Raw genomic sequence first — 143504 nt, 5'->3', positions numbered from 1 at the left:
CGGCGGTGGCCGCGTTTTGTAACTGACACAGTTTACCGACCGTATCGACGACGCAGGACGATTTGCAATCTTCATCTAAAACATAAATTACGCACTCGTTTTTACTTCATGATAGACTTGAAACAAATTCCACAAAATGGGGGAATTAATGAGTACGCCTGATTTGATTACAACTGATGATGGCTTATAGTATTTTTAGCCGATAGGTTGCTCGAAATATATCATTTTACTATAGAACTTGTTCATTTTTGGTTGGATCTATTCTGGGATTTCTCTCATCGGAATTAAAATAACTGTTTACCCCTGTGGTAGCATACGCGCTTGCACTACCCAGCGCGTATTGCATTTAAAAAAAAAAATCTGTATTCTTAATTCTATTTCCTACCAAAATTATCTCATACACGTTTCTTTACTGTTTGCTATATGCGGGTTGGAGCTCAAAATCAAAACGTGAATGACATGCACATCAGGTGCCAGTCTTGTGCGCCATGCGCAGTAAAAGGGTTAATGGAAAACACTGTTGTATCACTGTGAAAATGGCGCTACTGAAATTTAATTAAAACCAATTGATTATTGATACTATAGCATTCAATGTTAAACTCACCGAGCGCCAGAAGAGTCTTTATAGAATGCATTACGTTGTGAACTTCTCCTAATTTACTATAAATCTCATTCATTCGCGGATAAACTCCCGATAACGACGGGACGTCGAACAGTTTCTGAAAGTGCGCGATCATCGCTTCCATCATCGGCGGCGGCGGAGGTTTCGTCTCCGGGATCGAATCCTGAAATATCACATCGAAAATCGTATCAACGTCAAATAACGGAGGGTAAAAAATCTGTATTCATTTCTCCGCCCTTCTCGTTTAAAACGGTGAAACTAACATCGCACCAAAAATCAGACTGGTCAAGAAGGAATTCTCCAGTCCATTTTCCTATTAAAGTCTCTTTATCAACTGGATTTAATTACCGGTAATTGGACAAATGTTAATTGATCAGTTGATTCAAGGGGCAACTTTTTTTTTACTTGCCTTTCCCCAGATCATTTCCTGAAAAGCGCGTTGTTTTACGAGTGACTCGATCTACTAAGAATCCCATCAATTAACGCAGTCAAATACATAAGACATAAAACAGGGTGACAACAAACCACCCACTTGCAAATTCCCTGTGTTTTCCCTGTGAAAAGTTGATTTTCCCTGTGCTGGGCGTCATATGGAGACCATGACAAATATAAAATTAAAGACAAGCAGCCTATCGTCTGATATAGCTCCGCTGTGATTTTACAAATTTGTTAGAAAGTGGCGCTATAACTTTGTATTACTTACCATATGATCCTCGATATATAATCAGGTAGACAATTGTAAACATTCGCGGTGAAAACAAAGAGACAAAAGTAATTTCCCTGTGTTTTCCAGATTTTTACCAATTTCCCTGTGTTTTCCATGAGAAAAATCATTTCCCTGTGTTTTCCCTGTTTTCCAGATTCGTGGTCACCCTGTAAAAACTGTTTGTTTACGCGCAATCTAGCAATCTCAACATTCCCAGACTTTTCCCTGATTTGAAGGTAAGTAAGTGACCACCCTGTGATTAGTAGATCTATTGAACCGGTGCTGATAAATCAAATCCTATTTCTTACTTTGTCAAATTTGAAATCCTCATTGCTCAGATCATCGATCGCCTCTATCACGTCGTACATGTCGGAATCGTCCGTAAAACGAATCGGTTTCCACGGAATCAAATGAATCGCAAGACGTTTCACTGACTGTTTCAATTCCTACAAAATAACAAATATCTCGATGTATCTCTCATTGCTGTCTGGACTACAGTCAGGAGACTGTCTGACCAGCCATTCAAGTCGGACAATATTTGTCCAACCAAATGGTGATGATAATTCATTAGGGTCAGAAGAATATTTCCACAAACATCTCAAAGAATTATCTCGAGAGTTTAACGGTTAACCCTTTCAGTGCGTCTACACCGCAGTGCGGTGTACGAATCAGTGATTCGTGTATTGATTTAATTAGTAATTACTAATTATCTCTCTTTAAAGATGGCAGCACCTGTCAAACATAGTGAAATACTAGTAACTAACGATATACCGCACCGCGGTGTAGACGCACTATAGCGGTATTCCCGTTATTAAACACACTAGGGTGGAATTTTTCAGAATTTTCAAATTATCTTCAGCACTATAGGGTATTAATTAACCAGCACTGAAAGGGTTAAAATATTTGAACACAAACCTTTAAACTAGACAACTGTTCTAACCAGTGTTGAAGAGTAGGTATAACATGAGCCCACGTTTGTTCGCACCAAACAGCGTGCGCTTTCGCCGGTGAAACAGGCTGTAGATCATCATTGTTAGGAGGCCGTAGTGCGTTTCTCGAGTTTACTATATTCAACACATCACGAGCAAACTAGAAAATACAAACAATCAATCTATTCCATTCAGATGATTCAACATGGTTGCCACTTTTATTTGACACGCTTTTTCCCTGACTATTTCCTGACTTGATCTGCTAACATTCCTATTAATTAGCACAGTCAAAAATGTTAGACAATATAGAAACAGTTAGATTTAATGTCCGATTCAGCAATCTCAACAAATTGCCCTGACTTTCCCCGATCCCTAAGAGTTTATGTTTGGTGATGATCATAATATCTAAAATAAAGAGTCAAAGTTTAAACCTAGAACCTGGGGCCAGTTCCACAGCCGTGACTTAAGTCCGAAAGTGGTCTTAAATCTTAAGACTGGTCTTAAGTTGTTAGATTGGCTATAGAACTAAGTTGGTCTTAGACTGGTCTTCAGTCTAAGCCATGACTATGCGACTGGCCCCTGGTGGCACTAGATCCTCGAGAGAAGCTAAAACACTAATCTAATTACCTGTTCAAGTTTAGGTTGAATTTCGACTTGTTTGAGATTTTTACCGATTTGTGGCATCACGTCCGCCAAATCCATTAATCCGAATTTTGAACAGATTTGTTTAAGATGATGTCTGCAGTGACCGAGCGGCAGATAATCGATATCTTCCGCTAACGTGCTATATTTACGATCTATTCCTGTAGTCTCTATTCTCTCTTCGGTGACGTTGATTTTATGTTTCGCGATGATTTTCTCGAGTTTTTTATTTCGTGCCTGCAGCGTGCGGAAATCTTTCATCAGAGGTCTGTAAGAATAACAGTAAATATCTAGGTCAAACTTGGGATACGGAGGCATCGTATTGAGCGCATCTTAACCAGTATCTTAAGGTTAATTGTTAAACAGGAATTATTTCTAATTCTACAGAATTATTTATACCAAATTCAGCTTTCGTTACACAGTATATGATTCATTTTGCCTTCAAAGTGAGGCACTCAAAATATTGAGGGTCTTACTGTAGTCACTTCAGTGAACCCCCTGGGGTCAGATGCACAGTCATTAAATAAGTCTGAAAATTGTCTTAAATCTTAAGATTTGTCCCAAGTTGTTAGATTGGGTATAGAATAAAAGCCTGCTCTAAACCATGACTGTGCGACCGGCCCTTGGATCTCTATTCTCTTTGGGCAAAATATTATTGTGGGTAAAATACAGTGGCTCCACCAATTGGTAGAATCAAATATTATAGATGAACAACTAGGAATCATTTAGACAGTTTTCTGGGATAAGGGTTAATTTCCTGTTGACTATTTGAAAGCTATAAATCTGGAAATAAAACAGCTCATTTAAAGGTGACGTTGAATATAGGCCGATGATTAAGAAAATTTTAATTAGAATCTTTAATGTTGTAATTGTTTCAAACACCATTTTACTGAAGGTTCACAAACATTGACAAATACAAGTGAATGCCCACTGTTAATCTAACCGTCGTTGTCTGGGGGAGCACGCATGTTCAATGACCGTGTAGTGAGAACAGGCTTGCTGACACCAATCAGGTATCACATACCACTCACGCACCGCCTACTAGCAATGGTGGGTAAGGGTGCAATTTTTGGGGAACCCTCACAGGGAACATAACAGGAAAATAGCACATCCTACGCACCCACCAGGGTCCAGTTCCGCAGTTCTGAGTTGAGATTAGCCCCTGGGTTAAAACATTGAAAATGAACTAACTTTAACTGGAGTTAACTCCAACTACAATTGTGGAACTTGGTCCAGGAACAGGATTAATTTGATGATCAGAATCATATTTACATGAACTCCTGAAGAGGTGTGATTATCCCAGACAAAATAGTCTAGGGTAAACAGTCTGTTATAACGCTTAAAATTAAGTATATGAAATGTGGGTTAAATTACCTGGAATCGAGTTCCATTTTAATCAGTTCATTTCGATCTTCCAAATCTTTTATAACCTGTTTACTGTCGTGCAGTTCCTTCTCATACGTCTATAAAAAATACAGAGAAAACTTATCAATCATGTTGAACTTGAATGATTTGGTAAATCCTTCATTTCAATTCAAGATATATAAATTTCATTTCATCTTCTAAATGAAATTCAATGGGTTTTAACTCTGTAGTCACTACCAGTAATTCAGGTCTGCCAACGTCTGAAAACTGACATATTGAATTTTTTTCAGTAACATTTAATAGAAATATTAAAGAAAATGTTCAAATCAATCCGTAATCAACAGTGAGACCCTCAGTATTAAACATCTTTCATATTTCTGTTCAAATGCATCAAACGAATCTAATCAGTATTTCTCATTATAAAAGAGTAACAAATACTGAAAATCAAGAACAGTTGGCAGCTCTGCTAATTAATACCTAAAAGTGCTTGAGATAATTCGAAAAGTTTTAACTATCCCATCTCAGTGCGTTGAATAACAGGTTCACGGCTATAGTGCGTCTACTTCTAAATCAAATTTGATGGGTTTTAACCCTTTCAGTAGTCACTAAGTAATACACGAAAGTGCTGGGTCCAGTTCCACAGTTCTGAGTTAAGATTTAACTCAGAGTTAACTCATTCAAAATGAACTAATTTTAACTCAAGAGTTAACTACTGTGGAACCGGGTCCTGGAGATAATTTGAAAATTTTTAACCATTCCACCTCAGTGCGTTGAATAACAGGTATAAGGCTGCAGTGTCGTGCACTGTAGTGTAGATACACCGAAAGGGTTTTAATATTATCGCAAAATGTACCTTAAACAATCGTTTGTAATGTGAAGACGAATCGTTCTGTTTGACAGACGGAGGAGGAGTAATATCATCGTCGTCGTCATCAACATCGGAATCAGTGTCGCGTAAATCGAGTTGTTTTTGAAGATGTTGAATTTGTGTTTCGTAATTATCGATGATATCGAGTAGTTTCTCATCGTGAGGATTGTGCGAACGAACGGATCGACGTTTCAGTTTCTCGAATACTTGTCTCTGACGTTTTATGCGATTTTCATCCTGAAATAATAAAGCGATTCGAAATTAATGCCGTGTATAAAATTCTAATTCATCGCGTACACAGCAATCACAGCGACTACTGGGATTTTTACTAAGACGCAATGAACGTCTTCACTCACTGGCACAAAATAGAAAAAACCTTTGAGGAACCCTTGAAAAGTTTTTTTAAATGCACATCTTTACAATATGAGGGGCCAAGAGCTAAAACCCAGAATTTGAAGATTTTTTAAGCCCAAAAATTTAATTTTGGTATTAGAGGGGTTTTGAGGGATTAGAGGAGTCGGAAGGAATCCAGATAATACACAATGGTAACTGCATATTGATTCTCCGATGAATCTATTCTCAAAACTGTCCGAAAAATGATTTTAGATATCATAAATTGTGGTAGTAGTCCTCTTCTAGTGTTGGGTTTAGAAATTATACAGATTGACCTTCATTTTGACTACTGAAGTCCATGCTTATCAATTAGAATTTACAGAACTGGATTCAGTAGCGAAAATTACAAACTTCAACCACAGGGGTAGGCCTGCATACTGCCTCCGATTGGGCTGTGATACTGAACTGAGCAGAGGGTTGAATTTGTTATTATTTACTGTGTCTATTTTACCTGTTCATTAATGAGTTTGATTTTATTTCTCAATCGTGATATTTCATCCTGCTGAAGTTGTAGTTTTCGATCTAGTTGTTTGTTCTGTGATTGTACGACGTGTTTTGTATTACGCAATTTTTCTTCGCGTTCCTCCAACAGTGAACGCTCCAACGAGTTATCTTCCTCCAACTCCTGCAAATAAATATCATTTACTAATCCTCGGAATTCTTGCCGATTTTTTTTCACAGAATTACACAAAATTCCCTTGATTGAATCAGAGAAATTTTTTGGTTTGAAATGTTACAATTCATTCATTTTTTGCGGTTATAAGCACATCTAAATTCCCTGAGTTTTCCATGTTTTTTTTGTGTAAAATTTATACTGTGAAACTATTAACACATTTCAAAGTGTGATATGTCTGCGTTTATATGAAGTTTTTTCTTACCTTTAATTTATATTTCGAACTTTCCAGCATCAGTTTTAGATCTTTAGCGCGCTGTTCATAGTTTTCAGCCATTTCATTTTGCTGTTTCAAATCATCCCTTAAAAAAAAAGACAAATAAAGAAAAATTCACCAGACCATTTTGAGTAAAATTCTACTGAAATCACAGCGGCAATTCAGGTAAGTAGCCTTTTTTTCAACGAACCTGAGTTTATTATTATTGAGGATCAAATCTTGAACTAGATTCTGACGTCGCTCGCAATCTAACATCAACGTATTTAAACTATGACGAATTGACCGCATCATCATCGGATCCATGAATATAATCTCTATCAACACAACAGAACATGACTATACTGAACTGATATTAATATCAGCGTAGAGTTAACAAATAAAAACACACAGTAGATATTGGCCCTATAGGAAAGTTTATCATCTAACAATTAATTCTAAACTTCTATATTTTTGAATTACTGTGTAATTCATTATTGTATCATTTTGGTTTGGGGTTTACAAGCAACCCCAAAACTGTTAGAAAATAAAGTTTTCTACAAATCTACTGTCGATTTTTATTTTTATCAAAACAGAACACAATTACTTTAACAACGACTTAATGATGTCATAGGGGGAATTAACGGAGGTATTCATATCAAAGAATTTTGTTTACCATTTTGAGTGGTTAAATGAGCTGGATGCAGGGCAGAAATTGGTTGTAATCCATAATGACGAAGATCTCTATTTACTTCATCCCAGGCGTTCATTTCACTCTGAAAATAGCAACCAATAAAACCATTATATTCATTGTTTTAGCTAATGAGGAATCTTCTTGACCAGACCCTTTGGCTTTTGACATTTGCTAAATTCGAAATTTTACTAAATTAGCACGAAAATCTCATCTGAAAGTCTCTAAGAAATAAATGACGTCATACATCATACGCTCTTTGGAAGGCTTCGTCCATTTTTCGGATATTCTGAAAAAAAAAACCTAAAAATTTAAAAGGATAATTGCGGTAATTAGCAATCTACATACAAACTGCACATTCGATTCGTTACTTTAAACGACTGCTGATTAAAATCGGGAGCTCTAAAAATTCACACAGTTAATTAGTCAATTGCTAATGAGTTTACTCTACGTTATGATTAACTGATGATGGTTGAAACATGTAAAATTAAAGCACCAATAGCCTGAAATAGTTTGAAAATGCCTACCAAATTTCCCTCTGCAACTTCGGCGGCCATTTTATATTGGACTCACTTGCCGCAGCTAGAATATAGTTGAATTGAATTGTATAGGCCTAGTTGGATTCCTTTGATTAGTTCAGTTTAGAATGTCATGCATTCGCTTATCAAAGTGTTTTTTTTTAAGATAGAGTGATATTTCTGAGCCAATTCTAATCTCTGTGGCTGAATCCAGGTCCGGGTGAAATATACGCCTTATGCCTGGTTCACCATACATATTTAGTCGGGAGTGCTCCACCTATATGATCACACTTGTTGCCCTCTCAGCCTATGTCCTGTCAAGGAATACTCCACCACTATCGTAACCCTGATGCCATACATATGAAAGATGCCTCGTTCTCAGAAAAGAAATTATTCCACAAGTTAGATTACTCTGATGAAGAGAAAGAAAGGAAATAGATATATTTTTAGCCCAGCTTCGGTTTCTAGATTGCTAAAACGAGTGGCCAATCGAAAGGAACGAGCACTCCGACCGTGACCACAATGACAACTAACCACCAACACACCAAGCCAAAGACTTATTGAAAACCTCAGAAATGATGGAACAGGAATACGAAGTTATTCTATCCTGCTGGAAAAGCTGAAGTTAAAATAAATTTAATTTGAAATCTTTTTATTCAGATAGATATCGTTTTATTGTATCAAATGAAGCAAAAACTATAAATATAATGGTCATAATACAATGCCTAAAAAAGATACCATTGTATACTCAAAATATACAATTCAAGAGCGCTTCTACTAAAATCTAATTGTTCTTTATAATTCATGATTATTTCTTACAACAATTACTTCCTAATCACAAATACATTAAATGTATTAAACTAACAACAACTTATACACGATATTCTATATATTGGGCATGTGGCCTTTTAGTTTTTAACAAACATAGAGTCCAAGTATATATAATATTATGGCACACGCAATTTACCTGTTTATAAATATGTAAACTAACAATTAACGACCATTGAATCAAGTCTACAAACTAAACTTCCGAGATTGATACAAATTAAAAACATTTTCACCGATATTAGCAGAATCTATAACATGGTATTCGTTTAAAATCATCAGCAATTTCGAAGCATTAAAATCATGTGGGAAGACATACATGCTACATATTTTACTCTATCTCCATAGGATATCGTCTCAAATTTTGGACCCACCCTCGATTTCTGGGCGAAATGTTTTATTGAGGGAATGCTTTTACCGAACTCATTTTGAGACATTGAGTTAAACTCATTTTCAGACCATATGATTTTGAATTTTCAATCAAGCAGGCCTTACTCGTAGAATCCTTGCTAACCTAAACTGAACTCACATTTATTGCGCAAGTGATGCCTCACGTCTAGTATTGATCCGTGTAAATCTTCATATTCATATTGTCGTATTAGTTATAGTTCCAATAGTTATCTACTGTTGAATAATATGCCTTTCCAAACATATTCTATTTCATACCGGTAAACTATAGCCTACCTGATGAGGCTGAAGTGACTCAGTGAAATCAATCGCGCTCTGATATACAGTCAACCCCCGATATACCTCCCTCCCATTAACCACCACCCCCGCCTACCGCCAGGTTTTCTCAATGTACATCTCAATACACACACATAGTAAAAAACCCCCCATAAACCGCCATACTCTATACCGCCAAAATCGTTCGGTACCGATGTGGGCGGTATATCGGGGGCTGACTGTATATATATTCCGGTACTATTTTTCAAGATATACTATTATTCATCACTCGTTCGACTCCCTACCGAAAGCGATTTCGAGACATCGAGTTGAACTAATTTTGACACATTAAATTGCAAGTAAATTAACAGTTAATAATGCATCGGAATTGTATCTTCATTAGTCATCATTGACATCGGAATCATTACTGAATCATCGTATAATCCTGTATGATATACACTATTAGATATAGGTGGCACTGCTGCTGCCGCTGCTGCGATGCTATACTGCTGTCCCGGGTGTAACATCTGTTGATGAATAGTCGGAGGAGGCTGCGGCAGCTGCTGATGCTGAGGATGCTGTAGATGATGTTGTTGAGGGTGTAAATGTTGCTGCTGCTGGTGATGATGATGAGAATGATGATGATGTAGCGGATGTTGATGCGGCGGCGCGAGTTGCATCTGATGAATATCGATCGACGACGACGGCATTGTTACCGACGGCAACATAGTCAGCGTAGATTGTTGCCGCGACGATGAGATCGGGGACAATCGATTGTTGACCTGAGGAGATTGAGGATGTTCGGTCGGTAGAGCCGTTGCTGCTGATGCGGGTAGAGATAACGGGGATAAATGATTGATTAAAGGTTGCGACGTCTGAGGAATTTGAGTCGAAGTATTCCCCGTTATTTTAACGGAGGTCGAATTCGCAGGTGTCGTCGTCGTCGTCGCAGGTGTTTTACTGTGAGTGTTTATATGACGACGTAACGTCGAGTTATCGGTAAACGAACGACCGCACACCTCGCAGATGAACGGTCTCTCGCCGCGATGTATTCGCTCGTGTCGTTGTAACGCTTGTTTCTGCGTGAACGATCGGCCGCAGAACTGACACTGAAACGGACGTTCTTTCTGATGAATCACTTTGTGCAAACGCAGCGAATTGCGATGCGTGAAATCTTTACCGCATTCGACGCATTTATAACGTTTAACCGCGTCGTGTTTCATTCTGTGTTGCCGTAGCGACGAAGAGAACGTGAATCGCATATCGCACACGTCGCACGTGAACGGTTTAACGCCGAGGTGCACGTTCTGGTGTTCCACGAGCGTGTGCTTCTGCGTGAAACTCTTACCGCACGTCGGACACAGAAACGACGTCGCCTCGCCGCGGTGTACCGCAGCCGTGTGCGTCGTCAGTGTGTACCGCGTCGAAAACGTGCGCTCGCATTCCGTACATTTAAACACCGGTTTCACGAAGTCGGCCGTGTGCGTTAACATGTGTTTCTTCAACACGGATTCCTGTTTATAAACACGACCGCACGTGTTACACACGTAACGTTCATTGTGCGTTTTACGATGAATCGTAAGATCTTTCAGTAACGCGTAACGTCGACCGCACGTTTCACATCGATGATTCCTCTCGTGATGAGCTCGTTGTACGTGCTGCAGCAGATTGCGTTGATCGACCGTTTCGCAGCCGCAAATTTCGCATTTGCTTTTCTTTGTTTCTTTTTCCGCATCGTCCGGAGAATTATTCGTTTCGGTTTCCTCGACGACCGGTAACATTTGTTGCGGCGATGTGATTTTTCGGCGTTTCGTAGCGATGATTCGTGCGGCCGATCGAGTCGTAGACCGAGTGACGCGACGTGTTTTATTATACGCCGGTTTCGCCGTCATCTCCACTAAATCATCGTAATAATCTTCACCGACCGACGACGACGACCGTTTGCGTTTCGTCGGTTTATTCCCCTTGCGACGGTGATTGAATGTTACTTTTTCTGATTTTTTCGTTTGTAATTTACGACAAACGGTCGATGTTTCAGCAGCATCGATTTCATCGCCATCACTTTCGGTCGTCTTTTCGCTCGATTTTTTCTTCGCTTTTTCTTTATTTCGACCTTCATTATCATCCTCTACCTCATCGCTCGCCACATTCCGATCATTTTTCTCTCCCATTCCGATCTTACGTACGGTTACTTCGTCCGTTTCGATTTCGCCGGCTAGAGTCTTCAGTCGATGCGGAGTCGACTCCGACGACGAATTAATCGTCGATTCTTTAACGACTTCGATATCGTTGCGATTGTTCGTCAAACCGTGAAACGTGACGCCGGGAACTTTAAAAATCGTGCATTTCTTCAGCAGCGTATCATCGTCATCTTTATCGTCATTTTCATCCTCGTCTACGAGTTCTTTTCGCGGCGGTTGCGAATAAATGAAATAATTCAAATTCTGAGCGTCGGCTTTGTCTTTTTGACATTTAGTTTGCCACCGTCGTACGGATTCCTGCGCTAGGTTACCGGCTTCGATGGCATTGTTGCGTCGTCGAGGCGAGCTCGCGCTGCTGACATCGTCTTCTGCGGATTGAGGAAATGTCAAGTTTCCGCTTGTAAGAAACTTTTCTCCGCCAGAAGAAGTTTCGTTTGCTTTTTGAGCGTCGGAGAATTCTCCAGTTTTACGACTATTATCAAGACTTTCAAGCGCATAATGAGCCTGTTTAATACACTCCCATTGACCTTGAATTAAACAGATATTATTGGTCGTACACGTGTATTCAACTCCGGTGTCACTCTGCAGTTTTTGAAAGAATTCGTCTTTTTTGCCGCCAGGTATTGAATCGATCAGTCCCGGCGCTACCCATGCTGTAACCATAGCAAACACAGCCATTGTTATTCATCTAAAATTTAATAATAATATCTTTTGACGTTATAAAATCATGACCCATGTCTGTAAGACTGCGGTTAAGAAGGATAGGCCTACCCCTACTAACTAATTGATGGGGGTCAAGAAATTTGGGCAGTGGATATTTTACCATATACGGCTAAGTGTTTATTTCTGCTATTTTACCGTACATCGTCGCTGATTGGCTGATTTACACCGCGCATGCGCACAGAGATGCGCGACTTAGACAATTCAAGGAAAGTGTGGAGAACAGAGTTAGAGAAATTAGAGCGGATTGAACGAGACTCGAACACGGGAAGAATTATTAGCGCAGCATCATATCACTAGACCACCGAGCTCGCTGAAAACCAACCGAATGTTTTAAGTATCTTTTTTATAGTACCTCACCTAACCCTAATCCTATCCCTAGGGGTAAAACGGAACCTTCTGGACCCTCGGTATGACTGCAGTTTAGGTGTCCCTAATGGTTATGTACCTAACCTTACCATAACACTATTCTTTAATAACACTAGCGCCACCCAGTGGATAGGTGACCCAAACTGCAGTTAGACCGAAAAATTTGAGCTAGGCCCCGCTGACTCTGTGCCAGACCACTTTCGTCTTTCCCCAGGATTCGATGCCATCACCGCGGCATCTTTCTTCCTACTCTGCTGACAGTGACACACTACTGTTCAGTTAGTAGTACCGTACTGAGGAGGTAGGGAAGAGTCTGGACTGCAGACCATCTTAGGCCTCTATATGTCGAAGTCAGAGTGATTTATTAGCCCTACCAAATGAAATGATGGAGCTTACACATTTCTACACAGGCTTTGGCTTTACCACAATTCAACGGCTTCAGCTAGACGACTTTGGACACTTGGATGAGTGAGAAGTATTAAAGCGAAAAGACACTACACTTCTTCATTATTTTACACTTCCTGGCCTCCACAATTTACTTCAAATCGCGGATTCATAATACCACCTGCACATGCCGTAAAAAAGTATTAACCCTTGATCACTTTGAAGCCACCAATCAAAATAAAGACCACGCCCAATCCGGAATGATTTGATTAGTCGATCAGAGACGAGCTACCAGCTAATTGGTTGGCGCGACCGGATCGCACAGTTCAATCTAAATCACAGTACACAAGTAGCCACTGAGTTCGAGTTTAAATTCAAATTTATTGAAACTATTGATGTACACGTCTACCGCCAACCGCCAAATTCACCTATTGCCAAAAATTTCCTAGTGCACAGTTCATTTCGTAGTATATGTAAAATAGTGTACTCGTTATACCACCTTTCGCCCATCGCCATAACTCCAACGAAAATCCTAGATAGAACAGCACTCGGACGCCGAACCCGCGGCGCGCAGATGTCACGAAGGGCGGGGTTTGGGGCCCTCCCCCAAGAAAATATTGATCATTAAAACGTCTGAGATGCGCGTTCTGGTGGCTGGATCATTCTTCGCTAATCTGATGTCCCTAACTTTCAACAAAAAAATTGAAAATGGATCAAATTAAATTCCTTTTGGGCACTATTGGGAAGTTCTTGACACGATTAAGTTGTTTATATGCTAAATAATATGTATTTATTGATGGAATTACCATTTTTCTTGTTCCAGATGGTCAGTCGGACTGCACGTCCCCGACAGGGCCAATGTTGTAGCGGGCCGCTACTTAGAATTCCCATTCAGCAGCGGAAAACGTTTTTGCAATATTTCAGGAATTAATGTCTAAAATAATAAAGAGCCTGATCCGTGACGGCTTAGAAAATATTTATGGATAATTCCATCTGGATATTCCTGTCCCTAAATTTTGTTCAGACTCTCCCGTCACGGTTGAATCGTTGAGCAATCTGTGACAACGTTTTAACCAAATATGATGTATGCGATGTTGCTGGTAATGTACGCCTTTTGATCAATGTAATGTACGCCTTTAGTACGCCTTCTTGGAGACTTTATTGGAGATTCATTGAGCGGCAAATAAATACTTGATTTTTATATATCAGAAGTTGTAAAAACATTGTCATCGAAGGAGACAGTGACCAATCTTGACATTTACACATGAGACAAACAATGACAAAATACAATCATGCATAAAGCATCAATTGATAGGGCCTACATATGACGACACTAGGGGATAGCATCTCCCGAAGGCTAAATCCTTACTGAACAATCCCTCACCAAGGCCAAAGGCCAAATGATACCTTGTTCCTTATATTTATGAAGGAAAACTGCCCAAAAATTGACCAGGCCAGCGGCAGGCAGCATTTTATTTTATTTTTTCCATCAGTGAAATTTGACATATTTCCACCGGCCTTATTTTTATTTAAAAACAGTTTCCACTGAAAATCTTAAAAAAATTACAAGTACAGGATCTGGTTTTTGTCAAAGATGTTGGATCATTCCTCTTCCTGTTTTTTTTTTCAATTTTCAGGGCAAGTCAACTCTTATTTTTCTAATAGCCAGAATGGAAACAATATAAAGCGAGGGGCTCAGTCTGCCTAGTTTAGCAGCCAAAACCTTGGATCATTCCTGACCGTGGCTTTTTCTCCCGTGGCTTCAAAGCGTTCCGGTATATATATATATATATATAAGCTTTATGTAAATCAAAGAAACGCCATTACTTATCATACAATCACGTGAATAAGTCAGTGATGCAATAAAAAACTAAAAGTAAACGAAAATATATTCTCCAAATCCAAGACAAGAATCATCATCATCATCCATCATCAGCACTGAACAAAATATAAAAATTACTTTATACGGTATCTAAACTAATTCTGGTTTTTTTAACACTGCAAAAACAATGGTTTTTTAAGAAACAAGAGTTCAAAATGCTCCCTTTGCTAACAGAAGGCACACAATATGATTTCGAGACTCCTGTCCGGAAATGCACACTGGGGCCGGTTGCATATTCTTAGACCAATTTAGTTCTATAGCAAATCTAACATCTTAAGATCAGTCTTAAGATTTAAGACCACTTTTGGACTTATGTCCTGTCTATGCAACTAGTCCTTAGAGTTTAAATACCAGTCGATGTTACGGAACCACGACTTAGACTAATTACTCATCAACGACTTAGACTAACTCATAATTGACCCACCCTGCCGGTTTTTATTTTCATCTTCGAAAGAAGGTATTAAGGTAGCATTGTATTTTTACGATTTTTAACGTTAATTTCTGACCAGGCCGGGAATGAGAAACAAGTATCATTTCTTTTGGCCTAAAACTCAAAGCGGGACTGTGCAGCTGGAACGTGTACTATAAAATAATCAATAAACTTAGTGAACTCGCGCAGCGTCCGACCGAATGTTCAGACGGCATCAGCTGATCGTTTCTTCAAGTGTTTACGCAATGTTTTGCAGAAAAAATAGATGACTTTTGTGTAAGATTTTGTTGGCGTGAACTTAGTAACTGGAGAGCTATCGGTCTATAGTTTGAATTATTATAAAATCTGAGAAAAAAAACAGGTGGCGGCGGTTAAAGATTCCGGATTCGGAGGGGAGCTGTTGGTAATGAAGTACCGTATATAATTTATTTTATGGCCTTATATTTCCACGATATTGTTCAGCTGGATACTGGCGCGTGTTCAACCCAGTGGAACCTTCTAGGCCTATAAGCTCTCAATGTAAATCCATTCAACAATAGAGACACAATTGCGGTTTTTCAGAGTTGTTGATAACATTCATACGCGCTATTGATCACAATTGGAATACGTCACCAGCTGACCACAGTGTATAAGCATAGGCGAGCTCATTCACCTCCGCTCTCTCACACTGTGCAGACATGCTTCCGTGGATTCTCCTGGCGATCATGATCCTGGCGATCTTCGCTGCGCTCCTGTTCCTGCTTCCTGAGGAACGACGTCTTTATGTTTTATGTGTTACTGTTCGTCTCCATACTGTCCTGTACTGTTCCGTGTTTATTAATCCGTTTTATTTTTCAGGGTCTAATCCGTTTTATTTTTCAGGGCCGATTTCCATGTCGATTTTCAACGTTTGCTGGAACAAAACTAATGTCCGAAAGCGCCAGCTCTCCTTCGCCGGTCACATGTCGAGGATGCCAGACAAAGAGTCGGTCAGGAAATGGCTGCCCTCTACATGCCCTCATACGGAACACGAAAACCAGGATGACAAGACCTCACTCTCCCCACGTATCAACAGAGTGTGCTGGGTGACGTCAATGACGGGCAAGTCAGTCGGATTGCACAGGTTAAAAATGGAGTGGTAAAGTTGGACTGTCTACTAGTATTCATTGATTCCTTTTCAGGGATTGCTTCGGACAGGGATTAATTTCCCTGTCTTCCTTTGCGTGCTAGGATTCATTGATTCACTGTGGGATCACTTGGATGCTAGCATTTTCATTGATTCCTTTTAAGGGATTGCTTCGGGCAGGGATTAATTTCCCTGTCTTCCCTTGAGTGTTAGTATTCATTGGTTCCGCGTGGGTTGCTTCGGGCAGGGCTAAGTCTTGTCTTCCTTTGATGCTAGTGCGGGCAATCCAGTTGCGCTGCCCTATTTTTGGCTTGGGCAATTTGATAGGTTTGTCAGTTACTGATGTCACCCGGCACACCCTGTCGGTAAATGGTGAAAGTAAGGCGTCGTCATCCTGGTTTTTGTGTTCTGTGTGAGGGCGTGTAGAGGGCAGTATATTCCTGGCTGGCTCTTTGTCTGGTGTTCTCGGCATGTGACCGGCGACGGAGAGCTGAAAAGCTTTCGGACATTAGTTTTGTTCCGTACCAGGTTTTCATCGCTCTTCTCTTTTTTTTCAGGACTCCCAAGATGAAGAAGAAGATGCTGAAGGCGACTACAGAAGATGGCGAAAAAAGAACACTGAACTCAGTAATATTGAAAGTTAAGTTGATACATGTGTAAATTACAATGTATGATACAGAAAGGATTGTGTAACTACAGAATATCGTTCTTCTACTCATTTCAGGTTAATCCGGAAAGGCCCATCTAAAATCTACCCACTAGAAGTGCCCACAAAAGACTCCATGTTGAATGAACCAAACACCGAAAGACCTGCCGCAACCAAACCTGGCAGTCTCATCCTGCATGGCAACAGGAATGCATACATACATAAAGCTAAGTTGATTTTTCATATCTGGGGTAGAATGCATAGGCACTAGTGAGGATACAGATGCTGGTCAAGCTCACCATTCTCACACTACTTTATTGAAGCTCTATGGCCGGTATATTGTTAAAAGTAAATTGAAATATAGCTAGGGCAATGATTGCTTGAATATTTACAATATTAGATGAAATGATTGATATTTCAGGCCTCATATGGCTTGTTTAACTGACAATCAAGATATAGATAGGACAATTTACTAATTAACCAATCGCTTAGATATTAGCAATCATTCAATATCTTGTAATGTTTGACGAGAAATTCTTCACATATAGATTATTTAAGGCCCCATATACATTTAGACTGGCTTTACTTGTAAAGATATATATCTATTAAACTTTATCGTCGGTTAATAGATTTTTTTACAAATAATATATTGATACATATGTCATTTTTAAACATTGGGGCACTTTACAGTATAGCCTATAATATATGCTGCTTTACCCATTGCATTGATGAATAACTGGGGGAAAGATGTATAAAATAGTGTCTAGGGCTATATCGAGATCTGGTGTAATATATATGGGGAAAACTATGGACTGCGGGTCTTTTAGAAACTGTGATTAGGTCTCAGCACTTTGACAAATCTAGAATAAAACAAAGCTTTAATTGGTTCAAATCATTCCCAACAGCCATACTCTGTGCCTTGTTTTTCGCTATGATTATTGTTTAACTGACAATTATCATATATATAGCTAGGAAAAATTGCTCATTAACCAATGGCTTAGATCCACAATTAAGATGAATTCAATATTTCTAAGATCAAAAACTGTTTATACGGTATGTAATACAGGTAATACTATGAATGTCGTAAAACTGAATGATTTAAATATAGCTGATATATGTATGAGCACATCTGAATCAGTCTCATCGACTGATTAGTATTAACATCTCTCACTGCTGTGCTTATGGTAGGGCAACTGGTCATGTTCTTCACAATTTCCAAAATTTACCTAAACCTAACTGATTCATCAAAAGCCATACTGTGTGTCAAGTAACGCATAATAGATATTGTTTAACTGACAATTAGAATCAAAGGTGAATAACTCATTAATGTATTACTACAAGATATCTACGATTAAGGTAAATTCAATATGTTATGTGAAATTGTTTTTAATTCAGGTCCATGGACATTTAAAATTTAGCTGATACATGTGTATCTGAGCACATTTATTTATCTGTATCTTGTGAACCTATTGTGTCTTCATACAGCTGTATATGTTTTGATACATATTGCCAAAATCATTTCACGCAGATTAACTTCCGATCGAAGGGAGATAAAACAAATCTGTACGTGCACAAATACATTCCTGAATTTGGAAGGGGGAATATTTCAATTTCACTGTGTATGTCAGATTGAGAGCCTTATTCTGACAGGATATCCTAAACTTAGGTCTTATTCCTCTTGCTAATAGCTCTCTTTTACTAACCCCTCTCCTTCAAACTTTTTTCTAGCATCATGTCTTGCAACGCACCAGGGTGGTCCGGTCATAACAAGGTCTTTTGGTCCTTATACACAGTGTACTATTATAAAAGGGATATAAAGATTATATAGCAATTCGGCTATAAGGGAATTTCTAATTTACCACTTAAATGTGCTTTTATCTTAATTTCTGATGAATTCAAATAGTAATGAATTCACCACATCTGAAATTCTACTCATGTAGATTTTCAGGCTCCATGTTCAACTGAAAATTAAAATGTAGCTAGTATGATTACTAATAAAAGGATCGCTTAGATATCTAGAAGATTAATTAAAATTAATTCAATGTAATGAATATAAGTGAAAATTATTTAAAAAATAGTGTAGTGGATGAGACTATTGTGCAATGTCACCTGCGTCATAACTGGGCCACATGTGTGTGGGATCTGTTGAATCAGTTAGGTTTTGGGGAATTCTGGATTCGTCAAACTAGATATCAAAAGCTCTGATGCAAAATCAGCATTTCGAAATAGTGATCAATCGAAACCAGATCTGAAATTCTTGTCGTGTAGAAATATCAAGCCCCGCATAAAATATTGTCAGAGACAATTTTAATTATAGCTAGGAAATAAATTGAGTGATTAGTTATCTAAGATGAAGATTAATTCAGCATCTTCATATAAGGTAAAAGTTCTCAAATCTAAACCGTAGGGGCTGATAAGAAAACTGTATAATCTAATTGCTTGATATCTAAAGAAAACAGGGTGTGTTTAAACTCTGTCCTTTGTGCGTGGGATTTATTGAATCTTTAAGGCTTTGCAGAATTCTGGATTTGTCATGGAATGATTCAAGGTTTCTTAAATCCGTAGAACCATGTTGACCAGGATCAGTGTGCTCAATGCTGGCAGCGCACAGTTAGTCATATTATCATAATTACAAGATTATTGTATATATAAGGAGCAATATTTAGAATTACTGGAATGGATTAGAATAACATTCACTGGGCACAGATGTCACCACCTATGGGTAGAAAACATATCTCTTAAAGTTTATTAATTGACGATGAAGTTAATTTGATAATACGAACATGGTTTAGCTGACAATCGAAAAGTATATAGGGAATCAGTACAAAAACAATTTGATAACATTGATTATGCATTATTAAATTTGTTGTAACTCTGGTATTCCTAGAGATGCTTTAGTCGAATTGTTTTTAAACTATAATAATCAACCATTGCTTAGATATCTTGAATAAATATGAATTACGATATGAGTTGAATTTCATATAGTTATTTTTGATAATCGACTATTATCAAAATCTACTTACCGGTCCACATTGCTGATCTTATATATATATATATATGAATTGACACGTTAATCATGATCAGTGATATTCGAAAGGATTTTCTGCTCACCAGATTCTGCTCTTTTTTCAGCTATACTACTAATCAACTAAACATAAAACGTATAAAAATGATCTTCAACCTTGTAATATAGATATTCCAAATCTCGATGTATTAAAATAGGCAGTCAACTTAATTGACCCCAATCAGTCGCTTGCCGGTTCAGACTGGTTGCGAGATTAATTGAATGAACCGGAACCAAATTTCACAATTATGTGCTCGGATTTAAAGAAAAAGAAATTTATGTGAAATCGACCGCCGATCACACAACTATATCTGTACTTCGATTTCCGATTTTGAAAAAACCTAAACCAAAAAAAATTAGACAAAATTACGACCTTGTAAGCTTTCGGACTATTTACATGAAAAAAAAAACCAAAGAAATGTAAAAATTAGACGAAATTATCTTAAACCTTGTAAACTTTCGGACTATTTACACGAAAAAAAGAGCAAAGAAATGTAAAATTAGACAACCAACTTAGGAGACCTTACCGATAATCAACTATGCGAAAAAAAACCCAGTTTGAGAACAACTACTCGTCAAAAATCGACCAACTTAAATGGCGCACAGCCAACTAGGATCGAACTCATTTACCAATCAACTAATAAGATAATCGCCGATAATGAAACCAGCAATCATAAAAGGTAACTTGATATACATAGAATTATTACGATTAATTCTTATTGAAATATTTTGTTATTAAAGGATATCGTCTTTTGATCATTGCAGCTAAATTTCAACTATGAGAAAAAACCCAGCTTGAGAACAACTACTCGCCTATAATCGACCAACTTGAACAGCGCACAGATGGGGCCAACAGGATCAAACTCATTAACACACAAACTTTAGATGATCCACGCCGATAACGAACCAAGCAATCATAAAAGGTAACTTGATATACATGAAATTATTACGATTAATTCTTATTGAAATATTTTTCCATTACAGGATATCTTCTTTTAATCATAGCAGCAAAATTTCAACTTTGAGAAAAACCCAGTTTGAGAACTACTACTCGTCAAAAATCGACCAACTTGCACAGCGCACAGATGAGGCCAACAGAATCGAACTCATTTACCAACCAATTAATAAGATAATTGCCGATAACGAACCAAGCAATCATAAAAGGTAACTTGATATACATGAAATTATTACGATTAATTCTTATTGAAATATTTTGTCATTAAAGGATATCTTCTTTTGATCATTGCAGCTAAATTTCAATTATGCGAAAAAACCCAGTTTGAGAACAACTACCACTCAAAAATCAACCAACTTGAACGGTGCACAGCCAACTAGGATCGAACTCATTAAACAGTCAACTAATAAGATAATCGCGCCAATAATGAAACCAGCCATCATAAAAGGTAACTTGATATACATGAAATTATTACGATTAATTCTTATTGAAATATTTGGTCATTACAGGATATCTTCTTTTAATCATTGCAGCAAAATTTCAACTTCGAGAAAAACCCAGTTTGAGAACTACTACTCGTCAAAAATCGACCAACTTGCACAGCGCACAGATGAGGCCAACAGAATCGAACTTATTAACCCACAAACTTTAGATGATCCACACCGATAACGAACCAAGCAATCATAAAAGGTAACTTGATATACATGAAATTATAACGATTAATTCTTATTGAAATATTTTGTCATTAAAGGATATCTTCTTTTGATCATTGCAGCTAAATTTCAACTATGAGAAAAAACCCAGCTTGAGAACAACTACTTGCCCAAAATCGCCCAATCAACTAATAAGATAATCGCCAATAATGAAACCAGCCATCATAAAAGGTAACTTGATATACATGAAAGTATTACGATTAATTCTTATTGAAATATTTTGTCATTACAGGATATCTTCTTTTGATCATTGCAGCTAAATTTCAACTATAAGAAAAAACCCAGCTTGAGATCAACTACTAGTCCAAAATCTACAAACTGGTACAGCAAACAGATGAGGCCAACAGAATCGAACTCATTTACCAACCAACTAATAAGATAATTGCCGATAACGAACCCAGCAATCATAAAAGGTAACTTGATATACATGAAATTATTACGATTAATTCTTATTGAAATATTTTGTTATTAAAGGATATCTTCTTTTGATCATTGCAGCTAAATTTCAACTATGAGAAAAAACCCAGCTTGAGATCAACTACTCGCCCAAAATCGCCCAATCAACTAATAAGATAATCGCCAATAATGAAACCAGCCATCATAAAAGGTAACTTGATATACATGGAATTATTTCGATTAATTCTTATTGAAATATTTTGTCATAACGGGATATCTTCTTTTGATCGTTGCAGCTAAATTTCAACTATAAGAAAAAACCCAGCTTGAGATCAACTACTCGTCCAAAATCGACCAACTTGAACAGAGCACAGATGAGGCCAACAGAATCGAACTCATTTACCCACCGACTTTAGATGAGACGCACCAATAACGAACCCAGCAATCATAAAAGGTAACTTGACTTACATGAAATTATTACGATTAATTCTTATTGAAATATTTGGTCATTACAGAATATCTTCTTTTAATCATTGCAGCTTAATTTCAACTCTAAGAAGAAACCCAGTTTGAGATCAACTACTCGTCCAAAATCTACAAACTGGTACAGCAAACAGATGAGGCCAACAGAATCGAACTCATTAACCAACCAACTAATAAGATAATCGCCGATTATGAAACCATCCATCATAAAAGGTAACTTGATGTACATGGAATTATTTCGATTAATTCTTATTGAAATATTTTGTCATTAAAGGATATCTTCTTTTGATAATTGCAGCTAAATTTTAACTATGAGAAAAAACCCAGCTTGAGAACAACTACTTGCCCAAAATCGCCCAATCAACTAATAAGATAATCGCCAATAATGAAACCAGCCATCATAAAAGGTAACTTGATATACATGAAAGTATTACGATTAATTCTTATTGAAATATTTTGTCATTACAGGATATCTTCTTTTGATCATTGCAGCTAAATTTCAACTATAAGAAAAAACCCAGCTTGAGATCAACTACTAGTCCAAAATCTACAAACTGGTACAGCAAACAGATGAGGCCAACAGAATCGAACTCATTTACCAACCAACTAATAAGATAATTGCCGATAACGAACCCAGCAATCATAAAAGGTAACTTGATATACATGAAATTATTACGATTAATTCTTATTGAAATATTTTGTCATTACAGGATATCTTCTTTTAATCATTGCAGCTAAATTTCAACTATAAGAAGAAACCCAGCTTGAGATCAACTACTAGTCCAAAATCTACAAACTGGTACAGCAAACAGATGAGGCCAACAGAATCGAACTCATTTACCAACCAATTGATAAGATAATCGCCGATTATGAAACCAGCAATCATAAAAGGTAACTTGATATACATGAAATTATTACGATCAATTCTTATTGAAATATTTTGTCATTAAAGGATATCTTCTTTTGATCATTGCAGCTAAATTTCAACTATGCGAAAAAAAACCCAGTTTGAGAACAACTACTCGTCAAAAATCAACCAACTTGAACGGTGCACAGCCAACTAGGATCGAACTCATTTACCAATCAACTAATAAGATAATCACCGATAATGAAACCAGCAATCATAAAAGGTAACTTGATATACATGAAATTATTACGATTAATTCTTATTGAAATATTTTGTCATTACAGAATATCTTCTTTTAATCATTGCAGCTAAATTTCAATTGTGAGAAAAAACCCAGTTTGAGATCAACTACTCGTCCAAAATCTACAAACTGGTACAGCAAACAGATGAGGCCAACAGAATCGAACTCATTAACCAACCAACTAATAAGATAATCGCCGATTATGAAACCATCCATCATAAAAGGTAACTTGATGTACATGGAATTATTTCGATTAATTCTTATTGAAATATTTTGTCATTAAAGGATATCTTCTTTTGATCATTGCAGCTAAATTTCAACTATGAGAAAAAACCCAGCTTGAGAACAACTACTTGCCCAAAATCGCCCAATCAACTAATAAGATAATCGCCAATAATGAAACCAGCCATCATAAAAGGTAACTTGATATACATGAAAGTATTACGATTAATTCTTATTGAAATATTTTGTCATTACAGGATATCTTCTTTTGATCATTGCAGCTAAATTTCAACTATAAGAAAAAACCCAGCTTGAGATCAACTACTAGTCCAAAATCTACAAACTGGTACAGCAAACAGATGAGGCCAACAGAATCGAACTCATTTACCAACCAACTAATAAGATAATTGCCGATAACGAACCCAGCAATCATAAAAGGTAACTTGGTATACATGAAATTATTACGATTAATTCTTATTGAAATATTTTGTTATTAAAGGATATCTTCTTTTGATCATTGCAGCTAAATTTCAACTATGAGAAAAAACCCAGCTTGAGATCAACTACTCGCCCAAAATCGCCCAATCAACTAATAAGATAATCGCCAATAATGAAACCAGCCATCATAAAAGGTAACTTGATATACATGGAATTATTTCGATTAATTGTTATTGAAATATTTTGTCATAACGGGATATCTTCTTTTGATCATTGCAGCTAAATTTCAACTATAAGAAAAAACCCAGCTTGAGATCAACTACTCGTCCAAAATCGACCAACTTGAACAGAGCACAGATGAGGCCAACAGAATCGAACTCATTTACCCACCGACTTTAGATGAGACGCACCAATAACGAACCCAGCAATCATAAAAGGTAACTTGACTTACATGAAATTATTACGATTAATTCTTATTGAAATATTTGGTCATTACAGAATATCTTCTTTTAATCATTGCAGCTTAATTTCAACTCTAAGAAGAAACCCAGTTTGAGATCAACTACTCGTCCAAAATCTACAAACTGGTACAGCAAACAGATGAGGCCAACAGAATCGAACTCATTAACCAACCAACTAATAAGATAATCGCCGATTATGAAACCATCCATCATAAAAGGTAACTTGATGTACATGGAATTATTTCGATTAATTCTTATTGAAATATTTTGTCATTAAAGGATATCTTCTTTTGATAATTGCAGCTAAATTTTAACTATGAGAAAAAACCCAGCTTGAGAACAACTACTCGCCCAAAATCGCCCAATCAACTAATAAGATAATCGCCAATAATGAAACCAGCCATCAGGGTAACTTGATATACATGGAATTATTTCGATTAATTCTTATTGAAATATTTTGTCATAACGGGATATGTTCTTTTGATCATTGCAGCTAAATTTCAACTATGAGAAAAAACCCAGCTTGAGATCAACTACTCGCCCAAAATCGCCCAATCAACTAATAAGATAATCGCCAATAATGAAACCAGCCATCATAAAAGGTAACTTGATATACATGGAATAATTTCGATTAATTCTTATTGAAATATTTTGTCATAACGGGATATCTTCTTTTGATCATTGCAGCTAAATTTCAACTATAAGAAAAAACCCAGCTTGAGATCAACTACTCGTCCAAAATCGACCAACTTGAACAGAGCACAGATGAGGCCAACAGAATCGAACTCATTTACCCACCGACTTTAGATGATCCGCACCAATAACGAACCCAGCAATCATAAAAGGTAACTTGACTTACATGAAATTATTACGATTAATTCTTATTGAAATATTTTGTTATTAAAGGATATCTTCTTTTGATCATTGCAGCTAAATTTCAACTATGAGAAAAAACCCAGCTTGAGAACAACTACTTGCCCAAAATCGCCCAATCAACTAATAAGATAATCGCCAATAATGAAACCAGCCATCATAAAAGGTAACTTGATATACATGAAAGTATTACGATTAATTCTTATTGAAATATTTTGTCATTACAGGATATGTTCTTTTGATCATTGCAGCTAAATTTCAACTATAAGAAAAAACCCAGCTTGAGATCAACTACTAGTCCAAAATCTACAAACTGGTACAGCAAACAGATGAGGCCAACAGAATCGAACTCATTTACCAACCAACTAATAAGATAATTGCCGATAACGAACCCAGCAATCATAAAAGGTAACTTGATATACATGAAATTATTACGATTAATTCTTATTGAAATATTTTGTTATTAAAGGATATCTTCTTTTGATCATTGCAGCTAAATTTCAACTATGAGAAAAAACCCAGCTTGAGATCAACTACTCGCCCAAAATCGCCCAATCAACTAATAAGATAATCGCCAATAATGAAACCAGCCATCATAAAAGGTAACTTGATACATGGAATTATTTCGATTAATTCTTATTGAAATATTTTGTCATAACGGGATATCTTCTTTTGATCATTGCAGCTTAATTTCAACTATAAGAAAAAACCCAGCTTGAGATCAACTACTCGTCCAAAATCGACCAACTTGAACAGAGCACAGATGAGGCCAACAGAATCGAACTCATTTACCCACCGACTTTAGATGATCCGCACCAATAACGAACCCAGCAATCATAAAAGGTAACTTGACTTACATGAAATTATTACGATTAATTCTTATTGAAATATTTTGTTATTAAAGGATATCTTCTTTTGATCATTGCAGCTAAATTTCAACTATGAGAAAAAACCAAGCTTGAGAACAACTACTTGCCCAAAATCGCCCAATCAACTAATAAGATAATCGCCAATAATGAAACCAGCCATCATAAAAGGTAACTTGATATACATGAAAGTATTACGATTAATTCTTATTGAAATATTTTGTCATTACAGGATATCTTCTTTTGATCATTGCAGCTAAATTTCAACTATAAGAAAAAACCCAGCTTGAGATCAACTACTAGTCCAAAATCTACAAACTGGTACAGCAAACAGATGAGGCCAACAGAATCGAACTCATTAACCAACCAACTAATAAGATAATCGCCGATTATGAAACCATCCATCATAAAAGGTAACTTGATGTACATGGAATTATTTCGATTAATTCTTATTGAAATATTTTGTCATTAAAGGATATCTTCTTTTGATCATTGCAGCTAAATTTCAACTATGAGAAAAAACCCAGCTTGAGAACAACTACTTGCCCAAAATCGCCCAATCAACTAATAAGATAATCGCCAATAATGAAACCAGCCATCATAAAAGGTAACTTGATATACATGAAAGTATTACGATTAATTCTTATTGAAATATTTTGTCATTACAGGATATCTTCTTTTGATCATTGCAGCTAAATTTCAACTATAAGAAAAAACCCAGCTTGAGATCAACTACTAGTCCAAAATCTACAAACTGGTACAGCAAACAGATGAGGCCAACAGAATCGAACTCATTTACCAACCAACTAATAAGATAATTGCCGATAACGAACCCAGCAATCATAAAAGGTAACTTGATATACATGAAATTATTACGATTAATTCTTATTGAAATATTTTGTTATTAAAGGATATCTTCTTTTGATCATTGCAGCTAAATTTCAACTATGAGAAAAAACCCAGCTTGAGATCAACTACTCGCCCAAAATCGCCCAATCAACTAATAAGATAATCGCCAATAATGAAACCAGCCATCATAAAAGGTAACTTGATATACATGGAATTATTTCGATTAATTCTTATTGAAATATTTTGTCATAACGGGATATCTTCTTTTGATCATTGCAGCTAAATTTCAACTATAAGAAAAAACCCAGCTTGAGATCAACTACTCGTCCAAAATCGACCAACTTGAACAGAGCACAGATGAGGCCAACAGAATCGAACTCATTTACCCACCGACTTTAGATGATCCGCACCAATAACGAACCCAGCAATCATAAAAGGTAACTTGACTTACATGAAATTATTACGATTAATTCTTATTGAAATATTTGGTCATTACAGAATATCTTCTTTTAATCATTGCAGCTTAATTTCAACTCTAAGAAGAAACCCAGCTTGAGATCAACTACTAGTCCAAAATCTACAAACTGGTACAGCAAACAGATGAGGCCAACAGAATCGAACTCATTAACCAACCAACAAATAAGATAATCGCCGATTATGAAACCATCCATCATAAAAGGTAACTTGATGTACATGGAATTATTTCGATTAATTCTTATTGAAATATTTTGTCATTAAAGGATATCTTCTTTTGATCATTGCAGCTAAATTTCAACTATGAGAAAAAACCCAGCTTGAGAACAACTACTTGCCCAAAATCGCCCAATCAACTAATAAGATAATCGCCAATAATGAAACCAGCCATCATAAAAGGTAACTTGATATACATGAAAGTATTACGATTAATTCTTATTGAAATATTTTGTCATTACAGGATATCTTCTTTTGATCATTGCAGCTAAATTTCAACTATAAGAAAAAACCCAGCTTGAGATCAACTACTAGTCCAAAATCTACAAACTGGTACAGCAAACAGATGAGGCCAACAGAATCGAACTCATTTACCAACCAACTAATAAGATAATTGCCGATAACGAACCCAGCAATCATAAAAGGTAACTTGATATACATGAAATTATTACGATTAATTCTTATTGAAATATTTTGTTATTAAAGGATTTTCTTTTGATCATTGCAGCTAAATTTCAACTATGAGAAAAAACCCAGCTTGAGATCAACTACTCGCCCAAAATCGCCCAATCAACTAATAAGATAATCGCCAATAATGAAACCAGCCATCATAAAAGGTAACTTGATATACATGGAATTATTTCGATTAATTCTTATTGAAATATTTTGTCATAACGGGATATGTTCTTTTGATCATTGCAGCTAAATTTCAACTATAAGAAAAAACCCAGCTTGAGATCAACTACTAGTCCAAAGTCGACCAACTTGAACAGAGCACAGATGAGGCCAACAGAATCGAACTCATTTACCCACCGACTTTAGATGATCCGCACCAATAACGAACCCAGCAATCATAAAAGGTAACTTGACTTACATGAAATTATTACGATTAATTCTTATTGAAATATTTTGTTATTAAAGGATATCTTCTTTTGATCATTGCAGCTAAATTTCAACTATGAGAAAAAACCCAGCTTGAGAACAACTACTTGCCCAAAATCGCCCAATCAACTAATAAGATAATCGCCAATAATGAAACCAGCCATCATAAAAGGTAACTTGATATACATGAAAGTATTACGATTAATTCTTATTGAAATATTTTGTCATTACAGGATATCTTCTTTTGATCATTGCAGCTAAATTTCAACTATAAGAAAAAACCCAGCTTGAGATCAACTACTAGTCCAAAATCTACAAACTGGTACAGCAAACAGATGAGGCCAACAGAATCGAACTCATTTACCAACCAACTAATAAGATAATTGCCGATAACGAACCCAGCAATCATAAAAGGTAACTTGATATACATGAAATTATTACGATTAATTCTTATTGAAATATTTTGTTATTAAAGGATATCTTCTTTTGATCATTGCAGCTAAATTTCAACTATGAGAAAAAACCCAGCTTGAGATCAACTACTCGCCCAAAATCGCCCAATCAACTAATAAGATAATCGCCAATAATGAAACCAGCCATCATAAAAGGTAACTTGATATACATGGAATTATTTCGATTAATTCTTATTGAAATATTTTGTCATAACGGGATATCTTCTTTTGATCATTGCAGCTAAATTTCAACTATAAGAAAAAACCCAGCTTGAGATCAACTACTCGTCCAAAATTGACCAACTTGAACAGAGCACAGATGAGGCCAACAGAATCGAACTCATTTACCCACCGACTTTAGATGATCCGCACCAATAACGAACCCAGCAATCATAAAAGGTAACTTGACTTACATGAAATTATTACGATTAATTCTTATTGAAATATTTTGTTATTAAAGGATATCTTCTTTTGATCATTGCAGCTAAATTTCAACTATGAGAAAAAACCCAGCTTGAGAACAACTACTTGCCCAAAATCGCCCAATCAACTAATAAGATAATCGCCAATAATGAAACCAGCCATCATAAAAGGTAACTTGATATACATGAAAGTATTACGATTAATTCTTATTGAAATATTTTGTCATTACAGGATATCTTCTTTTGATCATTGCAGCTAAATTTCAACTATAAGAAAAAACCCAGCTTGAGATCAACTACTAGTCCAAAATCTACAAACTGGTACAGCAAACAGATGAGGCCAACAGAATCGAACTCATTTACCAACCAACTAATAAGATAATTGCCGATAACGAACCCAGCAATCATAAAAGGTAACTTGATATACATGAAATTATTACGATTAATTCTTATTGAAATATTTTGTTATTAAAGGATATCTTCTTTTGATCAGTGCAGCTAAATTTCAACTATGAGAAAAAACCCAGCTTGAGATCAACTACTCGCCCAAAATCGCCCAATCAACTAATAAGATAATCGCCAATAATGAAACCAGCCATCATAAAAGGTAACTTGATATACATGGAATTATTTCGATTAATTGTTATTGAAATATTTTGTCATAACGGGATATCTTCTTTTGATCATTGCAGCTAAATTTCAACTATAAGAAAAAACCCAGCTTGAGATCAACTACTCGTCCAAAATCGACCAACTTGAACAGAGCACAGATGAGGCCAACAGAATCGAACTCATTTACCCACCGACTTTAGATGATCCGCACCAATAACGAACCCAGCAATCATAAAAGGTAACTTGACTTACATGAAATTATTACGATTAATTCTTATTGAAATATTTTGTTATTAAAGGATATCTTCTTTTGATCATTGCAGCTAAATTTCAACTATGAGAAAAAACCCAGCTTGAGATCAACTACTCGCCCAAAATCGCCCAATCAACTAATAAGATAATCGCCAATAATGAAACCAGCCATCATAAAAGGTAACTTGATATACATGGAATTATTTCGATTAATTCTTATTGAAATATTTTGTCATAACGGGATATCTTCTTTTGATCATTGCAGCTAAATTTCAACTATAAGAAAAAACCCAGCTTGAGATCAACTACTCGTCCAAAATTGACCAACTTGAACAGAGCACAGATGAGGCCAACAGAATCGAACTCATTTACCCACCGACTTTAGATGATCCGCACCAATAACGAACCCAGCAATCATAAAAGGTAACTTGACTTACATGAAATTATTACGATTAATTCTTATTGAAATATTTTGTTATTAAAGGATATCTTCTTTTGATCATTGCAGCTAAATTTCAACTATGAGAAAAAACCCAGCTTGAGAACAACTACTTGCCCAAAATCGCCCAATCAACTAATAAGATAATCGCCAATAATGAAACCAGCCATCATAAAAGGTAACTTGATATACATGAAAGTATTACGATTAATTCTTATTGAAATATTTTGTCATTACAGGATATGTTCTTTTGATCATTGCAGCTAAATTTCAACTATAAGAAAAAACCCAGCTTGAGATCAACTACTAGTCCAAAATCTACAAACTGGTACAGCAAACAGATGAGGCCAACAGAATCGAACTCATTTACCAACCAACTAATAAGATAATTGCCGATAACGAACCCAGCAATCATAAAAGGTAACTTGATATACATGAAATTATTACGATTAATTCTTATTGAAATATTTTGTTATTAAAGGATATCTTCTTTTGATCATTGCAGCTAAATTTCAACTATGAGAAAAAACCCAGCTTGAGATCAACTACTCGCCCAAAATCGCCCAATCAACTAATAAGATAATCGCCAATAATGAAACCAGCCATCATAAAAGGTAACTTGATATACATGGAATTATTTCGATTAATTCTTATTGAAATATTTTGTCATAACGGGATATCTTCTTTTGATCATTGCAGCTAAATTTCAACTATAAGAAAAAACCCAGCTTGAGATCAACTACTCGTCCAAAATCGACCAACTTGAACAGAGCACAGATGAGGCCAACAGAATCGAACTCATTTACCCACCGACTTTAGATGAGACGCACCAATAACGAACCCAGCAATCATAAAAGGTAACTTGACTTACATGAAATTATTACGATTAATTCTTATTGAAATATTTGGTCATTACAGAATATCTTCTTTTAATCATTGCAGCTTAATTTCAACTCTAAGAAGAAACCCAGCTTGAGATCAACTACTAGTCCAAAATCTACAAACTGGTACAGCAAACAGATGAGGCCAACAGAATCGAACTCATTAACCAACCAACTAATAAGATAATCGCCGATTATGAAACCATCCATCATAAAAGGTAACTTGATGTACATGGAATTATTTCGATTAATTCTTATTGAAATATTTTGTCATTAAAGGATATCTTCTTTTGATCATTGCAGCTAAATTTCAACTATGAGAAAAAACCCAGCTTGAGAACAACTACTTGCCCAAAATCGCCCAATCAACTAATAAGATAATCGCCAATAATGAAACCAGCCATCATAAAAGGTAACTTGATATACATGAAAGTATTACGATTAATTCTTATTGAAATATTTTGTCATTACAGGATATCTTCTTTTGATCATTGCAGCTAAATTTCAACTATAAGAAAAAACCCAGCTTGAGATCAACTACTAGTCCAAAATCTACAAACTGGTACAGCAAACAGATGAGGCCAACAGAATCGAACTCATTTACCAACCAACTAATAAGATAATTGCCGATAACGAACCCAGCAATCATAAAAGGTAACTTGATATACATGAAATTATTACGATTAATTCTTATTGAAATATTTTGTTATTAAAGAATATCTTCTTTTGATCATTGCAGCTAAATTTCAACTATGAGAAAAAACCCAGCTTGAGATCAACTACTCGCCCAAAATCGCCCAATCAACTAATAAGATAATCGCCAATAATGAAACCAGCCATCATAAAAGGTAACTTGATATACATGGAATTATTTCGATTAATTCTTATTGAAATATTTTGTCATAACGGGATATCTTCTTTTGATCATTGCAGCTAAATTTCAACTATAAGAAAAAACCCAGCTTGAGATCAACTACTCGTCCAAAATCGACCAACTTGAACAGAGCACAGATGAGGCCAACAGAATCGAACTCATTTACCCACCGACTTTAGATGATCCGCACCAATAACGAACCCAGCAATCATAAAAGGTAACTTGACTTACATGAAATTATTACGATTAATTCTTATTGAAATATTTGGTCATTACAGAATATCTTCTTTTAATCATTGCAGCTTAATTTCAACTCTAAGAAGAAACCCAGCTTGAGATCAACTACTAGTCCAAAATCTACAAACTGGTACAGCAAACAGATGAGGCCAACAGAATCGAACTCATTAACCAACCAACTAATAAGATAATCGCCGATTATGAAACCATCCATCATAAAAGGTAACTTGATGTACATGGAATTATTTCGATTAATTCTTATTGAAATATTTTGTCATTAAAGGATATCTTCTTTTGATCATTGCAGCTAAATTTCAACTATGAGAAAAAACCCAGCTTGAGAACAACTACTTGCCCAAAATCGCCCAATCAACTAATAAGATAATCGCCAATAATGAAACCAGCCATCATAAAAGGTAACTTGATATACATGAAAGTATTACGATTAATTCTTATTGAAATATTTTGTCATTACAGGATATCTTCTTTTGATCATTGCAGCTAAATTTCAACTATAAGAAAAAACCCAGCTTGAGATCAACTACTAGTCCAAAATCTACAAACTGGTACAGCAAACAGATGAGGCCAACAGAATCGAACTCATTTACCAACCAACTAATAAGATAATTGCCGATAACGAACCCAGCAGTCATAAAAGGTAACTTGATATACATGAAATTATTACGATTAATTCTTATTGAAATATTTTGTTATTAAAGGATATCTTCTTTTGATCATTGCAGCTAAATTTCAACTATGAGAAAAAACCCAGCTTGAGATCAACTACTCGCCCAAAATCGCCCTATCAACTAATAAGATAATCGCCAATAATGAAACCAGCCATCATAAAAGGTAACTTGATATACATGGAATTATTTCGATTAATTCTTATTGAAATATTTTGTCATAACGGGATATGTTCTTTTGATCATTGCAGCTAAATTTCAACTATAAGAAAAAACCCAGCTTGAGATCAACTACTCGTCCAAAATCGACCAACTTGAACAGAGCACAGATGAGGCCAACAGAATCGAACTCATTTACCCACCGACTTTAGATGAGACGCACCAATAACGAACCCAGCAATCATAAAAGGTAACTTGACTTACATGAAATTATTACGATTAATTCTTATTGAAATATTTGGTCATTACAGAATATCTTCTTTTAATCATTGCAGCTTAATTTCAACTCTAAGAAGAAACCCAGTTTGAGATCAACTACTCGTCCAAAATCTACAAACTGGTACAGCAAACAGATGAGGCCAACAGAATCGAACTCATTAACCAACCAACTAATAAGATAATCGCCGATTATGAGACCATCCATCATAAAAGGTAACTTGATGTACATGGAATTATTTCGATTAATTCTTATTGAAATATTTTGTCATTAAAGGATATCTTCTTTTGATCATTGCAGCTAAATTTTAACTATGAGAAAAAACCCAGCTTGAGAACAACTACTTGCCCAAAATCGCCCAATCAACTAATAAGATAATCGCCAATAATGAAACCAGCCATCATAAAAGGTAACTTGATATACATGAAAGTATTACGATTAATTCTTATTGAAATATTTTGTCATTACAGGATATCTTCTTTTGATCATTGCAGCTAAATTTCAACTATAAGAAAAAACCCAGCTTGAGATCAACTACTAGTCCAAAATCTACAAACTGGTACAGCAAACAGATGAGGCCAACAGAATCGAACTCATTTACCAACCAACTAATAAGATAATTGCCGATAACGAACCCAGCAATCATAAAAGGTAACTTGATATACATGAAATTATTACGATTAATTCTTATTGAAATATTTTGTCATTACAGGATATCTTCTTTTAATCATTGCAGCTAAATTTCAACTATAAGAAGAAACCCAGCTTGAGATCAACTACTAGTCCAAAATCTACAAACTGGTACAGCAAACAGATGAGGCCAACAGAATCGAACTCATTTACCCACCGACTTTAGATGAGACGCACCAATAACGAACCCAGCAATCATAAAAGGTAACTTGATATACATGAAATTATTACGATTAATTCTTATTGAAATATTTTGTCATTAAAGGATATCTTCTTTTGATCATTGCAGCTAAATTTCAACTATGCGAAAAAAACCCAGTTTGAGAACAACTACTCATCTAAAATCAACCAACTTGAACGGTGCGCAGCCAACTAGGATCGAACTCATGAACCAATCAACAAATAAGATAATCGCCGATAATGAAACCAGCCATCATAAAAGGTAACTTGATATACATGGAATTATTTCGATTAATTCTTATTGAAATATTTTGTCATAACGGGATATCTTCTTTTGATCATTGCAGCTAAATTTCAACTATAAGAAAAAACCCAGCTTGAGATTAACTACTCGTCCAAAATCGACCAACTTGAACAGAGCACAGATGAGGCCAACAGAATCGAACTCATTTACCCACCGACTTTAGATGATCCGCACCAATAACGAACCCAGCAATCATAAAAGGTAACTTGACTTACATGAAATTATTACGATTAATTCTTATTGAAATATTTTGTTATTAAAGGATATCTTCTTTTGATCATTGCAGCTAAATTTCAACTATGAGAAAAAACCCAGCTTGAGAACAACTACTTGCCCAAAATCGCCCAATCAACTAATAAGATAATCGCCAATAATGAAACCAGCCATCATAAAAGGTAACTTGATATACATGAAAGTATTACGATTAATTCTTATTGAAATATTTTGTCATTACAGGATATGTTCTTTTGATCATTGCAGCTAAATTTCAACTATAAGAAAAAACCCAGCTTGAGATCAACTACTAGTCCAAAATCTACAAACTGGTACAGCAAACAGATGAGGCCAACAGAATCGAACTCATTTACCAACCAACTAATAAGATAATTGCCGATAACGAACCCAGCAATCATAAAAGGTAACTTGATATACATGAAATTATTACGATTAATTCTTATTGAAATATTTTGTTATTAAAGGATATCTTCTTTTGATCATTGCAGCTAAATTTCAACTATGAGAAAAAACCCAGCTTGAGATCAACTACTCGCCCAAAATCGCCCAATCAACTAATAAGATAATCGCCAATAATGAAACCAGCCATCATAAAAGGTAACTTGATACATGGAATTATTTCGATTAATTCTTATTGAAATATTTTGTCATAACGGGATATCTTCTTTTGATCATTGCAGCTAAATTTCAACTATAAGAAAAAACCCAGCTTGAGATCAACTACTCGTCCAAAATCGACCAACTTGAACAGAGCACAGATGAGGCCAACAGAATCGAACTCATTTACCCACCGACTTTAGATGATCCGCACCAATAACGAACCCAGCAATCATAAAAGGTAACTTGACTTACATGAAATTATTACGATTAATTCTTATTGAAATATTTTGTTATTAAAGGATATCTTCTTTTGATCATTGCAGCTAAATTTCAACTATGAGAAAAAACCCAGCTTGAGAACAACTACTTGCCCAAAATCGCCCAATCAACTAATAAGATAATCGCCAATAATGAAACCAGCCATCATAAAAGGTAACTTGATATACATGAAAGTATTACGATTAATTCTTATTGAAATATTTTGTCATTACAGGATATCTTCTTTTGATCATTGCAGCTAAATTTCAACTATAAGAAAAAACCCAGCTTGAGATCAACTACTAGTCCAAAATCTACAAACTGGTACAGCAAACAGATGAGGCCAACAGAATCGAACTCATTAACCAACCAACTAATAAGATAATCGCCGATTATGAAACCATCCATCATAAAAGGTAACTTGATGTACATGGAATTATTTCGATTAATTCTTATTGAAATATTTTGTCATTAAAGGATATCTTCTTTTGATCATTGCAGCTAAATTTCAACTATGAGAAAAAACCCAGCTTGAGATCAACTACTTGCCCAAAATCGCCCAATCAACTAATAAGATAATCGCCAATAATGAAACCAGCCATCATAAAAGGTAACTTGATATACATGAAAGTATTACGATTAATTCTTATTGAAATATTTTGTCATTACAGGATATCTTCTTTTGATCATTGCAGCTAAATTTCAACTATAAGAAAAAACCCAGCTTGAGATCAACTACTAGTCCAAAATCTACAAACTGGTACAGCAAACAGATGAGGCCAACAGAATCGAACTCATTTACCAACCAACTAATAAGATAATTGCCGATAACGAACCCAGCAATCATAAAAGGTAACTTGATATACATGAAATTATTACGATTAATTCTTATTGAAATATTTTGTTATTAAAGGATATCTTCTTTTGATCATTGCAGCTAAATTTCAACTATGAGAAAAAACCCAGCTTGAGATCAACTACTCGCCCAAAATCGCCCAATCAACTAATAAGATAATCGCCAATAATGAAACCAGCCATCATAAAAGGTAACTTGATATACATGGAATTATTTCGATTAATTCTTATTGAAATATTTTGTTATTAAAGGATATCTTCTTTTGATCATTGCAGCTAAATTTCAACTATGCGAAAAAACCCAGCTTGAGATCAACTACTCGCCCAAAATCGCCCAATCAACTAATAAGATAATCGCCAATAATGAAACCAGCCATCATAAAAGGTAACTTGATATACATGGAATTATTTCGATTAATTCTTATTGAAATATTTTGTCATAACGGGATATCTTCTTTTGATCATTGCAGCTAAATTTCAACTATAAGAAAAAACCCAGCTTGAGATCAACTACTAGTCCAAAATCGACCAACTTGAACAGAGCACAGATGAGGCCAACAGAATCGAACTCATTTACCCACCGACTTTAGATGATCCGCACCAATAACGAACCCAGCAATCATAAAAGGTAACTTGACTTACATGAAATTATTACGATTAATTCTTATTGAAATATTTTGTTATTAAAGGATATCTTCTTTTAATCATTGCAGCTAAATTTCACCTATGAGAAAAAACCCAGCTTGAGAACAACTACTCGCCCAAGATCGCCCAATCAACTAATAAGATTATCGCCGATAATGAAACCAGCCATCATAAAAGGTAACTTGATATACATGAAAGTATTATGATTAATTCTTTTTGAAATATTTTGTCATTACAGGATATCTTCTTTTAATCATTGCAGCTAAATTTCAACAATAAGAAAAAACCCAGCTTGAGATCAACTACTAGTCAAAAATTGACCAACTTGAACAGCGCACAGATGAGGCCAACAGAATCGAACTCATTTACCCACCGACTTTAGATGATCCGCACCAATAACGAACCAAGCAATCATAAAAGGTAACTTGACTTACATGAAATTATTACGATTAATTCTTATTGAAATATTTGGTCATTACAGAATATCTTCTTTTAATCATTGCAGCTTAGTTTCAACTCTAAGAAGAAACCCAGCTTGAGAACAACTACTAGTCCAAGATCTACAAACTGGTACAGCAAACAGATGAGGCCAACAGAATCGAACTCATTTACCAACCAACTAATAAGATAATTGCCGATAACGAACCCAGCAATCATAAAAGGTAACTTGATATACATGAAATTATTACGATTAATTCTTATTGAAATATTTTGTCATTAAAGGATATCTTCTTTTGATCATTGCAGCTAAATTTCAACTATGCGAAAAAAACCCAGTTTGAGAACAACTACTCATCTAAAATCAACCAACTTGAACGGTGCACAGCCAACTAGGATCGAACTCATGAACCAATCAACAAATAAGATAATCGCCGATAATGAAACCAGCCATCATAAAAGGTAACTTGATATACATGGAATTATTTCGATTAATTCTTATTGAAATATTTTGTCATAACGGGATATCTTCTTTTGATCATTGCAGCTAAATTTCAACTATGCGAAAAAACCCAGTTTGAGAACAACTACTCATCTAAAATCAACCAACTTGAACGGTGCACAGCCAACTAGGATCGAACTCATTAACCAGTCAACTAATAAGATAATCGCCGATTATGAAACCATCCATCATAAAAGGTAACTTGATGTACATGGAATTATTTCAATTAATTCTTATTGAAATATTTTGTTATTAAAGGATATCTTCTTTTAATCATTGCAGCCAAATTTCAACTATGAGAAAAAACCCAGCTTGAGAACAACTACTCGTCCAAAATCGACCAACTTAAACAGCGCACAGATGGGGCCAACAGAATCGAACTCATTAACGTACAAACTTTAGATGATCCACGCCGATAACGACCAGGCAATCATAAAAGGTAACTTGATATACATGAAATTGTTACGATTAATTCTTATTGAACTATTTTGTCATTACAGAATATCTTCTTTTAATCATTGCAGCTAAATATCAACTATGAGAAAAAACTCAGCTTGAGATCAACTACTCATCAGAAAATCTACAAGTAGATGAATACTGATTGACCCATTTGCTGATGAAAACTGCAGAAGCCCAGATGAGAAGTTGAGGAACCAGCAACGGATTACTCACTCAACGATGGATTCTTCTACAAACGGTGGTTGATTTCTATAAAATATTTTATCAGGCGCAGCAGAGACTATAGTGAATCTTATAAACACTGATTCGAGCGACAAAGCTAATGGATTATCTCATAAACACTGATTCAGGATAAGCACTGTTTTAAAAGCAGCAAAGACAATAGTGTATCTTATTAGGAGCAGTAAAAACAATAGTGCATCTTATAAACACTGAGATCCAGGAGCGGCAAAAACAATAGCGGACGGACTTCTGTTGTAAAGTATTGATTGTTTTACTTATCACCCTTTTTCAAACCAGTCTGATATAGTGTTTTAAAGGAAATTATTTTATAATGTTTAATGCAATGTGAGAGTCTAATAAAAGCTAAGCTCCATTAATTCACGATATTGGTATTCGATCCTTGGTTGATAGAGAAGTCAAGTTAGGTTAGTCGCTAGGGGTAAATGGTCGCGTCGATCGCCTTGTTTGGGCTGCAGGTCTGTTGAGTTAACTCCTAAACTGAGATATAGTTTCAACATGATATGGTGAGTTTAATCTTTAAACTTTACCATAGTTAAACATAGTCAACTATGGCTATTTGTCCGTGTAGATATCACATAGTTAGGAAACAGAACATAACGTTAGGCCAGTGTTGATGTACAAATATTAAGTATTTGCTGAATTGTAGATGTATTTATTTGATGGATTTATATTTTCGAAGGCCCATGTAACTGATTTCACAATTGAATCGTGTATGTCGATTTTAACATCGAGTTTTAACTTTGAGCCTCCATCAATCTGTTTGATGATCATAGCTACGTATTTGAAATCAAAAGCTTTATTTGAGAGGAGACCATTATTTACATTTGAGAGGTAAAGCTAGGAATAACAAGGCATAAAGTTATTTCTAGGACTAATTTTGAACGTTTTAACATCGTTTATAGCTGTTTGAACCTCTTTTATTGTAATGGGTAAATCCATATCACGAGATGGCTCTCGTGAATAATCACTTAGCTTCAAATTGGGTGTATAATGATTATTAAGGAGTGGCAGTGAATCGGTAGTGCTTTTCTAAAATGGGCCCAGAAACTTTACAGTGAAAAAATGCCTGCAGTTGTAAATAGAGGAGTATATATAATACATAATACAAACTACAAGTACATAAATTAATATAAGAATAAATTTAAAAAAAAACCAATAAATAATAAGTAGTAAATAATACAAAATACAAGTACATACATAAATATATAATATCAAAAAATAGATAAAAATAATAAACAACATTAGAAACAAACAAAAAATTAATATTCTATTTACATGAAAAGGCATTTTTTCAAATATTGATCAACAAGGTTATTCATTTATCGAACAACCTTCCCTAGGTATAGCGAAAACCCGAGATCTTTTCTGTTGTTATTCAAAGCATTATATCGGACTCAGTTATTGTAATGAACAAAACAAATAACCATAAACCTTAACTAAAGCGAACACACTTAAAAAAATAACTGATATGATAGAATGCTTTGAATAACTGTGATGAAAGATCGACCGTCCTATGAACTAGCCGCGCTCAATCACTGCTGCGACTGTTTATTGTTATACTGGGGTAGACTTACTATCTAAAATCATGTACATACATTTTACTTTTTAGAAAGAATGTAAAACAGCTATAAACTTAAGTTACTGATGTTATTGATTAGTTACCGATTGTATGATTATGTTGATGTTTTCAAAGCTGCCAGAAAAAAACATCAGAATACTTAGTATTTAATGCCAAGGTGCTTGGACATCAGTCAGGGCAAAGTTGGCAAAATTCTAGTTTTCTAGTGAAAGTAATGATTAGTTGATACTTAGATTTCCAGAGTGAATCTGTATGTTCCATCTCTAGTTTTAATGCTCTATGTTGGAGACTGCTATTGTAACACATAACGCATGTTTGTAAATTAGGAACTTGCATGATGATTCCTCGATTAAGATATTATTGTTGTGTGGTGAATAAAACGATGTACATTTTCATCATTCATGCTTTTCAGTGGTTCATAAAATACTGATTCAATTAAGGCCCTGTCAAAAAAAGCAGGAGCATAGAATAGGAGCTGTTTCTTGATAACTTGAGGATACAGTGCTTATTGGTCAATTGTCCTAGCCTAATATTTGGACAAGAAGAATTTCTGATCTTTATATAGAGTTGTATTTATATCTACTATCAAGTTGACTAATACAATTAAGAAGTTACCGTAGCTTCGTCAGTTAAACCATATGAAGATACTCGATTTATCTTAAATTGTCGAAAAGAAAAACCTTTATAATAGTTTGCAGGGTTCTATTTAAGGAATAAATGCCACTTGACCTTGGGGCAAGCATATGTCATATCACTTGCCCCCTCAAAAATCAACTTGCCCTACATGAGCAGTCCGATTGTGACACAATCATCCCTTGCATCGAGTGGGATAAAAGCTTCGAGACATAGAATTACACAAGCCCGGTGGACGAGTGATTGTGATAACCTACATGCCCTAATGAAAATATACTTGTCCCGGGCAATTGGACTAGTGCTTGAATCAGACCCTGCTTTGTTTCCAATGTAACATTAGTGAAATAAGCTAGTTGATAATTAAAGAAATCCCTCAGACGAGGAAATTTTTGGCAATGTTTTTAGTTTTCTTGTAATAACTAAGATTAATTAGTTTACCTTACGCTATCCAGAGTGAGTGAATTTGTAGGTTTTATGTTGAACTGTTTTTTGAATAACTCATTTAGCGAGGTATAATTGTTGTGTAAGAATAAAATGATATACCTTTCGTCATTCATACTGTGGTGCTCATCAATGGTTCATAAAATACTATTTTCATTAAGGCCCTTAAGGGAAAATAGAGCAGCAGTCCTTTGATAAATGAGGATATATGAACAGTATTAATCAGTAGATTAATCTAGCTATGGACTCTAAAAGCATGGTTTAACAATGTCTATATTGGTTCTGAAATATCTGCACAAGAAGCACCTCAAAAAGTTAGTAATTGAATCTTAACTTAATTGTAGCAAAGCCATTAGTTATTAGTAATTGCCCTAGCTCTATTCAAATTGACAGTTGAACAATATTTATATACTCGATTTATATACTCTTGTTGAATACATAGAAGAGAATACCTCCAAAATACTTTGCATTAAATGTAACATTTGAGAAAATAACCAATTTTGATAATGTCTTGAAACCTCTTAAAGACAAGGCAAAGGTGGCAAAACTAGTTATCTTGTAAAATAATGTTAATGAAAATCAAATCAAAGACTGTTTTGTTAAACTTATCTTAAGCTTTCGAGATTGAATTGGTGGTTTTTATCTCCGGTTGAAAGGTTTTTATGTTGGAGACTTTTTTGAAATACAGGTCACGTTTTTGTAAATGACTGACACACTTTCTCCAGTACATGAATACCTGTCATTTAGGTATAATTGTTGTTGTGGAGATAAAACGACATGTTCATGTCAATTGTTCATAAAACATTGATTTATTAAGGTCCCATCGAATAAAGTTGAGCTTTTTCTTGATAAATGAGATGTCCTCAATCAATGTCATTTGAAAAGTTGACTATATTTCATGAAATATAACAAAGTGTTGGTTACATTGACCTCGTGATCTCATTATCTTAGACTTTCAGACTAGTCCAATTTTCGGTTTTTTATGGATCAAAGTTTATAATTCTTTGTGTATTTTTGTTATTTTCCTATTGATGCAAATTGTATAAATCAGCTGTAGTGGAAATGTATCGTAGATAAAGACTTCTAAATACCTTGCATGTAACTTTGTTTTAAGTTAGTACAATTTCATACATAGTAATTGAAATAGAATTAATATTAGAATATGAGAAAATAAGCTAAAAGTTAATAATTTTATATGTGAAAATAAAATGATGTAAGAATGTAAATCAGATTGATTACTTAATCCTACGCTTTCCAGAGTATTTGGCCAGGTTTATCTCTGGTTTTAGTGCGGGGAGCCATGGACTCTCACAGTTAAGAGTCCATGGTTGGGCCATAGACTTTTTTGTTTTAGAGTCTATGGTTGGACCATGGATGTATAAACTCTCGTTTATAGTTTATACGCCTATGGTGGTTGGACTAGTTGTTTTTGAAAGTCCGCGTGTTTGAGGAACTTAAGTTAAAATTCCTCGAGCACTCCTGGCATTTTGTATAATTGTTGTATGTAAATAATAAATATGATTGATTTTGAAATTTGTTAAGTTTTATATAGCAACTCGGCCTAAATCGATTTAAGGTTAACTGAATTAATGAAATTAAATCGATTTATGAGTTAAACCATATGAAACTGGGCTGTGGGCATTGCTGTTGACCAATCAGTTTCACCCAGGGATCCTAATGGTATTTTATTCCACGGGGGCTCGTATCACTGAGTTGTAGGAAGTGTAAAAACGATAATCTGTTAATCCAGTGTCTGTTATTTTACATTCATTATAAACACTGGATTAACAGATCGTTTTTACACTGCCTACAACTCTGATAGGAGCCCCTGCATGTTAATCTTGCAATCTATTTCTTTTTTTCAACCCAATAAATAATCCCACTAACTGGTCCGCCGACTATGCGATTATATCAACGGCAAAACCAATACAACACTGCACGTTACACTGGGCCTGTTGACAGTTGATGCTAATTAGTGTGACCAGCCAGAAGTACAGCAGGCCTAACTACGATTCAAAAATCCGCCATTTTGGATCTGTCAAATCGACCAAAACAAGCCATAATAAATGCCAATTGCTAAGTCCGAGCTTAGACCAGTCTAAGGCCAACAATTAGTTATATAGCCAATTTTACAACCGAACACCACTTTTGAACTTGTCCCGACTGCACAACTGGGCCCTAGAGTCTCCTGACTGAGAGGCAGGAACCAGGCCGAGGGGATCGCTGGAACCAGGCCGAGAGCGGAGACAGGGTCCAACTGCATGCAGATTTCTATATACTTGGTCATCAGCAGTCATGAACCGACGGATCTACAACAAGTAACGGGTGGAAACTATAATAGCATAGACTTTATGGAACAAGACGTATCAGCAAACCATTTTTGGACTAAAAACTGGTTTCCAAACAAAAAATCAAAAACTCACAATAATTTGATTGGCATATATTATTTAATTGACCTTTTCGATCAATACAAAAGCAAGCAAATTCTACACAAAAATTCAACAAAATACAAGATATTTTTTCGACTATCTTTAACTCGTAAGGTAAACAATGTAACTAATTTCATTCATCTACATTATTGTTTGTATTTTTTATCTACATTATTATCATCATTACTTTATATGACTTATTCATTTTTTTCATAATTGATACATTATTTCTTTTAAATTTTTTATTTATAATGAACACAAAATTTTAGAATTCTATTTCCCCATTCATAAAATGATGGATATTCACCTTAAGTGAACGAGAGTGGGGCTATCACTTGAGTTTATTAATTGTCATACTCTAAATTATAACGCGTAAACTGTACAGCCAAATCTCGATTACTACTGGTATACTTGCTCAGCCATTATGATTTTTGGGCCTAGTAATATTCCGTGAAAGTACAAGCCCTGGCCATCTTCGATTTAGTTGAAGGCGGCGATGGGGATTACCCGCGAGCGCGGGCCATGAAATTCGCTTGATGAAAGATGCTCCTGGAGGGCGGCAGATATCCTATGTGACTCATCATCTAGGTAGTATATCGACTCGACAATTTTTCTGTCACCAGGTAACGCGTGCCGATTCCCTCTACCTCACTGCAGTGCAGTGTACTTGCTGCGCAGTGTGTGTGCCGTGTATAGAGTTATAATCAACAGCTGATACCAGATGTTGTATGTTACATACAGCAGCTAGCAGCATGTGCGTCGTCGTGGTATAAAACTATACTGACAGTCGCTCGCGCGCCTGGCTAGTCATATAAACGTAATACACTCGCTGTATTTACTCAATACGGGAATAACGGGTCGAACGCTTATTGAACGCGACCGAAAATTAAGGTAAGAGTTCTGATTAAAAAACCCATTAAGCGGTTAAGAAGTTACAACTGAGTCGTGATATCGGTCTCTGAGACTTGGAGACCTCCAATAAAAAAATCTATAGATCAATGATGAGGCCCAAATGATCACGAGGATGGCAGGTCTAATGGGATTAATTACGTTCTAATTAGTAATTAGTATAATGTATAGTGTTAATTAACAAATCAAATCTGTTGTGCAAAATAAACACCAATATCATGAATGTCACGCTGTTGTGTCAATTGCCACTGGTCCTTTTTGACCCAGTATCCTATAGACCAGTATTAAAACATTTTTTATTCAGAACTGGTACCTAGGTAGGATACCTGGATACTGGGGTCTGCGACAGGCAGTTTTTGGGAAAATTAGTTTTAGTAATTTTTTGGCAGTGCCCTTTTGACAGACTTAAGAAGAAATACTCATTTCTCGAATTTTAGATATTAATTTATAGACATTTATTTCCATGCGTTAAGATATTATAATATTCTGAGTTGATGATTTATAATTTGAAACAAGTCAGTTTTGTGCAGCTGTTGGAGGGGTGGGGACTCAATAAGCGATACTTATCAAGCAGGTGTATGGCCACTTGTAATATCGAATTTTACAATTCTCTTTTAATCCATTATTTATTTTTTGTCGTTATAACTTCCAATATGAACCACGACGAAAAGAACCCAACCCAATGACTGGAACAACGCTTGGAATTGTTCAGGATCTAAAAAGAAATGGCCATTAGAACCTTTATAGGGAAAAAACTGTTTATTTACTTTGATGAGATGTTAGTCAACAGTCAAAACGTTGTGGTTTTATTTAAAAAATTGGTAGAATTAGAATAATTGTGGGACTACTTCATTTACACATTAGTGTGTTTTATTCGACCTGTTGTTACATTGAGGATATCTTTCCTATATAACTTTTAGTATTGGATACAAAGGGGTATGCGACAAATACATACATATCTCAGGACAATATTCCTTTTTTCAAATTTAAAAAATCAGCAACTAAAAGGATGGCTCCTTGGCTCCTTGGCTGATTGAAGCATTTGTGTAGCACGAACTATCTTATACCCCTAATAGCTGTTTTACGTGGCCTGAATATATATATATATATATATATATATATATATATATATATATATATATATATATATATATATATATATATCAATTGCATCAGGGTTTCCAGCGGTCCTTCCAAGTCCTTCTTTTGGAAAAAGTTTGGACAAACATCATCTTTGTCCTTCTTTTTGACTCTAAGTCCTTCCTTTTGATAAAGAAGTCCTTCCAAATTTGATTTTTATGTATTTTTGCGGGCAATTTTGTCGCCAACCGTTGAAGTATTACATTACTCAGGCCTGGTTATTCAATTATCAGTAAGATTTAATCTACAGGAAAGTGCTATGGAATTACCTTTAGATGTATGACAGGTCTACATAACTAGTATTCCGGCAAAAGCATTCCGAAAATGCTCCTTTATGGGCCCTCATTTTACTGGAAAGTACTTCTTTCCGTGTAAAAAAGTCCCTCCTCTTGGCTCTTAAATTGCCGAAAAAATACTTCTTTTTACCCTGGCCTTACCACTGGAAACCCTGTGTATGCAACACACGCTAGATTTGCCTGACAGGCAATGCGTGTGATTTAATGGACAAAAAACACGATACCAAATAAATGAACGTCATCTATTTGGAACAGATGTCACTTTTTCGTTCGTATGTTGATTCACGTACAGCACATACAGAACGAACCCTGAATCAGACTCCCGTTTCTATGACGCAGACGCAACAATCGAAACAATGACGTACGCTCGCTCATTCGTTATAATCTATTTGCGCGGCTGATATTTTCGTAGAAATTATTGAATTCTAATATCGATCCCTGTATTATCAACACTAGTCTATGGGTATATATTAGTTTTTCTATTTCAAAGAAGACTTAGTTGCTGTTTCGATAAAAGTGTATTATAATTTCATATTCAATAAAATAAGCCTTCAAATTCCGGATAAATATATTTATATAACTAGGCTGGGTTTCATAGATGTGGAAGAAAAATAGTCCCTTGGAACATTTTGAAATTTGTCAGTTATAACCATTGTTAGTATGGTGGTTGTCACCCAGATTGAGGATTTTACCCTAGGGATAACTTCGATACTAAGTCTATGAAACCGGGCTCTGGTTTTTAGAAATCATCTCAGACCGATTTTATGCTAGATTCCTTAAACTGCCTACAATTTTAACCATTATATACATATAGAAAAGTGAGCATCTTGGTTCCTCTTTCTTTGCCACAGATGGCGCGTAAGTGCTTTCTCCGTGCAGGGAAAGGTCTATTTAACCCAGGGTGGACCCCTATCATTGTATTAACATCATTTTTCTAGATGATCAGAAAATGATTAATATTTTGAAGTTTTTTCAAAGATAACCCCCAAATCTATGGGGCTTATTGTTTACAAAACTTGGCCTGGGAAAGTTTGGGTACCCCCCTTCTATATTGCTGGATCAGCCATTGCCTTGTGTTTCTAACTTAGCCTTCATCTCCCCCATTGATTTGTACGTACTTTATGGAAAAAACAACCCCGATGTGCTAGCTTCAATTGAATTCAATTCACAATTTAAAAATTAATTCATAGTATCATTTTCATTGTCATGTATTCTGTTCAATATGTAAATTCGCCGGTGTAATGTAAATCCTGCCATGAACTGAAATACATACGCGCATATACGTACATTCTACACTGAATTCCAATTGCGATAAAGACTGATTTTTAAAATTTTCATTAATAATTCACGGTATAGTTTTAATTACTAATACATCCCTCGGTACATATAAACCACGTGGAGTTAATATCAGACGCCTTATTACGTAAAGAGTAATAAAGATGGTAATTATATCGATGATTGACTGATTTCATGAAAATGATTTATGAAACCTATTACTTGGCTGTGCACAGATTGTGTAATTCAATATATGGGGGACCTGCATAGACCCTAACCCACCTGAAGGTTATTTATTAACTTTTTATTCTATAAGGGTCGTTCAGTCTATAGGTTGAAAACGACTGTCGATAAAGATATCAGCAGATATCTCATGGGAGGTAAAGCCTTGCTGAAACGGACAGAAATTACAGGCAACAACATCACTTGGCTTCTAGTTCAGTCAGGATGATATGTTACAGAACTCATAGAAGATAATATCTTTCTACGACTCATGAAAGTGTGGTCAGTTTTTTTTTGACGGAACCAAATTGTCAGGACTTCTTTACGGAGGTTAATTTCACTATAAGTATTCGACTTCTCATACATTTTCCAAACATCTTTACTTTACTTTACCTTATTTCAGAACAAATTTTAATCTGATATTATATCATTCCATTTATAGTATAAAACGATAACCCAAAACAATACAGCAATACATTATAAGAAGATACAGTGAACCAGTTCCGCAGTTATGAGGTGGACTCAACTGTGGAACTGGGTCCAGAGTGTCAGTTTCAGGAAAATGTGTCTGACTCAAGGAAATATCTTGCGGTTTGTGTATAAAACAGTATTAATGGGTCTCCTAAATTAGGTGTCTGACAGAGAACTCCACCCAATGAGATTGAGTGTGATGAATCACTACTGCTTACACCGGATATAATCTACACTCCATCAATATACCTACCATTAAATGGATTCCAAAATAGACACAAAAATTTGAATTGATTCGTTGAATAAAAGTTCTTATTTTCTAACGCAAAATGTTTGGCATAGACTGGTCTTAAGTTGTTAAGTGGCTATAGAACAACTTAGACAGGTCTCTAAGTTGTTAGATTGGTTATAGAACCAAAATGAGCTGAGGCTGGTCTGAAGCTGTTAGATCGGTTATAGAACCAAGATGAACTTAGACTGAGTTTTAACCAATCAATATAACATCTCACTGAGTTTTTCACTGATGATTACCCGCAGTCCGGTCCTTGTAAACTGTGTTGGAATTTTATAATTAAAATGATTAGTAGTTGATTTATTGTAGTTGGCTATAATGTTACCTACCAGGGTACAGCTTATATGTCGCTTTCTCACATTGAACACTTAAAGCCATAATTGATTTCAGAAATAATTATCAGCTGTCACCATTTCATAATTACTTTATACTGGCTGAGGGAGTTTACACAACGCTCCAGTTAAACAATTCAACTATGTTTAATATATTCATAAAATCGATAGGGAACTAAGTTACTGTATAGGTAACAAAATAGAACTTACCCAATTACGGTTTCACACCTGACTATGACTACCATTTGAGAGACGTAGTTTTTAAAGTTTTTGTTGTCTCTTTTTGAGACTTCAATTACCCCCAAATATATCGAAATACCAAAATCAGAATAATTTCTAGTTCATGTTGAATTTAACTGCTATTTTTGATGTTAAATTACTCACTTTAAGGGGTAGTCTGCTGTGCGATTTAGATAAGATTTTGATCCAGTAAACCAGTCAGGTCTATGATCTAGTTTGCAAACAACATTACGAAAGCAATGATAAGAAATTGAATTGATTTAAAGAGTTCAACTTGTTTTTGTGAAACTTGTCACTGCAGCTTTCGGACTTAGTAAGTCTGGCCTGTTAAACTAGGCCAACCATTGATAATACCCAAGATTAAAGTATGAAGCTGATTTTCTTTATTTAGCTCCACACATCTCTAGCAGTCGTTGATAAAGATTTTTTTGATTTTGAAACCATGAAAGTCAATCCTTGGAGTAATCATTGAATTCAATGATTACTCCAAGGTCGATCGATCTTGCGGTTAAAACTTATCAGGACGAACTGGAAAAGTTTATTCGATGTATATTGATGCTCTTGATCCCGCAGTGGGACACAGCAACACATTATCACATGTTATGTCATTACTTTAATCTATTCCCCTTTCAATATTTTAATCACTCACTCTGCTTCTATTGTTTTGGTCTTGTATAAATATCTTGTAATATTCTCCTGTACTCAGTACGCCTGATGATGGCTAATAGTCTTTAGCCGAAACGTTGCGCAAATATATATAACTCTTCTATTCAAGTTTCTCGTTTTGGCTGAACTTATTGTGGGATTTCTCTTGTTATCTTCTTACACGGATATTGTGTATCTTCTCGTCTCAACATTATCTATTTGTTCAATCGTTTAGTTACCCGCAGCGCTTTGTCCCATCTCAGCCCCATTAGTTTTAGCTTGCCGGCCATTGCTCGTCTCCGGGTGACTTTCAGGCGGCCTCTTCTCGTTTCCCTTGGTCTTCGTTATGCTGCCAGGCTCTATTCATAATCTGTCTGATTTCATTGTCTATACAGACTGTCTGTCTGTTTTTGTTTTATCACGGATGTCTTTATTTATTTAAGATTCTCGACCAAAACACCTCACATCAGATCCGGCACGAACTGATGTATATTGACTATAAAATGTTACTCGCCACAGCTCGGCACAGTCTAATATCCGTTCAGCTTCCGACCTTGATCTGCCATCATTATTTATAAAGTATTTAACGATCGTTTATTGATTCACCGCTGCATTTTTCTCTTACCGATGATATTCGATTCTTTCGTGATAAAATCTTTATAACGTCGAAGCTGTATCAAACCTTTAATGACTATGCAGTCAATAATGCTAGAATAATTGGTACATTAATATGATTTTGAAATCGGCACCGATAAAATAGATGTATAATTGTTCTAATTCGGCATGAAATATTTAACAGATTGAGTGTGAGGAGAGAATCCCACAATGATAATAAAAAGTCCGAAAATGAAACTTCGAGATAGTAGTTTATTTCAACGTTTCGACTATATCCTAATAGTCATCTTCAGGAATAATGACTATTAGGATATAGTCGAAACGTTGAAATAAACTACTATCTCGAAGTTTCATTTTCGGACTTTTTATTTTCATTGTGGGATTCTCTCCTCATCGCGTCAACACGGATATAGTGTTCTACCAATCGTAAGATTGAGTGTGGTTGTAAATCGAAATGCTGCCAGAATGTTGACAGAAATGTTGACGGAACGTTGACAGCCTGATTCAAGTGGTTTCATACTTCAACTGTTTCTACGAATTGATTGTGTAATTTTTGTCTCTTGAACTCTGGCTGTAACAAAGCTGTCAGTATTTGAATATTCTCGAGTTCATATTTTCAGTTTTAAATGCGCAATCTATCGATATCGATGAAACGTTTTGTCGGTGGTGTAACGATAATGAAAGACGAAATCCTTCATTCGGAGGAGAGCGAAATGAATTATTGATGTTTCTTTGAGCTTTAATATTATTTGAAGTTAACATTTTCACTTAAGTTCCCCAGCCAGCCGTATACTGTAATCCTTAGGAATACAGTTTCCAGAAGATGACTATAATTGAGACCATGAAAATGAATCGTTGTTAACATTAATTCTTTCTGTGAACAGGATTTTGTCTAGAAGAACGATTAACTCTGATACGAATACGTTATTTGTATCTCTAGTCATGTAGAGCAAAAAATACTTCCTGTTCCATCCTGTTATTCTTTGAAACGTCACCGGAAAAACTTGACATTTTCAATCAAGCCAGAAAAACCTGACATTCAAATCTCCATGTGATGTTTTCTCAATGATTTTCTTTTTATCAAGAGGATCACTTCACATTTCATGACGAGTCGATTAGAAATATCTTACATTTTCGAGAAGGTTTGAGTTTAGTATTCGAGTGGTATGTAACCATGGTAACGGGTGATGTGTAGGGCACTATATTTCGTGTTATAAACCATTACAATTTTTTGTAACAATGATATTTGCTCTTTATATTAGAACCGTGGTAACCACAACGTAATTCGAGAAACCAACGCTCCGCAAATATTATAACGATGTCCTGTTTTCTGTGGACTTTATTTAGTGAATGTTTGAAGGGAGACTGAGGATCCATTTCCACAGTTGTGAAGGTTCAGCTACATCATGGACTTGTACATGTTTAAGTGTCTTGAGTGTCTATGCACTGACTAAGTTCAACAGTTGTTGGGGTTCAATTCGACTTTGTATCCATTTCAACAGTTGTGAGGGTTCAATTTGACTCTGGATTCTGTTCCACAGTTGTGAGGGTTCAATTAGTCTCTTTTCTACAGTTGTGTGGTTTTGATTTGACTGGATCCAGTTTCACAGTTGTGGGATTGATTTTAGTTCGGTTGTTTTCTGAGTCAAATGCACTCTGAAAAACGACTTAGAATGGTACGCTTCGATTTGACAAGAGTATTTTATTCTTTTCAACGACGTGAAGCATTCTTTTCAAGCAGATCTCTAGATGTCAATGTTTTTAGTTGGGAAGGGTTTTCTAGACAGTGTCAACAAGTTGTAGTTTACCCTTTCGCTTTGACGAGTATCATTTTACAAAAGGCAGCATTTAAACAAACAAAAAAAGAATTCTTTGAATATTTGTGTCGTGATCAACGAGATAAACGTCTGTTCGTTTCAATTGGGGGAAAAATAAAACGACAATTGAAAAGACGGAAAGTACAGCTGAGATAAAAAGTATTGTTAAAGTGAAATACAATGCGATGAAATCATTAGTCAGCTTGACGCAAATTGTAAGTATTTATTGGTATATATATATATATAGTGTTGATGTGTTAGGTACTAAAATAGTGACGATATTGGATTAGGAAATTTCCTGTAGTTGGGTACATGATGAATAAACGCTAATACTACTTAATATTGCCTTTATCCTAGTTTACCTTTGGGTGAGGTTTCAAGAAAAAACACTGGCAACAATTGAATCAAAACACATCTTGTAATGGTGATATATTAAAAATCAAGGCTTGAGACTAAAGAGTATTTTATCAGGATGCGAACTATGTCAGTTTCATGCTGGTTTGCCGGTTTGCCTTTCATTAAATTTTCTAATCAACAAAACACAGAAAACAATTCAAACATCTTCTTATGGTGAAATCAGAAAATTTCTTATGTATAATATTCTGTCGGGATAATTTCATTTCAATTTTCAATATTCCTACAAAAAAATCTAGTACCCTCGTGATACCGCAATATGGAGCCCTGCCCTTTGTAATCAATGGAGTACCCATATACATAGTGTAACCCTTATTTTCTGTGTTGTTCGCAGCTGAACGGTGGATATATCTCCTGTCACCGGTATATATCAATAGAGTTTAGGTGTATTGTATACTGCTGTACATGTGGTTCAGTTACACCTACCAACAACAACGCGCAGCATAAATATCGATATGCACAATTATGATTCATATTCGCTGTTCTTCTAAAAGAGAACGACAAGTTTAGAAAATATTGTTTTCCGATATTTCACTGACATCTCGTTTATAGACTAGACATCAGTCGATATAGTGACCCCTTTTATACATAAGTATTATATTACAAGTGAGGACGCGAGTTTCCTTCCTAAATAGTATTTCGAAATAATTCTAACTCTCTACAAATTGAAATATAAGCAACATTTCAATGATGATTAAAATGTTGATTCGATGTTGATCGATACAATGTCAGCTTAACGCCACATGGTACCAGTTCTCTTGAAGTTATAGCCGCGATCACACGAGCATTTTTGCCCCTGGTGGCCCGGAACAACTGTTCACACGGGTGCCAAATAGGCCCGAGCCTTGTTTTTGAGCATTGTTTAGTATCGAGTGAATGGTTTGTGTGTGAACGCGCTCTCTAATTAGGCACGGGCCAAATTTGTCCCGAGCCTGATCGCTGCCAATTTGGCCCGGCCAAATCTTCTCCGTGTGATCACGGCTTATGTATAAGCCGCGATCACACCAGTGTTCTTGACCTGGGCTGGCTGACCATTCTCATCATAGCTAAGGCCAGGGGCAGTGGATCCAATGAGACGTGTACTAGTCCTTGATATTTTTTTTGTGTGCCCATTTCCAATTTGTCAACAAAGATAATTGGTGAATTTCAGTGCGGGAGTACACGTTGCCTTTTTGTACAACGAAATGCCTTTTAGACATGTGATAAGTCCTTCAAAATTAGTCTCTGGATTCGGCCCTGGATTTATGTGAGAACGCACTCTAATTTGACTCGGGTCTAATCATCCCGAGTGTAGTCTCGGTTATTGTCAGCTATATGACGCATTACAAAAACTGAACCTCTGTGAATATGAAAATGAGACTAATTTTACTGAATTGTTAGAGAACGAACGTGTTATATTTATATCGACGAATGAGTGAAATGGGTGTGGTTAAAATTGATTAATCACACGCGAATGCGCCATTCATTTTGAAGACCATCTTGAAATCAGTTGAATTACGGCATTTATACATAGCCCTAGATCGAGCCGTGAGCCTCGGCTGATTTATTTGACTTTTTGTAACGGTGGGTTCAGGAATATGTATGAATATTGTGTAATCTGATATCCATGTTAAACGACGTTTATTCATTTACATTTCAAATTATCTCGTTCCATTTTTCGACGTTGATTCACTTCTCGAAACGTTGCCAGAATCGTTTCGAATTCAACCGTCGCTTTACAATTTAGGCTAAAACTATTGATACCCTGCTCTCGGTCTGCTGAACTTAACAGATAACCCGGCAGGTCATATATCTACCCTGTGCGTTACTGTTTTAAAAATCATGATCAAGCTAACAATAACAGACCCTGCAGCTATAGAAATAAACTGATTACATATTTCATTGCTATGAAAGTGACGCCGCTGATTGGGAAAAACGAGGTATCGTTTTCACCATTGATGAGATATGTAAATCCTTTTCGGAGATGTCATTGTGATGATGATATGGAGAAAATATATATAACGAAATATAACATAACGAAATATGATAACGAAAGACGAAGTCCTTAAAAAAGTTTTTTTGATCAGGTCGGTCAGCAGTGCTAAGACAAATAAATTTCGCTGCTCCAGTTGTGATGGAATTTACTGTCATCAATAAATCGCGTTTCGCTGCGTTTCATAGTTGATTATTCAACTGCGTTTGCTAAAATTTAAAATCAAATAAATGACGTAGAATATGTATGCATAACGTTAAACATTGTGAATGACGCAGATGTTTCAGTAGAAATACAGAGTGACACATGTTATAAACGCAATGTCAACCGACCGAGACCGACAGACCAACCCTGTCATTATTCACCGCTACATTGACATTGTCTTATTCATACCGACAATATTATTGAAATCTAGTGTTTTATAAACAGTTAGAAATATACGTCATCAATGATTATGCTGATAAGAGGTAGCTTCCTCGGATCTCCGGTCAGATCTCCGGTCAGTGAGATCTCCGGTCAGTGAGATCTCCGGTCAGTGAGATCTCCGGTCAGTGAGATCTCCGGTCAGTGAGATCTCCGGTCAGTGAGATCTCCGGTCAGTGAGATCTCCGGTCAGTGAGATCTCCGGTCAGTGAGATCTCCGGTCAGTGAGATCTCCGGTCAGTGAGATCTCCGGTCAGTGAGATCTCTGGTCAGCGATCTCCGTATGCTGAAATTTTAAAGGAGCTTCATTTATTGTTAAGTGTATGATATTGTGGCTGCTGAAATAGTAAAACTTTCAATCCTCAGGAAATACTGAAAATTAAGCTATATTTTAGTGTAATCTTCTATTTTTCGCATCAATTATCAGCATTGATAGAAAGAATATTGACATCCTCTCTGGCAGATATTTTTTAAGGGGTAGCTGATTTTCAGAGGGGTGGATGTAAAAATGAAATTTGTTATGAAGAACACTGCTGGTAGAGGATCTTTTGACAATATGGCTCCCTATACTAACAAGCTGCAAAGTCTGCGGCATCAAATTTGGCTCATGTGCGCGTCATTTTTCCCGTGGACTTGTCAGTTCACCAAACATTTCACAAATTTGATAATTTTTGCCTATAGCTGTCTGTCCAGTTTCCTAATGGAGTTTGCTTCGTCCAGATCAATGGGAAAGATTAATGCCATCTGATACCAAGGTTGTATTTGTTTATTAGTGCGATATTTCTACTATTATTGGCTAATTCGCCACCTTTACGCGTTGTTTTTATTACACAATAAGTTAAAGTAGGGTAAAGTCATCCGTCATTATTTATGTCTTTGAAATGCCGTGAATTAATGTAAGAAATAAATCGTCGAATTCTCTCGACACCAAACTTGTTTCTGTCATAGGTATTTTTTTGGTATTAGTTAAAACGCTTTGCATTGCGTTTCAGCGCTTGATTTCGCTTGAATTCGCTTCGTTTAATTACGATTAATAGATTCGCGTATGTTGTGTATTTTCAGTTTCTGATGGACGGAAATTAGACGTGTATCGTGTGATCGACATTAAGCGCTTCCTGTTAAAGACGAATAAAGAAAAAAACAACAACATGGAAATCAATCTCGATAAATCGCAACGATATTTCAGCAGCGATAACTGCGGACAGATTAACGAAGATTCTTTCGATAGGATTAAGAGAGATTATGACGCACGGATTAAAGATTTTAGTTGGATTAAACTGTTTAATCTGCTGTGTATATGTTATCTATTACTTCCCGTGTTTTGTACAGTGACAGTATCGGCCGCTGGGTGTACTCCTGATCCGTGTAAAAGTGGTGCAGTGTGTACCCCGGTTGCAGGTAATGATCACACCTGTGATTGTCTTGCAGCTGCAGGTGGAACTCCTGATTTACTTGCTGGAAAGAACTGTGACACAAGTAAGTACTTTATATCCTTACAGGTAACCAGTTTCATGTAGAAGTCTTATTCCTAAAACGATTTAGATGAAGATAGAGATTTAATCATAGAACTCAAATCGAGTGTTCTATGATTGTTCAAATGGAGTGCTATGATTTGATAATAAATTAATTTCGGGTTAAGGGTCAAACTTTTTATGAAACTGAACCCTTTTGATTTTTCATTGGGTATTTCTTAGGAGGCGAGAAATGCTGATTTGATATCAGCAGTGAACTTACTATCAAATTAAAGAGAAAAAAGCCTCAAGCATTTTTGCTCGCTCAAAATTTGGCTAGTGCTGGCTCAGACCCCGGGCACTGATGCCAAATGGGTTCGTCTCTGCTTGTGTCAAATTATTCCATGTGAATGCTCACTTCTATGCGGTGTATCTTATTTGTGAATATTTTACAATATTGATACGTGCTCTGGTATCTTTCAATAGAAGATTTAAATAATTGATAAATACACCACACTGCAGGGTAGGCATACTGTAGGGTGGGTGGACTACACCACATTGTAGAGTAGGCATACTGTAGGTTGGTTGGACTGTACACCACATGGCAGGGTAGGCATACTGTAGGTTGGGTGGACTACACCACATTGTAGAGTAGGCATACTGTAGGGTGGATGGACTACACCACATTGTAGAGTAGGCATACTGTTGGGTGGGTTGACTGTACACCACATCGTAGAGTAGGCATACTGTAGGGTGGATGGACTACACCACATTGTAGAGTAGGCATACTGTAGGGTGGATGGACTACACCACATTGTAGAGTAGGCATACTGTAGGATGGACGGTACACCACATGGCAGGGTAGGCATACTGTAGGTTGGATGGACGGTACACCACATGGCAGGGTAGGCATACTGTAGGTTGGATGGACTGTACACAACATGGCAGGGTAGGCATACTGTAGGTTGGGTGGACTGTACACCACATGGCAGGGTAGGCATACTGTAGGGTGGATGGACTACACCACATTGTGGAGTAGGCATACTGTTGGGTGGGTTGACTGTGCACCACATTGTAGAGTAGGCATACTGTAGGTTGGATGGACTACACCACATTGTAGAGTAGGCATACTGTTGGGTGGGTTGACTGTACACCACATTGTAGAGTAGGCATACTGTAGGGTGGATGGACTACACCACATTGTAGAGTAGGCATACTGTAGGATGGACGGACTACACCTCATTGTGGAGTAGGCATACTGTAGGTTGGATGGACGGTACACCACATGGCAGGGTAGGCATACTGTAGGTTGGATGGACGGTATACCACATGGCAGGGTAGGCATACTGTAGGTTGGATGGACTGTACACAACATGGCAGGGTAGGCATACTGTAGGTTAGATGGACGGTACACCACATGGCAGGGTAGGCATACTGTAGGTTGGATGGACTGTACACCACATGGCAGGGTAGGCATACTGTAGGGTGGATGGACTACACCACATTGTGGAGTAGGCATACTGTAGGTTGGATGGACGGTACACCACATGGCAGGGTAGGCATACTGTAGGTTAGATGGACGGTACACCACATGGCAGGGTAGGCATACTGTAGGTTGGATGGACTGTACGCAACATGGCAGGGTAGGCATACTGTAGGTTGGGTGGACTACACCACATTGTAGAGTAGGCATACTGTAGGTTGGGTGGACTACACCACATTGTAGAGTAGGCATACTGTAGGTTGGGTGGACTACACCACATTGTAGAGTAGGCATACTGTAGGTTGGGTGGACTACACCACATTGTAGAGTAGGCATACTGTAGGGTGGATGGACTACACCACATTGTAGGGTAGGCATACTGTAGGGTGGATGGACTACACCACATTGTAGGGTAGGCATACTGTTGGGTGGATGGACTACACCACATTGTGGAGTAGGCATACTGTAGGGTGGATGGACTACACCACATTGTAGGGTAGGCATACTGTAGGTTGGGTGGACTGTACACCACATGGCAGGGTAGGCATACTGTAGGTTGGGTTGACTGTACACCACATGGCAGGGTAGGCATACTGTAGGTTGGATGGACTACACCACATTGTAGAGTAGGCATACTGTAGGTTGGATGGACTACACCACATTGTAGAGTAGGCATACTGTAGGTTGGGTTGACTGTACACCACATGGCAGGGTAGGCATACTGTAGGTTGGGTTGACTGTACACCACATGGCAGGGTAGCCATACTGTAGGTTGGGTGGACTACACCACATTGTAGAGTAGGCATACTGTAGGTTGGGTGGACTGTACACCACATGGCAGGGTAGGCATACTGTAGGTTGGGTGGACTGTACACCACATGGCAGGGTAGGCATACTGTAGGTTGGATGGACTACACCACATTGTAGAGTAGGCATACTGTAGGTTGGATGGACTACACCACATTGTAGAGTAGGCATATTGTAGGTTGGGTGGACTGTACACCACATTGTACAGTAGGCATACTGTAGGTTGGGTGGACTACACCACATTGTAGAGTAGGCATACTGTAGGTTGGGTGGACTGTACACCACATTGTAGAGTAGGCATACTGTAGGGTGGGTGGACTGTACACCACATTGTAGAGTAGGCATACTGTAGGGTGGGTGGACTGTACACCACATTGTAGAGTAGGCATACTGTAGGTTGGGTGGACTGTACACCACATGGCAGGGTAGGCATACTGTAGGGTGGATGGACTACACCACATTGTAGAGTAGGCATACTGTAGGGTGGATGGACTGTACACCTCATGGCAGGGTACATGTAATGAAAGGGTTAAAAAGGAGATCGACATATTATGTATTCGATTATTAATAGTACACTGCCTAATTTTCTGCATCAATATATTTTTTTCATATAGTTATTAGATGTGGATTACAGAATGGTAATAGATTGACATTCAGATTAAGCATGGGGGGATTACTGAAAAGTTTGCGGTGAATTTCTGACGTTCGTAGAGTGTCTCTAGCTTGAGTGAATGAAACAATTTTGTTGAGAAGGTTCAAATTAAGTGAAATATGATTAGAGAATATCTACATGGGATAATACTTAATACTGGGGGGGGGGGGGGGATCTTGTTCATGGTCATCGTACTAATATCAAAACTTCTTCATCATTGTAGTAGAATAACATGTACACTCACACGTGGTGAACAGATAATGGGATCAAAACCCACTATGTATAAATTAGAAGAATTTTAAAATCCAGAATTTATTTTATCAATCGATCTCACCCTAGAGATCACCCGATGATGATCTCTAGGATGATCTCTGTTGTGTCATTTAGATTTTTGAAAATAAATTCATGATTTCACAATTCTTCTAATTTTTTCATAGTGGGTTTTATCTTCTTTTCATCGTCATTGCTTTCTTCATTCAAGCTCATATTTTTTCTGTCAATTAAAGATGTGTGAGTGAATGTTTGCAGACCCGACTACAACAGCTATTTGAAAGTAGTTTTTTCTCTTTTTTTAAGGAACTCGCAACTACTCCAAAAAACTTCTACTAAAATTCAGAATAATTTCTAGTTCATTTTCAATTCAACTATCATTTTTGATGATGTGAAATTACTGGAATGTTTAGGTGGAAACTACTACAATTAGAGGTATCACGTAGTCTGGTCTTCAGTTTGTGACAACTAGACATTTAAATTGCTGTATCTCTTCATTGCTGTGTTTGACATTAAAACCAAAATCATTGATCACTTCGCTGTTTGAATGTGAGGAGAGGAGTACGGTATGTTGCATCGTAGTGCTGCGTATGGGTACGCTGCATCGTAACGCTGACTCCCAAGACAAAAAGGATGAGAAATCGATGAATGCCCTGTTTTATATAGAATATCCCACGATGATTACGAAGAAATAAAGTCTGAAGCTATTTCCTTTGGGCCAGTAGTTTTGATGTTTCGACTATATTCTGATAGTCATCTTCAGGGATACAGCACCCAGTTCCACAGTTGTGAGCTTTAGTTAACTCTAGAGTTAAAGTAAGATCATTTTAAATTAGTTAACTGTGAAACTGGACCCTGTATTCCTTGAGCTAGTATTTTTCGATTCTCGACTATATTCCAATAGTCATCTTCAAACTCTCAGGATATAGTCGAAACATCTTTATTGCGGGGATCTCTCACACAACATGGATGCAATGTTTTATCAATGGTTGCCCTGTTTCATAATTGAATACAAATACCCAGGTTGGGTAAAAGCACTGAGAATTGAGTACCCTGTACCTTGTATGAGTACCAAACAACATGTTTGATTATTAAGTATGAGTACCCTGTACCTTGTACGAGTACCATACACGCTTGATTATTAAGTATGAGTACCTTGTACCTTGTATGAGTACCCTACACGTTATGATTATTAAGTATGAATACCCTGCATGTTAGAGATGAGATTCAAACTATACGCAGGTGTATCTCCGATCTGAAGCAACTCACGCCCCACCCGTATCTATGGTAACTAAGTGAAATCTTGTCGTTGCTCATTTGTTGCGGTCGTCAGTCCGGATTTCCCCCATTGTTAATTATCGAATGATTATTCTGATTTCAGTAACATGTGGCACCGGTAGTGCTCCATGTAAAAATGGCGGAACATGTGATTCTAATACCGGTAAATGCACATGTGTGAACAGTTTCACCGGAACGATTTGCGAAATTCATCCTTGCGACAACATTATCCCGTACTGCAAAAATAATGGTGTATGTACGAAAGCAGCAGCCGGAGCATCACCTGCAGCTACATGTGACTGTAAAACTGGATTCTCTGGTGTCGATTGCTCCACAGCGGGTTAGTAAAACCAATTACAGCCCTATTACTTACACTTACCCTTATAACGATTCCCCTTGCTAACATGTATGGGCAGCCATTCTCGTCTATTTGTCTAAACTTAAAATGTCACGGTCTACATTCAAAATATTTAAGTATTATGTCTAATGAAAATATACGGGATATTACCTGATATGTTATATATCGGGAAAAATATGACTAATATATCATCCGTACATACAGTATCGCCCTCTAGTGTCAATTAGTCGAGAGTACGATTTAGTGTTGCATTTACACAATTTGAGTTTAGACTATGATATTTTATTAATGTACAGGCAAATACACGAAAAGCTGATTTTTGGTGGGAATGGCCATCCATAAAGATGGCCCTACAACTATCATAGTAACACACTCCTAGTCCACGAGGTAATCAACAAAATTACTGTTGTATTCTTTTTCAGATCCATGCAACAAATCTGGAAGTTGTAAATTCCAAGTCGGAACTACTACATGTGTTACAGACCCAAATGATAATACACTGGCAAAATGCACCTGTAAATCAGGTTTATCTGGTGCTAACTGCGATGTCGGTAAATATGAACTCAGTACAAAACTTATAAAAGAATTAGTCTCAAACATACATGTATTTTTACTTAATAAATAATGATATTTCAATCTTTTAGTAACATGTGGAGTAGATAATGCACCGTGTAATCCGGGAACTTGTGATGCTGCAAACAAAAAGTGCATCTGTAATACTGCAGTTACTGGTTACACTGGTACTGATTGCTCCGTATCCGGTTAGTAAAACATAAGCCGCGATTGCGCAAGTTTTTTTGGTCCGCGTCAGATAATTACGTGTGAATGCTAATTTGTTGTGGAAGTGACTCACCTCACTTGCCACAGCAGCATTGTATTGATAGCTTTCCCCCCCTTTAGTGAGTGAGTGATTTACGTCTGAATGCACGCTCTAATTAAGCACATGCCAAATCTGATTGCAGCTTTGTTCAGCTAAAGTTTCTTTGAAATGTTATGATGAGAGGTATTCTGAAAGTGCCTGATATGTTATATATCGGGAAAAATATGACAAATATATCATCCGTACATACAGTATCGCCCTCTTGTGTCAATTAGTCGAGAGTACGATTTAGTGTTGCATTTACACAATTTGAGTTTAGACTATGATATTTTATTAATGTACAGGCAAATACACGAAAAGCTGATTTTTGGTGGGAATGGCCATCCATAAAGATGGCCCTACAACTATCATAGTAACACACTCCTAGTCCACGAGGTAATCAACAAAATTACTGTTGTATTCTTTTTCAGATCCATGCAACAAATCTGGAAGTTGTAAATTCCAAGTCGGAACTACTACATGTGTTACAGACCCAACCGATAATACAGTTGCAAAATGCACCTGTAAACCAGGTTTATCTGGTGCTAACTGCGATGTCGGTAAATATGAACTCAGTACAAAACTTATAAAAGAATTAGTCTCAAACATACATGTATTTTTACTTAATAAATAATGATATTTCAATCTTTTAGTAACATGTGGAGTAGATAATGCACCGTGTAATCCGGGAACTTGTGATGCTGCAAACAAAAAGTGCATCTGTAATACTGCAGTTACTGGTTACACTGGTACTGATTGCTCCGTATCCGGTTAGTAAAACATAAGCCGCGATTGCGCAAGTTTTTTTGGTCCGTGTCAGATAATTACGTGTGAATGCTAATTTGTTGTGGAAGTGACTCACCTCACTTGCCACAGCAGCATTGTATTGATAGCTTTCCCCCCTTTAGTGAGTGAGTGATTTACGTCTGAATGCACGCTCTAATTAAGCACATGCCAAATCTGATTGCAGCTTTGTTCAGCTAAAGTTTCTTTGAAATGTTATGATGAGAGGTATTCTGAAAGTGCCCTTTGGTCATCATGGTCTCTATGATTTTGATTGATTAGTTTACAATCTTCTTGTATTTTTCTTCAGATCCATGCAATCAATCTGGAAGTTGTAAATTCAATGTAAGAACTGCTTCATGTATAACAGACCCAACCAATAATACACTGGCTAAATGCACCTGTAAACCAGGTTTATCTGGTGCTAACTGCGATGTCGGTAAATATTGACTCTTTCTAGTTGTCACTAAACAACTGACATGAGTAAATGATACGTACAAATGATTATTCTGATTTCAGTAACGTGTGGCGCCGGTATTAATGTGCCGTGTATGAACAGTGGAACATGTGCTTCTGCTTCTAATACGTGCGCATGTGTGAACAGTTTCTCCGGGCCGATTTGCGAAATTCATCCTTGTGACAACAAAATCCCGTACTGCAAAAATAATGGTGTATGTACGAAAGCAGCAGCTGGAGCATCACCTGCAGCTACATGTAACTGTGAAACTGGATTCTCTGGTGCCAATTGTAATACAGGTAATAAATTCGTAGGATTGTCTGAAACATTTCATAAAGTCAAACAAACCAGCATTAAGCATATCTGCATTTTTGTTGCCTCGTTATGAATGAATAAGGATGAACATGTTATCCCAGTTGAAAACAAGATACAATTGTCTCGCGTTTCGGTCAACGTTTTTTAAAAAAGCTATCCTTCAATAATTTTAGGAAGGATTTTAAATATGTGCGAAAGGAATCGTCCTTGCTTAAACGGAGCCTGCAAACCACTGGGTTCAGTGCATTACGAATGCATTTGTGAAACAGGGTTTTCAGGTCCAACTTGTAAGACAGGTACCGGCATTGTACTATATGCACGTTATTAGTTTCACATGGTTTTGTGGTTCTGATAAATCAAAAACTACTTCCCTAGTTGTGAGGCTGCTCAAGCGCGGGCGGGATACACGATGAGCTGTTTTATCGAGTTCTTCAGGCACGAAAAGCTTACGTAAATCTTATAAATCGGTGCATGATAATTTGCACGATGCTTCTCATTCATACGATTATTATGGTATGAAAGATAAATTGAGTTCAGGAATCTTCGGAAAAATGAATTTTTTTTTAGTATTTTGTATGGTTACGGCTTCAGGATTATTTGCTCGCTGATGAATAACCGTGTATTTGCTTTGTTTTTGCAGAAGATCGCTGCATATCACAAAAACCTTGTAAAAATGGAAATTGTACAGCGGGTACCGCTAGTGGTGCTTATACATGTCAGTGTAATTCAGGATGGAAAGGAAAAAATTGCGATCAAGGTGAGAGAATTTTCAAAACATTTTTAACGATGTCTTTGTTATCTTGGCGAGTTATTTCTTCGACTGTTGAATATATATCATGATTACGATACGGTTTTGATTGTCACTCTATATCCAAGGGCAGATGTAGGCATTTCTCGGATATAGCAGCCATGTCAAAGGCTACTAGCTACTAGTGGGGTCCCTCCCTTGGTGTTAAGATATTTTTGAAGATATGCATCCTATAAGATACAAATTCCGGGAGGATCATTGTCAAATTTGCAGGCTTTGATGATCTTTGTAAAAAAAAGGGCAACTTAAATGGAAAGGCAGGGGTTCGAACCCTCGACATCACCTGCTTAATCCGCCTCAGGTATCGGGTATCCACTGGACCCTGAGCCCACATTTAACCTTATCTCTAAACTATGAGTTCATTTATATCTAGTGGAATCTTTATTAAATGAATGCTTCTCTTAACGCAGACATTGACGAATGCACACCGACGAATCCTTGTCAAAATAGCGGAACTTGTAAAAACCTTCTTGGTTCATATAAATGTACTTGCGCTGCTGGTTGGAAAGGCGTCGACTGTACAACAGGTAAAACAAAACATCAAAATAGATACTGAAATAAAAGCCGCGATCACAAGGAGACGATTTGGCCCGGGCCAAATTGGCACCGATCAGGCTCAGGCCAAATTTGGCCCGTGCCTAATTAGAGAGCGCGTTCACACGCAAACCATTCACTCGATACTAAACAATGCTCAAACAAAGCGAAGTGGATCATTTCCGGTACCAGTTGCAATTCAAACGCAATCATTTGTCTGGTGCTAATATTTGGCCCGGGCCAAAAATGCTCGTGTTATCGCGGCTAAAATGACACAATCAGTGGATTAGTACCCGAGACTTATTGATACAGCAATATTCTTTAAGATGTGTCTCTTGTTGACTACGAGTTATCTGTTAGTTCCAGGTCTGCCATCACTCACTAGGCCTACTTATAGGTCAATTATGAACAAAAGCTGATTATTAAGTAGCTCCATTCCTAAATATAAGATTTCTTGTAGCAACTGAGAAGAAACACGGCGACATCTAAAGTGTTGAGTTTTGAATATTTCAGACATCGATGAGTGTGCCCAGTCTCCCCCCATATGTGTTCATGGAACTTGTGCGAACCAACCAACCGGTAGTTACACTTGTACATGTACCCCGGGTTTCAATGGCAAAAACTGCGGTAAGTTTCATTAATGTTGCAATTGAAAACAAATGTTGGCCCTACGGTTATGGATTTTATGTACACGTAGTGTCAGATCTGTAGCACCCTTCATGAAATACAGGATTCACTTCAACAGTTCTGAGTTAAAATCTGACTACCCGGTAATCAATTTAGTTGAAATATTGAAAATGAACTAATCTTTAACTATTAACTCAAAACCATCGATATTAATATCGATAAATTGGCTGATGAAAAAAAAAGAAGAAAATCAGATATCCAATGTAAATCCTATGTCTAATTTTGATCAGAATTTTTAATTGAAAAACTGTTTTCGTATTGACTGATTTACAGATGGACTATTTTACCCGGCTGGTACAGTGCAGACGACTGCAACTGGACGAGGTCAGTGTTCAGATCCGATTGTTATTCCTGGTGGTTTGATGCTGTCTGGTATAAGCGGTATGGTGAAAATGCCAGACGGTTCAAGCTATCCCGATACAGAGTTTCCTCAGCAATTTTATGTAAGTGAAATGACAGAGCTTTATGTCGTAAAATACTCAAAATAAAATATTTGCGCACGATTATCAATATTTAGAAATACAGTATGAAAATAGGGTAGCTGGAAATCATGGAACAGTTGCAGAATAATCAGGGGATTTTGTAAAAAAGTTGAAAATTATGGAAAAGTCAGGGAAATTTTTTGTAATAGCTAGATCGCGTATATGATCAGACATCTATCTATGTCTTATTTATTTTACTGTATTAATTGATTCGATTCTTAGCAGATCAAGTCAGGGAAAAGAACATCAGGGAATAGTCAGGGGAAAAGCAAGTCAAATAAAAGTGGCTACATTGAAAAATACGATTAGTTCATAATAGTCGAACTGTTTAGATATTAGAGTATTGTCCAAGTGCAAATAAAAGATCATAGAAAAATTGCGTAAAGATTAGAGATCTTAAAAATCCATTTAAAAGAAGTAAGTTTGTATCAGTTCACACAGAAGATATTCTTAATTTCATGATTATCAAATTCACATTAAACGTTCAAATTTGCTGTGTAAATTGTAGGTTTGTACTAGTGGATATATAGGACTGGTTTTGAATCCAACTCGTCCGAAATTGAATTCACCGATACCTAAACCGCTTACGGCAAAAGGGACACAGGCTCTGGGAACGTCGATAATCGCACCTTTCTGGGCAGATATGGGTAAGCAGTCCATATATATGATTTCTGATAAACCGAATTTGTAATACCACGATAGAATCAAGATGATTAATCCTTTCAGTGCGTCTACACCGCAGTGCGGTGTATAAATCAGTGATGGATTTTGCTAGTACACCGCACTGCGGTGTATTGATGTAATTAGTAATTTGTAATTATCTCTATTGAAAAATGGCAGAAAGTGTCAAACATAGTGAAATACTAGTAACTAACGATACACCGCACCGCAGTGTAGACGCACTATAGTGGTATTCCCATTGTTCAACACACTAGGGTGGAATTTTTTAGAATTTTCAAATTTTCTCCAGCACTATAGGGTATTAATTAGTCAGCACTGAAAGGGTTAAGAACTTTATTATTGGATAATAGCATATATATTTTCCAGACATTTGAAGATTGATTACGCTGTTATCAATTCAGTACAAACTTGTCTTATGCCTGTTGATGCATAATAGTTAGTTATACCTGATGAGGCAGAATTGCTATCAACGAAATCGATCTCGAAATCTTTGGAAAGTACATATACTCACAGTGTTCTAACAGGATTTTGAAAAGTTTTGGAAAATTGGAAACTTTTTCCAGGCCCTTGAAAAGCTATGGAAGTTTTTTATCTATGGCAAAGGCATAAGATTTTCCTTCTATTTTGAATTTTAGACTATGTATGCCTAAAGGTTTTACTTGACATTAGATAACAAACTTAATGAAAACACTTTTTTGATGGTATTATTAATTGGTACTTATTTTCTTGGAATGCGCCTACATTGCCTGTTCTAGATTGGCGATATGTAAGTTAGGGGTATGGAAAATCAGGAAAGCTGTAAAAATTCTGAACTATTAATGGTTTATGAAGTTTTTAATCATTCTGATGCATTTAGCGGTTTTAGAAACCAAGAGTTCAGTTTCACAAATCTTTCATGCTGTTCACTGTGTGTCTATTTTAGAACTGAGCAGTCCCGGTAAATTGTACTATGATGTCTATGATTCGGACTTGTTAACCGTCACCCAGAGTGCTCAAACGCAACAACAACAAGTGATAGCTCGCGCAAAGCACGATGTCGAAAAATATTTGAAAAAACGTAAGTCTTTTGAGTCTGTGTGTAACTTTTATCAGGAACCATTTCTACAGATCTTAATCCAGTTCCACAGTGGTCAGTTACGTAGGTTGGACTTTGGTCTACCACGGTGCAGTGTCAGTGCAATGAAGACTTAGCTTATTTTAACTCAATATTTATTCTCCTGGGCCTGGTTTCATAGACTGAATATCAAAGTTATCCCTAGGGATAAATCCTAAATCTGGTAAACAACCACCATAGTTACAAGGAGAAACCATGGCTGTAACTGACAAATTTCAAAATGTTCCCAGGGACTATTTTTCTTCCACATCTATGAAACCCAGCCCTGGTTCTTTAGATTACTATTTTATCAGCTCACGTTTATTCTATTCTGATGTATAACACACTGATTACAATTTGTAAGTGTGCTTTATTAGAAAATGAATTATTATTATTATTATTATTATTATTATTATCATTATTATTATTATTATTATTATCATTATTATTATAATTATTATTATTATTATTATTACTGTGAGTGACTGTTTCAGAAAATCCAAATGGAGCTAACAATGTGTTCGTTCCAAAACAAGCAATAGTTGTTACGTATGAAAACATTTGCCCGAATCCATCAAAATATTACAAGACCAAAGAGGTAAATAATATTTCAAATTAACTCTGGTAATATTGATATTAGAATCTATAATACTCAATAGTTAATTCAAGGACATGATGTAGTTCTGTGAAAAATGGTTAAGTTCTAATTGTTGTCCTCATTGAAAGCACAAAGTAACAAACAGCAGCTGATAATAGAATAGCTGTGCGGTCGGACGAGAGAATAGATGATATAACTAAAACTCAGTATATACAAATTATAAAGATTACATCGAAAATCAAGACACAACGTTTCAAACAAAGACCATCATTGGGAGTCAATAGCAACTAAACCTTGAATTTGAGTTCATTTTGTTCGCGACACTGAGCCCTATTGCTAGTTTGATTTTATTCTGAATCCGATCATGCAATTGTGGTTTAATCATGTTTCAATGTATGATCATAGCCATTGTATTTGATTTGCAAGGTGCATTCAATCTTAGTTATTGAGAAGTATTTTATATTTTGATTGTTTCAGCAAACAAGTTTTCAAGTTGTAGTCACGTCCGACGGAGAACGAACTTTCATCGTTTTTTTGTATCAAGATGTTCCCAATAAAGCCTGGAACGCGGACGCTCACTGGCGTCAAATACAGATCGGATATAACAGCGGAGGAGTAAATCCAACAATCATTGAATCCACAGTCGTTAATAAACTGAATATGACTCAATCCAGTAATATCAGTAAGTATTTTATTGATTACAGGTGCTCGAATAACCATAAAAGCGTTAATAGTTTTGATATTTAATTTTGTCAATTTTAATAGTAATTACCAAAGATTTGTATTACCTATTTACGTATTTGCCTGATGAAGATACTCTATATATTCACTAATACCGAAAGCTTGTGGTTTCTAATAAAGTCAGTTAACAGAGTGACCACCTGTTTACTCATTTACCTGATGAAGCTATTGAGTGTAGAGAAAGCTCTTAATTTCTAATAGAATCAGTTCTTATACTACAAGCCATCACATTTACTGATTTGAAGCCAGGTTAACACGACTCCTCTACGAGTTGTAACATTTGAAACTTTTAATGATTATCAAAACAATTACTTTTGTAGATATGAATGGTATTTATGTATATGATATCGGTCCGACGTCTGCCTCACCCAATCATTATCGACTTTGCAAAATATGGGAGAAAACGGGCCGTAAACCGACGATTCAAATAACGGCGGGTCCTACCAGTTGCCCAAAAACTCTGGCACAGGCCCAACGCGATCCAAATTTCATGGTATACCAAGCCGAGACGTCGTGTTTTAAATCGGCATTCACGGAACCTCTCAATTATGTTGATGGCGGCACTAATAAAAACACTCCGATCTACGTTAGATGTTGTTACTCTACTGGTGAGTACTGTATTCATTTACCAACTACTCCATGATGTTCCCTGTTATTTGCTATTTTAGTCTGAGAAATTCAGCTTCGATATGAAAGGTGTTACTAAACGTCTCACTCACTCAGTATTTCCAAAAATTTTCATCTCTGGTTTCGATAGACTTATAGATGTTTTTCCCAGAAATTCTTATTTGAAATTTTACCAAGTTATGATCGCTCACATTTCAGATAGAGAACTTCAAAACTATCCAGTTGGTACCAGTAATTTTGATGCGACAAGTCAGATGCTTTTTACACTATCGGCGGTTATTAATACAACTACTGATGGGAAAGCGTATTCTGACTGTTACGCTGCAAATATTCAAAAACTTTATTTCAAATATCGCCCAATGCCAACATCTACAGGTTATACATCTCCTAAAAAAGGTAAATAACACAAATAAACTGACAACATTCGATGTCTTTACCCTGCACCCTCTCAGGCAATCTGCTGTCTGTACCCTGCACCCTGTCAGACAATCTGCTGTCTGTATCCAGCACCCTCTCAGACAATCTGCTGTCTGTACCCTGCACCCTGTCAGACAATCTGCTGTCTGTACCCTGCACCCTGTCAGACAATCTGCTGTCTGTACCCTACACCCTCTCAGGCAATCTGCTGTCTGTACCCTGCACCCTGTCAGACAATCTGCTGTCTGTACCCTGCACCCTGTCAGACAATCTGCTGTCTGTATCCAGCACCCTGTCAGACAATCTGCTGTCTGTACCCTACACCCTGTCAGACAATCTGCTGTCTGTACCCTACACCCTCTCAGACAATCTGCTGTCTGTACCCTACACCCTCTCAGACAATCTGCTGTCTGTACCCAGCACCCTCTCAGACAATCTGCTGTCTGTACCCTGCACCCTGTCAGACAATCTGCTGTCTGTATCCAGCACCCTGTCAGACAATCTGCTGTCTGTACCCTACACCCTGTCAGACAATCTGCTGTCTGTACCCTACACCCTCTCAGACAATCTGCTGTCTGTACCCTACACCCTCTCAGACAATCTGCTGTCTGTACCCAGCACCCTCTCAGACAATCTGCTGTCTGTATCCAGCACCCTGTCAGACAATCTGCTGTCTGTACCCTACACCCTCTCAGACAATCTGCTGTCTGTACCCTGCACCCTCTCAGACAATCTGCTGTCTGTACCCTGCACCCTCTCAGGCAATCTGCTGTCTGTATCCAGCACCCTCTCAGACAATCTGCTGTCTGTACCCTGCACCCTCTCAGACAATCTGCTGTCTGTACCCTGCACCCTCTCAGACAATCTGCTGTCTGTACCCTGCACCCTGTCAGACAATCTGCTGTCTGTACCCTGCACCCTGTCAGACAATCTGCTGTCTGTACCCTGCACCCTGTCAGACAATCTGCTGTCTGTACCCTACACCCTGTCAGACAATCTGCTGTCTGGACCCTACACCCTGTCAGACAATCTGCTGTCTGTACCCTGCACCCTCTCAGACAATCTGCTGTCTGTACCCCGCACCCTCTCAGACAATCTGCTGTCTGTACCCTGCACCATCTCAGACAATCTGCTGTCTCAAACGATCTCAAACGTTTAGTTTTATATATGATTATTTACTATTGATTGTGTTTGATATTTTAGCTATAATGTTTGGTGATCCACACATAGTTAATTTAGGAGGAACATTGTTTACTATGAATGGGTACGGTGAATACTGGCTTATAAATCTCAACACCATCAAACTGCAAGGACGTACAGCACCGGCTCCGGCTGCGACTAATTTTAAACCACAAGCGACCATCTTTACCGCATTTTCATTTCAGACAGTAGAACCGACTGCTACTGAAACTATTGAGGTATGTACATCTATTCTATGGATCCTGTGGACCATGGAATTCAGGGAAAGTTGAGGGATTATAGGGAATTTGAACTCCCTGATCTGTATGGGCTTTGTGGTCCCTGTTATTGGGTTAAATACTGTCTAGTTCCCAGATTCACCATTTTCAGTGGCTAGGTCATTTTGATTGATAAGCATTTGATAAAGGATTTTTACATGTTTTGTGTACAGCCTGCCATATTGTTTTTGTTCCAGGTTCTTCTAAAAAATGGAGTTGAATTAGTTTTGAATTTAAAATACGCAAATGGAACAATCGAGAATATTCCATGGAGTAGCGCCCGTTTAACGCCTGTCGGTATCGTCAAAACTGACTATATCATCTCAAAACCAACAGCAAACACTTTACTAGTTGTTTTTAAAAACAAATTTACAGTTCAGGTAAATGCATATGATCATTATAATGACTTACAATAAGTGCAGATTTCTTGTTAAATTTGATGATGAATAAACTGCTGAAGCACTGCTACAGTGGCATCGGAGGATCTGCCAGGTTTCAGTTCAGTTTCAATCAATTTTAAGGTAAATCAATTTTCAGCAAAAACTACCAAACCCTGAGTAGAAAGTCAATCTTATATCTATTGAATGAATGTTTGATTATGTTTGATAATATTTGGATTAGGGATTCTATAAGCACAGTTCAAACTTATTTTGACTATGTTTAACTAACTGCATTGTCATAGTATCTGGTATGTGCCATTGATACCTCATTACATCAATTACATCATATTCACAGATTACTCTTGATAGCGCGCTGAAAGTGATGAAATGTGAAGTAACGGTTCCTGCATCTGTTGTTGCTTCTGTCAAAGGACTTTTGAGCAGTACATTACAGCCACCTACTGGTAATGCATTACCAAATACGGATTCAGAGCAGAATATCTACACAAATCTAGTAAAACCATGTAAGTCAATTTATGTTGTGTTCTTGGGGAATTCTTTGACATATTTGCTGCCGGTTCAAGTTCTTCCATCATCGGCGCTATGAGTTAACTCAGTTGAGCCATCATTGCAACTGTGAGATATCTCGTAGAATTGATAGATATAATGCTTTCATGATTAAGGCAAAAATTGTGTAATTTACTACTGCCTTGTTCATATTTTAGGGGCTATCACCCAGGCTGAATCATTATTTAACTATCCACAAGGGCAGACGAGCGCAAATTATAAAGACGCAACTTACGTTCCCCTGTATTCTGACACTTACGATACGACCAACACGTCGACTCTTTTCGCTCAAAATAATGCGTTGATGAATACAGCGAATCAGGTAACATTATACAATCAGTTTAGAAAAGTCTCTGTAGTGTATATGAAAAAGACTCGCAATATTGAAGATTGATAGCGAAAAATATTGAAACTGATGTTTTGGGTACAACTACTAATGTCTATTTATTAATTGATGAGACCTGTTTTTCTGGGATATTTTGCTTACTTTTTGGGGTACATACCTCATTTATGTCTTAACAGAATGCCAAAAATCGCGGACAACACCTGAATATCCGATATTATTCCAGTTCTGTACCGATAAGATGGATTGGCAAAAAGACTCCTTAAGTCCAGTTGAATGAGAGAGAAAATCCTCCATTTTGTCAAATTTCTTGAATTTTTACATTGTTACCATGCCTACGCCACCCTGCTTTAGTTGTTGAGACCCCACAAGAAAAATAACTTCATTTCGTAGGCATGGTGACAATGTAAAAATTCAAGAAATTTGACAAAATGGAGGATTTTCTCTCTCATTCAACTTGACTTAAGGAGTCTTTTTGCCAATCCATCTAATTGGTACAGAACTGGAAAAATATCGGATATTCAGTTGTTGTCCGCGATTTTTGGCATTCTGTTAAGACATAAATGAGGTATGTACCCCAAAAAGTAAGCAAAATATCCCAGAAAAACAGGTCTCATCAATTAATAAATAGACACTAGGCTTGTCGAAGTCCTCTCTATGCATTGATTGCCATTATTATGTTTAAATTAATTAGATGTAACTTATTATGCTTAGATGAATAAAGATTATTATTATTATTATTATTATTATTATTATTATTATATAGTTAACCTATATAGTACTGCTAGTCTTGTTGTATTTGTTATACCAGGTTGAATTTATTTATTTTATTAATTACGAATTCATATGTATTGATATGTATTGATATATCTCTCAACTCATTGCAGACATGTCTCGATAAAAACATGCCTTCTAAGTATTATAAGAAATGTATGTTTGATGCCGCTCGGATGCAGAACGCTGCTGCTGCAACTTACTTCGTCAGTGTTGCTAAAACATTTGAAAACGATCTTCTACACTTCCGTGAGTTGAATGTTGCAAACATTTTGGATATTCTTGTTTCCCCGGACCAAGTTAAAGCATTGAAAATGAACTGATTTTAAGTTAGAGTCAACTAACCCTTAGCAATTGTGATTTTACTGCGAAATAGTCGAACATCGCAATGAATTTTGATTTTATTTGTAATTTCAAGGTAACCCACCACCCGCTATTACCTTACAACCGGTACCAACTGTGTGCAACTGGGATCAATTGTGTACGGTGACGGCGACTGTATCAGGTGGAAAAGCACCTCTCACGGGTTTCGTATCACAGGACAAACAATATACCGGCACGAAATCTGCATTAGTGCTCAGTCAAAAATCGTTCACGTATAAACCAATTGATACAGTACCGATTATCATGACGATGGGAGTGAAGGACAGCGTTAACACAACGACCACAGTACCGGTTAATATGAGACTGTGTCAGTGCAGAAAGGTCAACGCTCAGGATACACCGTGCAAGTTTACGTATCTAGATAATGATGCAGTATTTGATAAACACATTGGATTTACTGCGCCTTATCCAGGTTTGTAATAATAATAATAATAATAATAATAATAATAATAATAATAAACACGAATTTGTATAGCGCCTCTTTCCATGTCCCTGTGTACAAAGTTCAGCTGCGCTGTCAAACCTGATTATTATTACTCAGCTTCTGTTACCATTCCATAGCAGTCTTACTCTCCCTGGGGAGATACAACACCGATCAGCAAATCACGGATCAGGCGTCTTCAGCCGGTAGCAAGTGTGAATTAATGCCTTGCCTAAGGACACTACAGCATAGCCGGGGTTCGAACACTGGACATCTCGATTGAGAAGCCAACGCCTTAACCTTAAAGCGACGCCACTCCTACAAGATAACATTGTAACTCCTTGTAAAATAACATGTTCTTGAATGATAGATTATGAGAAATCTGTTCCCAAATTTGAACAACGTTCAGTACTGTAAACCAATTCAGTGAATTTCCAAGATTCTAAACTCGGAGGAATATTTACTGCGCTCGAAAACCAACATCAATTCTGTTTTTAGATTCTTTCAATCTGGCGCTGTGTAAATGTGGTGCGAAGCTAGCTGGACGTGACTGTCAGTTATCGTATTGTCAAACAAACCCGTGTTACCCTGGAGTTACGTGTGATTCTAATACGAATAAATGTGGTAACTGTCCTAAAGGAATGACAGGGGATGGAGTTATGTGCTATGGTGAGTTCTGCCATCATCTCTCTTGACTGATAAAATGTCTAATGTCTGGTGTTTGTAGTTCATTTACAATTAAGAAGTCTCAAGTCAAGTTCTGAACACATGAAATGTAGACAATCAGTTTTTGAAAGTTTGTTGATAAGATATCTAATATCAGATCTTAGTAGTTCATTTACAATCAAAAATGTCTCGGGTGAAGTTCGGAACACATATGGAGTGTGGACGATCAAAAACTGAATTTGATGTGCAGAAACTGAAATCTCTCTCAGTAAAGATTATCATCGTTGATATTTATTCATGCAGATATTGATGAGTGTCTCGAACAAAAGATTCTCAGTGGAAACGCGAATCCAAACGCTGACAAATGTGATGCAGCAACAACAACTTGTATAAATCAACTCGGGACTTATAAATGTATCTGCAAGACAGCTGGTTATCAAATTGACCAGACAAACCATTTACAATGTGTCGGTACGTTAGTCAATGTTGATGCTATTAAACTGCAATCTTAAGGTTTCAAGCGATGAAACTGTTTTGTTATTTCTAGATATAAACGAATGTTCGAATCCTCTACTGAACAATTGCAACGCAACGAAGAATGAAAAGTGTTCGAATACGGCCGGTTCATTTACGTGTGATTGTAAAACAGGATTCCTAAAAAACCTTACGACTAAAGCTTGCGATGGTTAGTTCTGAATTGATACATTGTACTCCTTGATATTCCCTGAATGATGGTAGATCATCAAAGCCTACATCTGAGAATATTACGGCACTGCCAGCTGTTCCTGATCTTCACTATTTTGTCAAGAGAAATACTGATTTGATTTGTTAGATACACACTGAAATTTAAAAGATGTGAAGTGAGGGGTTTAAACAGTGATTACTGGTTAATTTGAACATTTTCTTCCATATTTCAATGAAATAGTCTCGAAGAAAATTCATTTGCAAAGGTTGTAAGCCCTGGATTAACCAGATTATTTCATGGAAAATTGATAACAAACAAGCATTTTGGCAGCATCCTTTTGACAGGAAATGTACCGGTACCCTTTTCCAGAAATTTCTACAAAATTGGAGTGAAAAATTGTGCCTTGTTAAATGAGAACTATGGTTTTCAGATTAGTTTTTATAAAATTGTGCCCTCAGAGAGATGTCTGACTGCCTGGATGCAACCCTGATCATTATTGTTTTGGAGGGTTGTTTATTTACAGATATTAATGAGTGTCAACCTGCGAACCAAGCGAACGCTCCGTGTAATGCTAAAGCGACCTGCGCTAATACCCCAGGTTCATACAACTGTACCTGCCCGTCTGGCTATACTGGTGATGGTAAGAAAACACCAGGCAGTGGTTGCACAGGTATATAGCATCGATATAAATATAACTACAGATAAACCTTCCATCAAATGAATTTGAATTACCAATAACAAGAATTAACCTGAGTGAATTTCAGGAGAATCAGTAATAATCAAAAATGCAACTTCGATTGAGAATTGAAGTTGAATCCTGCAATTGAAAAGTTGTTAGGTCATTTGTATGTTTTTTGTACAGATATTGACGAATGTAAAATACCAGGAATGAATAACTGTGAACAGATTTGTACGAACACTCCTGGAACCTATCAGTGTTCGTGTAATCCAGGATTCACCGCTAATAAAAATCTGTGTCAAGGTCAGTACCAGGTCGTATCGTATTGAAACTCCACAATCGGAAGTGCGGCTACCTAGCATACATGGTTCACCAGTTTATCCATTGAGCTATACACACTGTTGATTCTGATTTCCATGTAATGTTTTGTTTTCTCTATTAAACAGCTCAAGCAGCAGCAAAATGTGCAGCGACAAATAAGTGTTTACATTATTGTTCCAAAGTTTCTGGAGTGGACACTTGTTACTGTAACAAAGGATTCAAAGCTGACCCGAGTAACTCTTCAAACTGTATCGGTACGTTGAAATATTCTTTCTTACAACTCAATTTCGAGTGAACTTAATAGTTTATTAACCCGTAATAGGATGACTGTTGATTCAACAATTCAAAAAGCTGAAAGAATTTGAGTTTCAAATTAATGTTTATTCAACCTCATCTAAAACTTAATTTACTTAATTTAACAGAAATTGAATGGTGTTACTGAGGGTCTTACCCCCTTAATTATTACAGATTAGTTTATACAGAAATATCTAAGAGGTTCTTACCCCTCTTGATTACTGATTGATTTGAATAGAAATTGGAAGGTCTTACTGAGGGTCTTACTTCCCTTGATTACTGATTAATTTGAACAGAAATTGATAGGTGTTACTCAGGGTCTTATCCACCATTTCATTACCAATTAATTTCGTCACATTTGCTTTAGGTATTCCAATAAAATATTTTCAAAGTTTCAACTTGTTATTGATGGCAGTGTTTCATAGAGGAAGATGGCTAATGTAAGTGTTTTGAATGAATTATAATCATTGATTTTCTATTACAGATATAAATGAATGCAGTACAAATAATGGAGGATGCAAAGATCAGGCTCATTGTCAAAATTTCCCCGGTGGTTATAACTGTTCATGTCCCGCTGGTCAACAGTTATTGGCTGACAAAATTTCTTGTCAATGTAAGTGCATTTTTCTTTGTTCTTGGTTCCATTGTAGAGAATAGGTTAAAGGCAGGTTTCGAATCATTTCCATATAGCCAATCTTAACATTTTAGGACCAATGTCTAAGCTCATTTTGGTTCTAAAACCAATCTAACAAGTTGAGGCCAGTCTAAGTTCATTTGTGTTCTATACCAATCTTACAATTCAAGACCAGATGTGTAGGTTCATTTTGGTTCTCTGTAAACCTGATAGAAAAGGCCTGTACTAGATGTTGGAATCCTGAATTCCTGTTCTTAAACTTTAAGACTTACAATTGAAACCTGCCTAGGCCATTGTGATTAATTGAAATTAAATAGTCCATAATTGTCTTTGTAACTATGAATGTAACAATTGTTTTGTATAATTTGTCAGTGATCAATGAATGTTTGGAGAAGACGGATAATTGCAGTGTAAATGCCACGTGTACAGATAAAGCAGTCGGTTTCACTTGTCAGTGTAAGGCTGGTTATACAGGAGATGGTTATACATGTAAAGGTAAACAAGATCCCCTCTTCAGATACCGATGAATTCACTACCGCAAATGGAAAATTGAATCTGCTAGTAATTCCCTTCGGGTGATGATTTTAACTAAGCAAAGAATCAATCAAAATTCTGTATTCTGTTTTTCGTCAGGGCTCGGTTTTATAGATGTGGAAGCAAAAAAATCCCTGAGAACATTTTGAAATTTTTCAGTTATAACCATGGTTTCTCATTATTACTATGGTGGTTGTTACCCAGATTGAGGATTTATCCCTAAGGATAACTTTGATACTCAGTCTATGAAACTAGGCCCAGCTTGAGGTTTACCCCCAACTTTGATACACTGCACAGTCTATAATACCATGCTCAGGTTGAAGATTATCCCTAGGGGTAACTTTGATACTGGGCCCAGATTGAGGATTCGCCCTAGGGGTAACTTAACTGAGTCTATGAAGCCGGCCAGAGGACTTGAGAAATATTACAAAGACTTTTCCTTGTTTAAGACACAAACGAATGCGCGTCTAGTACGACTAATAACTGTGGAACGTTGGCGCAATGTTACAACACTCCTGGCAGTTTCTATTGCGTGTGTCCGGCCGGACTTACTGGAAAACCAACTGTTTCCTGTTCTATTCGTAAGTGTTCAACATAAATGATGTAATTTCCCTATTTCAAGTAATCTGTACAATGAAAGCTAATGTTGTGTTTCAGCTGGACAGACCTATCGGGTAACAATCAAACTTCTCAGACCATATTCAGCTGCTTTGCAGAATAAAGGAAGTGCAGAATACGCTCAAGCCGTTAAAGATGTACAATCTGTGGTACGTGGACCAACATTACATGTATTTGTGTTCTAAATTCATACAAATTTGCAAGTTCCTTATTTGAATGATAAGCCAAAAATTAGAAAGAAGACGAACAGTGATATTTCGACTCAAATCTATGAGCCATGAAATGAATCATTCTCTTTCCAGTTGTGGTTTTTTCTTCAATTTAGAACATAGAGATGCTCTTGTCAATGGAGATAAATTTCAAGATTCTGTGAATGAATTTGATTATTTTTCAGTGCGCTGGAATTTACAAAAGTTACACTTCGTTCTCGGGCTGCACTGTTTTGAGTTTTAGGTAAGTACACCTCCGTAAATCTGTCTGATTCTTTTCGTACCCACGGTTATCTACTTTGAAAATCTTAAGCGCGCTCTTAACTGACTAGTTCCTGATTGGCTGTATGATGCAAACAAACCCTGCTTGATTCTCAATTTTGAAAAATGGCAGATTATGTATGTATCTAGTACTAACTAACGAGATGACGTTTGGGGCCAGTTGCTCAAAAGTTGGTTAAAGATAACCAGCCGTTAAATACCATAGTAACGATGAAATTTCATTTGTCACTATATCGACTATCCACTGGTTAACTCTTACCAACTTATGAGCAACTGGTCCTTGGCAGTGAGTGTGTTATCTCAGAAAAGTATTTTTTTACCATTTTCTATAGATTAATCGGGGTTGCCTGTAACCCGGAAACCGGGGAATAGTCAAGGAGATATCTTTTCACGTCTAAAATCAAACCGTTTCCGTCTATTTCTTATGTATTTAGCTGTGTTAATTCATTGGATTCCTAGCGGATCAAGTCATGGAAAAGAATGTGTGTGTCAGGGAAAAATCTGTGGAATAGCAAATAAAAGAGGCTACACGGTAACCTCGTCTTGTTAGTAGTTGATTTGATTGTTTTATATTCCAGTTCGTCCGCTGGCGCGCGTCGTAAGAGGAATACAGCTGGCACGATTCCAACAACGAACGCTAATACACTCGCTAACTTTCAAACTGATCCGAACGTCAATTTGAACACAGTGAATGCGGCTGGGAAAAACTATGCTACTAAAAATCCACAAGGCGGGTGTGTTTCAAGCAATGTTCCAGTTGTTTGCGCGCCTGCCGCAGCACAGCGTAAGTAAGACGTGGCGCATTGAATCAGAAGATATTCAACCATTGAATTCTACCAATTTTGTTTGAATTGTCATTTTTCGATTCATTCAAACTCTAATTTAAGTTGTATTTGGGATGACTTATCCAAATAGCTACTCTTTAAACACTTTGGCAGTCTAGTTAACAAATAGCAATTCTGGATTGCAAGCTCTCTACCGGCTGCCGCTATCAGCTTTACAGATTATCCTATTCTCTAATTGATAGAGCGTATTCTGGTCGAAACGAAAATGCCAGAATCGAAACCGAAATTCAATGGAAAGTAGATTGTATTAGATGATACAAATTGGAAGTCAGAAATAGAGAAAAATGTGGTGACATTCGACAATGTTTGACTGAATTGACATAAATAGTATTTCTAAAGCTGATTTTGAATTTTCAGCGTTTAATGAATGTACCGCTAGTCACACTTTTCACAACTGTTTACTGAGTACGAAATGTGTGGATACGCCGGATAGTTATAAATGTGTTTGTAACAGCGGATTCAGGATGCTTGGCACGACTGGAAAATCTGAAGATTGTATCGGTATGTTGATGATCCCTGTTTATGGATAATGTTCAGCCTGTCTTTCCTTTTTAAGTACCCTTTGATGCATTCTATATAAGATTCTGGTACAGATTCGACGTATGGTAGGATAAACACACTACCACATGAGCCAATGTATAGAAATCTATGTTTGAAAATGAGATTTATATTATAGTAAATGTACACAGGGGTGGATCCAGCCTGGCGCACAAGGAGTACACGGTGTTTCCGTCACAATTTTCCATTTCCTATAGCATTCTATATAAGATTCTGACACAGATTCGCTTTATAATAGAATTAGCACATCACAATTTTCCCATGCCCTTCTTAAAATGCAATGGCAATATTTTTCAGAGCGCTTTTTCCACCTTTTTTACTGAGAGCGCCTTTTCCACCTTTTCCACCTACGCTTTTTTACTGATAAGACAATGAAAACGGATTATTGATTACATCAATACACCGCAAAGTCCATCATCTGATTTATACACCTCCCTGAAAGGGTTTAGTGTTAAGATATGTAACGATGAATTGAAATGTGATGTTTGAATTTTTCCGTAGATATTAATGAATGTGAGACGACGTGTAAAAACATACCTTTAGTAAACTGTACGAACACACCGGGATCGTTTATCTGTGCCTGTGATACCGGATATTACAGCGCAAATCCTATGAATGAAACTTGTCAAAGTAAGTATGAATTCATTCTACTCTTAATCTCAGCCATCAGACATCGTCCCACGGCAGGGATCCGACCTGATGGCGTCGCTACACTCAGCCACGGCACAAACCCCTGCCACACTAGACCCCGTGCACGGCTTTACCGCATGAAAACTTGCGTCACCAATCAAATTGCTCGTTGTGTAATCGCTGAGGTAAATTTCACGGAAGAACTATAAATGGGAAAACCCGGGGTAAAATGAAACGGAATATCTGATTGGCTAATAATGATATCATCTAAGCTGCGCGTATAGCCGCGCTCTCGGTCTAGTGTGGCAGGGTTTTGAACCGTGGCAATCTCGATGCCATCAGGTTCGAATCCCTGCCGGGGGTGGATGGTCGTCGGATTGATGTGAACAATGGATGACTGTTTGAAAACTTGAATAATTCGAATGTTTATTAATTTTAGAATCATGTAAACCGGATACTTGTGAACACGAAGGAGTTTGTGAATACAGATCTACAAAACCTGGATATTTCTGTCGGTAAGTAGTAAAACCGTACTGCAGCGTTCCAGCTTGAAACAGCCTATATCATAAAGAATGTTATCATTTGTCATCAGAAGATTTTATGTTTATCCCGACGATGAGTGAATTCGAAATTACGGATTGTTTTTGTTGTTTTCAGTTGTCCGCATCACTACATAGGTGAAAGATGTGAAACAATAGATCCTAAATATGACGGTAAGATACTTGAACTGTATAGGGATCAGTGTAATGAGGGAGTGGTGGATTCGTCTTATACTTGCTAGTTTAACTGCAGTACCGTAGTGTTAATTTTCAATAAAACTCTGAGAGCTATTTTAAATTTCATAGGTTGCGTTCACACTATCCCTAGTTAGCCCGTTCTAATTAACTCTGTTCCGGGATTGGACGAATTTAGAACAGACCATATTGTTCATCTCAATAAAACTCTGAGAGCTATTTTAAGTTTCATAGGTTACGTTCACACTATCCCTAGTTAGCCAGTTCTAATTAGCTCTGTTCCGGGATTGGACGAATTTAGAACAGACCATATTGTTCATTTTCAATAAAACTCTGAGAGCCATTTAGAGTTGCATAGGTGAAAAATTTGAAACAATAGATCCTAATTATGATCGTAAGATACTTGAACTGTATAGGGATCAGAAATGAGGGAGTGTTGGATTGGGCTTATACTCACTAGTTGACCATATTGTTCATTTTCAATAAAACTCTTGAGAGCTATTTAGAGTTTCATAGGTCGTGTTCACACTATCCCTAGTTAGCCCTTTCTAATTAGCTCTGTTCCGGGATTGGACGACTTAAGAACAGACCCAATTGGTCCGTTTTTAAATAAAATATTCCAAATTTAGAACAGACTTTTCACTAGTTTGGACGCTTAGTTCATTCTAGATTGGAACGGATTAGATTCAGAATATACTAGATAATGTAGTACAAATGCATCTACATACAACATAAGATATCTAATTATGTATTATGTTCTATTATAGAAATGCGTACGACTGCTATATGTCTCGGAGTTATATTCGGCTTATTGTTCCTCATTGTTCTGATCATTTTACTGATCTATTGCTTCCGAAGGTGAGTGTTTTCGTGATCGGTCTCTAACGCTAGTACGTTCGGGTGTATGGTGTAAAATCGATTCGAATGGCACTTTCTTGATTTGTGGTGAATGAAAAACTTGCACAAACATCGATCTAACTTCTCTCTGATCAACCATCACATCAAAATACAACACAAACTATCAATAACTTGACTCATTTCGGTTGTCTTTACTCTACAATCATTTTACTTGCTTCCAATAGAACTATAAAACTTCTGAAGCATAATCACGATAGGTAGAACACTATATCCGTGTTGACGCGATGAGGAGAGAGTCCCACAATGATAATAAAAAGTCCGAAAATGAAACTTCGAGATAGTAGTTTATTTCAACGTTTCGACTATATCCTAATAGTCATCTTCAGGAATAATGATTCCTGATAATTATTCCTGAAGATGACTATTAGGATATAGTCGAAACGTTGAAATAAACTACTATCTCGAAGTTTCATTTTCGGACTTTTTATTATCATTGTGGGATTCTCTCCTCATTCTGAAGCATATAGTCACCAAAAAACACTATTATAAAACAAACAAAAAACATCACTGAATTGAGACACAAATGATCACAAACAATTAACAACTGAGGCTTATCGACCCTTTACCTTTGCTGCAGACTTGAGCACGCCATAGTATGAAAAACTTGTCTCCCTCCCCATATCTGCTGGATGCATTGTCTCAGTACGAGGAGGTGTTTGTTGAACCTAACCTCACTCTTCAAATAGCCTCATGAAATTAAGTTATAGAGGGTCGAATCGGAGGCCATCTTGTCAGATCGTGGTGTGGGAAAAGTGGATATCCTATACTTGATTAAGTTTAAGTGAGATTTCAAGATATCGTTATTTTCGATTCCATATCGTTATGTTATATTGTAGCTTCATAAATCATTCATTTGGAGCCTGATATTGAGATCAAGTTAAACTAAGTGGAGTAATTATTTGCTTGCTTTCAAATTTCGAATCAATAGCACAAAACTACGATGCTAAGTTTCAGGTATCATTTTCAAGCGTTTCATCCGTCATACATCTTCCTACAGTTATATATAATTCATTGAGTGTCGGATGTGGGTTGAATGTGGGCTCAGGAATTATCGTTTAGCGTTTGTTCGCGCATCTCTCTCTATCTGGAAGATTATGTTTGGATTTTAGGCGAACGAGTAAAGAAAGAACGTTGTGGACTGTGGAAGATGATGCTAGGTAAAGATATATTCTGTCGCATGCTTTTATTGTACACCTTTGAACCAAGCACAATAATTCATCATCATTATCATCATCATCACTGTCCATCTAGTAACAGACAACGATAGCTTCTCATTGTGAATAATCGTTATAAGTAGACCAGGATCCAGTTTTACGGTTCTCGCATAAGTTTGACTGCAGTGTCAAATTCAATTTTGTTTGAGGGAACGTCAAGTGGCCTCGCTCAGTCAGTTCTAATAGTACATACATCTTAATAGGACCAGCAACGGAGACTGTTTGACAATCCTTCAATACAGTATAAAATGGATTAAAAATCAATGTTTTAGCCCATTTGTTCAGGTCCTAAGACCTTGTTCCTGGTATTTACTACTAAAACTAACTGAGCCAAGCCACCCAATAATGCATCATCGCAAGAAAAGTTGATATGGACATTAGAGTAAAAATCAGTTCATTTTCAATGTTTTACCCTCTAGATTACTAAATGAGAACTGTGAAACCTGCTTACAGGAATCGCTCAGTTATTACGTACGCATAAATTTGTATTTTCCTACCCCCTTCCCACTTGTTTACCAAATTGGCCTTTTTCCCAATGCTTTAAGCATTATAGTACACAATTGCACCTCTGCCCCACCCATAATGCGTACATAATAAATGAATGACCCTCTTATAGGGTTTCTGCATTGAAAACTGTTATTACGGAGGCTGTTCTTTTGCTAGGTTTTGCTTATTTCATTAAGCTATTTTCGTTGCATACTGCTGCACTCCATATACCTATTTATTGTACTAAATTCCTGCTTCACAACCTCTGCTTATAGTAAAGCCTACGTATATATGAAGACATTAAAGTCCGATAGAAAAACTGATTATGATTTCATCATCAGTAGAATATAATCATATGTAAGATGTATTCATAATTGACAACACTATATATAGGTTTTTTTCAAAACTTTGTTCTAGATTATTTGAGGCTATCTAAAATGTTTATTTTAAGGCATTTTTGAAATGTTGACTAGTAAAAAATCTATTTTCCAATTTATGTTTTAGTAAGTCTACCTAATCTTGAGAGTTTACTTCATCATTACTGGCCCATTTTCACATAAAGAGATAGAAATAATATCTACAAAATCCAAACTTAGAGATCCATAATTCTATATGTAATAAATGGGGTAGAATCTATGAAAAAGGGGTAGAATCTATGAAGGTGAGTATTTAAGGTGTAGTCCTTGATCCAGTTCTGACGTTATGAGTTTAGATGTGACCCTTAAAGTTCGCAAATTTAAGAATAAACTAATAGAAGATAAACTAATTGAACTGGGGTCACATTTAACGTAGAACTATGGAACTGGCTCCTGATCGGTTTTTGTTTATTGTTATTCTAGAATGCTAAAAATGGCAATGACTCCTACTGAGTCCAACCCCGGGAATAGAGGTTGAATGTCTGCACCTATAGCGATATCAGCATCCAATCCTTCAATATATAATTTAGTCGCTTTATTTTGTAGACAAGGTTTCATTGAAGTTACGCGTACAAAATCATCACTCGTCCAGTAACACTATTTCTTAAAAGATCATTCACAAAAATCACTTGAATATCGCTCTTTAGTTTATCAATAAACGTGAAAACAGATTGTACTTTGTAGGTTACTTGATTTCATCATAAGAAGTATCAGGCTTTTGCTACTATTGCATAGTAACTTTCTCAGATGAAGCTATGACCACCTGTTCATGTTGAGCTTCCCTAAATAAAGTCCTCAGCTACGACCATAACAATGCTCCCTCTTCGCCTCCTCTCTATAGTCAGGCGCATTGGATGATAGCTGCGGCCAATTGTCCATTTTGATTTACATGTATTGCTGCGGCGAATTTGTCTGATAAATTTCTATTTCGATGAAATTAAGTTAAAGCACAACTTGTTTTCACGTTGATTCATTTTGACACCAGGTTTATATCACAACTCATCCACAACTATATTAATTTATGAATATTAATGATCATTTATTTACACAAGTCACGTATGAATGAATACGATTTATTTTGTAGACATACACCACAATATGTTGGGTATGAAAAACGCGGTTCTATGGGTAGTCAGAGGTAACACAATGTACAATACTATAAATGTATATATACTATCTACGTAAATGATAACACAGTGTTATAACAAAATGTTATACAACCAGAAAGTCACATGTCTCGAAACATTAAATCGGTCTATTTGGTTATCTGTCGAATGCTTGCATGGCAAAATCATCTTTATCGTGAATTTGAGGTAGTATTTAGGGAGTACAGTTGTTACGCCGGCGAACTGGACTAGTTCTATTGGTCTACAGGGCATGGTTTTATAGACTGGTATTGACTTTGACCCGGGGGCTAACCCGGGTTAAAGTCTATAAAACCGGGCCCTGATTAGCATGTTTGCTCTGTGTGTACAAGACCCAGGTTCAATCACTGGTGAGTGTGCGTAATTTCACTGTCACTTCTCTTAATGGTTACACAGTTTACCGGCCGTTAACTTCATTTCATGCTTGGCTGAACTTCTTCAGTGGCTTCACAACTATCTCAGTCCACTACGGGACGGAGACCGTTTCTGTACAAAACGTCGTCAAAATCTTCATCGTGTGTTTCGTGTTGGAACAAAATCATCAAAATTCGATTTGAATCAGTAAAATGAAGAAAAAACCAACATCTACTGAATTTTGGATGTGATGAGTGCCAGCCCCGAAAATCCTGAACTGATTTGATATTTTGTCATGTGAATTGTATACGTACATTTGTGGCTCACGTTCTAGTGCTGATAATGCTTTTGTAAAAGAGTTTTTTATTTTGAAGCCCGTGCTCTATTGTTAACGCAATAAACATTTAATTTTGTATATTTGATTAAAAAAAAGTAACAGAATATTTATAATCTTATTTTATTCAGAGCAGTTTTCTGATTATATTGTTTGTAGCTGTTGCAAAAGAAATCTTATTTTTTTCCATCTTATTAACACAAAATCACATTAAAATTGCACACTATACGTAAAAGTTATGTACAAAAACCTACAGTCCCCGTACATCATCACAACTATGATCATAAGATCAGAGAAATATCGCCCTTGATCAGCTCAGTGTACTACACTATGAATGTTATTCGTTATGTAATATTTGGTGGTACAGATGAATCAGTAGAGTTCAGTGGTACGATTTACATTTAATATGAAAACAATGTGAAACCTATGTTTCTGTTCGCTCATTGAATTCGTGTGCTTAGTTAATCCTAATAAGGCGGTGGCATTCTTAAGACTGCTCTATTTGGAACTGAACTAGGAACTGGTGGCCATTGGATATTAATTTCCTAATACTTTGGTGTCACCATGGACCTATAAACAACTAAACTCCTATCTAGTTTATATGTCCATGGTGTCACTAAGGCCATGAACAATGAATGAATCAGGCCATATAGGGCTTTGAAAACACCAACTGGTCAGGTGTGGATTAGGCCATGATTGACTATGACATCACCAGTCGCATGACCTGGATGAACTTCACTTCACTGGTCAGGTGACATAGGATTAGGGCTATGATTGGCTGTGATACCATCAGTCACATGACCTGATGTTATGAATATGTATAGTAGTCTACTCATTGGTCAGGTGACCTAGGGTTAGGGTTTTGATTGGCTGTGATATCATTTCAGTTCAATCACTAACTCTGAACCTAGTGGCTGAATACTACCATTCATTTTGTGTTTATACATTAGGAATTTGCTAACATGAACATTATTTAACTGATATAAGTTCCCATCCCAGCCCATGAGTCGAGATAATCCCTTCTTCCAAACAAATATCACACATTTCAGACTAAAAACGTCAAGTCACGGTTATGATCATGATATTATGGTGCATGGTGCCATTATGTGATGTAATTGCATGATCAACGTGTTTCTAAACAATGTATGGTTACGAAGGAAACCCACAATATCAATATAAACAACTGTTCTTGTTTTTTTTTTTACGTTTTGGGTGGAGATATTCCACCCATCTTCAGAGTTTATTGGAATTATTTATTACTTCAATTGATACTGTGGGTTTCCTTTAATGATATGCATCAAGACTGTAAATAGTCTCAACTATTTACAACAATATATATGGTTGTTTGCCAATGCGTGGTGGCTTTTATGTGTAACACTTCAAATAAACAGTAGTATTAGTAATTCAATTTCTATGGCGCCTTTTTCTCTGTGATACATACAATGTTCAACGGCGCTTTCATTGAATTTGTGTTATTACCCCCAACCTATAACTCTGAAATGAATCACAATAAACCTTTGTAAAATATTTCACCATTTTTTGCAGTCACTTTGCATTGATGTAGTTCACTGATATGATTCTTTATTTGAAAGCGATGAAGTTTTCAGAAATACCTCTGCCCGAATATTTTTAATTCAAAATTTGATTATTTTCGTTTTTATTGTTTTATCTATTCCTTTCATCCACTGCAAAAGCGACAAAATTAATGCATATTTTGAGAACTGATTGTAACCGCTTCAAGTTCACATTCAAGTTGATATTAGTTTTATTTGTAATTTACATCAAAAAGGCCGAAACCTTTTCGCAACCTGGTATTAACTTAAACCTGGGGCTAATCCAATTGATCATGAATGAGCTCCTGGGCTAAAGTTAACACCAGACAGTCTCTAAAATCGGCCAAGAATCTTGCGACCTAAACTTTAAACAAGTATTTTCTATTTCGTACACTTTCAGAAGAAGTAACGCGCACAGTCAAATGTCGAATAAAGAAGTAACCCTGGAAACGTGGGAACCTGGTTATATTCCTCGAGCTCATGCTAATAATGGAGGACGTAATGATATGGAAATGACTGAAAACAGCCGACATTCAAACCAGGTCAGACTCCTGTATACTTTACTCATCATTTATTTAGAAATTCCTTATTTGTTGAGGTGAAAATGATCTAGAAATTTAAGTTTTACTTGTGAATTGAGTCGAAAGATTTTCATCTGGTAACTATATCGTAACAATGCAGTAAACCTTGCCTGACTCGGGCAAATTAGGACTGGCAAAATTGGTCTTTGGTAGACAAAGTTCGAGTTAAGGATAGGAAATTGTAAACATGTCAAGAAGTCAGAAAAAATGATTTATTTTTTATGGAAGTTAGTCTAAAGTCCAAGTTAGCCATGTCGCAAGAAGGGCAAGGTTTTCTGTAGGTCTGAATAGAAAACGTCATCTTAATCATTGCACCTTAATCTGAGTAAATCTGATCTTCGTCCAATTTTATTTTAAAGTAGAAAATGATCAAATTTCAAAAGTCTTAAGACAAATTAAACGCAGCATTTCCTCGAACCTTTGCTTCTGAACGATCGCTACAACTCGTATTGTTTTTATCTATTACAGAATAACGACCAACGAACGACAAACTTCAGAAAATCAGCCGACTCCGGAATCGATAACCCGACCTTCCAAAATCCAACGTACGGTTCATCTACTAATAATTCTAAACCTAATAACGATACCGATGGCGAACCTCGTTACATTAATGAGTATTTCTAACGTCATTGATGCTGCTGTAGCCGCCGCCGCATGCTTTCAGTATTTTCTTAACCATTTTACAACAACACCAAAATATATATCATCATATATCATATATCCTCAGCCATATCTAATAGGGAAGAGAACGTCATTCTGTGCTCAGTTTCACAAAAAGTCAAATTGAAATTGATCTTATTTCTTCATGAATTAAGACAGGTTTGGTCTCGATTGGTCTCCACTGATTTCGGAATTCTCTTCTGGCGCGTTCGTTTCATTTCAGACCAGAATACAAGCTCTACCTATTCCGGAATAGCATAATCAGTAAATCTGATAGAAGCGGCCGGTAGAGAGTTTGTAATCTGTAAACCTGATAGAAGCGGCCGGTAGAGAGTTTGTAATCTGTAAACCTGATAGAAGCGGCCGGAGGAGAGTTTGAAATCAGTATACCTGATAGAAGTGGCCGGTGGAGAGTTAGTAATCTGTAAACCTGATAGAAGCGACCGGTAGAGAGTTTGAAATCAGTATACCTGATAGAAGCGACCGGTGGAGAGTTTATAATCTGTAAACCTGATAGAAGCGACCGGTGGAGAGTTTGAAATCAGTATACCTGATAGAAGCGACCGGTAGAGAGTTTGTAATCTGTAAACCTGATAGAAGCGATCGGTGGAGAGTTTGAAATCAGTATACCTGATAGAAGCGGCCGGTGGAGAGTTAGTAATCTGTAAACCTGATAGAAGCGGCCGGTAGAGAGTTTGTAATCTGTAAACCTGATAGAAGCGGCCGGTAGAGAGTTTGAAATCCGTAAACCTGATAGAAGCGATCGGTGGAGAGTTTATAATCAGGAATTGCTGTTTCTAAACTGGAATACGTTCAATCGAAACCACCCAAAGTTTATCTTAATTCAATTTAGGAATTGACGATGTTTATGAAACTGATGCTGGGGTCGAAAAAGTTTAAGCTTAAAATTTGAATTATTGTCCTAATTGAAACTTTTTGAACGGTACGTTTTGTGAAAATGGGTCCTGTAGTTACAAAATCCACTTTTGCCTTGTTTCAAAGAATTCTCGAAGTAAGATGAGCTGCGCAATTGTTCAGAATTTTCATATAAAACTCATATAGTTCACTTAAACTACGTAGAATGGCTTGGGATATATGATGAATCTGACTGAAAATATGTACGGTACATATGATCTTTTTAAGATATATATCGCTAGAGGTCTAACTATTCACTGGTTTTATATACAGAGTCTTTAGGTAAAATTAGAGGTCTCTATCACACATTGCTGCTGGCTTTTCACTATACTTAGTTCTTAGTGACCTCTGTATAGTAACTTTATTCATCTGATTATAACTAAAACGAAACATGAAAAAGCTTTTTATGAGAATATTGCGGTGAAAGAACGAGGACAAAATATACTTCATGCAGTTTAAAAAAATGAAGAAACAAAATGAAGAATCCAAGAATTTTGAGAAATGTTTATGTTCTTTAAACTGTAAGAAATGTATTTTTCTTATCATTTTCTTAATGTAAAAAGTTATTGAACCTGGCAATGGACTGTTAGCTACCCCCACAACATACTCTGAATCTTGACTACAAAATCTTCATTTCGTTACCCAAAACTTTATATCCCATCTTTCGAAAATTCCTGTCTATAAGAAATCCTTGAATCAGGTCATGTGAAGTATAAGTATAAATTCAGTAGAAACTTTTAAACCAGCTGGAATTTTCAGTTTATTTGCTTTTTGTTTGGTTTTTTTTTTGAAATATAAAAATGGGTACATTTTTTGTTTGTATGCGATAATGGGCTATTTGAAAACCTGGTTACGTTATTACTGATATATGGGAATATTTTTGGTGATTAGTTTTTTATTTGATGATGCTTACAGCGAATGCACTGTCATATCTGTGCTCCACGCATTGTATGGAAAACCGAGTATTGGACATTTAAAATAGCTGATTCGTTCAGTAATGCTCACATGGGACCCTCACTCAAACAGCACTCATGCATGATCCTTCACCGTAGGGCAAGGTCAAGGCTAGGAAAACTCAAATAATCCAGTACAGAGAGAAACGCAAACCATATCCACAGTCTGGTGATGGTGATACCTTTTTTTACCAGGTCTGAGTGAAGCCTACATCCCGTCCAACCCCCGTCTGAGTACTGAACATTTACTTAACTCGAGTGCAGTTAGGTTGTATTACCAGCTCTTGAGGGAAAGGAAAACCGTCCCCCGCAGTCTGGTTACAATATGACGATGACCTGCACTGTTTTGATCGAATATGCCGACACCAAAAGCCTTGCTGTACTCTTGATGGGTACCGAATCAGACTGTATAACCGGGGGGTCTACTAACTAACCGTGATTGTTGAAGAGACCTCTACTTCTAGGCTGGTGGAATAGAAGTGCCGCGATTAGCTGAGTTAATTCTGACAATCGTCTATTTTTCTTACAGGGCATAAATTCACCAAGTCACGACACATGATTTAAACAGGAGATAAAATTCCAGATTATTCTGTAAAGTTACGTCAATTTTTGCTTCCCCCCTTGTGTGCGTCTTCTACTATTTTTCTTAACTTTGTAGAAAATCTTGTGCTGTTTGTAAAATATATACGTTTTTAAACGACTAGTATTATTACAACGGATCTAAAATACAATGCGTTTTAATGGATCTTTGTCTTGACCACGTTAAACGTAAACCTACTTTCTCGGTGGTGTTTTGCGATGTTAATTGTTGAAACATCTTTTTCAATGTTGATCATGATAAAAATTTTGTAGTTTTCGCTTGTTTTCTTAGTGTTAGTATTTAGTACGTATGTTTTCCCCGATATTTGTCATTGGTGTCAAATCGAAGATGATGGAAAAGAAAATTCAAAAACATTCCAAAATGTTACATAGTATCATTGTGCCATATATAACACTTCGTCGTTTGTTAGTTTTACTAGAATTCTTATATCCTATAAACCACAGGACATCTTCTAAGACCAAGGTCTTATAATTCATTAGCCTAGGGCCATATTGTGCTTAGATCTAAATCATGATTGTGGATTCTGAGATCTTTCAACTTAAGAATCTCGTATGCTTAGATGATTGATATTTCCAATTTTATCAAACATCATTTTTTTTAATAAAAAATGACTATATTGGTGAGAGCGTTAGGACACAAGATGAAGTCTTTTTGATGTGTGTATTTCAATTTCTTTCTCTTCTCATTCGTATTTTGTAAAATGGTTATTGAAAAAAAGTATTGCGAATTGAAGGTTGTGACGTTTAAGATCCATTCGTTTTTCTCCAAATGTTAAATCAGCTACTCGAGTTTCTATAAGATGGTGTAAGATAGTTTTTTCCTACTGAAACAAATATTTGATAGAATTATTTTTAAAATGTGCTAAAAATTTTTTGTGGTGTGATCTTTAAAGAGGCCATGCAATCCGGAGAATGTGAAATACCTGTGAACGTGGCAGTGAACATATACATATCATGTGAATCCTGTACAGGATACAGGGTCAAATCATTCACTTCTTTGTGTCTATGAACCAAGATCTTTTTTACAAAAGTCACCTGACGAATATCACCTTTCAACATTGTACATTATTAAAAACTTTTCTTAAACAACGTCATTACTTTATAAACATATTTTGTGCAAAATGGTGGCAATACATTTCAACCATAAGAAGAAATATCTCATGATATTGTGTTACTGATTCTAAGATGCTGCCAGGTGAATCCTGACTTAGTTATCAATATTCTGATCAAAGACATTGAAATGAAAAAGTGGGCAGCTTATACGCGGAGTAAGAATATGAATCTTGCTGAAAATGAATCTATAGTCAAAGTCATTATCGGATAGGTCATTTCCTCTGTATTTTTGAAACATAACTAGTATTTCCAATTTTCTTAGGGTAGGTCGTCGTTTGGATAAAGTCATTAACCCGATTGATCGGGTCCCAAATGTAGACTTAAGCCGCGATTTTGACTGTGTTCAGACTTGTTTACAACATTGAAAATGTTTTAAAGTGTAGATATATTTCAGATAACAGGGTCTTAATTAATATTCATTTGAAGTAATTTGCATAATTTTAGATAAGTTTTCGACCTTTATTCAATGTTTTCTGACCTGTTTGAAAATCGTGGTTATTGTTCTTGAAGGTTTTTATCATCTGTTAAACTGTTAAACAGTGCTTTGTTATTTTTTCCCTACTGAATCGTTCATTCCCAAATGAAAAGGCAATAATTTCTAGTGAGTTGACGACATTCATGTCGTTCAGTGTTTGGCTTTTATTCATTAATGATCAGGGGTTGGTTTCATAGATACATGTACTTGGTTATTCCATTTCTCCACTAGGGATAGCAGAACAATTATGGAATGATCCATGTATGTAAATTATGCAGAAATTTGCATAATTCGTACAATTTACATTTAAACCAATATATTTCCATTTAAATGATAAGTCTTCGTGTTATTATATCTGTTATGTTATGATTTGTATGTGAAAACTACTATTATACCAATAATACTGTATTAAAATTTATGTACTATTATTACATACATGAATATGTATAGAAAGTATGCTGTAAATCATTGGCATAATAGTAAATATGGCCGACTCCTTTTAGTCATTGATTAGTCAGTTGAGGAACTATTGAATGATACTGACTAATGCAATGACTATGGTTAACTGGCTCGATCGTCGAGGGTTGATATTTGATTTTTTCAGAGCTAAATCATTGCAGAAATGTTCAAAATTCGGCTCTGAAATAAAAGTTGACCCCTGACTATTAAACCAGGTTCAGGGAGGTCAATATTTGCTAGGAAAGATTCTAAAAATAATTGCATGTTTAAAATCGGTTTGCGGGAATCTGTGAATCTTTTCAAGATGCGTTGTTTGTTACAATTATCTGTTTATCTCTGTTTGTATTAATATTCATTCATATTTCAAATGAAATCGTATTAATTTCAGAATTTTGGTCATCAAAAATCTAGTCATTGCTTTTTCTAAAAACATAAGTAAATCTTCTAATGTTCGATTTTGAGATATTTATGCGAATATTTAAAGGTCGCTACGACGACTACATTCCATTGTTGAAGCGCTGTATTGTGCGTCTATCACCGTCCTTTAAAAACTCCATCCGTTTCAACGTTTGTAGACGGAAGTATTCCAGTCCATGTTTTATGCTTATTTCATTGTTTGCGTCCAAAAGTTATTTACTCCACATGAAAACTAATAACGTCCTTGAAAAGAAATTCGTCCATAAAAATCATACATAAATAACATATAAAATACTGTCGCCATTTACAAACTTATTACTAAGTATATAAAGTTATGAATATATATAGAAATGTAATTACGGTGAAGGAGTTTGAAATCGTTGTATAATTGAAACTACAAATACGCAGAAAACTGTTCAACGTTGATGCAAGACCTGCTGTTCCAATACACAGAGTACAATCAGATAAAGTTTAAAGGATACCACTCTTGGATAAAATCTGAGCTGTAAATTTATGGCTCATTTTCTCTGTACAATTACTCTCAATTTCTGGGAAAATTCGAGATAATCAGAGTTAGTTTGGGCTGAAGCAGATGAAATTTTAAATTATAGTTTTTATTTCGATGAAATCTCAACTATGAAAGTTCGGGGTAGGTTTTTCGCGGCAGAGTTTTCAATATTGTAAATTATTTTCAATAAGAATATTCCTGGTGAAACACGTTTTAGAAAACATACGTAATTAGTTTCGAATTTGATATTAAACCGAAATGGTACCAGGTGATTCGTCAAAGCTTTTTCTATTGTAAAACTGTGTATTATTCATTAATGTAAATATGTATTTGTGAAACAAAATATATAGATGCTATTTTTAAAAACTATAAATATAACGTTTTTATCTTTTGTTTACTATTTCGGAGGATGTACATAAGATATGAGTATATGTACATTGTATGTACATTGCATGTACTAATCAGCTGATGCATCCATCCATTGGCTGGTCCGTCAGTCAACTGTATTGGATTAGTACTGTGGGCTTGTCTCTGGGGCTTCGGGAACATTGCCTTTTGGCGATGGAGATTTCTTGAGGTGACTGGAAGGATCCACACGATCTCGGTAATTGAACAATGATAAAATCTCCAAAATAAAATGATTAATTCGTGATGACTGTACATGTTTTGTATATATTTATTTGTTCAATGATGATATACAAGTTAGTATTTACAGATTATTTAAGGGCTTCGTCATTCCAACGAACGAAGCCCTTAAACATTGAGAGGACACAAGACTCACAATGAGAGCATAGACTCACATTGAGAGGACACAAGACTCACAATGAGAGCATAGACTCACATTGAGAGGACACAAGACTCACAATGAGAGCATAGACTCACATTGAGAGGACACAAGACTCACAATGAGAGCATAGACTCACATTGAGAGGACACAAGACTCACAATGAGAGGACACAGACTCACATTGAGAGGACGCAGACTCACACTGAGAGGATGCAGACTCACATCGAGAGGATGCAGACTCACAATGAGAGGACGCAGACTCACAATGAGAGGACGATGACTCACAATGAGAGGACGCAGACTCACAATGAGAGGACGCAGACTCATATTGAGAGGACGCAGACTCACATTGAGAGGACGCAGACTCACATTGAGAGGACGCAGACTCACAATGAGAGGACGCAGACTCATATTGAGAGGACGCAGACTCACATTGAGAGGACGCAGACTCACAATGAGAGGACGCAGACTCACAATGAAAGCATACAGACTCCATGTATTACTATTTACTATATATTCCAGTAAAGTACAGTATGGAATGTCAATAGCCAAATATATACTTCAAACCACTTGATATTTTTTATCCAATTAATCTATTACAATTCATACCCAGTTAATCTAAACTAATAAATATCGGAAGCTACATTTCATATTTGATGATTTGACTAGTTTTCAACATTCACAGATAATTCTATTATTGTAGCTGTTGGCATACACTTATCGGAAATCTTCAGCACTGAATATACCCTGAAAATAGACAATATATAATTACAGAGGATTTTCCATAACTTCGAGACAATAATTCAGGCGACCACGGTGAAATTTGTTAAACAAACCTTCGCTCTCCTCAGAATGGAATCTTTACTAGCGTCGTACGGATAATCTTTACTCGGTATTTCTAAAACTGCAGGTGTCGCCTCCATGTAATTATCTAAAATATGACGAATCATTTCTGCTATCTACAAATAGAAAACATTACAATAATGAGAAATATGGTGTATTGAAGGAATAAGGGGTCGAAAGACAAGGGGGTCAATGAGGGATAAGGGGTCGGAGGGTGTGTATCGAAGGGGTAAGGAGTTGGAGGGCTAGTAGTGTATTGAAGGGGTAAGAAAACAAAAGGGGGGGTCAGTGAGGGATATGGAATTTTGGAGAATACTCTTACATTTTGAGTTATAAGAACTATAGCAACATCATCACGAGCAACAAAACCTTTGAATGATTCCTCTATTTCTCCAACACTTGTATCTAGAAAAATTAAATGTTTCGTTCGATCAATTTTCAAACAATAATTTTAATGACAATAATTTTAAGATAGATCAAGTCTGGGTGAAATGATTGGAACTTACTTTTGTCGACGACTAGAAAGTTTGGATGTCTGTGTTTATCTAATTCACCGATTCCTCCTAACAAAAAACCGGTGCATGTATCCTGAAATACGATACAGCAGTCATGAGATCAATAAAGAGATTGAAATTGAATTGATTTGATCGAAACGATCATTCGCGGACGTGTTTAAAATTCTTCAGGAGCAGAAAAACATTCTTAAAACACGAGACTGAAATACAAGAAACCAACCTCATCGCCGATCACAGCGATTAATCGTCCTTTCTGCGCTGAATGAGCCATTATTGAACTAATTTGACAAATATACGATTAATTTCCGGGTTTTAGTTTCACAATTCGCCGCTGTGAACTGATGGCAGCACATGACGGGCTTTGGTTGTGAGCGACACGATATAGTCAGAACGGACCGGCCTTTAAATGTAAATCAATTACTGAAAACCTTTATTGAAATAAGTGCGGTATTTGCCATTAGAATCACCATGGCATAAGAAATCATAAGAGCAGATCAAAATGATATATCTCAGAAATATTTACTAAAACATTTTCAAATGACAATGCGATTTGACTCTTAATAATTTCTAGCTCATCGTTTCGGATGATCGGTTAGACGGACCGGCTCGGCCATATTGGATCTAGAACATTCCTGTACGTTGACAGCTGAATACGGCGTCTGTAAATATCGGCGTTCATCGTCCTCAATTCATTCGTATATCGGCTCGGATTTAAAGCGAAAATGTCGCAAGGAGCCCTAGCCTTCGACGAGTATGGACGACCGTTCATTATTATGCGTGATCAGGATCGTAAAACTCGTCTTACTGGAATCGACGCGCATAAGGTTTGATTTGTTTATATTTGTTACCGCTGTTCGTCAAATACCTGGCCTGAAAGCTATTTCTCTGAAAACTTAATACCATTTTAGTTCAGAGAGTTTGAAAAATTTGTTATGTAGCCGGGGCAGGATTTATTGGAAATATATGCAAATGACGGCGATGATCTAGAGGTGTTCTTGTTGACAAGCAGCAAGGAAGGAGGAAGATATGGGGGTCGCGTTTTTGAACTTTTCAATCAAACTATTCCACATGCACTGTTGGGTATGACTGCAGTTTAGGTGTCCCTAATGGCTATTTACCTAACCTTACCATAACACTATTCTTTAATAATACTAGCGCCACCCAGTGGATAGGTGACCCAAACTGCAGTTAGACCCTAACCTATTAGCCCTATTCTTACTTAAGTAACGCTAATTAGGGCCGCGGGCCACATAGGGGCCTAGCCTCAGAAAGGGGGTATTACACTTAATTTCGACCAAAACTTTCAAAGTTTAAAAATCTAACTGTTGGAATATTTTATTTTCAGTCACACATCTTAGCCGCGAAAACCGTCGCTAACATCCTACGTTCGTCTCTCGGTCCGAAAGGTTTGGATAAGATGATGATATCTCCGGACGGAGAAGTGACCGTTACCAACGACGGCGCAACAATACTCGGAATGATGGACGTCGAACATCAGATCGCTAAATTAATGGTACAACTATCGAAATCACAGGACGATGAGATAGGAGACGGAACTACTGGAGTCGTAGGTACGGTGCTGAAACTCCCGGATTCCTGAAATTGAATTTTGGATTTTAAATTCCCAGCAGCAGACTACAGGTGTTGTTTTAAACTCATCAGAGACCTTATGTTTCGTAGTAAACTCAGATCAACTCAAAGATAACTCATTGAAATATTTTTCTTATTCTACTGCCTTTTTAATCCAAGAGGTTTTTTTTTGGGGGGGGGGGAAATCGGGGAATTTTGGTTTAAAATCCACGATGATATTTTGGCCGCAGTAATAGAAGGGAATTTTAGATTTCCTAATCTAGTGTAAGAACCCTGTTGGAAATCGCAGCAAAAAGATCTGACTGTTAACTGCAACCTTAGACTCAATCTCTACTGTTAGAAATGGAAGTCTTACCCAATTCTGAAGTTTTTTAGTTATGAGTCTCATTTGCAGTTCTAAAATTACAGAAATACCGTTCAACAACTCAGAGTTCAGATTTAATTCATTAATCGTTTTGATTTAAAACCCATCGTTCTAATTGATGCCCGATGATCTATGTTTGTAGTTCTTGCCGGAGCACTCCTAGAACAGGCCGAACAGCTTTTAGATCGTGGAATTCATCCTATACGTATCGCTGACGGATTCGAAATGGCCGCTAAAGTCGCTATTGAACATCTCGAGAAAATCAGTGACTTCTTCACCGTGGATAAAGCTGATAGAGAAAATCTCATACAGACTGCTATGACAACACTCGGATCGAAAATGTAAGTATTCATAAAACACCGGCGGGGTCCGCTCTACGCAATTCCTCGGGCACTGTCCGCTCTACGCGATTCCTCGGGCACTGTCCGCTCTACGCGATTCCTCGGGCACCGTCCGCTCTACGCGATTCCTCGGGCACCGTCCGCTCTACGCGATTCCTCGGGCACTGTTCGCTCTACGCGATTCCTCGGGCACTGTCCGCTCTATGCGATTCCTCGGGCACTGTCGCTATGCGATTCCTCGGGCACCGTCCGCTCTACGCGATTCCTCGGGCACCGTCCGCTCTACGCGATTCCTCGGGCACTGTCCGCTCTACGCGATTCCTCGGGCACTGTCAGCTCTACGCAATTTCTTGAGATTTTTTGAGGGGTCATTCATTTATTACGTACGCATTAGGGGAGGAGGGGTCAGTGCAATTGCGTACTGAAGTGCTTAGTTTATAGGAAAAATTTGCCGATTTTGCGTATAGAGGGGGAGGGGGGTTGAAAAATTCAAATTTTATGCGTAAAATAAATGAATGATCCCAGAAAAATCAGGGAAAACTGAATGGTAATTGTAGATGAGCGGAATGTGGCCACTCTTGTTAGCGGTGCAGTTACGACTAGTCATAAAACGGTATTATTAAATGTGATGTTGTTATATTGACAGTATAAACCGATGTCATCGTCATATGGCTGAAATAGCGGTCGACGCCGTTCTGGCCGTCGCTGACTTCGAGAGGAAGGACGTCGATTTCGAGTTGATGAAGATGGAAGGTCGCGTCGGCGGTAAACTGGAGGATACGATGCTCGTTAAAGGTGTCATCGTCGATAAAGACTTCAGTCATCCTCAGATGCCGAAACAAGTGAAAGACGCGAAGATCTCGATATTGACGTGTCCGTTCGAACCTCCGAAACCGAAAACTAAACATAAATTAGACGTCACCTGTGTGGACGATTACAAGAAACTGAAGGCGTACGAGAAAGAGAAATTCGAGAAAATGGTTCAGCAGGTAAAAAATAATCAATAAACTCCACTCCTTTAGCTGAGTTAGATAGATAGGTAAAATAGATTACTTACAATATACTCCACTCCACATCTGAGTTAGATAGATAGGTAAAATAGATTTCAGTAAACTCTAGATAGTCATGTATTTCATATAAAGTGTCACAAAGATACTTCAACGAGTATCCAATTTTAATGGTGGATCATCAAAGCCGACTTGAGCGGAGTCTACTGTTCTCAGTTTCACAGTTTGAGTTTTAAGCTTCGTCTCATTGAAGATTTATATCATTGACAATGAACTGATATTAACTGTAGGGTTGACTCAGAACTGTAGAACTGAATGAGTTGAGGTGAGGTGAACATGCACTGAATCTGTGATTTATTTTTAATTGTTCAGGTGAAAGATACCGGTTCCAATCTAGTAATTTGTCAGTGGGGATTCGACGATGAAGCCAACCATTTACTACTGCAGAAAGAATTGCCGGCTATTCGCTGGGTCGGAGGTCCTGAAATAGAGGTCAGTCTTGCAGTAGTTTCATATTGGGGGTTTTTACCGATCATGATTTCTGGTCAAGCATCAAGAAAACATCAGAGAATTTTGTATTCCCATTGAGAAGATGTATCAACATTTGATTCTTAAATTCGGTATCAACAATCGTTTCAGTTGATCGCTATAGCGACCGGTGGAAGAATCGTTCCTCGTTTTGAAGAGTTAACGGCTGAGAAGTTGGGACACGCGGGGATCGTACGTGAGCTGACGTTCGGCACGACGAAAGATCGAATGTTAGTGATTGAAGAATGTAAAAACTCGAGAGCGATTACAATCTTTATCAGAGGCGGAAATAAAATGGTGAGTGATGTTTAAACTTATAAAACTCCTTCCATTTTGAGAAATCGGTGATTTTGAAAATTTGTGTTTAGTTCACAGTTTTATGTCAGTGTCGTATATATATTTCAGATTTAACAAATAAATTCTTGTTTTTAAATTCTTTTAATCTGTAGATCGTGGGTTTTTATCTTATGTTCTGTATGTAAGTTTGTCGTTTATTTCACAGATAATTGAAGAAGCGAAGAGATCGATGCACGACGCGTTGTGCGTTATACGTAATTTAGTTCGAGATAGTCGTATCGTTTACGGAGGCGGAGCTGCTGAGATATCTTCATCCGTAGCCGTAGCGCAAGCTGCCGAAAAAGTAAGTTTGGCCCCAAAATTTCTCGCGTCATTGTGACTGAGTGTCCACTTACCTGGAAATCAGCGAGTTTATTTTTTCTTAAATTTATAAAAAAAAAAAGCTTAAAATCAGCAGGGAAATAAGTTGAGATTGTAAGACCGCGCGTAGAATCAAACAGTTTCCATCTATGTCTAACGTTTTTGACTGCATTAATTGATTTAATTCTTAGCAGATTGCGTCAGGGGAAACAATGCAAGTCGGATAAAAGTTGCGCCCTCTCTCTGTGATCATGTAATCGTTGTGTGGAAGTTAGTTTTACCCTTTCAGTGCATCTACACCGCAGTGCGGTGTACGAATCAGTGATGGATTTTGCTAGTACACAGCACTGCGGTGTATTGATTTAATTAGTAATTACTAATTATCTCTCTTGAAATATTGGCAGCACCTGACAAACATAGTGAAATATTAGTAACTAACGATACACCGCGCCGCGGTGTAGACGCACTATAGTGGTATTCCCGTTATTCAACACACTAGGGTGGAATTTTTTCAAGATTTTCAAATTATCTCTGGCACTATAGGGTATGAATGAGCCAGCACTGAAAGGGTTAATGAATTGTCTGTATTTGTGTAGGTATCGACATTAGAACAGTACGCGATGAGAGCGTTCTCCGAAGCTTTAGAATCGATTCCCCTCGCGCTCGCCGAGAACAGCGGTCTACCCCCGATACAAACGCTAGCCGATATCAAATCACGTCAAGTGAAAGAGAACAATCCACGATTAGGAATCGATTGTTTAAACAGCGGCAACGCAGGTAATTAATTACTCGCTACTGTGGCAATGTTCTCTGTATGCTGCATTCAATCATTGTTTTGTGTATGACATCATGGCTGCTGAGGTAGCGAGGCTTTAGGGATCATTCATTTATTATGTACGCATGAAATTTGAATTCTTCAACCCCCCCTCCCCCTCTGTACGCAAAATCGGCCATTTTTACATATACATTAAGCATTACAGTACAGTACGCCATTGCACTGAAATACGCCCCCTCCCCTAATGCGTACGTAATAAATGAATGACCCCTTAAGAAAATTTAGCTTAATTTTGGTGTAATCCTCTTTTTTCACATCATCTCAATACATTCTAAAGCATTTTAAATCAGCCTTGATAGAATATTGACATCCACTCCGATAGGGGCAGATATCTTTAGGGATGGCTGGCTTTCAGAAGGGCGGATGTGAAAATGAAAGGGGTGGTTGCCACTCTAAAACCTGTTGTGGACGAGAACACTGCTGTAATTTCATTTTAATACGGGTTGAATGATCAATCATGACTAAATAAGTATTAATGAATGTCTGTTGAGAGGGTGTAATCTGTTTGTATTTGAGGTGAATCTCAGTATTTAGAGCCTGAATTTCATTGTGTGTCATTATTTCAGATATGAAAGTTCAACACGTTATTGAAACTCTGACATCAAAACGAGCCCAGATAATGTTAGCCGTACAAGTTTGTAAAATGATACTGAAAATTGACGACATCCGATCTGAATTCTAGAGTAGGTATTATTCATTGGTGAAGGTGTGGGATTTGATTTAACAAACTTTTAAACGTGACTGGTGTAGACTCTGATATTAAGTATTTCAGAGTTAATGAAAATCCACAGTTGATGCATCTTCACCCGTCAAGGGATTCGAACCCACTACGCTAAAGCTGTTCCCCGAACCCCTTGACCTCACGAGTCGTTACCAGCCGACCAGAATCCGGTCGTACCAATCACAGCGCTTGTAACAAACCGTCAGTAGACTTCTTTTGGTTTTCCCGTTAAATTGACCAATCAGCGAACGTTTTACCGAACAAGGAAATATTTCGCAAAACGATATATGACGTCACGCGCGACAGCGCCAGTAATGAAATCACGCTTCGTGAGGCCAGGGGGCTGGTGGAAGCGAGTTCGGGAGTGTGATACCGGACCCCTGGCAAGCGAGGATGCAGTTGATGCGGCGAATCAGGGTATTTAAAATCTATTTGTCTTTATTTCAGTAATGGAAGTTAATGTTGACGCAGGTTGTATTGGTGCCATATCGATGCGATACTGTGCTGATACTCGATACACCGGTATCACGGCTGCTGCTGCTGTGCTGCGAATATCATTTCAAAAATCTTTGGTTTGAAATTTTGTCGAGGCTGTGTATTAAATTGCTCCATGTGCTCTTGAACAAACGAAACTGTCACGTTTAACTATTGAATATAACAGCTCGCTTCGGTGGTCTGGTAATTTATTATAAACGTGAACAAATTCTTCTATTATCAATGGAATTTTTTTTGTAAACAAAATATTTTTTATTTCATTCATTAAAATATAATGAATCTGTGATGGAAATTTGTTGTATATTTTGTTTGTTTTGAGTCATCATTTTGTAGAGTCACCCTGAGGTCACTGACTCACCACTGCTGCCTCTTCATAGCAAGACAAGTGAGGATGTTCTAGCCTTGTGTTGGAAAGATTTACAAGTCACCAATTTGTGATCTTAGGCCACTACCATCATTGACATATGAACTTCATATGTTTCATGCTACAATGTACTTCCGATATTTAAATAAACAACTGACTCATGTGGACAAAAAACTGGTGGTTTATTTTTCACGCAAAAAACGAAGCTAAGATTATCAACATATTTTGTTAAACTAAAGACAACATGATTATTTTTAAACTTTAGAATGGATGAGATATCTCCTCGAAATTAAGATCTCTGCCTGTTAAACTACCAGTTGACAGCTGATATGATACCGCTTACGAAAACATCGCGTTAAGATCTTCTTAAATATATGCGAACTTTTCCATCCTTTACCTACAAATAAACAAATAATTAGGTAAATATAGATGTGTGTAGTTTTGCAGGTGACATCGAGGTAATTGCGATACTGACGTCGTATGAACTGAACGGTTGATCCTTTATCGCGACACGGCAGTCGTCTTCGTCTAGTTCTAGATGATAATGTGTACCGGTGTGTGTCCCTGATAATATCCGAGCATCCAGCACCACTCTCCTGAATTAATGATTGCACAAAATTAATGGTTTTCTAAATTGATTCTATGAGGCTAACTGAATGAGGAACCTTCAATGCTACGTTTAGGGTTCTCACTTGTCAGTAACCTGACTGTGGTTTAGTTTCACGATCGGATATTTTCACAAACCACAAGGTTGGTATAAGCCTATCCGATTATAAAAAGCTTACCACCAACGATTAGGTAACTAACTAGGTTCTCACAAGTTTTGGAAAATGGAAGTTTTGTTTCGGAAAATCAGAAAAATGGTCTAAAAATAAAATTTTCTTTCTCTACTTAAGAATTTTAGGCTATATGCCAAAATTTCTTACTACATATTCCATAACAAATATTATGAAAACACTTTGTCGATGGTGATGATAATTTGCGCTTGTTTACTTTGAATTGCCTGTTCTAGGTTGGTAATGTGTAATTCCTGATCTGGGAATGGAAAACGAAATTGCGAAACCTGCAAGAACCCTGTAACTGCTAAAACAGACTGATGAAAGCCCTCAAACTGATGTAGCTTACTGAACTTACTTATCAGCGAACTGAACGTCAAGTTTACAACTATCCGGTTTGACTTTTCGCTCGAATCCATGAGCACCAGATTTAACTCCGGTTACAGTGGCTTCTAAACCGGGTATCTCTACTGTTATACGCACAAGATCATCTTTACCATAATGCATATTGAATCCTGCAATATTTATTTAGAAAATCAGATCAATTCATAACTCGTTCAAGGGCAGAAATGGAATCCAATCAGTCTCTTCTATTTTACTAGCAGTTAGAGGCCGCCATAGAGACAAGTAAAGTAGAGGCACACGTCACGAAAAAAATAAGTAGAAAAAAGTAGAAAACTCATCAAACTGTACCATAACTTGGTTCCACGGATTTAGACGCCCCCTCAGTCATTCTGGAATCGACAGCTCCGTCTTTTCTAGCGCAATGAAATCAAACTGTTCTTTAACATATTCGGAGAGAAACCAACAAACAAACTACCTTTGAGATTAAAAGTGTATTAAACAGAGAACCTCTGTCAAAAAACACATAATGGCCTAAATATCTCGAGTACGGCAAAATTGTTTATCGATGATGTAATGGGACGCCTAAAGATTACTCGCTTGCCACAGTAACAATTCAATGTCAAAGTAAACTTTATTGATACTTTGTTACTATCATAACACTCTTTATATCAGGTGTGTCCAATAAAGAGACAAACGAAATTCTAGACAGCACAAAAACACAAAAATGTGCAGAGGTGTAAAATTATATGTAAAAATGCGATTGCGTGAGTACTCGCATGCCACAGTAGATATACGGAATGTCGTAGGCTTTTGCTGTCTAGTGCCGCCCCTAAATAAATCATTGGCGGGGAATATGTGAACTAATTTGTGCCGGGATGATATGGCCTCCTGGATCAGAGGTTACTCGATCCACGAAAACTCGCGCCGACTATCCAGGCCTCAAACCTACAAGGAAACACTGTACACGATTCTAATACGGTTTATTTTTGGTACGAATTAGTTTCATTCCCGGCTTCAACATGATATTATCGACCGTCATGTGCTGCCCCTGACAGCGAATCTATGAACTAATCTATTTACGCTCTCTTCCTGGGAAACATCGATATCGAGCATCAACCCCAGGGCTAGGGACCCGGAGAAACTCACAGAGTTCTGATACCGGTATATTATTTTGAAATGAAATATTTTCGATTTTTCAACGTGATTATCATCGCTACTTTCTTGAATTTGTCGTTTGTCAAACAATATATGAAAAAATTTACCGACGAATCGATGATAGAAAATGCCAGGGAAATTTTACGCAGAACCATCGAATCTATTCTTATTGTGAAAACGTTTATGTATTTCATACGATCGACGAAACCGAAACCCTCGCAGACGATGTACACTGCTACAACTGTAAAAACCATTTTTAAAACTTTCAGTTCCTTGTTCGACGAGGGATCGGTCTGAAAAAAATCTGAACGTCGGATGATTTTACGAATTAACACCGAAGAAATGAGGATTGAATTGATGAGAACCAAACTACAAATAGGGATTAGAACGGTTCCATACATGTACAGGTAAACGTCGGCAATATGTCCCCAGTGATGACGAACATCCCATGACAAATACGACGCCCAAGATGTAGTCACTGTGATGTAAGGCCATCTATCCGGGCAGCCCAGTTTACCAATATTCTTTATTGGAATAAAGTAAATCAAATACCCACAAAATGCAAGAAGTGTTACTACAGAGAAGGCAACTGTTGACAACAGTTTTTTCGGTATTTTACGTGAAGCTATTGGAAATAGAACTACGATCAACCTTTCCAGACTCAGAATAACTGTGCACCAGTTACGTGTCATTTGAAATATAAAGAAAAACGGCATGGCTACCGTGATGAAAACAGCGCCAAAATGCCAGTCATCGATTCTGAACAAAATATCCCCTAACACGGTGTAAATATAGGCAGTTCTCAGCGGATACAGAACGAAAGCCGCCATCATAAACAAAAGATCGTTGAACGCGAGAAGTTTGACGAGAAAATAAGATTCGCCTTTCAATTTTCTGAGAACGAATATCGTGAAAATATTGAGTATTATACCTAGAATCGAAGCCGGTAAATATAAACCCAGGTACATGAATACACTGAATCTATAGTTCCAACGGATTGGGTATCTCTTCCTGACACCCTGACACCAGCTTAGAGAAGGCTGCCTTGTTATTGTGGTAAATGTGTCGCTTACATTACTCGACTGCATTTTTACAGATATAGTTTGTTTCTATTTTCATTATCTTGCATCATTTATAAACATATTCCATTTATCATTCAGTTATTTACTTAAAATACGAACACATGAAAAAAATGCTGGTTTACTACATTAGATTTTGTCCACGCGCAAATGAATGGAATATTTTTTCACTGATATCTGATACATGATTGTGAAGTCACTGGCGAATTTCAGCTCACGCAATGACGTCATAAACCTAGAACTGCGATTATACCGTTAGATTCTTTTATTTACATGACTTCCGCTTTATTCATTCATCGCCAATTGTTATATCATTTGTTATATACCCGTATCTGGCCAATATTCCTGGTCCAGTAGCTATTTATGGAAATAGGAACTAAAAATCAGTCTAAATAAATATCACTCCACGCTGTCTCGCTGTAGTCTATTATAGCTGCTAGATGTTTGAGGAACTCAGTTGAAACTTGGAGTAATCCACCTGATTACTCCAAGGTTGAAATAATGGTGAGTTTTAATTGCTTTCATCACGGAAGTGTGATGAGACATCACACTTCCCTGCTTTCATATAGCCTGAATGGACAATCTGCCGTTAGGGATCCGGGCCAGATTAACGATCTAGGAATTACCGATTACACTCCTACCTATCACGTTTAAGGAATTTGAATCGAAATAAAAGTATTCGATTACCGGTATATCAATTGTTTTACATGTTTTCAATGTAAACAAATGACGAAATACAAAGCTAAAAAATTGAAAAAAAAAATGTTTTTAGGCTAATTTAGTTTTGAACCCAAACTCTGCGTCCGACTATCAGAAGTGGGATAGCGACAACCGACAAAGCCATAAAACTTCTACCGTCGGCAACAGGGTACAGTTTTTGTAAATTTTGTGTTTTAGATTGATGCATTTATTTCTACTTTGATCCGTCTTTTTATTCTCAGTAAGTATCAGAAAAAATCCATGTATTTAGAACTAGTTCCGGAATCGGGAGATCGGAAAAGAATCTTTTTGAATTTTCCAGTTGAAATGATTAATTGTGCGTGGAGTGAATATGAGCTCAAAATAAACCCGAAAACTGTAAATGTTGGAGACACAGTCAGCTTTACTTGTGGTTCAATAGATATCGCCAAAACTAAGGAGGTTCACTTTATTCAAAAAAATGGAACAATCAAAATAACATGTAATACTGAAGATGTGACATCCGATTCCTCGGGTGATGAAGTAAGTATCGTCTGTAAATATGAAACTGGAGTATCAGATCAGACACCATCGAGGGTAGACAGCATCAAGGGTACTTATGAAAATAAAACTGGACGATCGAATGTAATCCTCACAATATCGGGAGTAATTAAGAACTCTACGTCCGATAAATGGATTTGTGAGGGGAGGAATGATGGTGATCCAGTCGACAAAAGTAGAGAAAAACAGTTAACGGGTTTGTTGATATTTTCTCAAATATACGTAATTAAAACCTCAAATGTCATAAATAAAATTAGAAATGAAATATACTATATTTCAAAGATGATCTAAGCTCAACTTATCCTTTAGCGAATACATTTTGAAGTAGATTCGATATGTTAAAATGTTCATTTTCGACAGTGAACGATGATTCCGCGAACGAAGCAAATTCTGTCAGCACAACAGCAATAACGACAACAGTGGCTACAACAGGTATATATAAAAGATACGTTTCGACGTTTCAATGCTTGTATTTGAACTAAACTTGAATTCGTGTTCCGTTTAAATAACATAATTGTGAAAAATTCGTTTCCGATTGTTTGAACTATGTAAATGAATCATTGCAAAAATATGACCTTTGTTCGTGTGACCTGCTTGATTTTAGGTGACACTACTGAACTAACGCCGACTGCAGCTGATGAAAGCGCTACACCTCACGACGCCGGGTCTGGTTCGACTCAGCACAAAAAATCTGTAGGCACAACAGCAACAACCACATCAGCAACAACAACAACAATAGGTAAGACAAAAGCAGAAAGAAAATGCTTAAGATAGCTATACGTCCGATAAATGGATTTGTGAGGGGGGAAATGATAGTGATCTAGTCGGCAAAAGTACAGAAAAAAAGTTAACGGGTTTGTTGATATTTTCTCAAATATACGTAATTAAAACCTCAAATGTCATAAATAAAATTAGAAATGAAATATACTATATTTCAAAGATGATCTAAGCTCAACTTATCCTTTAGCGAATACATTTTGAAGTAGATTCGATATGTTAAAATGTTCATTTTCGACAGTGAACGATGATTCCGCGAACGCCAACCAGCCAATAGTACGAGGCGAGGAAACAAATTCTGTCAACACAACAGCAATAACGACAACAGTGGCTACAGCAGGTATACAAACAAGATACGTTTCGACTTTTCAATGCTTGTATTTGAACTAAGCTTGAATTCGTGTTCCGTTTGAATAACATAATTGTGAAAAATTCGTTTCCGATTGTTTGAACTATGTAAATGAATCAATGCAAAAATATGACCTTTGTTCGTGTGACCTGCTTGATTTTAGGTGACACTACTGAACTAACGCCGACATCAGCAACAACAACAATAGGTAAGACAAAAGCAGAAAGAAAATGCTTAAGATTGAATTCATGTTCCATTCAAATTACTTAATCGAGACAGGTTCAGTTGCGGTTACTGGCGAGGTGTTCCAGTCGTCCCGGGTTCGACACCACAAATACCATCGGACGTGTCAGGCGACACAAAAACAGTTCACCGATTTCGACATATACAGATTATATTCCGCTTAAGTCCGTCGTAACACCATTGATCTCTCTCGCTTAGCAATAAGATATTTTTCTGATCGAGAATAAATGTACGAAAGCTTCAAAAAAGCAATTTTCCTTTTTCTGATTGAGAGAATTAAAGATAATTAACTTTTCCTGGTCCCAACGATCTTTGACTGTAGTTGTCACTCATTCATAAAAAATGTCGTCGTTCATATAATTCAGTTAATCGTAAATCGATTTAGCGATCAATAATAATTTATTTTTGTATCATGTTGTTTACTTTGAATAGGTGGAACTATGAAAGATGGAGATAGAAGATTCAGTAATTCAGTTACGGGAGCTATTATCGCAGGTGTACTGTGCTGCTTTTTGATGGCCATTGCCGTTGGTTTCTTTTTCACGAGAAAACGAAAGAAACAGGACGGCAAAATGTTGAACGATAAACGTCAGTATATTCTTTATCGAACGAAGAAAATCACCCACAATATTATCGAAAAATTACGGGAGAGTAGTGACGTTTCGACTCAATCCTATCGGTGATTCCGGTTCTCGTAATTGAGTAGAAACGTCTCTCTTCAAGTTGTTTCTTAACATATAGTCATGGAGGGGTAAGAGGGCGGGTGGGTTGTGATTCAGGGCCCACCAGAAACTTGCCCTTTTTCAAGTTTTTCCACCTTCTCATGATTGATATGATTATTGAATAATTGGGTAAATGTGTTATAAATGTTTGTTGCTATAGTGGTATAAGGAGCAATGCGCAATTGGAATGGGTTTTATTTTTTGATTATTCATCACAAAGTGTAAACAGAGGCCATTTCTCCACCCGAACCCCTGCAGCTCTCTGAAATCCTGTATCTCCCACACAGTAACATCGTTTTTTTTCAATTGAATTATAGAAAGTCACTATAATTGTCTATAGAAATCAATATCTTCCTCAATATCAAAATGTCTATTCAAAGTTTCTTGATGTAAAGTTAGATTGATTTGTGTTATTTTAGCGACGAATGCGGAGAAGAAGGAGTCGCGTTTAGTGAGCATCGAAGTCGATCCGGATTCACCGGCAGAGAAAGAATGCAGTGAACTGAACGTTGTAAGGGTTTCATTTTAATTAATGTGTGAATACAAATCCTCTCATCGGCGGCCATCTTGGATAATCGTGCACAACTTTGATGAGAACTCGAGAGACTAACTAATCGTCAATCAAAAGAGAACCATTTTGTTTAAGACTCGTAAATTCCTCATCAAAATTATGCACGAGAGACTGGATGGTTGAACGGTAACGAAGGAACTCGCGTCTGTTTCTTTTCCAGCAAATCAACGACGAAGGCGCCATCTATGCAGATTTCGTTTCAGTACGCGCGCCGGAACCTGATTCCGCGCAGCAGCAACGACCGGAAATCATTATCGGGGCGGATGTTGAACCGGCCGTTTATGGAGAAATTGATTTCGACAGGATCGGACCTTCTATCGCGGACTTGGAAGAAAAAAAGTTGCAAACTTAACATTTACGTTATTTTTAATCGAGAATTTGATATGGACTGCATATTCCAGAATATACTGCTCAATAGGATCCCGTTCAAATCGAACTTTACTCATTTTTGAAACACGAATCTTGAAACCATATTGCATTTGAAAACATATGTCCATCTTGAAACTTGAATTAAATCATTGGTCACAATTCATTCGAGTAAGCGAAGATGTTTGCTAACTTAAATTAATTGCCACATATATTCGATGATAATAATATATCTGTATTAAATAAATTAACTCATATCAAACGAAAATAATAAAACAAAAAACAAACAAGATGAATATTTAATTGGTTTGTTTTTGTTTTAAAATCGGGGTATTAGGAAATGTCGCGCCGCCGTGTAAGATATTATCGACCGTCATGTGCTGCCCCTGACAGCGAATCCATGAACTAATCTATTTACGCTCTCTTCCTGGGAAACATCGATATCGAGCATCAACCCCAGGGCCAGGGACCCGGAGAAACTCACAGAGTTCTGATACCGGTATATCATTTTGAAATGAAATATTTTCGATTTTTCAACGTGATTTCCATCGCTACTTTCTTGAATTTGTCGTTAGTCAAACAATATATGAAAAAATTTACCGACGAATCGATGATAGAAAATGCCAGGGAAATTTTACGCAGAACCATCGAATCTATTCTTATTGTGAAAACGTTTATGTATTTCATACGATCGACGAAACCGAAACCCTCGCAGACGATGTACACTGCTACAACTGTAAAAACCATTTTTAAAACTTTCAGTTCCTTGTTCGACGAGGGATCGGTCTGAAAAAAATCTGAACGTCGGATGATTTTACGAATTAACACCGAAGAAATGAGGATTGAATTGATGAGAACCAAACTACAAATAGGGATTAGAACGGTTCCATACATGTACAGGTAAACGTCGGCAATATGTCCCCAGTGATGACGAACATCCCATGACAAATACGACGCCCAAGATGTAGTCACTGTGATGTAAGGCCATCTATCCGGGCAGCCCAGTTTACCAATATTCTTTATTGGAATAAAGTAAATCAAATACCCACAAAATGCAAGAAGTGTTACTACAGAGAAGGCAACTGTTGACAACAGTTTTTTCGGTATTTTACGTGAAGCTATTGGAAATAGAACTACGATCAACCTTTCCAGACTCAGAATAACTGTGCACCAGTTACGTGTCATTTGAAATATAAAGAAGAACGGCATGGCTACCGTGATGAAAACAGCGCCAAAATGCCAGTCATCGATTCTGAACAAAATATCCCCTAACACGGTGTAAATATAGGCAGTTCTCAGCGGATACAGAACGAAAGCCGCCATCATAAACAAAAGATCGTTGAACGCGAGAAGTTTGACGAGAAAATAAGATTCGCCTTTCAATTTTCTGAGAACGAATATCGTGAAAATATTGAGTATTATACCTAGAATTGAAGCCGGTAAATATAAACCCAGGTACATGAATACACTGAATCTATAGTTCCAACGGATTGGGTATCTCTTCCTGACACCCTGACACCAGCTTAGAGAAGGCTGCCGCGTTATTGTGGTAAATGTGTCGCTTACATTATTCGACTGCATTTTACAGATATAGTTTGTTTCTATTTTCATTATCTTGCATCATTTATAAACATATTCCATTTATCATTCAGTATATAATTTACTTAAAATACGAACACATGAAAAAAATGCTGGTTTACTACATTAGATTTTGTCCACGCGCAAATGAATGGAATATTTTTTCAATGATCTGATACATGATTGTGAAGTCACTGGCGAATTTCAGCTCACGCAATGACGTCATAAACCTAGAACTGCGATTATACCGTTAGATTCTTTTATTTACATGACTTCCGCTTTATTCATTCAGCGTCAATTGTTATATCATTTGTTATATACCCGTATCTGGTCAATATTCCTGGTCCAGTAGCTATTTATGGAAATAGGAACTAAAAATCAGTCTAAATAAATATCACTCCACGCTGTCTCGCTGTAGTCTATTATAGCTGCTAGATGTTTGAGGAACTCAGTTGAAACTTGGAGTAATCCACCTGATTACTCCAAGGTTGAAATGATGGTGAGTTTTAATTGCTTTCATCACGGAAGTGTGATGAGACATCACACTTCCCTGCTTTCATATAACCTGAATGGACAATCTGCCGTTAGGGATCCGGGCCAGATAAACGATCTAGGATTTACCGATTACACTCCTACCTATCACGTTTAAGGAATTTGAATCGAAATAAAAGTATTCGATTACCGGTATATCAATTGTTTTACATGTTTTCAATGTAAACAAATGACGAAATACAAAGCTAAAAAATTGAAAAAAAAAAATGTTTTTTTAGGCTAATTTAGTTTTGAACCCAAACTCTGCGTCCGACTATCAGAAGTGGGATAGCGACAACCGACAAAGCCATAAAACTTCTACCGTCGGCAACAGGGTACAGTTTTTGTAAATTTTGTGTTTTAGATTGATGCATTTATTTCTACTTTGATCCGTCTTTTTATTCTCAGTAAGTATCAGAAAAAATCCATGTATTTAGAACTAGTTCCGGAATCGGGAGATCGGAAAAGAATCTTTTTGAATTTTCCAGTTGAAACAGTTGATTGTGCGTGGAGTACATATGAGCTCAAAATAAACCCGGAAACTGTAAATGTTGGAGACACAGTCAGCTTTACTTGTGGTTCAATAGATATCGCCAAAACTAAGGAGGTTAACTTTATTCAAAAAAATGGAACAATCAAAATAACATGTAATAATGAAGATGTGACATCCGGTTCCTCGGTTGATGAAGAAAGTATCGACTGTAATGAAACTGGAGTATCAGATCAGACACCATCGAGGGTAGACATCATCGAGGGTACTGATGAAAATAAAACTGGACGATCGAATGTAATCCTCACAATATTTGGAGTAAATGGGAACTATGCGTTCGATAAATGGATTTGTGAGGGGAAAAATGATGATGGTGATGCAGTCGGCATAAGTAGAGAAAAAAAGTTAACGGGTTTGTTGATATTTTCTCAAATATACGTAATTAAAACCTCAAATGTCATAAATAAAATTAGAAATGAAATATACTATATTTCAAAGATGATCTAAGCTCAACTTATCCTTTAGCGAATACATTTTGAAGTAGATTCGATATGTTAAAATGTTCATTTTCGACAGTGAACGATGATTCCGCGAACGCCAACCAGCCAATAGTACACGGCGAGGAAACAAATTCTGTCAACACAACAGCAATAATGACAACAGTGGCTACAACAGGTATACATACAAGATACGTTTCGACTTTTCAATGCTTGTATTTGAACTAAGCTTGAATTCGTGTTCCGTTTGAATAACATAATTGTGAAAAATTTGTTTCCGATTGTTTGAACTATGTAAATGAATCAATGCAAAAATATGACCTTTGTTCGTGTGACCTGCTTGATTTTAGGTGACACTACTGAACTAACATCGACTGCACCTCACGACGCCGTCTCTGGTTCGACTCAGCACAAAAAATCTGTAGGTACAACAGCAACAACCACATCAGCAACAACAACAATAGGTAAGACAAAAGCAGAAAGAAAATGCTTAAGATTGAATTCATGTTCCATTCAAATTACATAATCGACACAGGTTCAGTTGTGGTTACTGGCGAGGTGTTCCAGTCGTCCCGGGTTCGACACCACAAATACCATCGGACGCGTCAGGCGACACAAAAACAGTTCACCGATTTCGACATATACAGATTATATTCCGCTTAAGTCCGTCGTAACACCATTGATCTCTCTCGCTTAGCAATAAGATATTTTTCTGATCGAGAATAAATGTACGAAAGCTTCAAAAAAGCAATTTTCCTTTTTCTGATTTAGAGAATTAAAGATAATTAACTTTTCCTGGTCCCAACGATCTTTGACTGTAGTTGTCACTCATTCATAAAAATTGTCGTCGTTCATATAATTCAGTTAATCGTAAATCGATTTAGCGGATAATAATTTATTTTTGTATCATGTTGTTTACTTTGAATAGGTGGAACTATGAAAGATGGAGATAGAAGATTCAGTAATTCAGTTACGGGAGCTATTATCGCAGGTGTACTGTGCTGCTGTTTGATGGCCATTGCCGTTGGTTGCTTTTTCACGAGAAAACGAAAGAAACAGGACGGCAAAATGTTGAACGATAAACGTCAGTATATTCTTTATCGAACGAAGGAAATCACCCGCAATATTATCGAAAAATTACGGGAGAGTAGTGACGTTTCGACTCAATCCTATCGGTGATTCCTGCTTTAATAATTGAGCAGAAACGTCTCTCTTCAAGTTGTTTCTTAACATATAGTCATGGAGGGGTAAGAGGGCGGGTGGGTTGTGATTCAGGGCCCACCAGAAACTTGCCCTTTTTCAAGTTTTTCCACCTTCTCATGATTGATATGATTATTGAATAATTGGGTAAATGTGTTATAAATGTTTGTTGCTATAGTGGTATAAGGAGCAATGCGCAATTGGAGTGGGTTTTATTTTTTGATTATTCATCACAAAGTGTAAACAGAGGCCATTTCTCCACCCGAACCCCTGCAGCTCTCTGAAATCCTGTATCTCCCACACAGTAACATAGTTTTTTTTCAATTGAATTATAGAAAGTCAATATAAATTGTCTATAGAAATCAATATCTTCCTCAATATCAAAATGTCTATTCAAAGTTTCTTGATGTAAAGTTAGATTGATTTGTGTTATTTTAGCGACGAATGCGGAGAAGAAGGAGTCGCGTTTAGTGAGCATCGAAGTCGATCCGGATTCACCGGCAGAGAAAGAATGCAGTGAACTGAACGTTGTAAGGGTTTCATTTTAATTAATGTGTGAATACAAATCCTCTCATCGGCGGCCATCTTGGATAATCGTGCACAACTTTGATGAGAACTCGAGAGACTAACTAATCGTCAATCAAAAGAGATCCATTTTGTTTAAGACTCGTAAATTCCTCATCAAAATTATGCACGAGAGACTTTGGATGGTTGAACGGTAACGAAGGAACTCGCGTCTGTTTCTTTTCCAGCAAATCAACGACGAAGGCGCCATCTATGCAGATTTCGTTTCAGTACGCGCGCCGGAACCTGATTCCGCGCAGCAGCAACGACCGGAAATCATTATCGGGGCGGATGTTGAACCGGCCGTTTATGGAGAAATTGATTTCGACAGGATCGGACCTTCTATCGCAGACTTGGAAGAAAAAAAGTTGCAAACTTAACATTTACGTTATTTTTAATCGAGAATTTGATATGGACGGCATATTCCAGAATATACTGCTCAATAGGATCCCGTTCAAATCGAACTTTACTCATTTTTGAAACACGAATCTTGAAACCATATTGCATTTGAAAACATATGTCCATCTTGAAACTCAAATTAAATCATTGGTCACAATTCATTCGAGTAAGCGAAGATGTTTGCTAACTTAAATTAATTGCCACATATATTCGATGATAATAATATATCTGTATTAAATAAATTAACTCATATCAAACGAAAATAATAAAACAAAAAACAAACAAGATGAATATTTAATTGGTTTGTTTTTGTTTTAAAATCGGGGTATTAGGAAATGTCGCGCCGCCGTGTAAGATATTATCGACCGTCATGTGCTGCCCCTGACAGCGAATCCATGAACTAATCTATTTACGCTCTCTTCCTGGGAAACATCGATATCGAGCATCAACCCCAGGGCTAGGGACCCGGAGAAACTCACAGAGTTCTGATACCGGTATATTATTTTGAAATGAAATATTTTCGATTTTTCAACGTGATTATCATCGCTACTTTCTTGAATTTGTCGTTAGTCAAACAATATATGAAAAAATTTACCGACGAATCGATGATAGAAAATGCCAGGGAAATTTTACGCAGAACCAGAGGGTCGATGTAGATTTTGAAGAAACGTTTATACGACATACGATCGACGAAACCGAAACCCTCGCAGATGATGTACACTGCTACAACTGTAAGAACCATTTTTAAAACTTTCAGTTCCTTGTTCGACGAGGGATCGGTCTGAAAAAAATCTGAACGTCGGGTGATTTTACGAATTAACACCGAAGAAATGAGGATTGAATTAATGAGAACTAAGCTACAAATAGGGATTAGAACGGTTCCATACATGTACAGGTAAATGTCGGCAAATATATAACGCCATATTTGTTGGATTTGCCATGGCAAATACGACACCCAAGTCTTGAGCATTGTGATGTAAGGCCATGTATCCGGGCAGCCCAGTTTACCAATAATCTTTATAGGAATAAAGTGAATGAAAAATCCACAAAATGCAAGAAGTGAAACTACAGAGAAGGCAACTGTTGACAACAGTTTTTTCGGTATTTTACGTGAAGCTATTGGAAATAGAACTACGATCAACCTTTCCAGACTTAGAATAACTGTGCACCAGTTACGTGTCATTTGAAATATAAAGAAAAACGGCATGGCTACCGTGATGAAAACAGCGCCAAAATGCCAGTCATCGATTCTGAACAAAATATCCCCTAACACGGTGTAAATATAGGCAGTTCTCAGCGGATACAGAACGAAAGCCGCCATCATAAACAAAAGATCGTTGAACGCGAGAAGTTTGACGAGAAAATAAGATTCGCCTTTCAATTTTCTGAGAACGAATATCGTGAAAATATTGAGCATTATACCTATAATCGAAGCCGGTAAATATAAACCCAGGTACATGAATACACTGAATCTATAGTTCCAGCGGATTGGGTATCTCTTCCTGACACCCTGACACCAGCTTAGAGAAGGCTGCCTTGTTATTGTGGTAAATGTGTCGCTTACATTATTGGACTGCATTTTTACAGATTCCTTACTTTGTTTCTGTTGCTGTGCATTAAACTGTATTATATAAACATCTTTGATCGAAATAAATATTGGAGGAAATTAGAATAAATTGTTCTATCACCGCTACTATCTTCTAGTTTTTTTTGTTCGGCAACTGCGACTACGGAACGAAAATTGCTCATTTTCCTATTATAAATCTACACAGCTGTGGAATAGTACTGCACGAGGCCTTGGTCCATTTGCACAGACATGACTTGGATGTAAGACCAATTGCAGACCATCTTACTTCTATAGCGAACATAACAACTTAGGACTAGTCTTGTCACAACTGTGTAATTGGCCCGATAATGACTGATGACTTGGGATTCTAGGCCAGTTTTAACCTAGTTTTGGTTCCATGGCCAATCGTACAAATTGCGACCAATTTAAAGCTCATTTTCAGCCACGAATGTGCAACTTGTAATATCCAAACAGGATGAGAGACAACTAACAATAAGAACTAAAAGTAATCTTGAATCTGTATATAGAGTATTTGTCATATATTTTCAGTCTTGTTTGTATATCGTTATCTTTCATTTCATGTTTAACATCGTTTCGCTAAAGTATATTCTGAATAATATATGTATCTTTTAAGCAATCAACAATTCATAAACTCTTATTAGAATGAAATCGAGAAACTTTTGATTTTGATATTTGTTCTCACAAGAATCTCAAATGAAGATTCTTTCATCACGATATGTTTTACAGTCGTCATTTATCTTAGTTCCAAAAAGATTAATTTGCAATAAAATATATATGCTATGGTTTATAAACGATGAACATTGAATTATCACAATAAAATCAAGTCGATTTTTTCTATTTTAGTCCGTTTTATCTTCAATCGACTTTATTCTTCGTTTCGGTTATTTTCACTTCTTGATCGATTCCGAATCTACACGTGCAAACACCGTGCGTTTCGAAATAAACATCCCCCGTTTCAGTATCGACCTTGAACCCGTCATCGCTGGTAAAAATCTCTTTCAAATTACTCCCGACAGCGCGAGCCAATTCGACATTATCCTTGATAAAGTCCACGTAGAATTTGCCGCGGAAGAAGCTCTTCACGTTGAACTTGCTGTTGTATTCGTCTTCTTTGATCGCCAGTTCGGCTACAGAGGTCGTCTGTGCGGGTACGACGATCTGAGAGTCGACCGCCCACGTCACTTCCTGTTCCTTATTGACGTTGGCGCTTTTCTCGAAATTCACCTCGCGGTAGAGTCCGATACTCGCCTCGACGGCGTCGATCTGCGGAAGACCGACCGTCAAACTGAACTCTTGCCCGAAACAAAATCCTTCCGTAACGTTAACGTTAACGCTGGAAATCGTACGTCGTTCCGTATGCATATTGAACGTCTGCGCTTGAGAGGTCGTATTCGAGAATGTTGATTTAAAGAGAACGTGCGTACGTGGCGCGAACGACCCTAACGCCGTCTCTTTTTCGTACAGCGGCGTTTCGTGCTCGATACTGAATTTCGATTGATTGATCGCGATGTTCATTTTATCGAAGGGTATTTTGCCGTATTTTTTCTCCACCTGGTGGCGCTCGTTCTTGTCGAACCATTTTTTCGCCCAGTTCTTCATCAACTCCTCGATATCGACGATGTTGTTTCCGATCGGCATCTTTCTCTCTGTAAAATACAAAATTAAAAACACTTAGGACTCTTAACATTCGACTGTGGCAAGTGATGATCCACCAGGTATCGCTAGTGTGCATTCGGACAACAACGCCCGGTTTTCTTCTCAAATTTGATTAAAATCTATCCAGCGCGAGTCCTTCGACTCGAAATGCCCTAGCGAATATAATCGCGTTCCACTAGATGGCGCATGAGTACCTGGTCATGGCGCATGGCCGCCCTTCGACAAACAATCGAGGCGCACTACGCGAAGTAACAACTTAAAAAAATTAATTTTCAAAATTAATTTCACCGGGTTTCCATTGTTCGCTTTAGATTCTAAATTAGTTTATTTCCAATGATATGACTTTAGACCCGAATGTTACCCTACTATAAGTGTGGCAGCGGCCCCGTTCTATTCAACGTATCCTCGACGAACAACCCGCATTATAGAACGATGACCACACTCAAACGTGGTGAACGGATAATAAGATAAAATCCCACTATTTACAGATTAAAAGAATTTAAAAACCAGAATTTATTTATTAAATCTAAAATATTTAAAAGCCACGACGTTTCGATCTCACCCTAGAGATCATCGTCAGGTGACACCTAAAATAAATAAATAAATTCTGGTTTTTAAATTCTTTTAATCTGTAAATAGTGGGATTTTATCTTATTATCCGCATTATGTTTTACTTCCCTTAACCCGCATTATGTTTTACTTCCCTTATAGCAATATAATTGAATGATATATCGCTGCAGTATTTACTGATGACTCGAGCTGTAGAATCATACATCAATCCAATTATGAAAACCGATTTTGCCGGCATATGTTTTATATTGTTAATTAGTCCTATTATTTAATATTAGTCATACGTCGTTCTACGCTTTGGGAGATTTCAGTGTTATAACAATCGGCACAATGTATCTGAAACATCTGGGGTTTAAAACATCTGTGTATGTGGCAGCTATTCGTGTATCGTCTACAGTTCTCGGTTGATATTTCACTCACGGATTCGAACATTGAAAATCAACTGCTCCTACGATCGAGAACTGTTGAACTGAGAGTCCTGTGAAAATATCCCTGTATATCAGATGTTCCTGTAGCGATTTTAGGGCAACGCTTAAAAATCTAAAAATTAGGGCAACGCTTAAAAATCTGAAAATTCTAAGATTAAGGCCTAAAAGTCTATAAGCCATTCTTCTAAACCGTTTCGAAAGTCTACCGTTCATACAATTTCAAATGTCCCTATATTATTTATCCCATGCACCATGACGAATTTTCCTGAACAGTTCCGACTGTCTAACAATGTCAGTAAACTAATAGTTAACTCTTACCAGTTTCAATTGTCAATTATCACGTGGGTGACTTTTTAGAATGTTCACATTTACTTTTAGCACGTGCTGCCTTTTTAACCTATTTTAGAGCGATTGGTTACGATGAAAATATCGTGTTTTCAAATAACCTACGTCTAGCATGGCTAGAGGCATTGCCGCAATTTTTCGTAGAATAAATCAGATCATTGTGATTTATCTATAAACATATACTAAATCATCATATACTGAAAGTAAAAATGCGCTCGTCACATTTAAAAGTTTGGATATAGAATCAGAGGCATGTATTATGTGATTCTGTCAGCTGGTGCACGCAACCTGACAACCTGACACCACGTACTACAGTTCGTATCTCTAGTGTTGATAAATCTGACACCTAAAATAGTCAACTGATCAACTTTCGCTTTTCGCAATAACGTGGTGGAAATCTGCGCACACGCCATGTGTGCAGCCTATCCATTACAACTAGTCAGTCAGTACCAGCGCGTGTACTATCAATATGACAATTACAATACAGTTTAAAGTGAAACCTCGCCTCAACGAACATCAGGGCACCAGAAAATCTCTTTTCAATTTGGGATGTAATTCTAGTCTTATTATGACTGTTAGATCGCCCAATCTCAGGTAGTTATAGCGAGGTTCCTCTGATAATCAATAACCTTTCTATTTTCAAAATGCTTAAAAGTTCTAGTGAAAATCTTATTCACTGCACCAACTGCAGATGACAAACTGTTTTAAAAAGACTCCGCAATCCTTTTAGCTTTTAGTACAAAACGTTCTTATCAATGTTGCGCAAGCTGCTAATATTGCGAATGAATGTATCTTAATATCTGTAGTTCAGTAAATCCTGAATGATAGAGTTTTGTAAGATCGGAGAGAGTTAAACGAGAGATCAGCTAGGTTGAAGAGAAATGAAGATATCGCGGTTTCAGACGGGATGCAGGTGCCGATCTTTACTGCACCTGTATATTTATTCATACCTGATTATCAGCAAACAAGTTCTCATCACTGACGAGAACTCTCCACTCTCCCGTTGCTGCTGCTGCTACTGCTGCGCTGGCAGTTTACATCTTTATGTACCAGAGTTATTTCAATTCTCCAACATTAAGATTTAAAGTATCTAGATAACTTTATCAATTGGTTGTTAGTTTTTTGGAGGATACATCACGGTTATTGGGTGGGGTGTTTCATGTTGATGTGACAGTTATTTGCCCCTAAATAACTGTGGGATGGTTTTTAGCAAACAATCTAAATAATCGCAAGGAGGCGTTAGATTTTGTATAAGAATTTAACTGAATAGAAACTCTGAAAATTCTTTAGAGAGGATTTCATCGAACGAATGTCTAGTCCCTAGGTATCCTTGTTGTTGTATTAGAATTATATATTACATGTAATGATAAATAATGTAACACTCTCCTAGTTTATTTATTCTCGTAATGTTTAATTGTAATTCATTCAGAAATAAAGACGATGAAATGAACACGAAATGAAATATTCTTACTGTCGTAACTTAAGTGATTGAACGATATTTAAATAAAATAGTTTTCTTCTGATAATTCGAATAACCAGAAAAGTGATAACAATAAAAACCTAATTTTCTAATGAGGAAAAGCAGTTTATTAACACGAAATGTAATAAACTGTTAGAAAATGAGGCTCTTATTGTAATCGCTTTTATGGTTATTCGGATACTTGAACTCTCTACCTGAGATCTTCGTCTGATTAACGTTAATACGTATTCCTAAATCATCCTAATTCTCAATGTTCTATGTTCCGATAACGCAATAACTTACGATTTGCCGTCGTGAGATTCATGTTCAAATCTTTATTCATCTTGAACGTTGCTGTTTTTTTGTGTGATGTCGATATCTACTGTTTTTATCTGTTGTTCTCGAGAAACAGTTTCCGTCCGCGATCGTGAGAGAATGATCCAGACTCCTAGAACCTTGGTTTTTATACCCAATATCCCGATTACTACAATGTTCGATTGAATAACGAACTAATTGAAGATAATTATCACTGATTTTAGTTTGAACTGTCGTGTTTAACACCATTGGCAGCGAAATATTACTATTTTATTGCTAAATATACAACACATAATTGGATTTTGCCTTAGTTTTTATACCCAATGTCACAAATACTTCACTGTTCAATTAATTAATGAGCTAATCGAAGCTAATTAGCACCGACTCTAATTAGAACTGTCCTGTTAAACACCAGTGGTAGTGAAATGTATTGTTTTACCCGTTCAGATGGTGTTTATTGCTAAACAGACAACACCTCTTGTTGTTCTCAGCTCAACTAGAGTCGTTACAAACACGAGTTTCATCTGATAACAGTTCAGTTCTCAGAGAACAAGTTAATTGCTGTTCAAATAGATATAATCAAGAATGTCAAAACCCACAATAAAAACACTGGTTAATTAGTTTTTAGCTGAAACGTACAATTCAGTACGAAAATGTGTTTGAATCTTGTCAAAATGGATCTTGATTTATAAAGAATTTCACAGAATAGAAGTATAAGCTTGTGTGTCTGGTCTTATTTTAGTCCCCTCGACTGTGGATCCGGGTCCTAGAAATCTTTATCTTTATTTCAGCATTTGTTTACCACCATTATGCTGTGACATTTCGTAATAAAAGCTTTAGTTAAATTTCCCATATTACTTTATACAGTTTTTGAAAAAGTGTGTGAAACCTGGGCCATTCAACATCGTGTATTATATACAAACTATTACATCTGGATAGAAAATCGCTAACATTGATATTATGCATTAATATGTATAGATTCAATAAAAATGTTGATATGAAACTTAATGCTCCATAAATCAGTTGGTTATTTCCGCGTACAGTCAAAGCGTTAAATGTTAAATCTAAAAGGAAATTAAGTGATTTATTTATTACACAATAGACGGTTTTTAGTTTCCACGCTAATCAAAATATTTGTAATTGAAGTAATATCAGGAAAACGCTTTCTTTTACAGCCCAAAGAAATACCACAACTTCGAGACGTAATATTCACTTGTCAGGATTTTCTGCTATGAGTATTTTTTCGCTGACTCATACGTCTCATTTTACTGATCATTTGAAAGAATAGAAATTACGACTGTAGAAAATCATCGGAAGTCATCTAAATGCATGTCATAACCATTGATGAGACGCCATCATTGAAACGATGATATTAGACAGCACGATACGATTGAAAAGAGTCCAGAATTTCTCCCGAGCTAACAGCTATATCGTAATGGTCGAAACGTCGAATAAACTACACTAGCTCACTGAAACGTCGAATAAACTACACTAGCTCACTGAAACGTCGAATAAACTACACTAGCTCACTGAAACGTCGAATAAACTACACTAGCTCACTGAAACGTAGAATAAACTACACTAGCTCACTGAAACGTCGAATAAACTACACTAGCTCACTGAAACTTTCGGACACTTTATTTATGGGATTTTACATTAGTGCATATACAATTGTTATCAATTCATCTCGTTCCAGTGGCTGGCAAGTGAGGCGTGATGAACCATTTAATATTTCGCCGCGATTACTAACAGCTGTTAAGAGTCTCTTATCGCCGGGATCGATTTCTACTTGGCGATTTTTCCAATTTACGCCGAGGAGCTGAGCTTCGGCACAACAAACCACATCGATTCCCGAATAGTGTCTCATTTATTCTCATTACGGAATCGTTCCATGATTTCAGATTCATATTTTATTGTAAATGTTTTTTTCTCAAGTCAATCAGCCCTAAAACAATGCATATAGTTTTTAAACAAGGCGTAGTTCAACTCGAACTTGCACAGACTCAGCCGATTTCAATATGTTATTTCATCTTTTATAAAAGATAATCGTCGAATCTAGGGTTTCACATGTTTAGATCATGTAGTTTTCTCGAGTTTTTAGAGCTTTCTTTCAAAATATGGATAAGAAAGGTGTTACTTCCATTACATTACCCGAGGGGGGCGAAATAATAGTCTATACGTATCATTCTCGTGCACTGAATTTCAATATTACGATTCTTCTAATGCGCAGTCAATGTCGATACTACAAGTATCATATATTAACTTTTATCGAGACGCTGAAGGTATAACAGGATCTATGGAATGGACAGATCAATCTATTAACTTCTGGAAGGATTTCAGAGCAGTAGTATTGTATTTGACACACAAAATGCCATCTCATTAATACTGCGGCACACGATATAAATCAATCAAGTATCGTTTGTCACCGAGTCCCTTGTCGCCTGTCACTACGAGATATCTTACTAATGAGATTTCTAGTTTCCGTTTTACGGCTGCACTTGAATTGATCCCTGGGGCTCGTTTACTCAGAGTTCCGACCAGTCACTGGGTCTCGCTCGCTCGGTCGCGCTGTAATCTGTCAGACGACGCCGGGGTTTCCATGTCAACGACTCCGTTCAGAAGGTATCGATGGTCAGGAGACAATACGTCATCAAGTCAAACTCGTCCATCAATAAAAGTTAAGCCTATTTACAGATGTGATTAGTGAGATATTTGCCTAATGAGTTCACGTGCATTATCACTACAGATCCGTGGGTTATTTTTGCAATTGTATGACGTCAAAAATGCCGCTCAGAAAAGGAAGCAAGAATCCCACAGTTTCGATATTTAATGGAGATTCGATGGGATTTTGGAATAGCTTATTTTCAGTCAACTTGTACTGAAATAAACTAACTCAAAATATAGAAATATTTGCGTAGTTCCCTTTATTCAATTCTCAATTCAATCAAATTATCTCAGTCCATTCTTAAGTATTTATGTTTCGTTTTCGCGAAGATATCGTGATATTCCAGAATCTGCTCAATGTCTACAACCGCGGTTTCAGTTCATTCCAAAGATTATAGAATATTTGAAAATCAATTCTAGGTCTAATGATTATAAACCGTAAAATATGAATGTTTCTTTTTCTAATCTGAATTAAAACCTGAAACCTGACAATGGATATTTGGAGCGGCGAGTTTGCCTCTGTGAATTCAGTTTCCCGATCATTTGACAGATGATTATTACTCCACGGTCGCTCGAAGGTAAGAATGAGTCAGATGACAATCGCTCCGCGGCCGATTCGAAACGAAGGCAAACATTTAATTAATGACGTGATCATGTTTGCGAATGAGAGTGATTTTATTACTGTCAGGCGCAGCGCCAGGTACTCGACCAGAAACTAACGTCACACAGCATCAGAATTACTGTGAAATACATAGCGAATCGTTTTGCTAATCGCATTTTTACCGTAGAATTTTTCGTCCTTTTCTGTTCTGCATTGTCCCCATTATCATCGCAAATCTTTAGAAATGTCAGATATGTCAAAAACGCATTAAACCATCTTAGATACGATTAAGTGTCCTATTGATTTGTAACCAACTAGAACGAAGGCTCTACCCGTAATCTCTCTAAACCTTAAATTCGAATCCCACAATCAATAGCTTAAAAGTTTATCTACAAAAATTAATTCGGGTGGTTACTATCACCCTTCTTCGGCCATTTTTTTTGGATAAACGTTTTAGCTATCAATTAGTTTTATCACGGATATTGTGATCTAAATCTGATTCTTTAGGTTAAATTAGTTTTGTAGACCTTATTTTTTCAACGACACATACATCGTTTCCGCATAGAGAAGATTAGTTTCAGTTTAGTTTTCGGTTTAGTTTATTACTCCGTAAATGGGCACAGACGTAGAAAATACATAATAAACAAACTATTTGAATTGTTTGAAGATGTGGCTTGCCTTACAAAATGAAGGATATAGCGATCTATGGAGTATTTTATGGAGTTTTTTTATTGAAGTTTTTGGATTTTGGATTAACGTATTAACTGAATTTGGATTTTGTTACTGAAAGACGATTATTTCAAACGCACTGAATGAAAGTAAAACTGATTTCTATTTAGAACTAGCCTTTATGATGAGTAGTACATTTGCAGCCTGTTACAGTATTTACTTATTAAACATTCGGTGTTGTCCATTCTCACACCAACTACAACCGGACACCGTTTTATGTTATATGGCAAATTTTCAGATGCACAAATTCGAAATATTTGAATAATTTATGCGAACAAATCGATATTACCCTGCAGTATATATCATAGTTCTGGACACCGCGTGAAGTTAGTCGCGAATTGTTGAATGGATAACGATTTCATTTTCATCGCTGATAATTGAGGAAAATTGCCGAGAAAATTACACACGAAACTGCAATCATTATGCCCTCATTTTGCCGTATGTTTCCACATACAACCAGCGCGATAACACCCATAGGCAATTTCAGTATACTTTCTTATTCAAACAAACTGAATTTTCTAACAAAGACAATTTCGCCAACGCAAATTCGCGAATTTGTATTGGTTCCCGAGAATGATTAGATTTTCATCGATTTGTAAAAAGTAACGGATTCAGGATCGGTAAACTAGACAGTACACATACATATACATATACCGAGGACAGCCGCCATTTTGTTCGCCTCCATTTCAACTGTTATAGAACTACACACACCCACCCGTTGTCACCAAACACTCTACGTTTCGTATTTCATAATTTCTTTGAGAATATAAGAAATGATTTAAGATACTAGATTTTTAGTTTCATGTTTATTCTATTTTGATAATTGTTTATTTGTATTTTAGATAGAATTCGATATTTTCCCCAGTAACCGTCTTGGGCGTTGACATATTTTATGTTGATAAGGTGCACAAAACAGTAGTGACATTAGAAACGCAATCTTCATGTCAATATCAAGCACTTTTAGGGGTCTTGGGCGTGGGAGAAAAAGGATTCGAATCACCTAAAATAGTAGATTACCAAAATAGGCATTGTATTTGGTTGGGTAAATTAGAATTAAGTTTCAATATTTAGTTTAATATAAATTGCCCTTATTAAAGAGTCAATGTTCCGAATATTCTTAGTGAAACTTGAAAATCTAACTTTAACAATCTTGATCGCAATATTCTGGTTAATCGATTACTAATCATACTCAAAACAAATAGTATTTCCAGGTATGAAATGATAGTTTGGACGTGGAGCGAGTTATTGGGCTGTGAACAGAAATCGATATCCTACCTTTTTATGTATTTATCCGACGAATGATAAACGTTTCTAATTAATCCTTTCTGAATCTCGATTTTTCAACATCTATCTGTATTCAATAACTAATTATCTTAAGTATTACTTCTTTTCATGCTTTTAGAAATGAAATCCTGGAAGAACTGTTTCCTGAAATGCTAATGATATAACGGGCTCTGACATCGACCAATGATATGACTCGCTGCCTGATACGTCATCATACCGTCGGCGCAAATCTCACAGCGTCGTCTATCGGGATGATATGGCATTTTTATCACTGACGCGCGCGCTCTGTTTCTTGGGATTCGAACCTGATGAATCCACGCGATGTCGGACAGTCGTCTTTTTTCTATTGTTTCTATTGTGTAGAACGCTCAGATGGACAGCTCAGTTCTGTTCAAGTCTTCCCCTGTTTCTGGAGAGCGCCCTTGATAATAGTTCTATTATTTGCAAGGCCCTAAAAATTCATAATCATATCTTATCTTCCTAAGTTAAAAAGCTTAAAGTTAAAAATAAGTTTCCCAATTTTTTTATTTCCACCTATATCCAATTTGTTTGGAATTGATTTATGAATCTGATTTTTCACGATCTTTTCTCAACAGCCGATTCATTACGATAAAACAGACAACCAATAAAAACCCATGTATCGTAGAAATCACCATTAGCGACCAGCGACCGAACGTCTGCATGCATTTAGCTGTTAAAGGACCCATAGCGAAATGCCCCGCAAGGACTGGGAGAATCGTCAGCGTGTGAATCCATTTCGATATCTCATATTTCTCCGGTAACCAGCCTAATACTGCCGGTAATATAGGACCGGATCCGAACCCTTGACCGAGGAAGGCCGCGTACAGTAACTGCGTCTTGGTCGTGTCGCACGATAGCAGTAAACTACTGATCAGATATAATACTATCCCGATACCTAACGGCGGCGAGGATCCGAATCTGTAACTAATCGGGACGCTCAGAAATCGAGCCAACATCAACATCAATTGCACCAAGGTGCCGAGATGAGCGGCTTCCTTCGTGTTTATATCGTGCCCGAAATTCACGACGTATGTTGTCAATAAATTACCGAGAACGTTCTGAATTCCACCGATGTTAAACTGCATACAACCCGATAAAATCAAAGTCAAAATTCGGGCGTTCGGTTTCTTCTGTCGACGTTTCGTTTCGGGTATCAGTCGAGTTTCCACTTTTTCGGCGTCAACGTCGAATATATTCTCGTCGGTTCGTCGTTCCCAAATAGATAGGATCAGAAACCCAACGGCTCCGAGAAACGAACAGGCGGCAAAGAGCGAAAACGGGTAGATATAGTTAGTGACTGTTGGATTACTGACCGTGAAATTATTATCGACGTCGTCGCTGATTGACATCGATGAATTGATGGTTTTTAGACTAGAATTAGATTTTTGCGTGGAGTTTTCGATATTATTGCGATCTTTGACGATTTCGTAAGCGACTGGAGACAGAAACGGCGCAATAAACGCGGGTCCCCCGATACAGGCGACACATGTCGCTAGGTTCATTAACTGCAACATCGGTGCACTTTTTTCCTCGTAGATGCTGACACAAACCAACGTATTTACTGAAACGATAATAAACCAGGCAATAGTCAGGATCCAGTTTGTAAGTTAATTCTGAACACAAGGAGATCCAGTTCCACAGTTGTGTGTTACAATTAACTCTGTGAACTCAGGATCCAGTTCCACAGTTGTAAATTAAAGTTGTCTCACAAAATATGCGTTTAATTTGATTATAGATAAAGGTACCTAGCTGTGCCGATCCGACCGCTACGCCACCTATCGCTAACCAGACATTGGTCAGAATGAAATTCGTACTGACGCCACAGACGATCGTCGCCACTCCGTTTAAAACGAGAATTGCGCAGAGCGTCATAAGAAGGAACTGTTCTGTCAACCAGACTATAAGCAGACAAAATACTGCCGACATTCCGACACCGATTCCTTGCGAGAGAAACACTATCCATTCCTGCGACTGCGATGCGTTGTTTTGTAGCAGAATATCGTAGACACAAGTACCAATCAGATAAAACAAGGCCGTCTGAAATTAAACCACTTCCATGTCAATTCGAATACTCCTAATCTTCAGTAGCTCCCCAAGAAGATTGTGAAAGTATTGACCATTTACTGAGCATGTTATCTTGGCAAAGAATTGAGGGATCCAGGCTCCATGAGCCCCCTCTAAATCCACCCGTAAAGTTTATGATTAACTATGTTACTCGGTAGCGTTGGGACAGCTGTAAATATTTTGCTAATTAGCTACATCTAATTTGAGAATAAAGAAAAATGAAGGGTTTTTCAAATGAATTTCAGTAAATTTACCTCCGATTTGAGAGTGGTACCGACAAATGGATTACGACTAACGTGTAGTCTATTGTACACGAAATATTTCCTGACTTAAAAATCAATTTGATATTAATTCAACGTTCGTCAACTTTTTTCTATCATTACAACTTATAATAATTATTAATTTGGATAAAAATGTGTAAAATCTGGTATTTTCCTACCGTACTGAAACACGTCATCGACAATGAAAAGGCAGCGATCACTCTCGGACAGTTACACAGCATTTTGTATAACAACAAGTTTATTCAGCCTCTGCTCGCGTATTATGGTCAAAACACGCTTTATATATTTAATTCAAAAGATTTGAAAACGAAATTTATTAAATCAAGAATTTCAAAAGACAGGGGATAGATAAATTCCGTTTTCAATCTTTTAACTGCATCCCGGTTTTGATTTTATATGCTGATTCTCCAAGTGTCACGAGTGTACCAGGCTGTTTCACGCGTATTTCCGTGACTTAGACCTTCACGCCATAGCGATACACGAATGTGGTATGCGGTATTGAAATGAATCAATATACAATATACAATTTCGATGGTAGAGAGTGACTAAGGGAGTAGTACTGAGTGCACTTATCTCAGATGAGAGTACTTATTGCGAACAGGTGCAACATGCTAAACATCAAAACATGATAATTTTCATTTCAATTGTTGATCGCGATTCAGGTTTAGACAGTGACAAAAATGTGCGTATCTTGAACCTTTTGAACTTAAACATATCTTAAGTCGTGGTATAACCTCAACGTACTATGATTAAATTTTTGATCTATTTCATTTCAACTGGTCACAACTTTATTAATCGAATACAAGAAGTATTATCAATCCGATGAATGTTCTAATCAATCTTCTATGAATCTTGATTTTCACATCTATCTGTATTGGATAACTAATTATTAGGGTTTTCTGACCTTCGTCGAAAACCCTCTTGAAATTCTGTTGATTATTATTATCATTATATATTTTCCGCCGATTTCGTCAAATAAAATTCATCTTCATTCAGATTCGGCAACTGACAGCTTCGAAACGAAATGTATAAATTGATACTGTAATAACGGTCTCTCTGAACCAACAGATTGTCTGAATGTACTTTCCATCCTATTTGAAACTTAAAATTACTTATTAGGTTAATGTAAATAAAGAATTGAATTGAATTGTTAGACAACAAGCACCGGCGAAATAACAATTTGTGACGTCATTTAGTAAGTAAATAAAGGAGGGCTCCGAGAATTTCCAAATCACGGGGGACTATACTGGGGTTAGAACATTCAACCAAAAAGATGATTGCTCCGATAATATCCGAATCATCTCATTTTATTTTTTCCATCGAATACCCGGTAATTAATTTTTCCTTTCGATCACATGCATTCAGAAAACCCGTTATCGCTGCTTTGCAGCTATATTTTTAATTATTACTTCCTTTCATGCTATTGAAATGAAATCCTGCTAGAACTGTTTTCGCGAAATGCTTATGATATGACGGGCTCTGGTGAAGTTTCTAAACATTAACCATGATCATACGGCTCGCTGGATGATACGTCATCTTTTATACGCACTTCCATACTTTTATACGCACGTAACATATGTTTCGTAAATTGAAACCGTATTCAAATTGGTAATCTTTCGGGGGATTAAAATCGTGGAGAGAAAGGGGGAGAGAGGGAGGGGGATGAGGAGGGGGAAGGGAGAGAGGGAGGGGGAGGGGTGGAAGAAATGGAGGGAGGGGGAGGAGGAGGGGAGGGGGAGGGTGAGGAGGGGAGGGGGAGGGGAGGGAGAGAGAAAGGGAGAGGGAGAGAGAGAGCCCCCGCTTAATCCACCCGTATAGATTATGTTAAAATCTTACTGGGTAGCGTTGGGACAGCTGTAGATATTTCACCGAGTTGAGAATCAGGGAACTCAGTTAGTGTTGGGACTGCTGTAAATATTTTATTAATTTACTAAATCTAGCATGAGAATAAAGGAAAATGAAGGGTTTTCACAATTAAATTTCAGTAAATTCACCTAACATTTGAGAGTGGTGCCGACAAATTGATAACGACTAGGTGGATTTTATTGAACATAAAAAATTTTCCCTGACTTAGAAAATTAATTTAATTCAAATTCAACGTTTATCAATTTCATCTATTATTACATATTGGTAATAATCATTTTGGGTAAAAATGTGTAAAATCTGATATTCTTCCTACCGTACTGAAATACGTCATCGACAATGAAAAGGCAGCGATCACTCTCGGACAGTTACACAGCATTTTGTATAACAAGTTTATTCAGCCTCTGCTCGCGTATTATGGTCAAAACACGCTTCATATATTTAATTCAAAAGATTTGAAAAAGAAATTTATTGAATCAAGAATTTATAAAGACAGTGAAGATAAATTCCGTTTTCAATTATCTTAGTTGTATATCCTGGTTTTGATTTTATGTGTTGATTCTCCTAAAGTGTCAAGAGTGTACGCGTACTCCCGTGCCTTAGCCCTATTCACACTAACGCGTTACACAAATGAGGTGTGCGCACTTCAAAATTAAAAATATAGAAAATTAATCAATATAGAATATACAATTTTGATGGTGTAGACAGTTGACAAAAGGTCTGCGCACTTTAAAATAAAAATATAGAAAATGAATCAATATAGAATATACAATTTCGATGGCAGAGAGAGACAAAGGGAGTAAGTACTGAGTGCATTTATCTCTGATAAGAGTTCTGACTCGAACCTGTGCAACATGCTACACATCAAAACATACTTTTTGTATCAATCGTTGATGACGATTCAGAGTTAGATGGAGCCAAAAATGTCCGTATCTTGAACCTTTAGAACTTAAAAAAATATCTTAAGTCGTGGTAGTCGCAACGTACTATGATCAAATTTTTGATCTATTTCTCAAATCAACTCATTCTTTTATTAATAGAATACTAGCAGTATTAATCCGATGAATGATACATATTTCTAATTAATCCTTTGATCCGTTTTTAGGGAATTCCCTGAAATTTCAGCGTTTTCTTTTCAGCTTTTCAGCTTTTTCAGCGAAGTTCGACGGACAGCTCAATTTCTGCCCGGATGGACAGCTCAGTTTTATTCAAGCCTTCACCGGTGTGCCGGAGAACGCCTTTATTGTTCTATTATTTACAAGGCCCTATGAAAATTCATAATCTTTTCTAATCCTCCGAAGTTAAAAAGCTAAACGTTGAAAATAAGTTTCCCAATTTTTTTATTTCCACCTTTATTCAATTTGTTTGGACTTGATTGATGAATCTGATTTTTCACGATCTTTTCTCAACAGCCGATTCATTACGATAAAACAGACAACCAATAAAAACCCATGTATCGTAGAAATCACCATTAGCGACCAGCGACCGAACATCTGCATGCATTTAGCTGTTAAAGGACCCATAGCGAAATGCCCCGCGAGGAATGGGAGAATCGTCAGCGTGTGAATCCATTTCGATATCTCATATTTCTCCGGTAACCAGCCTAATACTGCCGGTGATATAGGACCGGATCCGAACCCTTGACCGAGGAAGGCCGCGTACAGTAACTGCGTCTTGGTCGGGTCGCACGATAGCAGTAAACTACTGATCAGATATAATACTATCCCGATACCTAACGGCGGCGAGGATCCGAATCTGTAACTAATCGGGACGCTCAGAAATCGAGCCAACATCAACATCAATTGCACCAAGGTTCCGAGATGAGCGGCTTCCTTCGTGTTTATATCGTGCCCGAAATTCACGACGTATGTTGTCAATAAATTACCGAGAACGTTCTGAATTCCACCGATGTTAAACTGCATACAACCCGATAAAATCAAAGTCAAAATTCGGGCGTTCGGTTTCTTCTGTCGACGTTTCGTTTCGGGTATCAGTCGAGTTTCCAGTTTTTCGGCGTCAACGTCGAATATATTCTCGTCGGTTCGTCGTTCCCAAATAAATAGGATCAAAAACCCGACGGCTCCGAGAAACGAACAGGCGGCAAAGAGCGAAAACGGGTAGATAAAGTTAGGGACTGTTGGATTACTGACCGTGAAATCATTATGAACGTCGTCGCTGATTGACATCGATGAATTGATGGTTTTGAGACTAGATTTTTGTGTGGAGTTTTCGATATTATTGCGATCTTTGACGATTTCGTAAGCGACTGGACACAGAAACGGCGCAATAAACGCGGGTCCCCCGATATTGGCGACACCTGTCGCCAGTGTCAATAACTGCAACATAGGCGCACTTTTTTCCTCGTAGATGCTGACACAAACCAACGCATTTACTGAAACGATAATAAACCAAGCAATAGTCAAGATCCAGTTCCACAGTTGTGAGTTAACTCTGAACTCAGGATTCAGTTCTAAAGTTGTGAGTTATAGTTAACTCTGAACTCAGGATCCAGTTCAACAGTTGTGAGTTAGAGTTAACTCTGAACTCAGGATCCAGTTCCACAGTTGCGAGTTAGAGTTAACTCTGAACTCAGGATCCAGTTCCACAGTTGCGAGTTAGAGTTAACTCTGAACCCAGGATCAAGTTATACAGTTGTGAGTTAGAGTTAACTCTCAACACAGAACACAGGAGTACGCAGTTCCACAGTTGTGAGTTTGAACTCTGAACTCAGGATCCAGTTCCACAGTCAGTTGTGAGTTAGAATTAACTCAGAGTTGAAATTTATTCTATTCTTTTCTATTATTCGTATCAAATCATACAAGAAGGTAGAAAGACACATAAAGTTGTAAAGAGCACAATAGAATGAGATTGAAGAAATTAGTTCATTTTCAGAGTTGAGTCAAATCTTGACACACTTGGAATTGTGCCCTGTGTTACTATTATCGACATGGCCATTGATATTCAAAGAAAAAATTTGTTTTTAATTCAAATCAAAAATCACAAACATGCGATTAATTTGATTCTAATAAAAGGTACGTACCCACCTCTCCCGATCCGACTGCTACGCCACCTATCGCTAACCAGACATTGGTCAGGATGAAATTCGTGCTGACGCCACAGACGATCGTCGCCACTCCGTTTAAAACGAGAATTGCGCAGAGCGTCATAAGAAGGAACTGCTCTGTCAACCAGACTATAAGCAGACAAAATACTGCCGACATTCCGACACCGATTCCTTGCGAAAGAAACACTATCCATTCCTGCGACTGCGATGCGTTGTTTTGTAGCAGAATATCGTAGACACAAGTACCAATCAGATACAACAAGGCCGTCTGCAATTAAACCACAAAATTCTATGTCAATTTGAATTTTTCTAATCTCCCACAATCATTATCTAAATGCAGACAGAATCCCACAATAATGAAGATTACTATTGGGATATAGTAGAAACGTTGAATAAACTCTAGCTTCAGTTACATTTTCGGACAGTTTTTCGTTATTATTGTGGGATTCTCTCTACATCGCTTCAACGCGGATATACTGTTTTATCAACCGTAATTATCTAAATGTCTAAACGAGGCCTTGTACCCAGTTAATCTCAATAAACCATTTTACGGTTGACAGCCGCCATTTTATTAGGGTATTTTGTCCTACATCGTTGGGTATTTTTTTCTTCCTATTTCTGATACTTGTTTATCATATTTCACCGGTTATTTGATGGATTTTGACAAAACATTCAAACTGCGTGAATCTCTGGTTTTTAGTTTTGTAAAATTCATTTCACAAATACGGTACAATGCGACATGAGAGCGATATAAAAACATGTGGTCAATTTTCGACACACGCTCTCGAAAATAGAAGTTCGTTAATTTTTAGAATAATTTTCAAAAATATTCAATCATTTCAGGAACTAATTAATGTTCCTCATTCAACTGATATTAAGTCCATACTTTTATACGTAACATATGTTTCGTAATTGAAACCGTATTCAAATTGCTAATCTTTCGGAGGATTAAAATCGCGGAGGGAAGAATTATTATCATTCATTTCTTAAAAAGACCGAATTTTAGATGTACGTGGACACGATGATGCATATATATATATAACATTGTAATATGGTGATAAACAGCTTTGTAGAATTTCTTTTTAAATAAATGGAAATCAGAATAATGATTTCTATCAATGTTATAGATGATACCACCTTACTCTGAACCTTTGGGACTGCTTTTAATATTTCACCGGGTTGAGAACCAGGGAACTCTGTACCTTTGGGACTGCTTTAATATTTTACCGGGTTGAGAACCAGGGAACTCGATAGCGTTGAGACTGTTGTAAATATTTCACCGAGTTGAGAATCAGGGAACTCGGTAGAGTTGAGACTGCTGTAAATATTTCACCGAGTTAAGAATCAGGGAACTCGGTAGCGTTGAGACTGCTGTAAATATTCCACCGAATTGAGAACCAGGGAACTCAGTAGAATTGAGACTGCTGTAAATATTTCACCGAGTTGAGAATCAGGGAACTCGGTAGCGCGTTGAGACCGCTGTAAATATTTCAACGAGTTGAGAATCAGGGAACTCTGTACCTTTGGGACTGCTTTTAATATTTCACCGAGTTGAGAACCAGGGAACTCGGTAGCGTTGGGACTGCTGTAAATATTTCAACGAGTTGAGAACCAGGGAACTCGGTAGAGTTGAGACTGCTGTAAATATTTCACCGAGTTGAGAACCAGGGAACTCGATAGCGTGTTGAGACCGCTGTAAATATTTCAACGAGTTGAGAATCAGGGAACTCGATAGCGTTGAGACTGCTGTAAATATTTCAACGAGTTGAGAATCAGGGAACTCGATAGCGTTGAGACCGCTGTAAATATTTCAACGAGTTGAGAATCAGGGAACTCTGTAGCGTTGAGACTGCTGTAAATATTTCACCGAGTTGAGAATCAGGGAACTCGATAGCGTTGAGACTGCTGTAAATATTTCAACGAGTTGAGAATCAGGGAACTCGATAGCGTTGAGACCGCTGTAAATATTTCAACGAGTTGAGAATCAGGGAACTCGATAGCGTTGAGACCGCTGTAAATATTTCAACGAGTTGAGAATCAGGGAACTCGATAGCGTTGAGACCGCTGTAAATATTTCAACGAGTTGAGAATCAGGGAACTCGATAGCGTTGAGACTGCTGTAAATATTTCAACGAGTTGAGAATCAGGGAACTCGATAGCGTTGAGACCGCTGTAAATATTTCAACGAGTTGAGAATCAGGGAACTCGATAGCGTTGAGACCGCTGTAAATATTTCACCGAGTTGAGAATCAGGGAACTCGGTAGCGTTGAGACCGCTGTAAATATCTCACCGAGTTGAGAACCAGGGAACTCGGTAGAGTTGGGACTGCTGTAAATATTTCACCGAGTTGAGAATCAGGGAACTCGATAGCGTTGAGACCGCTGTAAATATTTCAACGAGTTGAGAATCAGGGAACTCGGTAGCGTTGAGACTGCTGTAAATATTTCACCGAGTTGAGAACCAGCGAACTCGGTAGAGTTGGGACCGCTGTAAATATTTCAACGAGTTGAGAATCAGGGAACTCGGTAGCGTTGAGACTGCTTTTAATATTTCACCGAGTTGAGAACCAGGGAACTCGGTAGCGTTGAGACCGCTGTAAATATCTCACCGAGTTGAGAACCAGGGAACTCGGTAGAGTTGGGACTGCTGTAAATATTTCACCGAGTTGAGAACCAGGGAACTCGGTAGCGTTGAGACTGCTGTAAATATTTCAACGAGTTGAGAATCAGGGAACTCGATAGCGTTGAGACCGCTGTAAATATTTCAACGAGTTGAGAATCAGGGAACTCTGTAGCGTTGAGACTGCTTTTAATATTTCACCGAGTTGAGAACCAGGGAACTCGGTAGCGTTGAGACCGCTGTAAATATCTCACCGAGTTGAGAACCAGGGAACTCGGTAGAGTTGGGACTGCTGTAAATATTTCACCGAGTTGAGAATCAGGGAACTCGGTAGAGTTGAGACTGCTGTAAATATTTTACCGAGTTGGGAATCAGGGAACTCGGTAGCGCGTTGAGACTGCTGTAAATATTTCACTACTTCACTACATCTAATTTGAGAATCAAGGAAAATGAATGGTTTTTTCAAATAAATTTCAGTAAAATTCACCTCAGATTTGAGAGTGGTACCGACAGATTGATAACGACTAAGGTGCAGTCAATTGTACACAAGATATTACCTGACTTGAAAATTAACTTAATATGAATTCAACGTTTATCAATTTTATCTATCATTACATGCTGCTATATTCATTAATTCTGTAATAATCATTTTTGATGGAAATGCTTAAAATCTGCCGTACTGAAAAATGTCTTCGACAATGAAACGTCAGCGATCACTCTCGGACAGTTACACCGCATGTTCTAAGGTTAATGAATTCTACCTCACGTATTAATAGTTTAGACCCACCGATATATCTCACTCATTCAATGGATTTAAAAACGAATTCATAAATCATGAATTAAACACCAGACTTGACCTCTCACTCTAGAGATCATCGTCATGTATACAAACGCCATTTCTTATTTCTGAAAGTAAATATCGTTTTGTAATCTTTCTAATAGTATACGGTGGGTTTAGATTGTATAATATACGTATCTATTTTCCACGTGTGAATTTACAGGCTGTTCTGCTTGTACACGCGTATTTCACTGTTCTACCAATTAATTAATTAAGTAATAATTCAGTGCCAATTTCGTAGGCGTTAATTTTTTAATACCGATTTTGAAATGAATCAATACGTTCGTCTGGTGCACTAACATGCAGATGTCAGAGTTAGTGCACTTATCTCAGATCAGATTCACTGGACGTATCGGCCCCACTCCGCGCGGTTGCGCCACCGTGCGGGATTTACGCGAAGCAGCAAACACAAACATGGCCACTCTCTCAACTTTCAATGATAGAAATCGTGTGTGCTTTTCAATTATTTCGGCTGTTAGGGTTTTAAGGCTCAATATAAGTTGATGATGTGATATGGCGATGTTAGTTAATGATAATTCCGCAGTGAAGCTAGTCACGAACGGTGCCGATTGAGTGTACAGCTGCCAAAAACACTGAAATGTGCGTAGTTGCGTAACTATTTGCAGTGAATTGCAGACGAAACACGAAGCCTTAACGGCCGTTTAAAAAAAAATTATACCAATCGCAATTGTAAAATAAAAATGAGATAGAACCTAAGTTAAAATTCTGGCCATTTCTAAAATGTTATTACTAATTTTTAGTCAGTGCCGAACGTTTAGTTTTCCAACAATAATGAGGGGTGGTAGGTAGTCATGCAATTCAAGTCATCATTTATTACACGTTACTTCCGTGTTGTTGAAAATCTCGCGAGTCCTGGACCAAACCCCATTGAACAATGTGATCTGTGTGCTGGCCACAAATGCACACAGATCACACTACACTACCAATTACACACTCCAGTACCCACAGCTTTCATATATCCATCCAAATATTTAGATTGTCTTACTTCCTGGATAAATAATTGATATTTACGAATACACTAGTTACTAATAAGAAGAAAATCGAATATTTTTCAAACTGACCGATGTCACTCAATCGTTGTTGTAATTAGTTCAAGTACTTTGTCTTAAGTAAGAAGTCTATCAGGCATACAGGGACCATGTGTAAACTGATGTATTTTAGTATCCCGCAATCGGGCAGAATATCGTAGACACAAGTACCAATCAGATAAAACAAGGTCGTCTGAAATTAAACCACATAATTCCAGGTCGATTTGAATTCTTTTTAATCTTCACTAGCGCCCAAGAAAATTGTGATAGTATTGACCAGTTTCTTAGCATGTAATCTTGGCAAAAGTTTGAGGGGTCCAGGCTCAATGAGCCCCCTCTAAATCCACCCGGCGTATAGATTATGTTAACAATCTTACTAGTTGAGAATCAGGGAACTCAGTTAGTATTGGGGCTGCTGTAAATATTGTATTACCTTACTAAATCTAGCATGAGAATAAAGGAAAATGAATGTTTTTTTTTCAATTAAATTTCAGTAAATTCACCTAACACTTGAGAGTGGTACCGACAAATTGATAACGACTCGGTGCATTTTATTGAACATGAAAAATTTTCCCTGACTTAAAAAAATTAATCTAATTCAAATTCAGCGTTTATCAATTTCATCTATTATTACATACAGGGCCCGGTTTCACGAAACAGTTTAAGCCTAAAACAGTTATGTTTTAATGGTTGTCCTCATTGAAAACATGAAGTAACCAATGGCAATTACACCAAAAATTTGAGTTGAACTTGTTTGTGAAACTGGGCCCTGGTGATAATCATTTTGGATAAAAATGTGTAAAATCTGATATTTTCCTACCGTACTGAAATACGTCATCGACAACGAAAAGGCAGCGATCACTCTCGGACAGTTACACAGCATTTTGTATAACAAGTTTACTCAGCCTCTGCTCGCGTATTATGGTCAAAACACGCTTTAATTCAAAAGATTTGAAAAAGAAATTTATTTAATCAAGAATTTATAAAGACAGTAAAGATAAATTCCGTTTTCAATTCTCTTAGTTGTATATCCTGCTTTTGATTTTATGTGTTGATTCTCCTAAAGTGTCAAGAGTGTACGCGTACTCCCGTGCCTTAGCCCTATTCACACTAACGCGTTACACAAATGAGGTGTGCGCACTTCAAAATTAAAAATATAGAAAATTAATCAATATAGAATATACAATTTTGATGGTGTAGACAGTTGACAAAAGGTCTGCGCACTTTAGAATAAAAATATAGAAAATTAATCAATATAGAATATATAATTTCGATGGTAGATGGTTGACAAAAGGTCTGCGCACTTTAAAATAAAAATATAGAAAATGAATCAATATAGAATATACAATTTCTATGGTAGAGAGAGACAAAGGGAGTAAGTACTGAGGGCATTTATCTCAGATAAGAGTTCTTACTCGAACCTGTGCAACATGCTACACATCAAAACATACTTTTTGTATCAATCGTTGATGACGATTCAGGGTTAGATGCGGAGTCAAAAATGTCCGTATCTTGAACCTTAAGAACTTAAAAAAAAAATCTTAAGTCGTGGTAATCGCAACGTACTATGATCCAGGGGCATGTTGTGACCATGTCGACCAATAGAAAGGACAAGGACATATTAAATCTTAATTTAGGGTGGAAAGGCATATCAGCCTCTGGTTCTTAATTTTGAAATTAAATTTACTATCACTTTAGAGCTTGCTGAGCATTTCTGAGAGGCATTTAATCAAGAAACATTGGTTATATATTTAGGAAAACTATCTATTGTGTATCTCAGGTGGTTCCAAGGCAAATTTTGATACGGATAAAAAATAAAAAGGCACTTTAAAATTCCGACCGAGTCGGGCGACACGGTCGACACGGTCCACACGGTCTAAATCCGCCCATGTGATCAAATTTTTTGATCTATTTCATATCAACTCATTCTTT

General features: G+C 37.0%; 11 protein-coding genes and 1 non-coding gene across 15 annotated transcripts in view; 5 read left to right on the top strand and 7 right to left on the bottom strand.

The window, feature by feature from the left end:
- Positions 1–7707, bottom strand: part of LOC141906877 (centrosomal protein of 70 kDa-like) — an 8995-nt gene extending 1288 nt beyond the window's left edge. The window contains exons 1-13 of one of the 2 annotated variants that reach the window (XM_074796327.1): positions 7610–7707; positions 7330–7371; positions 7068–7167; positions 6606–6729; positions 6404–6500; positions 5977–6150; positions 5118–5369; positions 4274–4362; positions 2885–3167; positions 2244–2417; positions 1637–1774; positions 605–785; positions 1–75 (exon numbers count right to left, since the gene is read on the bottom strand). The exon at positions 1–75 is cut by the window's left edge and continues 1288 nt beyond it. In XM_074796327.1, the coding sequence (XP_074652428.1) occupies positions 1–75; positions 605–785; positions 1637–1774; positions 2244–2417; positions 2885–3167; positions 4274–4362; positions 5118–5369; positions 5977–6150; positions 6404–6500; positions 6606–6729; positions 7068–7167; positions 7330–7371; positions 7610–7639 (1759 nt within the window). In that variant the 5' untranslated portion in view covers positions 7640–7707. Of the gene's footprint in view, positions 76–604; positions 786–1636; positions 1775–2243; positions 2418–2884; positions 3168–4273; positions 4363–5117; positions 5370–5976; positions 6151–6403; positions 6501–6605; positions 6730–7067; positions 7168–7329; positions 7386–7609 lie in introns of both variants that reach the window. The other variant, XM_074796328.1, reaches the window with a different exon arrangement.
- Positions 3841–3976, top strand: LOC141907923 (U4atac minor spliceosomal RNA). The gene has a single exon (XR_012619560.1). It is a non-coding gene; the product is annotated as a U4atac minor spliceosomal RNA (small nuclear RNA).
- Positions 7708–8376: 669 nt separating the features above from the next.
- On the bottom strand, positions 8377–11719 carry LOC141906973 (uncharacterized). The gene has a single exon (XM_074796484.1). It carries the CDS (start codon positions 11257–11259, stop codon positions 9460–9462), a length of 1800 nt encoding a protein of 599 aa, XP_074652585.1. The 5' UTR covers positions 11260–11719; the 3' UTR covers positions 8377–9459.
- Positions 11720–45398: 33679 nt separating this feature from the next.
- LOC141907161 (uncharacterized) lies at positions 45399–96551 on the top strand. The gene is made up of 47 exons (XM_074796734.1): positions 45399–45537; positions 56772–57185; positions 61754–61990; positions 62431–62559; positions 62653–62769; positions 63299–63427; positions 63521–63637; positions 63961–64089; positions 64170–64406; positions 65063–65179; positions 65641–65757; positions 66278–66391; positions 66725–66894; positions 67442–67580; positions 68537–68671; positions 69202–69305; positions 69783–69987; positions 70367–70654; positions 70872–71069; positions 72294–72508; positions 72745–72927; positions 73283–73451; positions 73653–73816; positions 74725–74860; positions 75030–75407; positions 75915–76085; positions 76386–76553; positions 76630–76767; positions 77291–77437; positions 77630–77749; positions 77893–78021; positions 78546–78674; positions 79068–79190; positions 79679–79810; positions 79887–79996; positions 80242–80300; positions 80917–81122; positions 81541–81684; positions 82243–82371; positions 82811–82886; positions 83029–83084; positions 83873–83963; positions 85133–85180; positions 87224–87277; positions 89926–90067; positions 90575–90651; positions 93164–96551. The coding sequence occupies exons 2-47, from the start codon at positions 56858–56860 to the stop codon at positions 93168–93170; spliced, it is 6711 nt and encodes a 2236-aa protein (XP_074652835.1). The 5' UTR covers positions 45399–45537; positions 56772–56857; the 3' UTR covers positions 93171–96551.
- Positions 96552–96875: 324 nt separating this feature from the next.
- LOC141906933 (V-type proton ATPase subunit F-like) lies at positions 96876–98691 on the bottom strand. Its single transcript, XM_074796429.1, has 5 exons — positions 98571–98691; positions 98342–98423; positions 98158–98240; positions 97829–97951; positions 96876–97739 (listed from the first exon to the last, which is right to left on the bottom strand). Exons 1-5 carry the CDS (start codon positions 98619–98621, stop codon positions 97710–97712), a joined length of 369 nt encoding a protein of 122 aa, XP_074652530.1. The 5' UTR covers positions 98622–98691; the 3' UTR covers positions 96876–97709.
- A 258-nt stretch (positions 98692–98949) lies between these two features.
- LOC141906895 (T-complex protein 1 subunit epsilon-like) lies at positions 98950–105180 on the top strand. The gene is made up of 10 exons (XM_074796357.1): positions 98950–99174; positions 99696–99921; positions 100447–100645; positions 101292–101634; positions 102025–102144; positions 102292–102477; positions 102683–102820; positions 103434–103614; positions 104239–104355; positions 104841–105180. Exons 1-9 carry the CDS (start codon positions 99073–99075, stop codon positions 104352–104354), a joined length of 1611 nt encoding a protein of 536 aa, XP_074652458.1. The 5' UTR covers positions 98950–99072; the 3' UTR covers position 104355; positions 104841–105180.
- A 235-nt stretch (positions 105181–105415) lies between these two features.
- Positions 105416–106981, bottom strand: LOC141907385 (uncharacterized). Its single transcript, XM_074797007.1, has 4 exons — positions 106722–106981; positions 106387–106543; positions 105728–105848; positions 105416–105649 (listed from the first exon to the last, which is right to left on the bottom strand). Exons 1-4 carry the CDS (start codon positions 106759–106761, stop codon positions 105608–105610), a joined length of 360 nt encoding a protein of 119 aa, XP_074653108.1. The 5' UTR covers positions 106762–106981; the 3' UTR covers positions 105416–105607.
- A 485-nt stretch (positions 106982–107466) lies between these two features.
- Positions 107467–113131, top strand: LOC141906896 (uncharacterized). Of its 2 annotated transcripts, XM_074796359.1 has the most exons (11): positions 107467–107534; positions 107798–107935; positions 109505–109547; positions 109629–110042; positions 110207–110278; positions 110451–110585; positions 110865–110963; positions 111136–111180; positions 111648–111803; positions 112357–112448; positions 112669–113130. In XM_074796359.1, the coding sequence occupies exons 4-11, from the start codon at positions 109634–109636 to the stop codon at positions 112858–112860; spliced, it is 1200 nt and encodes a 399-aa protein (XP_074652460.1). In that variant the 5' UTR covers positions 107467–107534; positions 107798–107935; positions 109505–109547; positions 109629–109633; the 3' UTR covers positions 112861–113130. The 2 variants fall into 2 exon arrangements, with proteins under 2 accessions (XP_074652460.1, XP_074652459.1); XM_074796358.1 differs by lacking the exons at positions 107467–107534; positions 107798–107935 and adding an exon at positions 108998–109111 and having other exon boundaries at positions 112669–113131.
- Positions 113132–114837: 1706 nt separating this feature from the next.
- LOC141907438 (uncharacterized) lies at positions 114838–118376 on the top strand. Its single transcript, XM_074797080.1, has 8 exons — positions 114838–114951; positions 115348–115390; positions 115472–115885; positions 116050–116148; positions 116321–116434; positions 116899–117054; positions 117609–117700; positions 117923–118376. The coding sequence occupies exons 1-8, from the start codon at positions 114946–114948 to the stop codon at positions 118112–118114; spliced, it is 1116 nt and encodes a 371-aa protein (XP_074653181.1). The 5' UTR covers positions 114838–114945; the 3' UTR covers positions 118115–118376.
- Positions 118377–119982: 1606 nt separating this feature from the next.
- LOC141907088 (uncharacterized) lies at positions 119983–129954 on the bottom strand. Its single transcript, XM_074796659.1, has 2 exons — positions 129764–129954; positions 119983–121367 (listed from the first exon to the last, which is right to left on the bottom strand). Exon 2 carries the CDS (start codon positions 121357–121359, stop codon positions 120577–120579), a length of 783 nt encoding a protein of 260 aa, XP_074652760.1. The 5' UTR covers positions 121360–121367; positions 129764–129954; the 3' UTR covers positions 119983–120576.
- Positions 129955–130332: 378 nt separating this feature from the next.
- On the bottom strand, positions 130333–132359 carry LOC141907159 (major facilitator superfamily domain-containing protein 4A-like). Its single transcript, XM_074796732.1, has 3 exons — positions 132297–132359; positions 131539–131830; positions 130333–131354 (listed from the first exon to the last, which is right to left on the bottom strand). The coding sequence occupies exons 1-3, from the start codon at positions 132357–132359 to the stop codon at positions 130333–130335; spliced, it is 1377 nt and encodes a 458-aa protein (XP_074652833.1).
- Positions 132360–135337: 2978 nt separating this feature from the next.
- LOC141907486 (major facilitator superfamily domain-containing protein 4B-like) lies at positions 135338–137523 on the bottom strand. 2 transcript variants are annotated; one of them, XM_074797143.1, is made up of 3 exons: positions 137479–137523; positions 137042–137395; positions 135338–136393 (listed from the first exon to the last, which is right to left on the bottom strand). In XM_074797143.1, the coding sequence occupies exons 2-3, from the start codon at positions 137220–137222 to the stop codon at positions 135354–135356; spliced, it is 1221 nt and encodes a 406-aa protein (XP_074653244.1). In that variant the 5' UTR covers positions 137223–137395; positions 137479–137523; the 3' UTR covers positions 135338–135353. The 2 variants fall into 2 exon arrangements, with proteins under 2 accessions (XP_074653244.1, XP_074653243.1); XM_074797142.1 differs by having other exon boundaries at positions 137042–137502.
- Positions 137524–143504: the final 5981 nt, after the last annotated feature.

Source organism: Tubulanus polymorphus, chromosome 6, assembly GCF_964204645.1.
Source record: "Tubulanus polymorphus chromosome 6, tnTubPoly1.2, whole genome shotgun sequence".
In the NCBI taxonomy this organism is placed as follows: Eukaryota; Metazoa; Nemertea; class Palaeonemertea; order Tubulaniformes; family Tubulanidae; genus Tubulanus; species Tubulanus polymorphus.
The sequence above is the reverse complement of the archived record's forward strand: the minus strand, read 5'-3'. Positions and strand labels throughout refer to the sequence as shown.

Bases quoted from the DNA above. Each gene is read 5' to 3' on its own strand.
- LOC141907486 (XM_074797143.1), bottom strand. From the start codon at position 137,222: ATGTCGGCAGTATTTTGTCTGCTTATAGTCTGGTTGACAGAGCAGTTC. The intron at 136,394-137,041 runs GTACGTACCTTT...TTATCGTTTCAG, and splicing joins AGTCGGATCGGGAGAGGTGG to TAAATGCGTTGGTTTGTGTC.
- LOC141907159 (XM_074796732.1), bottom strand. From the start codon at position 132,359: ATGCTGTGTAACTGTCCGAGAGTGATCGCTGCCTTTTCATTGTCGATG. The intron at 131,831-132,296 runs GTAGGAAAATAC...GTTTAATTTCAG, and splicing joins CGATGACGTGTTTCAGTACG to ACGGCCTTGTTTTATCTGAT. The intron at 131,355-131,538 runs GTACCTTTATCT...TTATCGTTTCAG, and splicing joins GGTCGGATCGGCACAGCTAG to TAAATACGTTGGTTTGTGTC.
- LOC141907161 (XM_074796734.1), top strand. From the start codon at position 56,858: ATGGAAATCAATCTCGATAAATCGCAACGATATTTCAGCAGCGATAAC. The intron at 62,770-63,298 runs GTTAGTAAAACA...ATTCTTTTTCAG, and splicing joins TACTGATTGCTCCGTATCCG to ATCCATGCAACAAATCTGGA. The intron at 79,191-79,678 runs GTAAACAAGATC...TCCTTGTTTAAG, and splicing joins AGATGGTTATACATGTAAAG to ACACAAACGAATGCGCGTCT.
- LOC141907385 (XM_074797007.1), bottom strand. From the start codon at position 106,761: ATGACTGAGGGGGCGTCTAAATCCGTGGAACCAAGTTATG. The intron at 106,544-106,721 runs GTACAGTTTGAT...TAAATATTGCAG, and splicing joins ATCCGTGGAACCAAGTTATG to GATTCAATATGCATTATGGT. The intron at 105,849-106,386 runs GTAAGTTCAGTA...TCATTAATTCAG, and splicing joins GACGTTCAGTTCGCTGATAA to GAGAGTGGTGCTGGATGCTC.
- LOC141906896 (XM_074796358.1), top strand. The intron at 109,548-109,628 runs GTAAGTATCAGA...TGAATTTTCCAG, and splicing joins GATCCGTCTTTTTATTCTCA to TTGAAATGATTAATTGTGCG. The intron at 110,279-110,450 runs GTATATATAAAA...GCTTGATTTTAG, and splicing joins GACAACAGTGGCTACAACAG to GTGACACTACTGAACTAACG.
- LOC141907438 (XM_074797080.1), top strand. The intron at 116,149-116,320 runs GTATACATACAA...GCTTGATTTTAG, and splicing joins GACAACAGTGGCTACAACAG to GTGACACTACTGAACTAACA. The intron at 117,701-117,922 runs GTAAGGGTTTCA...TTTCTTTTCCAG, and splicing joins AATGCAGTGAACTGAACGTT to CAAATCAACGACGAAGGCGC.
- LOC141907088 (XM_074796659.1), bottom strand. From the start codon at position 121,359: ATGCCGATCGGAAACAACATCGTCGATATCGAGGAGTTGATGAAGAAC.
- LOC141906895 (XM_074796357.1), top strand. From the start codon at position 99,073: ATGTCGCAAGGAGCCCTAGCCTTCGACGAGTATGGACGACCGTTCATT. The intron at 101,635-102,024 runs GTAAAAAATAAT...TTAATTGTTCAG, and splicing joins TCGAGAAAATGGTTCAGCAG to GTGAAAGATACCGGTTCCAA. The intron at 102,478-102,682 runs GTGAGTGATGTT...TTTATTTCACAG, and splicing joins TCAGAGGCGGAAATAAAATG to ATAATTGAAGAAGCGAAGAG.
- LOC141906973 (XM_074796484.1), bottom strand. From the start codon at position 11,259: ATGGGAGAGAAAAATGATCGGAATGTGGCGAGCGATGAGGTAGAGGAT.
- LOC141906933 (XM_074796429.1), bottom strand. From the start codon at position 98,621: ATGGCTCATTCAGCGCAGAAAGGACGATTAATCGCTGTGATCGGCGAT. The intron at 98,241-98,341 runs GTAAGTTCCAAT...TAATTTTTCTAG, and splicing joins CTTTCTAGTCGTCGACAAAA to ATACAAGTGTTGGAGAAATA. The intron at 97,952-98,157 runs GTAAGAGTATTC...TTCTATTTGTAG, and splicing joins TAGTTCTTATAACTCAAAAT to ATAGCAGAAATGATTCGTCA.